General features: G+C 45.7%; 3 protein-coding genes across 6 annotated transcripts; 2 read left to right on the forward strand and 1 right to left on the reverse strand.

The window, feature by feature from the left end:
• Positions 1 to 21,434: 21,434 nt before the first annotated feature.
• Positions 21,435 to 73,750, reverse strand: Slco2b1 (solute carrier organic anion transporter family member 2B1). 4 transcript variants are annotated; one of them, XM_070035001.1, is made up of 14 exons: positions 73,524 to 73,750; positions 57,032 to 57,162; positions 55,506 to 55,643; positions 52,926 to 53,088; positions 49,483 to 49,716; positions 49,140 to 49,238; positions 46,273 to 46,463; positions 34,162 to 34,264; positions 30,907 to 31,267; positions 28,433 to 28,598; positions 25,594 to 25,757; positions 24,656 to 24,720; positions 24,224 to 24,344; positions 21,435 to 23,420 (listed from the first exon to the last, which is right to left on the reverse strand). In XM_070035001.1, the coding sequence occupies exons 1-14, from the start codon at positions 73,621 to 73,623 to the stop codon at positions 23,240 to 23,242; spliced, it is 2,217 nt and encodes a 738-aa protein (XP_069891102.1). In that variant the 5' UTR covers positions 73,624 to 73,750; the 3' UTR covers positions 21,435 to 23,239. The 4 variants fall into 4 exon arrangements, with proteins under 4 accessions (XP_069891102.1, XP_069891103.1, XP_069891105.1 ...); XM_070035002.1 differs by lacking the exon at positions 73,524 to 73,750 and adding an exon at positions 68,815 to 69,154; XM_070035004.1 differs by lacking the exon at positions 73,524 to 73,750 and adding an exon at positions 66,497 to 66,584.
• Positions 73,751 to 96,878: 23,128 nt separating this feature from the next.
• Positions 96,879 to 97,835, forward strand: LOC138836568 (olfactory receptor 2AT4). The gene has a single exon (XM_070035347.1). The coding sequence runs from the start codon at positions 96,879 to 96,881 to the stop codon at positions 97,833 to 97,835; it is 957 nt and encodes a 318-aa protein (XP_069891448.1).
• Positions 97,836 to 112,057: 14,222 nt separating this feature from the next.
• Positions 112,058 to 113,023, forward strand: LOC138836170 (olfactory receptor 2AT4-like). The gene has a single exon (XM_070034666.1). The coding sequence runs from the start codon at positions 112,058 to 112,060 to the stop codon at positions 113,021 to 113,023; it is 966 nt and encodes a 321-aa protein (XP_069890767.1).
• Positions 113,024 to 143,437: the final 30,414 nt, after the last annotated feature.

The raw sequence follows: 143,437 nt of genomic DNA on the forward strand, positions 1-143,437 counted from the left end.
TGGCAAGCTGAGACCTGGAGGGTCGTATTTGGAAGCCAGCCCATGTCAATAAAAATGTTTTATGAGATTCCATCTCTAATTAACCAGCAAAATATTTGACTGGAGGCATGACTCAAGTGATAGAGCACCATCCATGAGCAAGAAAGCTTCAAGAGTGCAAGGCCTTGTGTTCAAGCCCCAGTACTGCCACCAAACCAAAGCAAATAAAAACAAAAAGAAGAAGAAAAGGTAATGATCACGAGGGCCCAGTATGGATTTACTTGGATTCTTCGAAGTCTTAGCAGAACAAGGAAAGTTTCTCCTCCCTTCTGCTTTGGGAAACTTGCGTACTAATACATGGGGGTCTGGTGTGATCCTGCCAATCCTGATTTCCAAAAGGAACTTGGGACATTTCCCAAGACTCCATATTTTGATGGGCAATGTGGAAAGGGAAAATCACATAGTGATACACTGGGGATACCTGGCTTCCAGACACTGGGTGGAGGAGAGTGGATTTCTCAATCTGATATTTTTGGTTTGTTTTGTTTTTGTGCCAGTACTAGGGCTTGAACTCAAGGTCTAGACACTCTCCCTTAGTTTTTTTTTTTTTCTCAAGGCTGGTGCTCTACCACTTGAGCCATACCTCTACTTCCAGCTTTTGGCTAGTAGATTGGAGATAAAAATCTCTCAGATTTGTCTGCTCAGGCTGGCTTCAAACCTTCATCCTCAGATCTCAGTCTCTTGAGCAGCTAGGATTATAGGAATGAGCCTCTAAGGTCAAATAAAACAAATTTATGAGGTCAAATAAGACACACTTATCAGATCTGTGAATGGTTATATCAGATAGCAGCATTAGGTTTCAAAATGATGTGGATTGGTGAGAGCTAGAAGTTCAAGTTCATGGAGTCAAATGTTAAGTTCCCATTGGAGCTCCAAGTCTGGCTTGGAAGAGAGGAGAAGGAATTACAGAGCATGAATTGCACCACACCCTAGCATGAGTTATTAATTGTGGAAACCTTAAGGGGAGGAGGATGTTCTCATTTTATATGGGAAGAAACTGAACACCAGCGAGGCTAAGCATTTGCTCTAGGTCACATAAGTAAGTAAGAGACAGAGCTGAGATGAAATACTAGGTTCATCAGACTCCTAATACTTTCCTCTCAGAAACTTTAAGTGCAAAGATAACATACACAGACACAGACACAGACACACACACAGACACAGACACACACACACACACACACACACACACACACACACACCCCAAAAAAACAAAAATAAAAAACAACTTGCAGGTACCCTAGACAAGGGGAGCTCCTGGTATGGTTGAGAACCCCACCCAACAAGTGAATGAGAACTGTGCTAGGTACACCGTGCTATGGGAGCTCAGGGGAAACCAGGGTCTTCTGGCTTAGGACAGGAGCAGGGCAGAAGGGAGGTGTCTTGGTAAATGGCAGAGGACACTGTGTCTGGCCAGAACCCTGAGGCTGGCTAGCTTATCTGGGAGCTGTAGGATTAAGGATCCAAATGAACCAACAGTCAGGTGTCTCTCTGTCTCTCAGTGGTAGTGGGTGCTGAGGCCTGCTTCCAGGGCCCAGGAAGAGGCAGGGCAGAGGGAGGGAGCTTTGCTAATCCTTCCCCACCTTTGCCTCCAGCTCCAGAGTAAGAGGTAGTAGGAAGCTCAGAAGCCAAGTGGGAGCCAGTCAGGAATGTACCTCCAGCAAGCTGGGCGGTTCCCAGATCTTGGCTTTCAAATACATCTCACTTTGTGCCCTCCTGCTGTGTCCTGCAGCTGTTCCTTCAAGAGGAAAGGGCTAGAGACAGGGGTTTGGGGGCAGGGAACATGTGAGGAACAGATGTCTTAGGAGTCATTTGGAAGAGGGAAAGAGGACAGCCTGAGTCCTTGTGCCCATAGGGGAGACAGACAAGGCCAAGAACATGCACAAAGTGGGAAGCAAGGCTGGGTGGGTTGGGGGCCAAAGTCAATAGATGGGGAGGGGGGTTGTTGAGCTACCCTTTGCTCTGACAGCAAAGGCCCCAGCCATGCTGAGCCTTGTTAAAGATGTTGACCTTTATCCCAAAGGCAAGGAGAAGCTGCAGAAGGCAGCTTCAGAAGCTGGGGAGACTGCTGCCACAGCATGATTGACAGGGCCCAGTGTGAGAAGATAAATGAGGAGTTTGGAGGAGAATAGGTGGAAGATGTTGGCGTCTGGGCAGGGTGGAGGTGGGGAGGTGGGGAGAAGGGGACGGATTTAGAGGTACTCAAGTCTTGGTAATAGATTTGATGCTAGGTGTTGGGGACTAGGTCCTGGATTTCTGGTCGGTGGGTGGTAAGGCATTCACTAAGAGGAAAGATCATGTATAAGGTAGTCAGAAAAGGTGAACCCAGCGTGGTTCTAGTGGAACAATGGCTGTTAGAGTATTTTAGATTTTGCCGGAAAACCACACAGATATTCAGGTACAGAGAACAAAGAAAGTTTTATTGCCGGGAAAAGGAGCTGGAAAGACTCCTCACAAGGGAGAAGTGAGAAGTGCGGCTATTGTCTGAGGTGACCTATATAACCTAGGAGGTTTAGGAGGGGCTAGAAGGGACTAGGAGGCAGAGACCCTGGTGTGGATGTGAGGGCCAGGGGCTTCATCATGGTGGACTAGGATTTATGGCTGTTGCCCAAATAGTAGGTAAAGGTCCCTGCAGCTGCCCAGACCCGAAGGTCACTTTAAGGAGCTCTTGTTGCCTTATATGGTGGTAGCTGCCCCAGAGAAGTGCCATCCCAAGGTAGAGGGGGTTGGAAGCTGACTTTTTACTGACTGGTCATTTACCAACTTTACTACACGGGGCTCATTGGGTTAACAATGACTGAGCCATCCTTGCCCCAGTGAACACTTAGATAGTCAAATCTAGAGTTCCAGAGCCATGTTAGGGATGAGGATACAAATCTGGCAGTTATAGGAATTTAGGTGGTAATTGAAGCTAGAGAATCAGTGAGAGGCTCTGTTTATTCAGAGTCCTTCCTGGTCCATCATCTGCTCTCAGAAGCCTCCTGATCCCCACCTCAGCCTAAGGCAGTTTCCCCTCTGGCTCCCAGGCCTTCTGTGTTGAGATCTCTGCTTAATGTCTTTGGTCCCCCCTTGGAAATGCCTGCTCCTTGAGAACATGGTCCATATTTGCCCCTGTATTCCCAGATCTTAGCATAGGAACAGCTTGATAATTGATACATCACTGCTACAGGAAAGAGTGAGCTGCCTGCCCTCAAAGGCATGTGAATGCAGGCTCTATTGCCCTTTAGGGAGATTGCTATGTCCAGCATGTGTCCTCTGGAGATACACTCAGCTCTGGAGTCTAGATGTCCAGAACCTAAGTCACCTTCCCCGGGGAAGAGAAAGCATGCTTTCCACCTATCCCTGTGTCCAGGGTTTGGGTTCAAGCTCTCGACAGCCTCCTCCTCCTCTGCCTTCTCCATAGAGGTTTCTAAAGGCTGTGCTACCTCAGCTGGATGTCTTTCCTCCACTCAGGAGCCTTTCCAGATCTGGGGTTACCACCCAAGTGTAGATGCAGAAGCTGCTGAGGTAGCTCTGGCTTGACTTGCCAAGCTGGCTGCCTGCCCTGCCTGGCCTCTTTGACCTCGGCCTTGGCCTGGGCCCTGTTCCTCCCCACTCCACTGTACCTCGCGCTGGAGCACTTGGCTGCAAAAGTCAAAGTGGCTGAGCCTGGAGATTCTATGGACTTGGAAGGAGACAGGAAGGGTCCTGGAAGAAGGCAGGGAGGGGGTGAGCCTTGAGAAAGAGTTAACACAGAATGTACTGACTGGGCTGAAAGGCCATTGAGATTATCTAGCTTGTTAGCTTCATCTGGAAAAAATCCTGACTAGCAGAGAAGGGTAGCAACTTGCCAGAGGATGAACGGGGCACCAAGAAATTTTCTTATGCTTGGGAGGGTGAAAAAGAGGGTGGAGCCAGCAGGAGACCTGGGGAGGCCATGACAAGGTCTGTGTCTCTCTTGGACAAAGGAGTAGAGAGGCCTGGGAACTGGGGAAGAGGCTTTAGGAGTCAAGGTTGCCTGAGATGGACTTCTTCCTATGCTGATAAGCCCTGTAGTCTTCTATCCTGTCTCCTTGTCACATTAAGCTCCTGGAAAACAAACACAGTGTCTTTCATCTGATTGGTGGCATCCTTAACATGGGGAATCACTCACCCATTAGCCTAGATTTCCCTGAGGCTGAAGACTGGGGACAAGATAGACTCCAGTCTCCATCCTCTGTCCATTCATGACACTCATGGTGAGGTAGTAAAAAGAAGGAAGGAGCACAGGCCTTGTAGCTTAGGCAAGAGAAATGCAGGGGTTTTGGATGGTCTAACAATTAACAATGAGCAACACCGGCCCATTCACTGGGGAAAGTGAACCTCAAAGCCTGGGAAACCAGAGATAAAATGGGCCACTGAAGTTGAAATCTCAGAGTTCAGAAGGGACTGATAACACCCCAATTGTTACAAGAGATATGGCTATATCTGCCCTGTCTTGGTGCTAGGCCTGAGATCATGGGAGCTGCTCTAACTGCAAGCAATGGGGGAAGCAGCTCATGCTTCCGGAGCATAGGTCTGACTCTGGGAACATAGAAGGACCAGAACGTGTCAATCAATACCATCATTCCATGGCATTTTTTTTTTTTTTGTCGGTTGTGAGGCTTGAACTCTGGGCCTGGGCGCTGTCCCTGAGCTCTTCAACTCAAGGCAAGTGCTCTCCACTTGAGCCACAGCACCACTTCCGGTTTTCTGATGGTTAATTGGAGATAAGTGTCTCACAGACTTTCCTGCCTGGGCTGGCTTTGAATGGTGATCCTCAGATCTCACCCTCCTGAGTAGCTAGAATTTCAGGCATGACCCACTGGCACCCAGCCATCGCTTGGTTTTAAAAAAAACAAATTTGAGCCAGGCACTGGTGGCTCATACCTGTAATTCTAGCTATTCAGGAAGCTGAGATCTGAGGACTGAGGTTGGAAGCTAGTGGAAAATGTCTGAGGCTTATCTCCAATTAACCAGCAAAAAGCCAAAAGTAGAGCTATGGCTCAAGTGGTAGAACATTAGCCAGGAGTGAAAAAGCAAGAGCCAGAGGCTCCAGGCTCTCAGTTCAAACCCTACCATGGGCACATGTACAAAGATTATTTTATCTTCCCCGCCCCCCCCATAGGATATACATTACAGAAAATTTGAAGACAAGAATTTGAAAGCAATATAAACAAAATCTGTTTGGCAAATTTCCTTCCAGTCTTTTTTCTAGGCATATCCCCCCCACAATTATGCTAATACTGCTAAAATCTTTAGGACTATTTTGAATTTATTACTTCTTTTAATTATTAAGCTGCAGTATGCTTTGTGCTAGGAAATAAAGGCAAATGCAGAAAAACATAAAACCAGGGGAAATATTACTCATTACCCTCTCATCCCAACAACCTTGGTGCAAATACATTGCAATATTTGCTTTCAGTCATTTTTCTCTACCCACATCTTCTCTTTCATGTATGAGTGCATCCTAGTTAAAATCTGTGGAGGGGGAGGCACAATGCATTTATTAGCAATAACAATGACAAAAACAACAGAAAATTTACCTGTGTTCAAATCCTGGTTCCATCCTGCCTAGCTGAGAGACTTTGTAACTGTTGTCTCTCCTCTCTTGACCTCAATTTCCTCAGCTGTAAAATAAAATTAATCTTTATCTATCTTGCAGAATTGCTTTAAAAATATTGGGCATATAGAACCTCTGGTGTTGCATCTAGCACTTGGGTCCTAAATAAAGGTATAGTGGAGGTTTGCCACATTTTTTTTTCCTTGTTTAGGACTATTCCATTGTATTGAAGTTTGGGTGACTCTTTACTAGGTGAGTTCTTAGGAGAAGTAGGATGCGACCTCCCACTTCAAGATACCCTCCCCTTCTATCCTTTAGTAATTTGGCCACCTGGGTGCCTCATTCAGGAGTTGGAAATTCAGGAAATGTCACTGGAATTCATGTGTGCTTGGGTCACACAGCAGTCTGAGTGCTCAGTTAACTGATGTTCTGAGGCCTAGATATTGGTACTAGCCGCTCTTGTGGCACAAACTTGTCTATGAAGCCAGCTGCCCATTCATTTGGTCCTCCAGTTCTCTCATCCATCCTCAGCAGCCTATAAGCAATTTATTTTTCCTTGTTTGGGGTAGCCTGAGTCATTTTCTGTGGTTTACAACCACCACGAAAGTTAATTCTGAAATCTTTTCAGGGATAGAACAAATTTAAGCACTAACTTCAATCTTCATGGTTTTATGCAGAAAAGTTCTGGGGGAAAAAAAGTCCTGGATGTACTGTGCTCAGTGCTGGCCTTTTAGACAAAAGAACAGAGTGGATCTCAGACCTGTGTCTCCCGCATCATCCCACATTTGGTCTGAAGAGGGTGGGGGGTGGGAAGGAAGGGCTGAAGGAAAGAATAAAGGAGATAAGGGAGCCAAAGGAGGGGTTTCCATCTGATGAAGAACCATTGAGCAGGCAATGTGTATGTGGTCCACTGGAACTCCCCAGGCTTTTGAACCTCCAGGTTATAAACCCTGGGATTGGAGCTCATCTCCTTCCCCTTTGACCTCAGTATTCTCATGTTTCCTAGAGGACAACACAGCTCAAGATAAAAACCTCGTGTGTCATTCAAGACTCTGCCCTGGCCTTCTCTGCCTTGGCACCTCTCAATCTTCACCTTGTCCATTTTCGCAGTATTGGTCCATCCTGTCATTATCATTCATCTGTTTGCCTTTGCTTATGAAGCCCTTGCTCACCACAAACCAAGTCTTCAGTTGACCAGGTGTCAGGAACCAACACCCAGGGTCAGCTTCCCTTTGTCCAGAAAGCCTGCTAGTCCTGGTATCCCTGCCTACACCCTGAGTTCCATCCACAGAGCTGTTTGTAGATCTCTGACTGGCTGCCAGGCTGTCTCACCACCAAGCCTTTGTACATACTGTTCCCTCCACTCAAAGCGCTCCCTCAACCAGGTCAGCCTGATGAACTCCCTCTAATCCATCCTTCCTTTATGGCTCGGTGAACACAAGCACTGCCTCCTCTGGGAAGCTTCCTGGAACTGGCCCAGGAGGCCTCCCTGGCTTGTGCCCCTCCTCCCTCTGCCCACACAGAACTCCGCTATACTACTTGACAATAGAGCATTGTGGGTCTGCAACCCATCTTACTCTCCCCCCCCCCCCCGCAACCATAGGGCACCCCTCCTGGAGAACTGGCCTTCTCTTTCTCTACCTCCAGTGCCCAGCTAGGACCTAGCACAGAGGGTACCAGGACCTGGTGCTTTCCTCTCTCTTCACCCCACCCCTTGGAGTCAGAAGACACAGTTAGAGAGGTTAAGGGCTTTGCGTGGCAGGCCAAGGGGAGAGGCTTGGCTAGATTGTTACAGTGGAAGAACCCTCATCTGGAGGGAGAGGGTAGCTATATTTTTCAATTTGGCCCTCTTCCAGACAAGAGAATAAAGGTATCTCTACAAAGAGATGACATATACGCATGAGCTCACCACCCCTCCAGCCCCAGGACTCCCTTTTCCCTTTCACATCTATTTTCAAGTTCAGGAGTCCCCTGCAAAGGTGAGGGGTCTGAGATCCACCCCACGACTCAATCCCCTGTTACATAAGTGAATTATCCGTTGTCCCCAACCAGCGCCAGCCAGATCTCCTCCTCCTCCTAATTGATTTAATCTTCTCATACAGAGAGCTAGGCTAGGGTTGAGGAGATGGTGTTGATCAGGAGCCAACACGTCAGTGACGTAGGTGCATTAATTACAGGGAATCTGGGTCACGGATTGGCTCTGAGTGGCTCTGATCCTCCTCCCTAGTCATTTGGGTGTATGAAAAGGCATTTTCATCAGTTCTTCCTTCCTCAAGTCCCAGTCCCACATGTAGAGAAAGCGGGGGTTTTATAAGAGTCCCTGTCTTTCAGATCTACCTAAGCCCTCAGAATGCAGAAACCCCTGCATTCCAATTTGAGCACAGGGCTCAGACAAACCTAATTTGTTGATGAATTCAGAGATGAACAGATGGTTTAATTTTAGGGTAGAAGAGACCCTAATTTACTTTCCACATGAAACTAGTCTCTGCTCCTTTCTTGATGATTGGGCTTTACTGTATACCCTCAGGACAAGAAACTCATGCTCACAGGACTGCCCCGTGTGTGAGAACTCTGTCTGGAAAAGTCTTTTCTCACAGAGGGTAAAGATGCCTTGGGGGTACCCTGGGAGATAGCTCTGCCTCTCATATCACAGGATATGCCACAGGACAGCTAGCCAGATCCTGGGACATGGGGATTATCACCCCCTGACTTTCTTCTCCAGGATGAATGACCCTGGCTTTTTCACCTGTTCTCCATTTGGTGGACTTGCTAAATAATTTCCTACTGTAGCTTCTTCGTGCATAAGCCATGAATGTCTTCATCTCTCCAAATGCACCGAGCACATCAGACTACAAGATGGTGTGAACGGCTCAGGTCAGGGCAAGACCATCTGTCATTTTGATTTTGTTATTAGATTTCCATTGTGTAGTCTGAAATTATTGGGACCTTAGCACTTAACACTTTTGACTCTGCTTAGTCAGCAAACTTGCACAGTCATTTTCCTGGTCCTTGAAATGAAGTCTCCATGAACAAACCTTCTGTGATATTAGTAATGACTCCATGCTTTCCTTCCATTGTTCTTCACTTTACCTTCCCTGAGAATTATTATACTAATACAACTATCTGTTTACTCATTCACTCACCCAGCTCTCCAACTATGTATTAATCCATCACATACCAACCTTATGGTCTACCTATTCATCTGTCCATACCTTCCCTTACATAGTAACCTGTGCATAGACCTACCCATCTGCCAATCCATTTACTTTTTATCCTCTTTCTTTCCTTCTATTCAGTTGTATACTTCTTTATCTATCCATCCATTAACATGTTAATTCATGCACATATCCACTCACTCATCTGTATGTTTATCCCTTCATCTTCTTTCTCTCCCAGTCACCTATACATCAGGTTTTATCATACATCTGTCCATCCAATACTTACTGAGATTCTATTGCATGTCAAATCTTGTGTTGAATATTCTGGGAAATTCAAAGTTGAATAAAGCACCTTTTCCCCCTACCAGTCCTGGGGCTTGAACTCTGTGCCTGGGTTCTGTCCTTGAGCTTCTTTTGTTCAAGGCTAGCACTCTACTTCTGAATTTTTCTGAGTAGTTTATTGGAGATAAGAGTTTCACAAATTTTTCTGATGGGCTGGCTGAGAATTATGATCCTCAGATATCAGCTTCCTAAGTAACTAGGATTATAGGCGTAAGCCACCAGCACCTGGCTCTTTTTTTTTTTTTTTTGGTTCGAGACCAAGACTTTAACATTGCATCTAATGCTTTCACTCACTGATTGGTACTCTACCACTGATCCATGCTCCCAAGCCCAATAAAATGCTTCTTAAGCCTGGTACCACCAGTGGCTCATGTTTGTAATCTGGGCGGGGGGGGGGGGGGAGGATTACAAACATGTAAGGCTGAGGAGCAGTGCCTAGGCCCCAAGTTCAAACCCCAGTACAGGCACAAGATAAAAAAATAAAATATATTCTTAGTTTCTCTCTCTTTCTCCCTCATCTCTATTTTTTAGGGGAGGGGATAGGAGCAGATAAAGAAAGTTGTGCTAAATACCAAATAAATTAGGAACAAAGAAAAACGTGTTGGAAATTCAGAGAAGGAAGAAGCGGCATCTGAATAAGGGTATGAGATACTTTCCTGGCAGGGAGACAGGATGGCGCCTAGATGGAAGAGCAGTATTTGGATACATAGGTTTGCTGGAAGCTGTTCCAAGCAGAAGAAGCAGCACAACAAAGCTGTGGTGCCTAGAGAGCACAATTCATGTCTTATTCTTTCTTTCCCCTGCCAAGTATCCTGTCAGAGATCTGGGAAAGCTATAAAAACCTAATATGTATTTACTGATTTATACTATCCCTTTCCTCCTTTTCTGACAGGGCATTCCAATACTTGATTAGGTTAAGAATTCATTTTTTAAAAGAGAACTCTACAGTTACCTTGCTGGATAGTCTTGGGGAAAATTCAAAATATTTCTGGGCTTATATGAGTGTGAGGCTGAATTTATGGTTTTACCATGGGTCCTTTTCCCCCAATCTTAATGATTTATGCCATGCTGTCTGTTCTCAGAGAGATGAGCATTTCCACATATCATGAATGTTACTTTCTTTTGTCAACATCAATTAATACATTCCCATCTGTCTTCAACTTCCCAATCCTCCATCCCTAGACAAGGTAGTCAGTGTAAGTGCTATACAGGAGAAATAGCATAAGGATAGGAACTCAAAGCCATGGGTTCAAGTCCAGCTTTGCTCTGAGCCAGCTGTGTGACCTTGGATTAGACTCTTTCCTTCTGTTTTGAACATGGAAAACAGCGATTTGGATAGTCTAATCTAACATCCTCATCTTGAAAATGGAGAAAAACAGGCTCTGAAATGACACATGACTAGATCCTGCCTTTATTAGTGGCAAAGTCAGGACTAAACTCCAAATTCCTGAACCTCCAATTTCTTTACTCCACTACCATATTTTGCTCTCCACTCACAGGCTCTATATATCTTGAACAGTGCTTCCTCTCCCACCCCTATTGTGCTAGAAGAAATCTGTGAGTCTTCCAAGCATTGGCTGTGTCTTACTGATTCATGCCTGGATGGGGGCTGGGCAGGCAGTGTTTAAGAGCAAGTATCCCCAGCCTAACAGAGTTAATTATGTTCATCAGGAAGAGAGAAGAGAAAGGAACAAGGCGCTCTGGTTATCTACTGGGCTTTAATCAAATTGAGAAATGAGGAAATCCATCACCCAGGGGCTGAGGGAGTTGGAGAGCTTTGCTTCCGCTGGCTCTGAGTATTAGAATAGGTTGGGCGCTATCCAAGGTGCTGACATCTTTACTCGCTCTGAGTTTCTGGGAGGGGGTGGGAGAGGACCACTCCCTGCACAGAGATGGTTACTTCTAGGACAAGAGAGGGCTTAGGGTAAATTAAGAGAGGGTAGATTAAGAGGACATGCTTGAAGAGGGTTAAGCTACTACTCTGCTTCCTGAATCTTTAAAAGAAAATGTATCTGTTTGTTTTAGGGAAAGCTTCTTTTCTTATGGTGAATGCTGGGCTAAGACTGGAGGAGTATACAGAGGGAAAGCCTTAGATTTTTTGCTGTCAGGGAGACTCTAGCCCAGTCTGTGGGTAGAAGCACTGTCTTTGACCTTGAGGACCTCCTTATATTAAGAGGATTTGTGCCTTCTGATTTTATGCAATCCTCACTCTATTGACAGAGATAGAAGGAATGTCTAGGAGTTTATAGATCTGGTGGTGGGATATCATTCACCCCCCAACTTCAGCTTGAAGCATGATGTAAGCAGGTATGGCCTATATCAACATGAAGCCTCCTCTGGAAAAATCCCCATCTGGCAGAGGAGAAAACCTTCTGATTTAGGCAAAAATCTCATCTATAGACAGAAGGACAAGATATTCAGATAAATTCTAGGTATGCACAGTAACCAACCCCCAAACTCAGAGCTTTACACTTGTAATTACGATTATTGGTATCAGATATGCAGTGTCAATTATGGAAGATTTCCCAATAGAAGTTAGTGTTTAGCAAGGTTTAAAGAAGCCAAACATGGTGGTGTATTCTTATAATGTGGGGTGTGGAGAGAAGGGGATTGTGAGTTTGAGGCCAGCTGGGACCTAGAAATCCTGCCTCAATAAAAGAAAAAAAAACACCCCAGGGGGGAAAACAAACAGAAAAAATAGCAAGAGACCTGGTTCTCTTGGAAGTGGGGGCTGGGGCTCAAGTGGTAGAGTGCTAGCCTTGAGCACAAAAGCTCATGGACAGTGCCCAGGCCCTGAGTTCATGCCCCACAACTGACAAAAAAAGAGTGAAACTTGGTTCCTTAGATCTTAGTCCTCTTAAGAACTATGACCAAGCCAGAGCCAGAACTATGATCAAGCTGTGTGCTGGTGGTTTATCCTGTAACCCTAGCTACTAATGAGGCTGGGATCTGAGGATTACGGTTTGAAGCCAGCTCAGGCAAGAAGTTCTGTGATACTCGTATCTCCATTTATCTACATAAACAAGACAAAAAAGAAAGAAAGAAAGAAAGAAAACCCGCAAGTGGAGCTATAGCTCAAATGCTAGAGCAATATCCTTGACCAAAAAAAGCTCAGAGACAGCAATCAGGCCCTGAGTTCAAGCCCCAGGACCAGCACACACACACACACACACACACACACACACACACACACACACACACACAGAGAGAGAGAGAAAGAGAGAGAGAGAGAGAGAGAGAGAGAGAGAGAGAGAGAGAGAGAGAGAGAAGAGAGAGAGAGAGAGAGAGAACTACGACCAAGACTCTTTGTTCTCTTATATATCCCCTTTGAGGTAAGTATGAGCAGGGTTAGTGTGGAGCCTTTTGTTTAAGGAGCCATCCAACATGTACAAAGTGAATGTGTCCATATGGTGGGTTGGGACAGCAGAGTGAGAATGTGGGAGGGATCTGGGAGGATGATTGATGGGAATGGAGAGCTTGAGGCTGGAGTGGGGGATGGGTTGGGGAATCAGTGGTCGGAGGGAGGAGCTCAATGTGAATGCCCATCCCCCTAGGCAAGCAGAGCACAGTATTTGAAAAAAGTTCTTCATATTCAATAAAGATATTTTATTGAATCCTCAGTTGTTAAAACTGAAGACTATTCATTATCTTCAATGTACATTATGTAAAAAATGAACTATGGAGGGGTTGGGAAGGTGGTTCAGTGGTAGAGCGCTTGCCTTGCATGCCAGAGGCCCTGGGTTCGATTCCTCAGCACCATATAAGCAAAAAGAAAAAAAAAGCCGGAAGTGGCTCTATGGCTCCAGTGGTAGAGTGCTAGCCTTGAGCTGAAGAGCTGAGGGACAGTGCCCAGGCCCAGAGTTCAGGCTCTATGACCGGACCCCCCCCCCAAAAAAAAAATGAACTATGTAACTTAAGGGTAGGGATTTGTAACTCCTTTGTATACTACTTTATAACAACAATAATAATAACAATTTAAAAACTGAAGGTTATTAAACTACAAAACCATACATTGCTCAGCTTTTTGAGTCATGCAATCAGAGAAGATTAAAGTATTAAAGTCATATAATGTAAGCAGGGAAGAATCACAATTGCCTGGTTCAACTATCTGGTTAAAATGACAAATGTGCAAAATGTCAGCACCAAAGGACAAAAAAATCCATATATTTTAGTGTCAAATGTAAAAAATTCCCAACAAATTCATTGACCTCCTCTTATTTATACCTATTATACTCCCGAGAACATTGTCTTGTTGTCCCACTTAATCCTACCACAACTCTTAAGCCATTCAGTTTTATCCCTAGTCAATGGCAAACTTCTGACAAAGATTTATCATACACAGAATTGTATAACCTTCATGACAGGGATGTCATTACCTCAGGGCATTGCTATAGCTTCTGCCAAATGGAAGCTAGAAAGTTCTTCCTTATGTAAGTTGTACTCCATCTCTCTGTATTGTTTCTGCACTGGTCCAGTTCATGTCCTCTGAGTTACACTGAGCAAGTCTAATCGCTTGCTCACATGACAGCTTTTCAGATGGTTAAAGACAACCCTTATATCTTTCTTCTCTGGGCTAAGCTTGCTTGTTGATCATCCAGCTTGAAATGGGACAGCAAATCAAAGAATATTTGAGCTGGAGAGGCCATTAGAAGTCACCTTGCCCAAGACATCCTCTTACTGCGAGGCACTCCAGCATTAAGGCCAGGAGCCCAAACTTTGGAGAGAGACAAGGATGAATTTGGAATCCAGTGACCCAGCCCTGATTTTCTATATAACCTCATGCCTCTGGGCCTTGGTCTCTTTATCCATAAAATAAAAAGAATAATAATAACTGACATAATAGAGTTGATGTGAGGATAAACGAGATAATGCAAGAGAAGCTCTTTGTAGAGTGCTTGGCACACAGCAAGCGGTCAATAAATATTAGCTATAATTATTGGAGGCTTAGTGGGGACAGGGACTTGTTCAGGATTAGAGAGCAACTCAGAGGCAGAGGTGGGGTTAGACCAAGGACTCCTGCCTCCCAGCCTGGGGCCCTTTCTTCATCTACTCTTCCCTCTGTCTTTCTGAGGAAGTAACCCCAGAGGGATTTGGGGTTCTTGCTTGCTGAATCAGGATGCAAGAAAGAGACAACCTGTCTTAAAGTGGCAGGTTGTTTTCTTAAGAAGGAAGACAGACAAAGCATCTGATAATGTAGGCTTTTCACCTTCTAAGTTTTGGGAGGATTCGTCCTTGGGATTACAAGGTGGCTGACATGAAGTGTGATGTCCTCACAAGTAGGAAGAAGCAATATAGTGGTGAAAAGATTCCTCTCAGTCCCTCTCTCATTCAGGAGGGAATCTTTTCCAGAAGACTAACACTGTCATTGGCCAAAATGAGTCTCTTGTCTATTCTTAGAACTCCTCATTGGCAAAAGGGAAGGTATGGCCTTTGCAACTTGGATCATCCCCGTGGTAGAGCACTTTCCTTAACATGTGGACAGGCAATCAGTGATGCCTAATGTACTTACATGTCTTCTCATGCCTGGGATTGCCCCTATCTGCTTTCTACCTTTTCCAGGAAGTATTCCCTGGTTGCCATCCCATTGTCTAGCAATCCTCTTCTATCATGAGTGTTGCCTCATTTGCCAAGTTTTCTCATCTTTTCATGTTGAAATCTCATCTCAGTCAAGCTGTGATCATGATGAGAATAATAGCAGCTACTAGTGAATAAATAACCACTGTATGGAGACACGGTTCTCATGGCTGTCAATTCTTAGAATCCTATCTCTCCCACATTGTACCAAAAGATGGCCAAAGCTGTAGGGTGCCACTTCTGTAAAATTAGGTCATTAAACACTTCATGGGACTTGTGGAATTGTATAACCATTTAACAATAACAACAACAATACTGCTACTAATAACACTAATTGGCTTCCATTTTGGTAGCATATATTCTCTTTGCCAACTTGGACGTGGATTGTCCAGTCCCATTTCACCCAACTTTTTAAAACAAACAAAAACCCCAAGGTATCAGCCCAGTCTGGCTTTGAGCTCATGATTTTCCTGCTTCCACCTCCCAAGTGCTGTGATACCAGGCCTGCACTACCATACCTGGCTCTGTTGAGTCTTTTGATGACTATAGCTTTGACTGGCACTTGACTGCAACCTCTAGAAATACTGAGCAAGTACATCCCAGGTAACCCATGTGGGGAGTTCTTGGCCCTCAGAAATTGTGTGTTATACAAAAAAGCTTGTTGTTTTAAGCTCCTAAAATGTGAGGTCATTTGTTAACTTGGCAATAGATTACTACAGCATTACATCTTCAACATTTGATCTTCATGGCAGTTTTGATGGTGGATATTTGCTCCTCTCTTTTACAGATCAAAAAACAACAATATCAACAGTACTCAGCTGAGAATGATAGCTTCCCATACCTGCTAAGTGGCAGACATGAAGCCACTTGAGATTTGCCCTTCTGTCTGTTGAGTTCCAAGGTAAAGAACACCTGGCTGTGCTTCTTCAGCTAGACTGTCCCAGTTCCAGTATGAAGGGAGAGAAAGTAGAGGCATAACAAAGAAGTCTCTGCTAGGTATGCTGGTAGCTCATATCTGTGATCCTAGCTACTCAGGAGGCTGAGATTGTGGTTCGAAGCCAGCTCAGGCAGGAAAATCTAAGTGACTCTTATCTTCAATTAACCACCAGAAAATGAGAAGTAGAACTGTGGCTCAAAGTGGTAGAGTGCTATCCTTGAGCAAAAGAGCTCAGGGACAGCACCTAGGCCCTGAGTTCAAGCCCCACAACTGACAAAAAAATCTGGGTGCTGATGGCTCAAGCCTATGCTCCTAGCTCCTCAGATCTGAGGATAGTGGTTGGAAAATAGCCCAGGCAGGGAGACTCTCATATCCAATAAGCCACCCCCAAAGAAGCCAGAAGTGTGCTGTGACTCAAGTGGTAGAGTTCTCGCCTTGAGAATAAGAATTTCAAGATTGGTAGCCAGGCTCTGATTTCAAGTCCTAGGATTGGTACCAACAAACCAACCGACCAACAAACAAAAAGAAGTTTCTCTAACATTTCCTGTGTGCCCTCTACCTTTTTAGTTTCCATTCCAACTTAATTAGTTAGCATCCCTACATCCATTGTGTGTATTATTCAGAGACAAGTAGACTTGGAAAACCATTTTAAAAAGCCAGTACTATAGCTTGAACTCAGGGCCTGGGCACTGTCCTTTAGCTTTTTCACTCAAAGCTGGTGCTCTACCACTTGAGTCACGGCTCCACTTCAGGCTTTTTGATAGTTAATTGGAGATGAAAGTCTCACGGACTTTTCTACCTAGATTGCTTTAAACCTCTATCCTCAGATCTCAGCCTCCTGAGTAGCTAGGATTCATCATGAGCCACTAGCGTCCAATATGGGGTCTTGAGGAGGGGTTATTTAAGCTCTTGAGTGTCCTTGATTAAGTTCCTTCACTTTCTGGACCTCAGTTTCTCTACCTACTTAGTACCTGGGAAGAATACCTTCCTGCGTTCTCTAAGAAACCATATAAAGTGTTTTGAACATGTAGAGTTCTTTTAATTGTTGTTGTTATTTTGTTGTTTGCAAGGGGAGGACTCTCAGCCTTACAATGCTTCCTCTGGGTCCTCTTTCTACTTGCATCCAGGTTCAGGAGTCAGAGGACCCTGACCAGCATTGAAACACCTTCCCACTTCTTCAACTTGGTTTTCCCCACGCTGTCAAAGACCAGCTGCAATCCTACAGAACTAGTGGACATTCTCCTCAGCTTGCCAGGAGCTTTCTATGTGCCTACTCTTTATCTCTGCAGAATCTTCAGCCTGAACACCCTTTCCACCTCCATTGGCTGTGTTTCTACTCATCTTTTTGGACTCAGTCTAGATGTCCCATTTCTGGGATGCTTCTCCTGACCTGGTACAAGGCGCACTTCCCTCAATTATTGCTTCAGCCTCTTGTATGAGCTCCAGGACTCCAGCTTTGCTTTTCTACTCTGAGCCCCCCCACTACCCCCCACCCCTTGGTGCAGCCAGAAGCCTCTCTAAAACACAAGTCTTGTCCTGTCATTCCCTGCTTAAAATAACCAGTCAATGGAATAATCCATCAATCAATGCTTCAAGGGCTCATCCTTGCCCTCAGGAAGGCATCCAAAGCCTTCAGCTGGAACTCCAGGTTTGGTCCCTGCTGTCTCTCCTCCCTTTCCTGATTGTTCTGCTCACAAAGGGGACTTCGGTCACATTGCTGTAGTCACCATATCTCAGACACATCTTGCTCTCCATCTGTCTGCTTGTCCTATTGTTCTTTCTGCCATTCTCCACCTGGAGAAGTCCTGCTTAATCTACAAGCCAGCTCAGCTAGTGCCATCTCCCAGAACCCTTTTCCACTGGCTTGAGGAAGATCCCAGAGCGCTTTCTTCTTTCCTTTCCTGGAAAGGAAGCTTGTCTGCTTCCTCCAGAAGTTTTCTGGGAGTGGACTGAACTTGCACCTGGCTGTGTCCCCAGCAGCGCCAGCATGGGGCACAAAGCAGACTGGTGGGATGTGTGGGTTGGTTGGGTAGGTGAATGAATACATGAATGGGAAATAAATCCATCCTTGACCCATCACTCCCTGGCCTGCCTCAGAACTGCTGTTTCCTGGGGCAAACCCATTTTATAGCCAAAGGGAAAGCAGAAGGCAAGGAATGCTCCGGAAGGGAGAAAGAAAATCAATAAAAATGTAAATCTGGTGGAGAAAAGCTGTCCCAAGCTGGCTGTGGAGAGAGATAAGGCTGGGCCAGCTGCGCCCTGGCTGACAGAGGAGGAGAGATTAGGGAATGAGCTTGCTGCCACTAGGGTAGGGCAAAGCAGTGTGCCTCCTCCCTCTGTCCACTCTGCTCTTCTCCCTCTTCTCCTCCTCCCTGAGGTTATTAAATCTTTTTGGCGACAGAAGGGAAGGAAACTTGTAAATTCTGATCATCAGGTGCTTGGACTCTAGTACAGTATCTTATTGTCTGCACAACTTGTAGGGATGGGAGATAAGCTAGACCAACTTTACCTTCCAGGTGAGCAAACTGAGTGCCAAATCAAGTTATATATTCAGGGTCTCCATGAATCCGTGGTAGACTAAAGGTGTGAACTCAGATCTTACTGTCTCTATAGCTCTCATCACTCCATGAAGGGTTTAGCCTAAGACACTGAGTTCTTGGGAGGTCTACACCTGAGCTATAAAACATCTTCAACTTTTGAAATCATTTGTACAATTGTATGCCTGTCATGTGGGCTTATAATTTTCTCCCCCCCCCCCCGTGTGTGTGTGTGTGTGTGTGTGTGTGTGTGTGTGTGTGTATGTGTGTGTGTGCTGGGGCTTAAACTGAGGGCCTCATGCTCTCCCTTGGCTTTTTTGTTCAAGGCTGATGCTCTACCACTTGAGCCATAACTCCCCTTCCAGCTTTTTTGCTGGTTAATTGGAGATAAGAATCTCATTGATTCATCTGCCCAGATTGGCTTCAAACCAAGATCCTTGGATCTTAGCCTCCTGAGTATCTAGGTTTACAGGCATGAAATGCTGGTTCCCAGTTATAATTTTATTTTAAAAAAAATAAAAATTGGGTGCTGGTGGCTCATACCTGTAATCCTAGCTACTCAGGAAGCTCAGATCTGAGGATTAAAATTCGAAGACAGTTCAGTCAGGAAAGTCTGTAAGGCTCTTATCTCCAATAAATTACCAAGAAAAAAAAAAGCCCAAAGTGCAGCCATGGCTCAAGTGGTAGAATGCTAGCCTTGAGCACAAAAGCTCAGGGACAGTGTCTAAGCTCTGAGTTCAAGCCCCAGGACCAGCAAAATATATAAAGTAAGTAAAATAAAGTCCATGTCTTTAATCAGATCCCAAAGGACATTGCTACCTGCCCCTCACTGCACATCCCAGGCTACCTGCCTGTAGATGGTAGCCTTTGAGCTGGGCCTTCATAAAGTGGTGATGGAAAGCTACACAGCAAATGGGGTTGAGAGTTGGGTAGAGAGAGAGACCAGCACAAAGCCATGTTAAGGAACAAGAATTTAGCCCTCCCAGATAATGGTGAGGGTGTCCCTGGGTTTTCTGCCCTCAGATCAGTATGTTTCTTATGGTTCCAGGCTCCCTACTCCTCAAGGGCATCTGCCTGCTTTATAGCTTTTCAGTTTCTACAAGCAAAAGGAACTCAGGGCCTGGGATTAGGATGTCAGTAATGGTCCCTGTCCTGTCCTCTGATGACTTTACCACCAGCAGAATCTAGAACCTGGCAGGGAGGGTTAACACCGAATCCTCCCTGGTGCAGTATAGAGAGACAATGAGCTGGGGCTGGGAAGGTGGCTCAGTGGTAGAGCGCTTGCCTTGCATGCATGAGGCCCTGGGTTCGATTCCTCAGCACCACATAAGCAAAAAGAAAAAAGCCAAAGTGGTGCTGTGGCTCAGTGGTAGAGTGCTCACCTTGAGCTGAAGAGCTGAGGGACAGCGCCCAGGCCCAGAGTTCAGGCCCCACGACCAGACCCCCAAAAAAAAGAAAAAGAAAAAAAAAAGAGAGACAATGAGCTCACAAGACACAAGTTCTGGTGGTTCTTCATTGAGCAGAGACTATGTGTGTGTATGTGGGGGGGGGCAAGCATGGCTCTTTAGAGGCCCATAATCTCTGGGAACCCCTGTCTCCCTTCTTCACTCCACTTGTCCCTCTCAGCCCCACATCTCCCATAGCCAGTACAGAAAACTTCAAGAACAAGGGAAAAACTTCGTCTCCTCTCCAGGTCTGGACTCACCTCAGAGGCTGACTCTGCACCAGGCAAATGTTCTGAGCTAATCTTCACCAATCGTTTGCATGATCATATTTAATAACATCTACAAAAGCAAGACATTTCAACCTTTTCCCCCCCATTCCAACTTCCTCTGTGGCTCAATGCATGTCCATTGGCATTTCAGGGTCTGGCCGAGTGGCTGAATTGAATGTCATTGTCAGAGCCTTTGTGTATAGGTAAACCATGGTAGCCATCTCTATATAAAGGATGGGACATTATGGTGTCATCTTCAGAGGTCATGCCGTGTGTTTGTGGTATTTGACCCTGAAAATGCAAGGGCAGTAGAAGGAACGGGAAAAACAAGGTTTGAAATGCATAGGGTCAGAAACGAGGCTGTGGAAAATTCTTCCAATCATCAAAAGGAAATGTATTTTAGAGGTATTTATTAAAAACACTTAGAGGTGTACCAGGAAGTTAGTTACATTTTAAAAATATGTCATTTCTGGATGGTGTGATTTTTTTTCTTGTCTTAGATAAACACTCACCTTCCTTTCTAATTTTTTACAGGTTGAATGAACATCTCTAATCCCAAATTCTAAAATGTTTCAAAACCCAAAGCTTACTGAGTGTCAACAACTATGGAAGTCAACAACTATGAGTGTCAACTACAAATGGAAAAATGCCACACCTGATCTTATGTGGTGGGCCCCTGTCAAAGTAGGGGGGATACTGAAAAATACTGTATAAAAATTTTTAAGCCCTCTCTCTCTCTCTCTCTCTCTCTCTCTCTATATATATATATATGTATATATATATGTGTGTGGTGTATATATAAAATATATATATATATATATATATATATATATATATATATATATATATAAGATGCATAAAAACCTAGATGAATTTCATGTTTAGATTAGGGTCTCATCCCCAAGACATCTCATTATATCTACCTAAATATTCCAAAATCTGAAAAAAAGTTCCAAAATGAAAAACCATTCTGATTCCAAGAATTTTGATGAAGGGTTACTCGTCTTTCATCCATATCTTTACATTCTTTTTTTTTCCTTTTAATCTCCCAAGCTGAGCACTGGTTCCTAGCCACTAAGATGGTTTAAAACCAGTCTGAGGAGGGTCTGTGAGACTCTTATCTTCAATTAACCACCAAAAAGCTGGAAATGGAGCTGTGGCTCAAGTGGCAGAACATCACCCTTGAATGAAAAAGTGGAGGGACAGCACTTAGGCCCTGATTCCAAGCCATAGCACTGGCACACACGTGCAAAAATGTCTCAAATTGTATTAGCTTTCATCTCACAAGATCCGATTCCGACTCTGGCTCTCCCATTGCTTCTTCTATAGTCTCAAGCAAGTCATGTAGGTATTTTGAGTTGGTTCATCTTTTGTAATACATGAAAGACCATTGGACAGGTGGCTTTGTGGCTATATTCCACTTTTAAAAATCATTACTAGAAGAAATCTTGTTTAACGAAAGTTAAACAAGAATACAAAGAGAGAGAAAGACAAAACATACCAGAAATAATGGTGAGTAATGAAGGCAGTAAAACTTAAATCTAAATAACTATTGCAAACTTAAATCTAGACAACTGTTACAAACCTCTAGTGCAGTTTATTAAAAAAGAGAGTTTTGTAACAGGAGAGATATTATGCAACAACAAATTTAATATCCATGGAATCTATAATCCCAGATTGTTACTGCTAAACCTAAGAAACAGGAGGGAAGGGGAAGGAAAATAAACACACTAAAATGACTCATCTTGGACTGGAGGTGTACTCAAGTGGGAGAGCACTTGCATAGTAAATACAAAGCATTGGGTTCTATACCCAGTACTACCAAAAAAAGGTCTCATCTTGTTGGAGTAGACTTTGAGAAACGCTTGGCACTGGTTAAAAACCAAAAAGAAAACCAGAAAAAAGGCTCAGATATTTGTTAAATATTTGCAGTCAATATGTAGAATAGAGGCTGGGAAGATGGCTCAGTGGTAGAGTGCTTGCCTTGCATGCATGAGGCCCTGGGTTCCATTCCTCAGCAGCACATAAGCAGAAAAAGCTGGAAGTGGCACTGTGGCTCCAGTGGTAGAGTGCCAGCTTTGAGCTGAAGAGCTCAGGGACAGTGCCTAGGCCCAGAGTTCAGGCCCTACGACCGGCAAACTCTCCCCTCCCCCCACCAATATGTAGAATAAAGCAAGAATTAATTTGGATTTCTATACTTCCTTCTTCTTTCACATGGGAAAGCCTTGAACTTGGGAGCTGCTCAGAGGACCAGAGCCATGTAGGCCCCACTCCCATCCTGTCCAGGGCAGGGCTGGGCATCAGGGTAGAAGAGCCCCTCCCAGCTAGCTAGAGCATGTGATGACACAGACTTGGCTGAGGGAAGATCAGAAGTCATTCTTCCCCATGGAAATAACCAGGCCAGATAAGAAAATGAGGTAAGGCCTAACTTAGAGGGGGTGATAGGCCTCTCATAGGCGTTTTAGAAAACCAGAGGCCACTGTGACTTAAATGTCACAGAATCAGACATCATCTCCCCACCCCTGGGGGACATGTACTCAGACCCTGAGAAGAAAGGGGTGGAGAATAAGAGTCTATTCACAAGAGGCTCAGTGGCTTTGGCGGAAGTGTGTTATGTGTCAACAAGGCACAGGTAGAAGTGAGCACATGAGTGTCTGTTTGTCCTCTGAAGTTCCAAGGCAGGGTCTGAGCTTCTTCCCCAAATACTGGCTTCCTGAGGATAAGGGTTGGGATTTCCTAAATCAAACAGAGAATCTGTCCGTATAGGCTTCTGTCCAGCACCCTTATTAAAGGCCTTGAAAGCTGGGTGTCCTGAGTATGAGGCCAGCTCTGGGCTTTGCCTCCAGGGGGCGCCAAATAGACACTTCTTGATGGCTGTTTGAGCTTGGGGAGGAGACCTGAGTCTATGCTGACCACACAGATGATCATGGCTGATGGAGCCTGAAAGCTGGAGAATGCATTCCTGCCTAACAGAGGAGGTGCCTGAGACTCAGAAAGGGTGCTCCCAGTGAGTGGCAGAGCTGGGTTGAGGCTCATGTGGAGGACAGCCTGGTCTACTTTGTTCTACTTTCCTATGCCAGGTAAAGTATTCAGTTCTTTCACTCAAGAAAATTTGGTTTCAGGTCATCTGTTTGATTCCAGGAGTAATGAAAAAGACACCCTGGCTTCAGAAGTGTCCACCACAGCAACTCCCCAATGACTCTAGTTCTAATGACAAACAAAAGCCCAGAGAGGGCCAATAGCTTGTCTAAAGTAATTCAGCAATTTGGCAGAGAAGCCAGAATTGGAACACGGTATTTTGGACACTCAGTCTTTGGTCAAAAGCTGAGAGAGTGTACTGCAAGGCTGCCATGCTTGACCAGGTGGGGCCAGGACCACTCACACCCTGGAATCCTCCGGCTTCTTCTCCATCCCTGATGCCAACAACTGCTGCTCTGGGCCAGGACTAGATACGATGGTCTTGGTCCTTGAGTCTTTGTTCTGCTGCCTAAGGATGGCCAAAACTAAGGCAAAGCACACCAGGCTGCCCATTTTGAAGAAAAACTGGAGGCCGATGAATCTGGGGGGGGTGGAGGGAGAAAAGGACCCCTGAATTCAGGAGCTTGAACTGCAGTGCACGAATGTTCTTGGACAGGGTGGGGAAGCAGAGTGGAGTCAGCAAACAGGACCCCTAGGGCAATTGGAAGTATTGAAGCCTCAGGGGTTGGAGATTCTGACTCCCAGAGGGCCTCCCTTGGAGATTGAGGAGGCTCTGCAGAGGATGCTGGGCAGGAGCAGAACCGCAGATACCTCTTGTTCTGTCCTTGACTACTGTGTGACCCAAATTGGCTCTGCCTCTCTCTGTGCCTTGCTAAGGGCTATGGGGGGGAGGAAAATGGGATGCTCTCCTATGTAGCTCATCTAGGTCCTTGCTGACTTTACCTCCTCTAGAAAGCCACCCTGGACAATCTTGGCCAGCAGGAACCAGGTCCTGTGGCACCGAATGGGGGGAACCAGCCTGTGGATCCTGCTGTAAAGTTGTCTCCACATCCATGTAGGCCATGGGCTTTGTGCCTTTGGACTCCTTGGAGGGCCCCATGGTACAGATGGGAAGGCTGAGCTCCTCTGTCACCAACAGGGAGGCCCCACTGTGCCAGCTGTGTGACCTTGAGCCGTCTCCACCAGCTGCGACCCTCACTTTCCTTATCTCTAAAGGAGCGATCTGGCTTGCAGGACGGTGGGCTCAGCACTGGATACAGCACCTACGACCTAGCAGGTGCAACTTACACAGGACTTCTCCTCTCCTCCCTGTTGATATCCTACCTGGGGTCACTAGGGTATTTCTGGTCTCCTTCCCATAGCCTCCCCCAAATGTGTGCTCACCTGCTTCGGAACGAGTCGTGATCATAGTAACGGCAGACGGCTTGACGCCCGCAGCTCTGGGCCCAGTACATGCAAGTGGTGTCAATGGCACTGCCGTGGATCACGGGACTGGGCATCCAGGCTAGGGGGAGAAGGGGCTCAGGAAAAGTGGAAGCCCCAGTTCCCCCCCCACCATGCACACACACATTCCCTCAGGGGCTTTGGACCACAGAGGGGCTTCTTGGCCTCCAGTCTTTGGCTTCTGGCTAGCCCTGAGCATGGATCAAAAGGAGCCTCCATTAGGTTCCTATGTTCTACTTGTACCCCTGCCCCCCTACCCCCGCCACATATGTTACTATTAAGTTAAGGGACTGGGTCCCATAGATCTGACATACAGAGGGCATATGCATCCCCATCACCACCACCACCAAGGGGCCCATGCAGGCTCTTTACCCAAAACTCTCAGGAGCATGAACTGCATCCCCACAGCCAAAGGCTTGTCTTCCTTCTTCACTCCCCTAACAACAGAAGGTAGTGGCATGAGGCTTAAGAGGGTTCTGGGCCCCAGAGGCCTGGTAGCGGTGAATGGTTCTCACTATACCCTTCTCTCCCACCAGGATGTCAGCCTCTGTACAGCATGTGGGTGGGAGGGGGGGATGGACAGGCTCAGATTGCCCATCTGTTACCCCTCAACCTATAGTGCCTGGTTCCCATGAACCAGGGCCATTCACTCACAGTCACAGTCTTGTGTTGATCTCCCTGGGTTCATTGCTCTTCTCCCTCCAGCCCCTAGAGCAGGGGGAGGGGAGCACATGCCCCTCCCTGTAAAACGCTCTCCTTGAGGGGAGGCCTAGGGTATGGGAAAGTAAGGGCCTGGGCTCCAGTTGTGACATTAGTCCTATCCCATGACATTTGCTACAGGACCAGTATCAGCTCCTGACTTTTTCTGAGCCTCAGTTTCTTTCTCTTCAGGCCTTGTTGCCAGGGGGATCAGCCAGGGCCTGGACTGTTATGGGAACCCAGGACACTAGAATGGCCTCCTTCCTCCAAGTCCTCCATTGCTCCATTGAGTGCCTCATCCTGGCCATAGTTAAGGACATTTTTGTTGTTCTTGTTGTTGGTTGTGGGGCTTGAACTCTGGGCCTGGGCAATTCCCTCAGCAATTCAGCTCAAGGCAAGTGCTCTACCACTTGAGCTACAACACCACTTATGGTTTTCTGGTGGTTTATGGGAGATAAGAATCTTACAGACTTTCCTGCCCAGGCTGGCTTTGAACCACAATCCTCAGATCTCAGCCTCCTGAGTAGCTAGGATTATAGGCATGAGCCACCACTGCCCAGCTGGTTAAGGATACCTTGGTACCCACCAACCCTCTCCACCCTTGCTTTTACCTCAGAATGAGCATAAAGGAGGGTGTGTGGGTGACACTGGCCACTGCTGCCCCCAGGCTGATCAGGAGAATGAAGGGTAGCACCAGGTGGCTGCAGTCTGAGTCACAGGAGCCTGCAGGCACTGGGCCGCCCCCCACCACGCAGCTGCAGTTGGTGTAGAAAACCTAGCATGGGGAAAGAGAAAGAAGCGCTCTCAGTTATCTCCAAGGGCAGATGTTAGTGAAGGGCTCCACTGAAGCCTGGGAAGTTCCCAGCCAGCAGAGTCTGGACCTAGGCTGTGCCCATGGGGCTCAACCTGGGCTGTGGCTATGGGGAAAGGAAGAAAGAGCAAGAGTGTGTCCCCATGTCAGCCCTGATGTGTCTGATGGCGACTTGGTCAACCTCCAGCTAGGGATGCTTTAAGAGTTAGTCTGGCCGCAGTGCCCTCAGGCACCTGTCAGGAGCCAAGCCAAGCCAGAATGCCTGGCTTCTCCTGTCTTCCTCCACACAGCTTCTTGGGTGATATGGCTTCCTTTCCTAGAGCCCAGGTAGGCACGTGGGGATTGGTCCTGTCAGCTCCGCTCTCTAGTTGGCTGGGCTGGCCTGGGGCACTGGAGCCCTCTGGGCCTCTCATCTCCAACAGGGGCAGCCTCAGACTCTCCCCACTGTGAAAAGATTCACGAAACCCCCTGAGGTGGAGGCTGGGGGTCTTGGAAGGACTTAAGCATGGCAGAGATGTGAGGTGATAGTATTAAACAAAAGATGCTTCTACTTCTACTGGACCAGACTGGATGGGTGAATGGGAAGGGCCAGGGGACAGGCAGAAGGAATACCAGGGTTGGAATTGGGATGAACACGAAGCCTAGAGACTTTCCCTTGGGATTCCTCCTTCTCACCCATCCAATCTCATCACACAAAACACCTTCGGTCTCTACCTCGGGCCTGAGTCACTCAGCCCCCGTCTCTGTGAGTCTGAGACCCAGCCCTTCCCCATCTCACCGACTTACTCTCTTGTGCTTAGACTCTTACTGAGCACAGCTAATGGGTCAGCCAATCCTTGAGCCAAGACACCATCCCAGGTCTTCCAGATTTCTGATGCTCACCTGTGTGGGCCACACCCTTCTCCAAACACTGCACCCAAACCCAACCACTGTGGATGGCCCAAAGGGGGCTGGATTGGGGTCAAAGCCTTTGGTTTTAGTCCCAGCTCTGGTATGAAAGTGGACAGCGCCTCCCATTTCCAAGTCTTCATTTCTCGCCTAGGAGCAAATCCTCTGTGCTTACCATCTTCTAGGCATGGTGGGAAGGGCAGCTTTCCCCTTACTACTTAATGAATTCACCCAAGGAAAGTAGTTATTCAGCACAGGGTACTAGATAAAATCACCCCCATTTTACATACCAGGAAACAAAGTCACAGAGTAAAGGATCTGCCTATGTTAACCAAATCAGTCAGGCAGGAGGGGCCAGGTTGCTTGGCCCTTGGTGTTCAGCTACCACCCATAGTTTACCATCAAGTCAGAATTCCCCCATCCTTACCCCTGCCATGTCCTATTGATCCTGAAAGGGATTTCAGGGAGACTAGAAGGGAATTGAGGAGCTCAAACTAGGTCAGGACAATGAGTGCTTAGGAGGCCTGAAAGGCTGGGGTGGTTTTGATTCTAAATGCAAACGCTTTCAGCCCAGCTGCACCTGGCTGACTTCCAAAAGGCTGTCATGGCCACCAGCCACAGCTAGGTGCTTACACTGTACCATGTGGAGGCTTAGGCCCTTCCCCACTAAATAACGCTGACAGTGGCTCAAGGGTAAAGGTTCTGTGTGCAGGTGGGGCTCTGGAGAGAGGAAGGCAGATCCCAACAAACACCTGACAATGCTCACTCTGCCCTCTAACATGCTCGACTAAAGCCTAGAAGTCTAAGGAAGGCAGGTATTGACCCTAATTATCATTCTGGGAAATAGAGGAGGAAGGGAAAAAGCAGTGTTGGTGTTAGGGGCCCTTGTCAGGCTAATACAGAACATACTGCAGCTGATTACAATGACTTTGTTTTCCTACTGGGAACTGCCTGAGGACTGGGACCCTTGGCTTTGAAGCCTCAGTGTCCTGCAGAGAGCCTGGCACAGAATAGGAGGATCTGTGAAGGTTTGTTGACTGACTGATTGATGACTGTCTGACCAGGCTTGTAACAGCTTCCTCAGTGATCTGTCCTGCATGCTGTCTGCCTTTCTTCACACTATGGTCTCAAGGATGATGGAGCACAGAATGTCACTCTGTCTGTCATGACCCTGTGTTAAGCTCACACATATGCTCCCTCTCCATTGCTCTGCAGTTGCATTTCTCACTCTTACCCTAATACTCACAGTGCTTCCTTTTCTGGGTCTGCTTTTCCAAGTCCTTTGGAGTTACTCAGAGCACAGGTGTGCATGCGAGTCATACCTGTACACTCTTCCAAATCTTTGTCTTTGCTGTTCCCCCCTGCTTGGAAAGCCCTTCCCTCTCAAGTCTTAGTTTGCCAACTCATCCTGGAAGACCTAGCACAAGTGCCACCTCTCTTGGAACCTTCTAGGATGCTCTGGGTTACACCCCCTCTACTCTTGTACGGACTTGTGTAAGGACCACTTCTGCCCATTGGCCCCTGGACTTCCTGTGGGCTATTTCTTTCTCCATCTCCCCTGCACAGCTGCAGCGTGGCTCTGGCTCATCTCCCTGGGCCGAGCAAGAAAGGAAACTTAGTTTGAGAGAACAGTGCCCTGAACCTGCCAAGAGACAGAGACAGAGGGAAGAGAGCCAGGGAACAAGAGGGGACACACGCCAGGCCTGCAGAGACGGGTAGAGGCAGAGGATTGTGCCAGAAGCACAGCTTACCTGGCTTTTGTCCAGAGTCCCCTGGACCACATGGCCTGTGCAGCCAGCATGGCAGGGTGTAGTGTATTCCACATGGGCGATGGTGTCGCAGACAGGGTTAAAATCATCTGGCGGGCAGGAGCAGGATGCTGAGCAGTCAGGGAACAGCCTTTGCCCAGGCTGGGTGCTGGCAGGAGAGATTGCAGGCAGGGTTGGCCCAGCTTTCCTTCCTCGGGTCACACACAGAGGCCTCTTGGCCCACAGCCTGGCTCTTATTCTGCCAGCAATGGTCAGAGATTTCAGCTGCACCTGAGCTGCCCCATGAAGAAGCGGTCAGAGATTTCAGCTGCACCTGAGCTGCCCCATGAAGAAGCAGAGAAGAGCCCCCGGAAATGTGATGAGGGTGCAGGGGGAGAGGGCAGTGAGCAGGAAGAAGGGCTGAAGTTCAGGAGGACTCCTAATGGAGAAGTGGGGTAGGGGTGCGGGGGTCTGAGCCAGAGTCTTCAGAGCTCTTTTACAGCCCTTGGTCCTATGCATCTTCCAGTTTCTTCTGCAAGCATCTCTGTTCTGTAGTGGCCTTTCTTTAGGGAACACCAGAGTGTCTCCCAAACATAAGGGCCAGGTGAAGAGGCCTTCCTTTCCAGGAGCTGATTTGCTCTAACTACTTGAAAAGTACAATTACAGAGCCTAACACCAGTGGCTCATGCCTGTAATCCTAGCTATTCAGGAGGCTGAGCTCTGAGGATTGAGATTTGAAGCCAGCCTAGGCAGGAAAGCCTGTGAGACTCTTATCTCCAATGAACTACCAAAAAAGGGGGGGGGGACTGGAAGTGGAGCGGACACTCAAATGGTAGAATGCTAGCGTTGAGCATAAAACTTCAGGGACAGGCGCAGGCCCTGAATTTAAGCCTCAGGATTGACACATAAGGAAGGAAGGAAGGAAGGAAGGAAGGAAGGAAGGAAGGAAGGAAGGAAGGAAGGAAGGAAGGAAGGAAGGAAGGAAGGAAGGGAGGGAGGGAGGGAGGGAGGCAGGGAGGGAGGGAGGAGGGTGGGAGAAAGAAAAAAGAAAGAAAGAGAAAGAAAAACAAAGAAAGAGAGAGAGAGAGAGAAAGAAAGGAAGGAAGAGAGAGAGGGAAGGAGAAAGGGAGGGAGGGAGAGAGAAGGGGGAAAGGAAGGAAGGAGAGAAAAAAGGAAAGAAAGTAAAAGAAAGAGAGGGAGGAAAAACAAAAGCTGGGTCCCAGCAGTTGTGGGACATTGGAGCTGCTGTCTCACTGCGGGCCTGAGTTTCTTTGTTCACTGGGATGGGGCTCCCTCCTCCGGTCACTCCCCTGCAGTCTCATGACCTCTCTGCTCACTCCACTGTCCTATTTGTTATGTCCAGTGCTACCTGCTTCCCTCTGGAGGGCCTGCTCCCAAACCCCAACTAGGGTACCAGAGTTGGTCCCTCCGCAAACTGAGGGTTTCTTAAGGGCATGTCTGCAGGGTCCAGAGCAGGCTTTGTCTATGGAAGGCCCCACTCCAGACAGCCAGTTGCCTCAATGTTTGAGAAAAGGAGAAGAAAGGGGGTAAGACCATGAGGGCTGGACCTTGGTGTTCCTCGTTCCTGAACTGAAGCCCCCACTTGGCATCTGGGTGGAGGAAAGAAAGCCAAGGAGGAGGTAAGACAAGAAGGTAGGGAATTCTAGTTGGGTGTTGGGCCAAGAAAAAATGAGATCATTCTAGAGAAGAGGCAGGAACAATGGAGCTTCCAACAACCTCTCCATGGCTCCCAAGGGTAAAGGAGCTTTTGTTTTGGCAGGGGGAGTAGGAAGGGTGAGGGGGGAGCAGAGAAAGGAATCTGGGTCCTTCCAGGAACTCAGCCCTTATGACAACAGAATTTTTAGCTATGTTTCTAAGAACCAAGAATTGCAGGACTTTCCATTCTCCTCTGCAGCCTCTCTAAGAGGGGCCATCCAACCCTTGTTGCTTTTCCTTCCTTTGCCCCCAGGGTTGGATCATTCTCCCTCCCTGATAGACTTCAACCTCGGGAAGAAAAGCAGCCCTTGGGCTGAACTGGGGCTTGTCACTCACGCTGTGGCTTCTGTCTTGCTTCTGCAGGGCACACAGGGCTGTGCCACCATGAAGATGCCATCCACACCCGAGTGCATCCTGACTCAGGCTCCAGATATCCCCAGGCCTGAGCTTTCCTATCCCTGAAGTTCTGTGGAACTCCTGCTATTGCTGCCCAGACAGACATTTTTTGTGGACCTTTCTAGAAGCTCTTTGGCTTCTGGTTGAGTCCAGGGAGGGACTTGAACAGAAGTGTGTAGACAGACAGAAACTAAGTACTGCTCCAGGGAAGATGAGAGCAAGGTAGGACCCCCCTCCCCCCTCCCCCTACCCCCCCCCCCCCCGTACTCCCAAGCCCCACACCATTGCTGACCTGGCCTCTGCCCAGGTTCACTTGCCTCCTCTGAGTCCCCTGCTTCCTCTCCTCCCACACCCATGCAACTCACCCAGGCTGCCGGGTGGTGATGCCTGCGATCTGGTGGGTAGAGCATCCAATGAAGAAGAGGGGGAGGCTGAGCAGCAGGCAGAAGAACGCCCCCAGCAGGCAGAGGACACTGCAGCGCAAGGGGCCCAGGTGGAGGCGCTTGACCAGCACGCCCCCCACCACGATGCCCACAATAGCCGAGGGGATGGTGAGGCAGCCAATGAGCAGGTTGGCAAAGGAGGCTGTGACAGAAAACTGGCGCTCCAGAAACTTAGGCAGGAAGGTGGCCGTGCCTGCCACCATGGACGATGTGCACACCTGTGACAGGACCACCAGCAGGAAGATGGGGTGGCGCAGTGTCTGCAGCAGCACCCTGGGGAAGACTGTGGGGAGGAGGGGGGGGGTCAGAGCAGGCATACCATCCCTGCTCATCCATCCTGCCCTGCGCTGTCCCTTCCCACTCTTCCCATCCCATCCATCAAATTCTCTTCTCTCTCTTCCTTCCCTCCTTCCTTCCTTCCCTCCTTCCTTCCTTCCTCTCTCTTTCTCTTTCTTTCTCTCTCTCTCTTTCTTTCTCTTTCTTTCTTTCTTTCTTTCTTTCTTTCTTTCTTTCTTTCTTTCTTTCTTTCTTTCTTTCTTTCTTTCTTTCTTTCTTTCTTTCTCTTTCTTTCTTTCGCCAGTCTTGGGGCTTGAACTCAGGGCTCGGGCACTGTCCCTGAGCTTCTTTTGCTCAAGGTTAGCATTCTAGCACCACTTCCAGCTTTTTCTGTTTATGTGGTACTAAGGAACCAAAGCCAGGGCTTCGTGCATGCTAGGCAAGCATTCTTCCACTAAGCCACTTTTCCAACCCAATCTAATTCTACAATGGACTCCTTTCTATTCAGTTCTATTCTAGCTCTGAAATTCTGTTAATTTCTTCCATTCCATCGAGTTAGCCTTTTACTCAACATGTTTTTTTCTACTTTATTTGGTTGGATTTCATGTTATTTTGTTCTACGCTATACAGTTTGATTCTATTTCATTCATTCCACTTTATTTTATTTTAAAATGTCTACTCATCATCCTTTTTGTGTGTGTGCTGGTTCTAGGGCTTGAAATTCAGGACTGGGTACTGTCCTTTAGCACCTCCCCCCATACTCAAGGCTGGCACTCTACCACTTGTGCCACAGGTCTACTTCCAGATTTTTCTGGTGGCTAATTTGAAATAAGAGTCTCATAGATTTTCCTTCCCTGCTGACAAGAGGTCATGAGGGTCCTCTGAGCCAGGTCTGTTCCTATAGACTGAACCAGGCCCTCTGTCATGGCTGGTATATTATGTTTGTCTTCAGAGCATGGCCAAGCCAGCTAGTTCCTTAAATGGCTGGGCCAACAGCCATTTATTTCCTTAGGAGCCAAGAAATAAAGACAAACAGTCTTAAGTGGGGTGGGTGGGAACCAAGACTGTGGAATTCCCCCTGCTTCACACACAAAGCTTTGCCACCAAGCAGTGCATTCAGCCAGCATTTGCAGTGGGATGGGGGGCTCTGGTCTTCAGCTCAAATTGTTGATACAACTTCCCTCCCTGCCCTGGTCAGATTACGGATTCAAGGCCCCTTAGTAGGGTTTGGCCTCAGTTGCACAGGTGTCTACACTGCAAGGTAAAGAGGACCAGAGAGGGTCAGGGACACATCCAGGAGTTCCTGAGGCTCTCCTAATTCCGATTTCAGGTTTATTCCCTTTCTATGTTCTCTTGTTGGCACCCCCCATCCCTATTCTTGTCCTCTCTGACAGCTTATCTTAAGGGCATCATCCCACATCTTCCAACCACCATGTTCCCAGTCCCTCTACCCATAAATTATGTGCCCACTGCGGTAGCTCAGCCTTCTCCAGACCAGGGGAACATGCTTCTCTTAGCACTAACTAACCTCCAGCTCAGAGCCCTCTCTCCCCTCTGCTTAGCCTAATGTCTCCCCCATCAGACACATGAGGGCCTCAGCTCAGGAACTGTCTTCCCCATCAGCCAGGGGCCTTCTCCAGCATAATGGCCAGGTGTGTTCTATGACCTTAGGCTTTCCCTCTATCCATGGACTATGTATCCTCCATTACACTGTTTGTCTCATTGATAGGAGCCTACCCTGATCTCAGGGACTATATTCCTCTAAGATTGTAAGGTTTATGCAGCAGAAGGACCATGCTTCCTTTGTCCCTGTGTCTCCTTCATGGTTCTAGGTGGTCAAAGGCAGGCCCTGGGGTCAGACCTGCCCTTCTGGAACTCAGCAGAAGCCCCCAAAGCCACAGGGCCTGAGACCAGCCTTGCCTCAGTTTCCTACAGTGTCCCATAGAAGCTGAATCCGCTAGAGACAAGCTGTCCCAGAACAGCTCTAGGATTCAATTTCAGCAGCTGGCCCCAACTTTTCTCTGGGCAGAAGCCAACACAGTGATTAATAAGCTCTTCTGTGGTGCAGTGTATGAGGCCTCCAGCAGAAGGGGGTGAGCTGAGGTCTGAGAGCCCAGACCTCTACTACAGGCCCAGCCTTGTAGAGTCCAGGAACTGGAGATGCTGGCGAAACAGGGGTGGATTACTAACACCCCAGTAGGCCTCACCTGTCAGTCTTCAGTTTCCCAAGATATCCTGGCATATAGTAGGTGCTCAATCAATGTTCATGAGATCAAAGCATTAGGGAAAACTCTCTGGTTAATGTGGACTCTGATTACTAATTGATGGATTTTGCAGTGTTGAGATTAGAGTTGCATGAACCTCACATTATTGAAACTAAGAAATTGTACTGGAGAAACTGAGGCCTGGAAGAAGAGCAAAATCAGAATAAAAGCTCAGGCCTCTGAATTCAGCCCAGAACTCCCTTCACCCATGCCACAGCCTGAAGATTGAACAAATATTTGCTGAGGGCCTCCTGCTTGCAGACTTAGAAGTCGATGGAAAAGGGGCATAGGCTCTGATCTCCATCAACGCCCCACTGCAGGGAAGGGCTGGACAAGTACTTAGCCCAGATCTGGAGTGATAAAGAAGAAATGAGGTGCCCAGCCCAGAGCACAGAAGAACACTGTCTTGCTTGCTGGGAGAGCCAGACATGTGGGAGAAAAGGACCAAGTCTTGTGTTTGATAGATAGCAATTAGAAAAGAAGTTCTTGGCCTGCACAAAGACTCAGGGTGCTTGGTGCATATGGTGGGGGGCTGTAGGTGTAGAAGATGAATTGAGAAGGCAGAAGGGGCTGGAATCTGTACAGCCTCCAACATCTCTCTAGCTCATCTACCCCAAACTAATCTTTGCTCACTCACCTTTGATGAACTGGATCACAGTCAGGTCTGGGGCTAGCTGGGCTAGGCCATCTTGCTTCTTTGTGGGCTCCTCAGGGCTCTGTTCAGAAGGGCAGTCCTCACCCTGAGAGGGACAAAACTAAGGCCAATCAGTTGGATGCCAGAGTCGGTACTCAGCATGCTCATAGGGTGGGCAAGGAGGCTCTGGGAGGGGAGAGGCCAGCAGGGTTTCATTGATTCTTGACCCTATCAGTACTTGACAAGGGGTGAATGGAATTCCTGGGTCATCACCATCATTCAACCCATTAGTCACCGACTTACCACTATAACTACTTCTATCACCTTAACAATCTCCACATTCATGTCACCAATATTCTCATGATCAATTATTAATGGTGATAACATTGTCTCTGTTAAAGTCACCTTTGTCACTGTTTGTTATCATTGTCACACGCACTTTAAGAATCATCACCAACATTATGATCATCAGAATCACTACTGTCATCATCACTGCGTCTACCATCATCCCTACCAGTGTCTTCACCATTACCTGTGTTACCAACCTCACCTCGATTCTGACCAGTACCACAATATCTCCATTCTGATATCATTATCAATGTCACTACCTTGACTATCAACAAGGCCACCCATCCTGGCACCACCACCACCATCCATGTCACTGTCACCGTTAACGTCTTTACCAATGTTACCACCAATGCTACTCACACAATGACAACCCTATCATCCCTTTCTCCACTTGAGACTTTCATCAGATGAGAGTCACCAGAGCTGGGAGCCTCCAGTAGGCTGTGCATAGAGGTGGGGGTGGGGTAGGGGTGTGTTCTGTGGTGTCTGCTGACACAGGAAGTAAGGTGGTGTGGGGTGTGAGACAATATCCAGCTCCTCTAGGAAGTCAGGCCACAACCACAGGATGGGTTCAACCCTGCAACTGCTATGTGCAGATGCTCACGGATATCCTGCAGCATGTCCCCCAACCCGGGGAAGCGTGGCCTCCATGAAACTCTTAAACCAGAGGCCTGGGGAAGAGAAGGTTTTTGTGTGGGCAGTCACATCTTCTGAGTGTCAAGATGGGTTCTGTTGGCTCATGCCTGTAATCCTAGCTACTCAGGAGGCTGAGGTCTGAGGATTGCAGTTCAAAGCCAGCCTGGACAGGAAAGTCCATGAGACTCTTATCTCCAATTAACCACCAGAAAACTGGAAGTGGCGCTGTGGTTCAAGTGGTAGAGCACTCGCTTTGAGCTGAAGAGCTCAGGGACGGTGCTCAGGCCCAGAGTTCAAGCCCATGACCAACATCAACAAAAGAAGGAGGAGGAGGGGGGGGGGAGGAGGAAGAAATGGAGGATAGTGCTTCCTAGACATGCAACCACACTCAGTAAGCTGGGTCCTAACACACAACTCACCTGGACCTCTCAGCAAGCCTTCTGAAGAGGACACCATTATAATTGCCTTTATCCAGATGACAAAATGGAGACACAGAGAGATGAAGCAACTAGCTTCATCACACACTGGTAAGTGGTCCAAACAGCCAGCCTCCAGAGTCTGAGCACTTAGCTGACAAAGCAAGTGCCCCAGTTCTTCTGCCAGTACTCCTCTAGCAAAGTTTTATGAGGCAAGTGCTATGACTGCGCAGTTTTTAGATGAAGAAAGTAAGAAGTTGCCACTGTAGATCCAGGGCCATGGAAATACATGACTAAGTGAGGTCTGATTTTTCTTTTTTCTTTTTTTTTTGGGGGGGGGTCCAGTCGTGGAACCTGAACTCTGGGCCTGGGCGCTGTCCCTCAGCTCTTCAGCTCAAGGCTAGCGCTCTACCACTTGAGCCACAGCACCACTTCCTGCTTTTTTCTTTTTGCTTATGTGGTGCTGAGGAATCGAACCCAGGGCCTCAGGCATACAAGGCAAGCATTGTACCACTGAGCCACCTTCCCAGCCCCAGTGAGGTCTGATTTTTTCTATGCAGCTTGAGGTCAGAATTTGAAGCAAGACTTCTCCATGGCAGACTGAAGGACAGATAGCATGCAGCATTGCTCAGAAGAAGCTTCCCTAGGAGGAAGCAAAGCCCCATAACTAGAAGTGTGGTCCATGGGAGGACAAGCTGGGCTTCTCCCCTCTCCTGCCTCGTCTTTATGAGGTCCCCACAGCCCTCTGGGCTGAGTCTGACACATCTTTCTCCTCTCCTCTCATTGATGATGATGATGATGATGATGATGATGATGATGATATAGTACTGAGGTTGAACTTAAGGTCTTGGGTTTGCTTGAGCCACATACCTATCCCTTCTTGCTTTAGGTTATTTTTCAGATCGGTTCTCTTTCCTGGACAAGTCTCAGACTATGATCCTCCTACCTATGGTTCCCATTACAGTTGCCAACCACCATGTTTGGCCTGTTGGTGGAGATGAGGGTCTCCTTAACTTTTTTCTTGTCCCATGCTGGTTTGGAATCATAATCCTCCTGATTTCTGCCTCCCAGAAGCTCTAAGAGTTATAGGTCATCCCTATAACCCTGGGTTACAGGGATGAGCCTATAATTCTTACACATCTTATTTTGCTAGAGAGCCTCCTCATAAGGCCAATGATGGATTTCCCCAGATTTCAGAACCTCTGGAGGCACAGTTACTGTCCAGCGTCCTCCTTGTGCTGGCTGCTAACAGGCTGTCTTGTCCTGTCCCAGCAGGAGAATTCATTTGGATGAATATTAATTCATGTGTGCTGTCTCCCCTGGGCTTTCCCTCCTCCTCTCTTTGTTCATCTCAGCGGGGGGGGGGGGGTGTGTGTGTGTGTGTGTAAAGGGCTCATCGGGTTTCTTCCCTAGCTTTGTTTCCATAGTCTGCTGAGAGGATTCTGGGTGTGAGGACTTTGGAGGCCTTGAGGGTTGGAGTAAGAGGATGCCATCAGAAAAACAACAACAACAACAAAAAACAACTAAGGGCAGCTGGCATAGGAGGCTCACGCCTGTAGTCTTAGCTACTCAGGAGGCTGAGATCTGAGGACCAAGGTTTGAAGCCAGCAGAAAAGTCTATGAGTCTTATCTCCAATTACCACCCAAAAGCCAGAAGTAGAGCTGTGGCTCAAGTGGTAGAGAATTAGCCTTAAACAAAAAAGCTAGGGGACAGTCCTGAGGCCTTAGTTCATGCCCCAGTACACACACACACACACACACACACACACACACACACACACACACACACACACACACACACACACACACACGGTTAAAGCTACAATGGAGCATCCTGTGGGTTCTGCAATCAGCAGGCACCCACATATCCTGTAAGACAGGGCCCAAGGAAGTAGGCCCTGAGAGGTGGGCCAATGGTCTACATAAAGAGCTGAGTTTTCCAGGTTCCCAGCCTCACCAAGACTCCTCCGTAGAGTGTGACCAGGGTGCACTGATGCCAATGCTTTCCAAATGTGGATGGGGCCTCCCAGTATTTGGGGACTGGGTCAGACCTCAGGACCTTTGCTTCTTGGTTGGAGATCCCCGAGCAAGGCTGAGGTTGAGTTTCCAGGTGATGTGGCAGGATGGGCATTCAGAGTAGAAATTAAGTTAATTGTTTACAAAATAAATATTTTTATTATTATTATTTTTTGGTCTGGTCATGGGGCCTGAACTCTGGGCCTGGGCGCTGTCCCTCAGCTCTTCAGCTCAAGGCTAGCGCTCTACCACTTGAGCTACAGCGACACTTCCGGCTTTTTTCTTTTTGCTTATGTGGTGCTGAAGAATCGAACCCAGGGCCTCAGGCATGCAAGGCAAGCGCTCTACCACTGAGCCACCTTCCCAGCTCCCTAAAATAAATATTTTATACATACTTAGACGCCAACATTTGTTCTCTGTGTGACTATCTTCCTTACTGATCCTGAGCTCTGAAAGAGCAGGAACAAGTTTATATTGTCTGTTGAAACCCTGGTGCTCAGCACAGGGTGAGGCAAAATAGTGTCCAATCCTTCTCCAGTCAAAGGAGAGTAAGGGATGGCTTCAGCCTGCAGCAGCTGCAGCCAGTGCTAGGCTCTGGGAAGAAAAATGAGACCATTGAGAGGAGACACTAGCATGCTGCGAGGTACAGACAGAGGCCATGAGTTCGAACAGAGTGCCCAGGGAGCTAGCAGAAAGGAGACTGCAGGGAGTTTGGGCTTCCAACTGTGCATGCTTGAGTCTGAGCCACTAGCCCCCAAGTAACTGATTATAAGCATGCCCCACCACACACAGCAATTTATTTCACTTTTGAACATGGTACTAGAGGACTTAGAATTGCATATACAACTTATATTTCTTTTGGCCATTCTGTCAGGGAGTTAATGAACCTTCTTGCTCTCAGTCATGGCCACATTATGGAAGGGCTGGGGCGGGAGGGACAGCATAGTGGAGTCTAGACAGCTGAGGGAGAGGTGGCAGGAGCAGGGGGATGCCCCACAGAATCCTGTGGGCTCCGGGTTCCCATGTAAATAGAAAAAGCAGCCAGAGGCACCGGTAGCTCATTCCTGTAATCCTAGCTACTCAGGAAGCTTAGATCTGAAATCTAAGTTCAGAGCTAGCCTGGGCAAGAAAGTCCACGAGAGTCTTATTTCCAATTGACCACCAAAAAGCCAGAAGTGGAACTGTGGCTCAAGTGGTGGAGTGCCCATCTTTGAGCAAAAAAAAGCTCAGGTGAAGTATCCAGACCCTGAGTTTAAGCCCCAGTACTAGAACAACAACAACAACAACAAAGTAAAAACAACCTCCGTGCCACTTGCCACCATGTACATCCCTCTCAGGTCTACATTTCTTTCATTCCCACCGTGTCCTTTCATTCTAAGAAGTTTGCCTGGTGTGACATTGTTACTGTGCCTATCTTATAGGAGTGAACACTAAGGCCCAAAGGGGAAATGCCGGGAGGGAGGGAATGGGAAAGCATGTAATCAAACCCAGCTTATCTGCTACCCCTGTCCTATGCTGAGAGAAATGGCATGGGGTTTGGGGAAAAGGTAAGATGGACTGGTCTGTAGGAGGCTGGAGGGGTCAGGGAAGGCCTGCAGAGAGAAGAGGCTGGAATTGAGAAATGATTTGAAGCAGGGGCACTGTGTGAGTTAAGGTATAGTGGTGGGAAAGAGACAGCAAGTGGCAAGTGCCCCATGGGACAGCAAATGACCAAATGATAGACTTAAGCCAGGCCTGGGAGGTTTGGGGCCAGAAGAAGGGACTGGATTCCTGTGGGTATCAGAAACCCTAAATGTCGGGGCTGGGAAGGTGGCTCAGTGGTAGAGTGCTTGCCTTGCATGCCTGAGGCCCTGGGTTCGATTCCTCAGCACCACATAAGCAAAAAGAAAAAAGCCGGAAGTGGCACTGTGGCTCAAGTGGTAGAGCACTAGCCTTGAGCTGAAGAGCTGAGGGACAGCGCCCAGGCCCAGAGTTCAGGCCCCACGACCGGACCCCCCCCCCAAAAAAAAAAAAAAAAAAAAGAAAAAAGAAACCTAAATGTCTCTGGCTCCTATCCCCATCTTCTCAGTAGTTTCCAACCCTTGTCCCTCATCAGTTTGCTGGACTGCTGACTAATAGTGAGTTCTAGAAACAGGAAGCACCGTGCTTCTGCTTAGGGCAGAGTTGGAGGGACCCATCTGGTCTGTGGTTTGCCCAGGTCAGCAGGCCCGTGTCGAGGGGCTGATAAAACTTCCCTCTCAAGGTTCTGTGCTGACGGCTGCAAGCCTGTGGCACACTGCAGCACACACATGCTGTGTGCTGCTAGGCCAAGGAAGGCCCTACTGGCCTTGTATATAGCCCTCTATGGGAGAAAGACAGGCTTTTCACTGGAAGCCTAGAGATCTGGGCTGCTGTGGAGGATGAACCAGGCTTCCTTTCAGTGACGTTCCTGCAGCTGCCATGTCTCTTTCCTCTTGGCCATTAGAAAGCTCAGCGCCCAATAAGTGGCTCACCTGTGCCAACCCAATAGGTTTTTAATGCTTCATGCATCAAGATCAATGTTTTCCTCTCTCATTCTAGTAACCTTTTATATTTTTTCCTCCTGCTTTGTTTCCTTTGAATGATTGATCAGTTAACACAGGCCTGTGGAAGGGTTTTTCTGGCTTCAAATCTCAGACCTGCAGTTTTCACTGTCCATGTGACCTGTTTATTTAATCCCTCTGCAACTCAGGTCCTGCAAGGATAAATGGGGCATAGTGAGTATACCTGCCATATAGGCAGGCTATGAGGACTAAATAAGATTATTCAGAGTGCAGAGAAAGTCATATATGTTAGCCTAATCTCTGGTTTTACTAGTACTGTAGCTGGGTTCAATGTGAGCAACCCCAGCCTCTTTATGACATGTAGTGGAAGTAAGATAAGATAGAATAACAAGTAAGAAGCACACCATATCACTCTTGTTAGAAAAGCCATTATAGGAAAAAAAAAGGAAGGTAACAAGTGCAGGCAAAGACGTGGAGCACAAGGAACTCTTGTACACCATTGGTGGGGATGTAAATTAGTCCAGCTGTTATGAAAGTCAGTATGGAGGCTACTCAGAAGACTAGTAATAGCACTAACACATGTTCCAGCTATGCCACTCCTGGCAATCTACATAAAGGAAATGAGATCAGTATGTAAAGACACACCTCTTTCTAATAGGGGAGGACCCAGATAGAAAGCACCCTGTGTCAGCCAGGGAGCTCCCCCAGTAGACCACTACCATCTTGGTACCCCTGCCTCAGACTTCCAGTCTCCAGAACTGTGAGCAATAAATGTCTGTTGTTCAAGCTGAAAGATAGAGAGAGAGAGACAGAGATTCTGCACTATTACATCCACCGTTGGAAGATTCAGTATAACCAAGATATGCAATCAATCTGAGCATCCATCAACAGATAAGTGGATAAAAAATATGGCATATATATGAAGCATTTCTCTTGAAAAAATAAAGGAGGAATTCTGATTATCTGCAACAACGTGGATGGACCTGGAGATGATTGTGCTAAGTGAAATAAGCCAGACACAGAAGAACACATCCTGTGTGATCTCATTTGAACTCAGAAGCAGATCATGAAATGGTGGCTTCCACAGAAACTGGGGTGGGGCAAAGATTAGGCAGATGTTTGGTGACACAAAACTTCTGGTAAATGGGAGGGGTAAGTTCAAGTGACCTATGCATACCATGGCAATGCCATCTACTCATGTGGTATGTGTTTAGTGAAGATCACTAAGAGAGTAGATTTATTAGTATTTTTTTGTTACCAACAATCCAAGGATAAGCATGTGATGTAATGCTTATGTTAAATAGCTTGAGTGGCCTTCCACACTTATGTATACATCAAAACACTGGGGATACCACAAATATAGGTGTTTTTACTTTTTAATTAAAATTAATTGTGTGATTCACACCTATTGTCCTAGCTATGCAGGAGGCTGAAATCTAAGGATGGTGGTTTGAAGCCATCCCAGGAGTCCTTGAGACTCTTATCTCCAAGAAACTACTAAAAAGCCAGAAGTAGAGCTCAAGTGGTAACAGTGCTAGCCTTGAGCAAAAGGAGCTTGGGGACAGTGCCCAGGCCTTGAGTTAAGCCCTAGGATCAGCATCCCCCTCCCACAAAAAAAGAGCATTTAAGGAGAATATTAGGAAAAATATGTGTGTGTGTTTTAATTTCCATTTTTAAGACCTGGTTTGGAGAGTAGTTCCTTTTGATTTAGCCTGAATGTCCTGTATTGAACCACTTCTTTCCATACGTTTCTTCATATCTTTCTATCTCTGTTTCTATCTCTGTCTCTGTCTGTCTGTCTCTCTCTCTATATATACCTATATATATGTATATATATAGGTGTATATATATATATATATATATATATATATATATATATATATATATATATATATATCTGTAACTGTCTGTCTGTCTATCCATCCAGTACTGGAATTCAAACTCAGGGCCTCAAGCTTGCTAAGCAAATGCTTTACTGCTTGAGCCATACTCCCAGTCTTTGCCTCATTTCATTCTGACAAAAAACCTCCAGGTAGTATAGAATGATGGCACATACCTATAAGCCAGTTCTTGAGAGACCGACACAAAGCTTGGGCTATATAGCAAGACCTTGTCTTAAACAAACTAACAACAATCCCAAGATGTAGATGTTTTATTTATACCCATTTTCCAGATTTCAGAGTAGGCAATAACAGAGCAGGGCTAGGATGATGCTGACACTACTATGTGCCCCTGGCTTCCCTGTCTGCCACCAAGGGTGCCCCATACACCAGGAACACTCTCTGGCCCTCTCTCTTGGGCCAGATCAGCTACTCTTATCTCCCTTAGCCTCAGTCAGATGGAAGTATTAGACTAGGTCAACAAGTTTTAGCAACAGAATCTTTTCCCCAGTTGAAATCTTATTCTAAAGGTTAGGTGGCTGGGGATGTAGCCTAGTGGTAGAGCACACAAAGATAGAAGAACACAAAAAAGTAGTACTTAGCTCTGTCTGAAGTATAAGAGTATATGTGTGTGTGGTGGGGGGTGTGTATATGAGCCTCACATGGGGACATCTCTCCTCATTCTCTGTATAGCAGTACCCTTAGAGTAATAAAGGGTACTTGTTGAAAACCACTCCAGTAGATCAGCCCCAAGGGGTTGATACATGATGAAGGTCTGTGACCAGGCCAGCTCAGCCCTTTGGGGCCAGGACCCGGCCTCCTATGAACAAGTACAGTGGCCAGCAAGCCCTGGTACTGCCTTGTTCCTCTGTGGCTCTCAATCTTTCCACCCATGAAGGTGGGCTGGAGTTGAACTGGACCATTCTCAAGCCCTTGGATCTTAGAGACAGGTAGGGTGAGGAGGGAGTCACAGTCCTGAACTAACAGGAATGGGGAAGGACACAAGGTAGCTTCTAGGCTGCCAGAAAGGGGGCAAGAGGCAAGGAGGACAGGAGACAAGGAAGCCCCTGAAGAATTGGGCAGACACAACAGACTAGTCCTAAGCATTGGGGTTAAAGACATGCCCACTCTCATCCCTGCCTCTGGCCATTCTCCATCACGGTGAATGCTGGGGAGACAATGGACTTCGGAGACTCTTAACTGAAGTGTAGCCATTTAAGAAAGTGGATTTGGGGAGTCGCAGATGATTTCAGGCATTGAACTCCAGAATTATAAAACAGAAGTACTTGAGTATCTCCAAGTATAGAAGCACAGAATTTTTAAATGATGTAAAATTAGAATTCCAGACTTCCAGGGCTATTCTGGAAAGACTAGCCACATAGATTCCTCTAGGAAGGTCAGAGAGCCCAGTGGTCTCAGAGATTGGGCAGGGTAGAGAGTCCTTAACATAAGAGGCCTGTCTGTAGGGAAACCACTGGCCAGGTTCCTACCAGGGTAGGCTTTAAATAACAGAACCATTTCCCCCATTGAAATCTCGTTCTAAAGGCTGTGTGAGGGCTGAGGACAGCGTGCTTCAGAGAATTGCGAGCTGAAGGTGTTACTTGAGAACTCTCCAGGCGCAGGAACCAGTTGGCTCACTTCTGTCATCCTAGCTACTCAAGAGGCTGAGATCTGAGGATCTCAGTTCAAAGCTAGCCAGGGCAGGAAATTCTGTGAGACTCCAATCTCCAATTAACCACCCAAATCCAGAAGCAAAGCTGTATCTCAAGTGGTAGAGTGCTAGCTTTGAGCAACAAAAAGCTAAGGGACAGTGCCCAGGCAGAGAGAGAGGGGGGGGGGGGTGTTCCCTCTTGGGAGTCCCTAAGAAACTATCTTTACTCAAGAGACTCTGAAGAACCCTCTTGCCAGGCACCACTGGGAGAAACCTGAACTATCTTCTGGGCTTCCTATAGCTGTCCACACCTGGCCTTTCTTTACTTTCTCAGAGCTCCTTCAATCAGGGAATGTGGAAGTACCCCTCAGCCCCACCTGGGAAAATACTGCAGAGACAGGAATCCTTTAGAGGAGGTAGCAGCTGATCCATCACAGCTGGCAGACTCTATCTGACCTGCTGCCTGTTATACAGACTGGTAGACTGAGGCCAGAGACTCTCTGTGGGTCTCAGTCTTTATATGATATGCCATCATCCCCTTGATACCTTTAAAAACTGCATTTAGCCATGTAGTTGGTGGCTCACATTTCCTGCTACTCAGGAGACTGAGATCAGAGGATCATAGTTCCAAGTCTGTAGACTCTTAACTCCAAGTAACCACCAAAAAGCCAGAAGTGAAGCTATATAGCTCAAGTGCTAGAGCACCAGCCTTGAGCATAAAAACCAAGGGATAGCTCCCAGGCCCCGGGTCCTTGCCCCAATATCAACACCAACCCCCCTCTCTCCCCAACCCAATTTACTTTTAGATGACATTTGGAGGCCCCCTGAATCCTAAGCCTAAGGAAAGGATACTTGAAGTGATTTCCAAAACAGCGCTACCCTTTGCTTTCTCCCTTTTCCCATTCCTGCAGAAGACACAGTTCCAGCTTTTGGGATCTGAACTCTCCGGCAGTCAATTTTTGTCTACTTGGGCCTGTCCTCCTGACCTGTGCACCTCCCCATCGGTAGTCATAGTGGATCAGGCCAGGCATCCATAGCGCTAGCCGCGCCACCAAGGCAGCTCCAAGGAGGCGGAGAAACCAGTCCTCTCACAGCAATGTTTATTGCTTCAGAGCTGCTGGAAGCAAATCATCATGTGCTCAGCCTTCAGTGCTTTTTAAAGAACCTCTCACCCCCTCCCCTCCCTACACCCCCTCTCCAATGTGCTGACACAATAATAATGGAGACAGTCAGACAGGTTCACAGGCAGGGACCAGCTTTATAACACAGAGCTCTCAAAAACTGACTCCAGGAAGGAATCACAGCAGTTCCCACACAGGATGGCACTTTCTCTGAATCCCAGGTACGTGGCATATTGCTCTACTAGGAATTTAACCTTTTCTGCCCCTTATCTGAACCTTGCACAGCAGGACAATGAGGAAGTGACTGACCACTCCTGGTCACACGGTTGGCATGTGGTCCTAGCTTCACCCACCTGTCCCTCCCCATTGCCCACTGGCGTTCTCTATCCAAGGGCCGAGTCTGGAGAGTTTCTGTAACCAACACAGCCTCTAGCCTTCCTCTACAATCACCCCATCTCCCAGGAAGTTTTGTTCAAGCTACCAGAATGCCATCTCCACCATATTTTGGCCTGGGCTAGGCAGGACTGGGATGGAGACACAGAGGTTTTCAGCTGAGTTCCTTTCCCCTCAGAACTCCCCTTCCCTCATCTGGTTTAACCCCTACTCCCTAGCTTAGCCCCAGCATTAGCCCAGCCCTTCATCGCTTCTGGAGCCTTCCAAGAAGAATGAAAATGCATGTCTGAGCAGTCCCTTTTACCTGCCGGTGCTCTGCTTCCTGCCTGAGCTGTTGCCATAGCTGCCTCATTGGTCTTCTCCACAAACTCTCCTTGTCTTGCACAGTTTTCTTTCTTTTAAATTGTGCTTACTGGTGGTACTAGGGAATGAATGCAAGGCCATGTACTTGCTAGACAGGCACGCTACCACTTGAGTGACATTTCAAATGGGGTCTCACTCCTCCCATTCCACCCCCATCATCCTGGAGTGTGATCCTCCTATTGACTATTCCAAGTAGATGGGATATGACAGGCGGGTGTCACCAGGCCCAGCTTTTATTGGTTGTGATGGGGTCTCATGGACTTTTTGCTGGGTTGACATCAACCTGAGATCCTCAAAATTTCAGCCTTCCAAGTAGTTAGGATTACAGGCCAAATCCTTCGCTCAGGCTGCTTCCGTCACTGCAATGCCTTCACCTCTCCTTTCTATACTTCCTCAAATCTTAGCAGGTCCAGCTCAAATCTTCCTTCCGGAAAGTCTTCCCAGACCAATTCCCATGGCTTTCAGTTCTTTCCATTCCTATAATGTATTCAGAATTTACAAGACTCTAAATGACCAGCGCTGAGGAACATGGACTCAGGCAGGTTTGGGTTTATGTTCCAGGGCTCTCTGGCTGGATCTGTGACTTTCTCTAGCCCTAGCTCTCCTCAGCCATGGAAGGGTTCTGTGGTAGTCACTGTGAGAAGCTGTTGGAGGATGCTTAGGACTCAGTCAAGCTTGATAGCAGTGAAGTGCAAAGCCCAGAAGGGAGGAAGTTCAGTGAGTTGGGGCCAGAGCCTGGCCTAGGGCGGGACGTGGAAGGGAACTTACCTTGCTGACAGGTGAGGCTGGACCAGTCAAGGTCTTCTGCCTGAAGCGGAGCTCATGCTTCTCCTTGGACATCTCTTTGGGGAAGAAGAAGTAGGGGATGGCAGCCAGTGCCACCAGGCCAGCAGAGATGAGAAAGCCCAGCCACCAGGCACCCACCCATCGGGGGTCCTTTGAGGTCAGGCTGACACCACCTGGAAGAGAAAACAAAGGTGATATAAGGCCAGGATGGGCTGTCACTTCTATGACACTACCCTAGGACTGACTTTTGGTACATAAGGCAGCCAGGACCAGGAATCAGGAGACTTGCATTCTAGTCTTGCCCTGGCCACTTATGGTCTGTGTGAAGAGGAAGAACCTGACTTTCTTTCTGGGCCTTAGCTTCTTTAGCTACTAAGGTAATATGGTATAGCAGTCAAGGTCATAGAGTTAGAAATAAACTACTAGATAACCCTTTAATAACTTATAACTTGGAGCAAGCTCTTGAATCTCTTTGTGCCTCCGTTTCCTCCTTTGTGATACACAGATATTAATAGTGCTTTGGGAGACATACTGGGGATAAAGATGGTTGTGTGTGTGTGTGTGTGTGTGTATGTGTAGTTTTGAGACAATCTTGTTATGTAGCCCAGTATGGCCTCAAACTTCCAGTCTTCCTGCCTCAGCCACCTGAGCTCTGGGATTACAGGCTTGCACTACTGTGCTTAGCTAAACATTATTTTATATCATAGGCTTGTGACAATTATAGAAAAGAATACATGTAAAGCTAAAATGAATTTTAAACTTTTAATTAATTTTAAACTAAAAGTTTAAAATTCAAAGCTCCAGGCTGGGAAGGTGGCTCAGCGGTAGAGTGCTTGCCTCACATGCATGAGGTTTGGGATTCCTCAGTATCACATAAACAGAAAAGGCCAGAAGTGGCACTGTGGCTCAAGTAATAGAGCACTAGGCTTGAGATGAAGAGCTTGGGTACAGTGGCCAGGCCTTGGGGACAGTGCTAGTTCCATGACTGACCAAAAAAAAAAAAAAACCAAAATCCAAGCCCCAATACATGCAAACAATATTATAATAAAGTATTTGTCCCTTTTTTCTTCTTTGATTACTACTACTACTACTACTACTACTATTAAATTACTATTACTAAATTAAATAACAGAGCTGTTTGTAGTTCTCAGACCTGGCTAGGCACAAAATCACTGGGGTTGTTTGTCAAAACTCCTTGGCACCATTGAAGTCCCACTCAGCCTAACCAGAAGATAGAGTGTAAAGGTATGCGGCTTTACTAGATTATTTCCAGTGCACCTCTGGGCTGCAGTGCACAACTTAAAACCTTCATAGTCTGAGGTTGAGCTGGGTGCCTGAAGCAACACCAGGGTGAAATGTACCAACTATCACTGTGTAGGAGCTTCTCCATGTGCTGGACCCTGAGCTGTTCCAGGCACACTGCAGTCTCTGGAGCTGGGATTGGGGAGTGGGGGGGGGTGCGGAATTTTGTATAGACTTGATTTATTCCTCACTTGCTTCTGTGCTAGGTTAGAGAAAGTTCACATACATTTTCCAATCCCTCCTCAAGCACAAGCCAGTCTGTACCTGCAGAAGGCAAGATCTTCCTGTCCTACCTACTCTGCTACGAAGGCCTTGGGAAACACCATATTTACACAGACAGAGCAGAGGGGTGTTTGGCCAACCTAAGAAACTTATCTCCCAGCGGGGCTGGGAAGGTGGCTCAGTGGTAGAGCGCTTGCCTTGCAAGCTTGAGGCCCTGGGTTCGATTCCTCAGCACCACATAAGCAAAAAGAAAAAAGCCGGAAGTGGCACTGTGGCTCAAGTGGTAGAGCGCTAGCCTTGAGCTGAAGAGTTGAGGGACAGCTCCCAGGCCCAGAGTTCAGGCCCCACGACCGGACCAAAATAAAAAAGAAACATAGCTCCCAGGACTTTTCCTTCAGGGAGAACAAGGAAGTCAATCACAGCCCTGTCTGACTCTGGGTCCTAGCGTTCTAGAAGGTCAGGTCTCCAGTGACTGCCGTACAGAACTGTCCTGGGTGGAGACATCTGGGGAACAAACATTGAAGAACAAATATCCATTCAGCCATATACATGTTCCCCCCACTCCAAGGCTTCTAGAACCTGCTGGAAAACCTTCAGATGAGAGACAGGACTTCTGGGTAAGAGGCAGAAGGTGCCCAGAGCTTACAAGCAGGCATGTTCACATAGGAACCCATCCCAGCCCTGAGGGCCCAGGAGTTCTGGCATCATAGATATTCCTCCTCTGCCCTGGCCACTTTTACACTGAACCCCAGCCATTGGCCCACTCTGGCCTCTAGGTGGATCAGAGACCAGATCTAGCGTTTCTTCAGACTCTCTGGTTGTCAGGACTAGAAGGACCCTTCGTTCACATTCCTTCAGGAAGAAGCCCAAGGTGACACATGCCATGAGTCCTGTTCTAAATTGTCCCAGGGTGCTATGGTCCCCACGATCTCCTAAGGCTGGTTTCTCTAAAGACACACGAAGTTCTCTGTGGGCCAGGCAGAGGCTTTTTAAAATTTGTTTGTTTGTTTGTTTGTTTTTGCCTGCCCACAACATGCTGGGCTGAGGGTCTGGGGAAGGGTTTCGGCAATAGAAGGGAAAGCAAGCACAGCTCCTCTATGATGCCACTTGAGTTCACCTCTGTTGCCCCACTAGATTGTTGCAGCTTTGGGAGATAGGGCAGATATTTTCTCAAGCATGAGGAAACTGTAGACCCAGAAAGGTGAAAGGCATGTCCAAGGTCAGTGGCACTGCTGGTTGCTGGTTCAATGTCTCCTAGGAGGCCACTGGTCAGTTAGCTACCATCGATGTGGCCCTAGAGACAAATGCACACTCCTGGGGCTCACCTTCTGGCATCCGGTCAATGTCCACATAAAGGCGTAGCATGAGGCTGCCCAGCCCGTAGGCCATGCCAGGCCCCATCATGGTCACTGCAAACAGGAGCCCTGTAACACAAGGCCTAGGTTAGGACCCTCTGTCCCAGGCTGCCCTCAGCAGCTTGGTACCAGCCCATTCTTAACGTTCAAGTGCAAGCCAACCTTTGCCATCAAGACTAAGGATCTCTTTAGGGCTTCTCTATACCTTTCCTAGCCACATGGGACTAGAGGCCAAGAATTCAATGCCCAGCCTCTACCCTGGGCCTCTCTTCCTCCCAGTTGAACCTGACCCAAGAGATAAAATGATACTCACCAAGATAGAGGGGTGAGTTGCTGTGGTGAGCAAAGTCATCTATGTAGGAGATGCCAAAGGGCTGAATGGGTACTCCACCCACACCTAGCAAGGTCTGTGCTGCAAACATGATCCCCACCACCGTCAGATGTCTGGCCTCTGTGTAGCTTGAGCAGCTGCCGTTGGAAGAAGCAGAAGCTGGGGCCGGGGTTGTGGGCAGACACAAGGAAGTCTTGGAGTCCTGTAACATGTCCTCTGAGAGATGATAATAAAGAAACAATCATAGCGAATGCACACAGCACTTAGCAGACACAAGGGACTATGGATGCCCAGGTGGTCTGGCTTCTGACTCTCTGCTATTTAACTTTCCTGTGCTACCTTTCAAAGCAGAGCCATTTGAAAGTGCTGGGGTCATGGTGGCTCTTAGGTGAAGTGAGATGGTCAAAATAGGAAGGAGTGTTAGAATTTGAACTGAGTCCAGAAGAAAAAACAAGATTTTCTAGAAAGAGAGGCAAGAAAGGTGGGTCCAGGGAGCCGTCATAGTATGAATAAACCCAGAGTCTCAAAAGTGCACCATGTGGGTATAGTAAGTTCAGGATGGGGGAAATCATGCCATTCAAGAGACTGAGATCTGAAGATGGAGGTTCAAGGCAGTCCAAGCAGAAAAATCCCCAAGACTCTTATCTCTAATTAGCCAACAAAAAAGCTGGAAGTGGAGGTGTGGCTCAAGTAGTAGAGTATCAGTCTCGTGTAAAAAAAAGCTAAGAGACAGCACCCAGACCCTTAAGGGTACAAACCTCAGCATTGGATTACATGTGCATACACAGAATGAGAGAGAGACAGAGAGACAGAGACAGAGAGACAGAGAGACAGAGACAGATACAGAGAGACAGAGACAGAGAGCTAGAGAGGAGAGGCAAGAGAGAAAGGGGGAGAGAGAAAAGGGGAAGAGAGAGAGAGAGAGAAAAGGGGAAGAGAGAGAGAGAGAGAGAGAGAGAGAGAGAGAGAGAGAGAGAGAGAGAGAGAGAGAGAATGGAATCAAAGTACATGAGAACAGGCCAGGCATACAGGAAGAACTAGCCAGGGGAAGGAAGTCCAGCAGGGCCATAGAGGGCTCCTTGGAGTTTATTTTAAGGACACAGTGTCAGCTCAGGGTACAGACACAGAATGCAGGAATGACTAATTACTTAATTTAGTACAGACATTTGTTCCCTGTGGGTCACCAATATTTGTTGAGCAAACTTGAGGAGACCCTTACACTGTTATTATGCCAAACGTGGGCACAAAGTGGCCTTTTCTATGAAGCTCTCCCTTTGTGAAAGTCAGCAAAGCTCAGAGAGCCACTCCTTGCAACCTAAGGTCAAAATCCTGGTTGTTGGCCTCGCTGTATGACTTGAACAGAGACCCTTGCCCCTCTGACCCTCTTAAATAAAATTTCTAGAACCACAGTTTGCTAAAGATGAGAACTCCAAAGGTAGAGAGCTCATCAGTTCAGAGCAGGGCTGTAGGCATAGTTCTAATGGCTGCAGGCCGGGGATGGGGGTGGGGGTGGGGGTGGGTTACCTCCTCTCTGAGCCTCAGTATCCCCACCTGGGAGGAAATAGGACTCTGATCACAGAGGAAGTGGGTTGTGAATGGTGCTCCTATCTACTGGACCTTAGATGAGATGATTATTCTAGAGAGCGTGTCTGCTGTTTTTCTGGCATTTCATACATCTGTAGAAATATTGGAGGAAGGATGGATGAAGAACAGGACAAGGGTGTGACACAGGATGACACTCCCTTAGTAAATACAAGGGACTATAGCCAAGGGGAGAAGGGCTTTAATCAGGGTTGGCAGTGAATTTTTAAAAAGGGGACATGTGTGCCTTGCACAAAAAAAGTTCTGCTGACATGGAAATTCTGGACAAAGAAATACAAGGAAATATTACTAGCCAGCATTCTGTTGACAGTTATCCACTCAGGCCAGGATGCCACCCCCCCCCCGCCCCCCCGCTTGCATCTTTCAGATACTCTCCTTCTCTGCTGGTTCATCCTGCCTCCACTGGCAATACAATGCTGGCCTTCTCTCCACTGCTACCCCCAGCCCCTTGCAGCCCCCTCCAGAAACATGATTCTTTCCTTACTCAGGGAATCACTCACACTTACTCCAACCCACATGTCAAAGGACATATCTGCTTCATCATCCCTCCCCTGGTCTTGGTGGCTCCAGAGGTGGGAGCTGCTAGGAGGATGGGGGGAAAAGGCTGTTCTCTCCCCTGGGAAACTCTCTTGATGCCTGGCTGGAACATGGGCTCATCTTCTGGGATGCTTCCTCTCATGCAACTGACATGTTAGGTGTTTTGCTTGTCTTTCTTCTGTCTCCTGGGAGCTCTCTAGAGGTAAGGACTAGAATGCTCTGGGAGGGGTCAGGAATAGAGTAGGTAGTATTAAGAGTAAGTTACATGGACCATTGGCTGGATGAGTGAATGGATGGATGATGGATGCATGTATGTATGAATGAATGTATGGATGGATGGATATATGGGTGGATGGATGCATGGATGGATACATGAGTGGGTAGGTGGATGGACAGATGGATATGTAGATGCAGGAATGAATGGATGAAGAAAGGATAAGGAGGTGGGGAGGCTGATAGGTAAGTAGGAGAGGGATAGAATGAACTTGGGTCTTTCTTAAGGGACTGGCATCTTTTGGTCAAGTTGACCCTCAACAACATTTCACTGGGCTGAACAAGGTTTTGCTATTCTTAAGATTCCTTCATTTTTGCTGGGCACTAGTGGTTCATGCCTTTAATCCTAGACATTCAGGAGACTGAGATCTGAGGATCACAGTTCAAAGCCAGCCATGGCTAGAAAGTCCTTGAGACTCTTATCTCTAATAAGCAATCAGAAAACAGGAAGTAGAGCTATGGTTCAAAGTGGTAGAGCACTAGCCTTGAGCAAAAGAGCTCAGGGATAGTGCCCAGGCCCCAAGTTCCAGCCTCATTCCTGGGAAAAACAACTTTTCTTCATTTTTTATTTGTTTATTCACTTATTCTTTCTTTTATTAGTGTGTTGGTTGTTTATGAGAATCAAATGCATGACTACACATAAAGCGCTTGGAGAAGTGTCTTGTTATTATTGTTTCTCAAGAGTTTCCTTAGGATCCACTCCACATTAGATCCTAAAGCAGGCTGTTTTAAGTTCATCCCTACCCCCAAAGAAACCACACATGAGCTAGCTCACACCAAGAAAGGACTAGAAGGCTTCTCCCCTGCCCTGGAATTACTCCCTACCCCTCCTGGGACCTACCAGAGAGATCCACCTGAGCTTGGCTCAGGGGGCAGTGCGGGGATGGGGATGGGGAGGACTAGCAGGTGTCCTGGGCATCACCTTCCCACTCAGTGCAGGCCTGCAGTGGCCCTAGCATTGGTGCAGGACTGCAACACCCATCAGTCTTCTGCCCAGCTCTTCCTGCTCTTACCAGGGCTGCTGTGGTCATAGCGATATGGATCCGAGATGAAATGCGGGAGACTCATGAGCAGGCCTGCCAGGGCCACCAACACAGCCCCACAGCCGATCATACGGGGCCGATGTACTCGGCTGCCAAAATAGCTCACAAACACAATCAAGGCTGTGTTCCCCACCTGCAAAGGGACAGAGAGATACTGATTAAAGTGGAGCAGAGTCCAGGGGCCTGCACCATTCTTTCTCTAGTGCTGCCTTCAATGTTCTCATCTGGATGACTGACTGGCTGGTTGAATAAAAATCGCTGGAGTCAGCTGTCAGTGGCTCACGCCTGTAATCCTAACTACTCAGGAGGCTGAGATCTGAGGATTGTGCTTTGAAGCCAGCCTGGGCAGGAAAGTCAATGAGACTTTTATCTCCACCATCAAAAAGCTGGAAGTGGAGTTGGGGCTCAAGTGGTAGATTGCTAGCAAAAGAAGCTCAGGGGCAGTGCCCAGGCCCTGAGTTCAAGCCCTAGGACTGGAACACACACACATACACACACACACACACACACACACACACACACACACACACTATTGGATTTCTCCTGTAACCCTTGCTACTCAGGAAGCTGAGATCTGAAGATCCTGGTTCAAAGCTAACCCTGGGAGACAAACCTGAGAGACTCTCATCTCCAACTTTATCAGCAAAAAAAAAAAAAAAAAAAAGCCAGAAATGAAGATGTGGCTCAAGTGGTACAGTGCCAGCCTTAGATGAAAAAAAAGTCAAGCAAGCTGGGTTGGGAAGGTGGCTCAGTGGTAGAGCACTTGTCTTGCATGCCTGAGGCCCTGGGTTTGATTCCTCAGCACCACATAAGCAAAAAGAAAAAAGCCAGAAATGGTGCTGTGGCTCAAGTGGAGAGCGCTAACCTTGAGCTGAAGAGCTGAGGGACAGCGCCAAGGCCCAGAGTTCAAGCCCCACAACTGGATCCCCCAACAACAAAAAAGTCAAGCAAGAGCATGAAGCCCTGGTACGAAACAAACAACAGACTCTTTAGATCTATGTTATAAATATGCCCCTTCTTAGAATTCTCTCACTTCCCTTTCAGGAAAGAGAAATGAGGATGAAGCTAAAAAGTCAATTTTGTGTTAGAATGCGGGAGAGAGAGGGTAATCAAGGAAAGGGATTTTGTCTCAGGAACACCATGAATGAGACACACAAATGCAGTATAGCTGAAGCCAGAGGAGCGAAGCTTGGCATTTCTAGCCTTACAATCACAGACTTGGGATTCAACACTGGAAGGACTTAGACGCTTACAGGGCAGGTGCCTCTGCCCCTGTGCTTCCCGGCTTGCGGCTGGCTGAGCCCCAGGCTCTTTGAAGGATAGTGAGGCCATGCCAGCAGTGTACTGGTAGGGGGACTGACTCTGGAGAGGGAGGACACCACGGTCCATTCTCCAGTTGTGCACTCATTCCCTTCCAATGTCTGAGGTGAGTCTGAGTCACATCTGTGACTAAGGCACTGTGCCGCTAGTGGGCCTTGGGTCAGGAGAAATATGATTACCCCCAGGGAGAGAATTTTATAGAGCTCTTTGGGGGAGATGGGTAGGAGCGGGGGAGACAGCTTCCTTCTGTGAGTGACATTTGGTGGGGGAAGGGAGGGGCATGGCTGACCTCTGATGTTCAAATCCACTCAGAGTGGCTCATTCACTCTCCCCTGTCAGGAGCTGTGAGCCCTAGGCTGAGGGCTATGGATGGGGGTTAGCGAGGCACAGCACTGAATAAGATCACACCTCCCTCCCACAATCCTGAAGACAGATACTCCATCACCATATCACCCTCCCTCCTGCCACCCCAAGGTCAGAGAGAGCTCTAGCTGTAATTGAAGCCTCTCTTCAGACAGTACCAGTGACTTTCTTTGATTCTTTCCTAAGACAATCAATAGCACGCTGAAATACACAAAGGAAGCCAGACTCTGGTAGCTCTTATCTATAATCTGAGCGACTTGGAAGGCTGAGATTAGGAGGACTGTCATTCAAGACTAACCTGGGCCTAAAAGAAAAAGAAAAACAAGTTCACAAGATCCTTTTCAACCAATAGCTGGACCTAGTGGGACATGCCTGTCCTCCTAGCTAGCCCCCTAGGAAATGTAAATAGTCAGACTGTGGTCCAAGCATCACCCAGACAGATAGTCTCAAAAAGACTGCTGGGAGTTTGGCTCAGTGATAGAATATTTGTCTAGCAAGCATGAGGCTCTGAGTTCCAACCCCAGCACCCTAAAAAATAAAGGAGTCAGAGGGCAAGCAAGTAGATACTAGGACCCTGGGTATACCACTCCTTCATGTCTCCCAGTGAAGTGCTTTCCCAGGGCAGGCCCAGGGGTATTAGAAGATAGCTACACACACAAGGAAGATCCAAGAGGTAGGAGTCTCCTCTGGGCCTCCACCCTGAGTATGTGGCTGGCCAGCTTCTGGGCCAGGACGCAGCAGGAGGAACATGTTAAGGGGGTTCACAATGTGGGGGCTGCCGAGGGCCCTGGGAGGACCCTGGGAGGGTGGACAGTGAGAGGAGGCTGGAAGGAATCTCCCTTGGCACCCACCCTTGGGGCTCAGTACCTCATTGAAGGCAGCCAGCAGCCCTGAGGTCTGGCTGGAGAGGCCAAAGCGCTTCTCCACCGTGGAGATGGAGCTCTTGAGATAACCGGAGATCATGAGCTGCGCCAGCTGCAGCAGGCTGTGACACAGGACGAAGAACTGTGGACGGGCACAGTGATGGGGACAGGCAGCAGGGCACAGTTGGAGGTGAGTGGTCACCAGGGATACAGAGAGGGGGTGGGGACACAGAGAGAGTGGGATCCCACAGAACAGAGATGGGGGCCACACAGGAGGAGGTGGACACATGGGAGGAGGGAAAGGGGGGGAGAGAAAGAGAAAGAGAGAATTGGTTATTAGAGCAACCTATGACTTCTTCCATAAATCTGAATACTACAAAAGCTGTCCTGGGTACACTTTTCAGGAGTCCAGGGGTGACTAGAGACCCCATGACTAAATATAGTGGCTTTGCAGGGTCAGGAATGGTAGGTGCTCCTTCCAATCCTCAGAGCTCTCCAAGGACTGGATTGGACCTTCTTCCCTATTCCACCATCCTGCTCCCTTCTCCAGGAAGCTCCCTGTGATTTGCCCAGGTCCTCCTCCACCTCACTCCTACCTAGTCCTCCCCTACAACTGGCCTGGAGACCAGCCCCTACTCTGAGCTCTACCTAACCCCTCAACCCTCAAACAACTTAGCCTGCCTATGGCCTTGCACCGGAAAAATCCATTGAATTGCTAAGGAAAAAAAAAAACCATTTCAAAGAATTTCAATTTAAAAAAGGGTATTTGTTTGGGGCTGGGAAGGTGGCTCAGTTGTAGAGTGCTTGCCTTGCAAGCATGAGGCCCTGGGTTCAATTCCTCAGCACCACATAAGCAGAAAAAGCTGGAAGTGGCATTGTGGCTCAAGTAGTAGAACACTAGCCTTGAGCTGAAGAGCTGAGGGACAGCGCTCAGGTCCAGAGTTCAGGCACCGTGACTGGCAAAAAAAAAAAAAAAAAAAAAAGAAAAAAAAAGGGTATTTGTTCTAGAGCTTAATGTATTGCACTCTGTTCTTCTGAGTCTCTCTTTGCTCATCTGCACAACAACAAAGACCCAGCTTGCTAGAGTAATGGTCGAAATTGAGGACATGATGAGGGCTTGGAAGGTGGCTCAGTGGTAAAGCTTCTGCTTAGTATGAATGAGGCCCGGGGTTCTAATCCACAGCATCAAGGGGGAAACAAAAGGAATACATCATGCATGAACAATGAATCGTACTTGGCATAGGGCCTGGCACAAGAGGTATCTGTGGGTTATGTGGGCTATTTAGGGCCACCCTTGTGGGGTCAGGACAGTCTGGTATTTACACAGCACAGGATTATTTCATTAGAGAAATGGGAGAAAAGAGGCCTCTTCCCCAGACTTCCCACAGAACAGAACCTGTTTATTCACTGGAAGGAGAGAACCTTCTCAGTGACCCAAACCAAGCTAAGAGTGACATTTGTACACCATCTCTTGGATCCCTAGCCTCCCCTTCTCCAGAAGATCCCACCACTGCCCAGCCCCAGAGGTACCTTGATGCTGTGGAATGCACGTGATTGCACATCTTGGGGTTCTGGGCAGGCTTTGCCCACAGATGTGTCTTCTGTGACCATTGTAGCCTTGGTGTCCTTGTCTGGCATCTGGGGTCCTTCGCTTGCTGGTCCTGTGAGACAACCAGCCAGGAGGTGAACTAAAAATCCCGGAGAAGGGATTCGTGGGGTGAGGAGGGGGAGGTAGGCAGGAACTTAGGAGTTGGTGTGTATCTGAGCCTTCCTGATTCCTACCTAGGTCAGGATACGTGGAGCGGCCCTTCCTGACAGGGTGTGACACATATGGCTTTGCCAGGGACCTACTATTTCTCAAGTCACCCTGCTCCCTGCGTGGATCTACTAAAGAGAAAATGTTGGTCTTGCTTCTCAGAAGCTTCTGGAGCAATGGCTCCAACAGCAGGGCTGAGCCTTCAGCCTCCGCCAGCCTTGGCTTCCAGCCATAAGACAGCATGTGTTCCTGGAGTCTGGGCCAGGGTCTGTCTGGCTCTGGCAAGGATCAGAGCTGGGTGTTGGGGGCTGGAGACAGGGGTCAATGCAGGGTCCAGAATCATGGTCGAGACTTTTCCTGGGTGTACATAGAACAGATACTCCAACATAGCATACCACCCAGCGCATAGCCAGTCCAGTCCCCAAATCCTATATCAAGACAGACAGGCAGACAGACAGCTGGTCAGTGAGAAAGTGCCCTCAGAGCTCATCCCATTTAATGCCTTTGGGACAAATGGCATGATGGCTGGTCAGAGGCAGGGCTGTCTTGGATCCTTGGCCTCCCTGTGTGTTGGCTTTTTATCTCTGGTAAACACTACAAGAAGACAGCTTGCCTTCAAAGGCTTCTCCCAGGGCCTCTGGAGCCACGTCTCCACGGGGAACCTGGAAGTCCAGCCTTGGGAGACTCCAGCCAAGCTTTGAGATAGACACCAGGGCCTTCCTCTTGCTGAGGCCCCACTTCCTGTGGGAAGCTAACCCCATTGTTTCAAGTCCCTCTCCCCACAAACTGGAGTTTCCCCTCATTCAGCATGGCCTTGTAGAACCTGGAAACTAACCTGAGGACACCCCTGACACCCCCAGAGTACTTCCTTCTCCATCTTCAGTACTGAAAGGCAAACTCAGAAAGGGCTACGAAGACCCTGAGCCCCCTCAAGCCAGCATTTTGCAATTCATATAAAAGGTACCTAGTAACCTGATGACTGTTTTTTTTTTTATTTCATTGACATAATTCACATACCATAAAATCCATCCTGTTAAAACTCACAGCCCACAAAATCATACAACCATCACCACTACCTAATGGTACAAGACTTTTATCACCCTAGTAAGAAGCCCTATACCATCAATAGTGCCCCCCACCCCCCTCCTTTTCTCTACAGCTCAAGGCAGCCACTGATCTATTTCAGCCTGTCTGGATTTGCTTTTTTTTTTTGGTCCAGTCATGGGGCCTGAACTCTGGGCTGGACTCTGTCCCTCAGCTCTTCAGCTCAAGGCTAGCACTCTACCACTTGAGCCACAACACCACTTCTGACTTTTTTTTCCCTGCTTATGTGGTACTGAGGAATCAAACCCAGGGCCTCAAGTATGCAAGGCAAGCGCTCTACCACTGAGCCACCTTCCCAGCCCCTGGATTTGCTTTTATCTAGATATTTCAGGCAAATGAAATCATACAGTCTGTGATAGGTCTTTTGTAATTAGCTTCTTTCAATAATCTTCACCCGTGTTGTAGCATATGTTGACATTTCATTCTTTTTTGTGGCTGAATAATACTCCACTGTATGGATAGATTACATTTGTTTTGCTGTTATTTGGTTCATAAACAGTTGGGTTGTCTCCGGTATCACAAACACTCATGAACAACGTTTTTATTTTTGACTTAGTGTCTCACCATGTAGCCAGGTTGGCTTCAATCTCACGATCTTCCTGCCTCAGCCTCACAAATTACAGACATGTACTACCACACTTGGACACGCTCAAATTTTTATGTGTCATGCATTTTCAAAGAGGAGAGGCATGAAGGCACCTAGCCCAGTACCTGTCACATCTCCAGTGAAGACCATTTTCTTCTCCTCTCTTCTTTTCCTGGTAAATCTACACACACACACACACACACACACACACACACACACACACACACACACACACACACACACACACACAGAGTCAGGTAACACAGTCCAGCTGGAGCCACTACCTCTAGCTTCTCTACATCTGACAGATCTGTCATCACTTCTGGATCATCTCCCCCAACCACAGGCCTGGAGAGATGGGAACCTTCTCCTCTAGCACCTTACTAACTGTGGAGGTCCACCTAGTGGATGGCATGAATTTGGGTCCCTGGCTGCAGCCCTGCTTGTGTTCTTTGATCAGCTATTCCTTTGGTTCCTTAGTTGAAGGGCAGGGAGCTCTGTCCTCCTCCCTAGTGCAGAAAGCACTCAAGAGACCCGAAGCTTCCTGCCTTCTAATTCAACCTGGGCACTAAGTCCACTGAAAGCAACTCTTACCACCACATTAACACAATGCTGTTGTGCAGTGCTCCTTATTAATGTTCCTTCTCTCCCCAGCTGGTCCAGCCCAAGCAAATGTTCTTCACGGGGACTTCATGATGGTCTGATTCTCTCTCTCTCTCTCTCTCTCTCTCTCTCTCTCTCTCTCTCTCTCTCTCTCTCCCTTCATCCTTCCCTTTTTCTTCTTTCTCTTCTTTTACCTTTCTCTTCCTGCCCTTTCTTTTTTCCCTTCCTTTCTTTTTTTCTTTTTCTTTCTCTCTCTTTCTTGACAAGGTTCTTACTATGTAGCCCAAGCCAGATGGGACTCGAGAACCTGAGATCTATCTTATTCCTGCCTCTACCTCCTGAGTGCTGGGATTATAGGCATGTACCACTATGCCTAGTGTCCTCAGAATCTTTTTTTCATTTTTGGTGCTGTTCCTGGGACTTGAACTCAGAGCCTGGGCACTGTCTCTGAGTTTCTATACTCAAAGCTAGTGCTCTTGCACTTGAGCCACAGCTCCACTTCTGGAATTTGGGTGGTTAATTGGAGGTAAGAGCCTCACAGATTTTCCTGCCTGGGCTGGCTTCAACCTGCAATCCTCAAATCTTAGCCTCTTGAGTAACTAAGATTACAGGCATGAGCCACCAGTGCCAGGTTCCTTGGAATCTTTGAGTCCCTTCCCCACAAAATCCTCTCCTCATGGTTTCCACAACCACAAACAGTTGTACCGAGATTCTTACTCTATACCATGGAGTCTCCAGCTACTCTCTTCCTCCTGGCCTTAAAAAGCTTGAAAACAAAGCTGGGCACCGGTGGCTCACACCTGTAATCCTAGCTACTCAGGAGGCTGAGATCTGAGGATCATAGTTCAAAGCCAGCCCAGGCAGGAAAGTCCGTGAGACTCTTCTCTCCAATAAAACACTCAGAAAACCGGAAGTGGTGCTGTGGCTCAAGTGGTAGAGCACTTGCCTTGAGCTGAAGAATTGAGGGGACAGTGCCCAGGCCCAGAGTTCAGGCCCGATGGCCAACCAAAAATAAGGAGAAAAAGAAAAAGAAAAGCCTGAAAACAAATTTCCAATTCTTCCTCCATACCAGTTTTGCCTCCTGCTGAGACCACCGGGGTGGGGATGGGGGTTAAAGCAGTGGTGTGGCCCTTTTCTTGCACACAGTGTGAACTAGAGCTCACTGGCAGGTTGCATCAGTCACGCCTGGGGAGCTACACTGGAATACAGTGCATGTAGAAAGTGTTCACTAAATGCTTCTTCCTTCTTGGTGAGGCAGTCAGTCCTTCTGTCAGCCGTCTGTCTGCCCATACCCCTCTACCTACTTCCATTCTTGCTTTAGCGGTAGCAATAAGCATTGCTACATCTAGAATGAGACAATGAGGCAAAAGTTCAAGGCAGAGGGCTGGGAGGAGTGGGTGGGGAGGGAAGGTGAGGAAGCTCCTGTTCTCTGCTCCCTTTATACCTATGGTCGTAGCCAGCCTGGTACACCGGCCCCCAGGGAGGAGCTGGCTCTACCTTGTGACCTCAGTGTGGGCTGCTATAGATGGAATGTCGCTGTGCGCAGGATTAGGTTGCCCACCCCCCACCACAAGCTCCTAACCATCTTCTGAGGGTTCTCCTGGGACTCTATAATACCCATGTGCAAACAGCTCAGAGGGAGGGAGAGATATCCAGGGTCCTGGAGCTGGGAATGGCAGTTTGGACTGGAACCCAGACCTGTCCAATTTCTGTGCCCCTAAAGACAACTGTAAGCTGAGTGCCAGTACCTTACACCTGTAATCCTAACTACTCAGGAGACTGAGATTTGAGGGATCAAGGTTTGAAGCCAGCCTGGGAACACAAATATGAGAGATTCTTATCTGTTTTACTAGCAAAAACCCAGAAATAGAGGTATGGCTCAAGTAGTAGAGTATCAGACTTGAGCAAAAAAAGTTAAGGAAGAGCCTGAGGCTTTGCATTCAAGCTCCACTACTGACACACACACACACACACACACACACACACACACACACACACACACACACACACACACACACACACACACACACACACAGAAAAAAGGTAAATATAGGGGGGAGGATGGAATGGGAAGGGGAAACAAAGGAGGAGACTACAATGCTTGATAAGAAATGTACTCATTATCTTGCTCATGTAATTGTAACCCCTCTGTACAGTATTTTCACAATAAAAAAATAAAAAAGGTAAATATAAATAAGTAAATAAAATAAAGGCAAGTATAAGAGGATGTTTTCACCCATGGTCTTAGAACCGATGCAAAGATAATCTCTGTGTGGCCAATTCTTGTTTCCATCCAGCTTCTGTCCCATGACTTGTCACAGATGCTCTATGGGACAGTCTTGTCACTGAGGCAGATCTCAGGACAGTGCTCTCAGTTTCCCGGAATACAGCATTTTGGGGGCCAGAACTTGCCACCAAGGCCTGAATTTGCCCCTTCAGGAGAAATGCCCATAGGTGCTAGCACATGCCAAGACAAAGGCTCAGGAGGGCTCTAGCTTCTCAGGACCAGGAAGGGCCAAGGTAGGAAAGAATGTTCGAATCTGTCTGTCACAGGTAGCAAGACCCAGGACCACTCCAACCCTGTGTGCCCAGAAGCAGGCAACCAAGATTCTCAGTCACAGACCTTATGTGCCTTGGGGCTGATGACTAGAAGATTCTGAGCCACAATAAGAGAAGAATAATGAGCCTCACCGCTAATGACTGAGTAAAGGCAGCACAGGTGCACTACTGGAGGGCAAATGACCTCTGTCAGCTCAAAGCTGCCTCACCAGTGACAGATTTGCCAGTCAGCCTTTGCTCCAAACTCTCCAGTAAGTTTGTTTGCAGGTCTGGCCACCAGGCTCAGAATAACTTATTTTCCTTCCTTTGGGAGCCTCAAACCAGCATTACCCTCTGACCTCCTCCTGGAAGCAGCTCAGAGCTCTGTGGTATACCCCACTCTGTTGACTCCTTGTTCCTTCACTCACCACCCCTGACCCTTCCTGGAATCCCTGCCAGGTCCTTCCCACTGTCCCATGGCATTCCAGCCCTTCTTTGTTTTTTTCATAACTTTCCTATGCAAGGAGAAGGAAGAGCCTCCCTCCAGGGCCCTCTTACTGCTTTGTTAGGCCAAGCAGAGGTCAGAGAGGTAGCGTAGGTCAGAGATTATAGCTAGGAGATCCCAGGCTCCAGGCCCTCAGGCGAGGTGCACTTGGGGTGAATATCATCTTGGCACTTGTACAATGCTGGCTTGCTGAGTGTTTTTCTGTTAATTGCCACCACCTGAAAATCTGGACATTTCACATAAACTCCAGATTTGGGGCTTTTTTTTTTTCTGGAAAGATCAGCAGATTGATCTGGCAACATTGATTTCCAATTCCCAGATGACAATACTCAGCTTGTCCAAAGTGTTGCCCAAGCTCACAGCAGTTCCCTGGGGCTGGCTGGGGTGACCACCTGCCTGGTCTAGGCCCTTTGTCTGTAGGCTTCCCTGTCTGGCATCCCCAGCAAAGCTGGCCTTGAGGAAGTCCTCTGAACAGAAATCTAGGGCCAGGTTAGCCATTTTAAAGATGTGGAAATGGAGTCAAAGAGGTCTACAATTTACCCAGGGGCAGCATGGCAGGGACAGAGCTAGTGATTGGTTGGCTCTAGAAATGAGAATAAATACTCACTTTATCCACACTGTGATCTCCCTGAGCCACACCACTGAGAATCAGACACAAGCAGCCCAGTACATGTCCTTGGAGAGCTCTACCCCTAAGACACAACAGAGCTTCCTTAGCCCACACCTCCCTCCAGTAAAGACACAGGAATGGCTTGTTTATCCTGGCTCAGGATGATAGCAATAATAACTTAGATAACTTCTAAAGATTTTTCCCCAAAGTAAGGACTCAGATAAAAATCAAACAGGTCCAATTTATTGGGGGGGGTGTCTTTTAACTTCTCTCCTCCAGCCCTCAGATCCCTGTGTATTTAAGCTTGTAGCTTATGCCTGTACCCCAAACATGGCTGAGGATGGGGGGGGAATGCTGTCGGAATCCATCTCCTTTCTTTCCCCTTCACTGTTACCCTCACTTTATGAGAGGTGAGCGGCCTAACTTGACATATGGAACTTCAGGGCTTGGGTCTAGTGTCTAAAACCTCAGGTTTCTAGAACAGGCTGGAAGGAGGGAAGTACTTGCACTAGCAGACCCTGGGCCCATCCCTCCTTGACCATGGAGACAGACACCTCTGAGGGGAGGCCAGCTTCCAGGAGTCTGAGCCTCGCAGGCAGCCCCCTTCACAGTTCATGCCCTCAGGTCAGACCCCTCCACCTTCCATGCATGGTCCTACTTCAGGATAGCACGCACAGTTCTCTTGCTTTTTGTGCCCTTTATGTTCTGGTTGCCCATTTTCATGGATCACGTTAGATCCCTCCCAAAAGCTTCACTGCCAAAGACTTGGGATTCAAATATTTGTTTTTTTGCCACATGGTAGCTGTGCGGCCCAGGGAAACTTGTTCAGCCTCTCCAAGTCTCAGTTTCCTTCTCTGTAAGGAAGCAGTGGCCCATAGCTACTTTAATAGGGCCAAGGGAAATGCTCTGTACCTGGTGCTCCGAAGTCTTTAGCTACAGCCAGCTCCCTTCCTTCTCCCCAGCCTGGTGCAGAATGAGGAGTCAACTCCCTATCTCAGGTTCAACGTCATGGAGAACCAGTCACATCACATTTCATCTATTTACCTCAGAGCACATTATCCTCTTGCCCCACCAGATTCTGGCCATTCTCCAAGTTCATCATGTTCTGTCCTACCCCTGAGCCTTTGCACAAGCCGTACCCTCAGCCAGGGGCCGGTCCTTCCTCCCCAGCAAGGCACTTGCCATCTTTCAGCCCATTCTCATCCCAAGAGCATGATTGTTGAGCTGAATTAGCCAAAGGAGGGAGGCATGGAGGCTGGAGCTGGAGATACAGGCAGGGGCTGCTAAGGTAGATGGAGCAGTGCAAGGTCTGAGGCTCCAGTTAACAATGTAATTAGCCCAGCATCCTGGAAGGGAAAGAGTTCAAGTAGGAAGGGAGGAGGGCTGTTTCTCTGGGTGGGTGTTAGGCTTGGCTGTCATTTGGGGAAAATTCCTCTGGCAGGACCCTTGAGTGGTCTGTCCAGAGGACATCTAGTTGTTCCTTCTTGAGGGAGACAGCCAGGGGGCAGGAAGGGGACAGGCACTCTGGTGATTTCCAAGCTGGGTCAGGGACCCTGTGCTGGGACTTTCTGTTCCCAGCCTGACCCTGGCTGCCCCATCTACACCCAAGATGAACTTAAACATAGGGACTCCAGTCTGTTTGGAGGAAAGGGGGAACCCTGAGCCCACAGGGCAGCCAGTGGATCTCCTTTGGCCTAAAATAAGAAGCAGGGCCTCAGCTCAAGACTACACTACCCCCTTTCCCCTCCATGTGGCATCCAGGCTCTGGGAGGGGCTCATCACCCCTGAGCTAGGGCCTCATTGACCCAAACAAGTCTGTGCATCTTGGGAACTGCCAGTCCTTGACATGGTTCAGCTTCCATGCACCTGTTCAAACGATGTCTCAGAGCTGCTCAGGCACCAGAGGGGGAGAGTCTGGAAAAGGCCTGTGTCTGTCCACCAGTCATGGGCTGGACATAGGGGAGATGGCAGTACCACTGAGGAAAGAAGGCAAGGCAGGTAGGGGGAATGAGGGCTCTGACTCCAGCAGGGCTTGGCTCTGCCATCCAGGGAAGATGGCCTAGGCCCTCTAGCTTTGAGTTCCATTGATAAAATGGACATGGGATTCCTTTCAAATGCTGCTGTACATGTGAGCGGGCCTGCGATGAGATTCTCTCTGGACCACTGAAGCACACGTATCATCGTCCATAGCTCAAAGACAAAGTCCACATGCCTAACTTGGTACATGATGAGTCCCGTCAAGTTCTTTTACTTCATTTTCTGAGATGTTGATCAGTGACTTCCCTAAATGTGACTGCACCCAAAAGCTCACTGTCCCTACTAACATGCCAGGTTCTGACAAGGGTCTGGAGCCCTTGCAGTGTCATCTGCTCTCCTGGAATACATGTCCTGTTCAGGGCCCATCAATACCCACTGTTCTGGACTCCTACCTGCCCCCAACTGAGAGAGGTCACCACTTCTGCTGCCTAAAGTTTGGACACTCTCTCCCTTCCTTTGGTTTTTTGAGACAGAGTCTCTTTATGTAACCCAGGCTGGCCTCAACCTCATGGTCCTCCAACCTCAGCCTTCTGAGGGTTGGAGCTACAAGTAATTTTACCCTGGGTCTCTTGTGTTAGCACTGAGCTGGCTCAGTTCAGGCTTCAGGACTCTAAGAAAGGCTAGAGGGAAAGAGGAAAGAGAGTTTCATGGTCAGGGCAGGGAAGGGTGGGAAGGTAGTTTATGCATTGTGATTGCCCACATCCCATCTTTGCCCAGCGCTGGGCAGAGTTTGAGATCTCAGGAGCAGATGAAATCAGGCCTCCTCCAGTGTGCTGTGGTGGCATTGAGCCCCATTGTTTCAAACAGTAGTGCCCGGAAGCTGGACACTGTCTATGAGAACACTAGCACCATCCTCAGGAAGGCCCAGCCCTGCCCCTCCAACCAAGGCTCTGCTCTCCACAGCAGCACAGATAAAGGTTGTGAGTTCCAAGAAGGGAAAGGAACAGACTGGACATCGAATTCACGACAGACAAGTCCAGCTCACCATCTGGATCTTGGTGGTCTGAAATCTGGTCCAGCAGGCAAGGCCCAGCCCAACTTGGAATGAAGTGAACCCCTTCCCCCCAACCCCGCCCAGATAGATGTCCACTCTGTCATTGACACTGAAGGAACAGCTTGCTTTATCTGGAGCCAGTGTTGAAATGCTTAAGACAGCCAAAGGCAGCAATGTGCAGTCTGGGGAAGGACAATGACATAGAGAAGAAAGAGCTTTGGCAGCAGGCCATCCTGTGTCCTGGCCCCACTTTGATGCTTACTTCTTATGTGTCCTTGTACAAGTCACTTTCCCTCTCTGAGCATCAGTCTCCTCTTCTATTAAAAAGACAAGAACAGTTGGACTCTGGTGGTTCATGTCTGTCATCCTAGCTACTCAGAAGGCTGAAATCTGAAAATGTAGGTTCAAAGCCAGCTCAGGGCGGATAAGTCCATGACACTCTTATCTCTAATGAAGCACAAAAAGACTGGAAGTGGAGCTGTGGCACAAGTTATATAGTGCTAGCCTTGAGCACAAAAGCTTAGAAACAGTACCCAGGCCCTGACTTCAAGTTCCAGAACAAGCATGCAAGCACACACACACACACACACACACACACACACACACACACACACACACACACACACAGAGAGAGAGAGAGAGAGAGAGAGAGAGAGAGAGAGAGAGAGAGAGAGAGAGAGATGAGAACATTCTACTGAAATCCAGAGCTGAGATTTGAACATAAGGCATTGCTACATTGGAACAGCTGTAGAAATAAACAGCTGCAACCCTGCAAGTGAGGAAGAATGGACTTCAATCATGGGTCAGGTTGCGTGTGCACACTGGCTGGCAGAGGTTATTCCAGGGGGAATCCACCAGAAAGCCTTCCTGAAGGAGCTGGCATTTGGAGGAATGGGAAAAGATTAAGTTTCACCAAAATGGGAAGTGGGTGGAGGTGGGAGAGTGGGTTTTGTGGATCATACTGTGTGAGGAACATAGAGAGGGAGATTGTTTTCTTTAACCCCTCCATGCCCACAAGGCCTCAGGGCATGTGGCTGGGTGATTGGTGGGGCTCTGCAGAGCTGTGGCTGACCCTTGGTGCTCCAGAGACATCTGATGATTTGGCCCACCATTCTTCCCAGGCTCTGTCTCTTGCTCCACCTGCATCCTCTCACCCTTCAGCCAACTAGTGGTGGCTTCTGGTTACTCAATGCATGGACACTGGGGTCAGCTTCCTGCTATATATGTGTCAGGAGGCAGCTAGAGAAAGTTCCAGAGCTGGCCTGCAGGGACCACATGTATTTTCTTTTTCTAAACCAGTCAGGTGGAGGGACAGAGGAGTGGCTGGGGAGCAAGCACAGAACAATGGAAGTCTCTGGTCCTTCCCACATTATGGAGTCTCTAACCTTGCAGTCATACGGAGGCCAGGCTGACTGGGAGTTCAGTTTGCCTTCACCCCTCAAACCAAGTCTTCCTATGCTGGGCATGATGGTACACAGGAGGCAGACAAAGGTGGATTGAGAGTTTGAGACTATGTCTCCAAAAAAAAAATTAACCAAACAATAAAAATAAACCAAGAAAAAAACCCAAACCCAATCCCCAATAATGATCTCACTCTCTCCTATCCTGTAAGGTCTCCTTGGAGGAAGCATACACCCAGCCCTTCCTGCCCTGATTTGGGGCTATACCTCAGCTGGGTCTGTGTCCTCATTTAAGATCCTCACTGCCAGCTCCCAGGACACAGCTCTGGGACAAGGGAGGGCTTGTCTGAGGGGCTTGTCTGGATGACCCAGAGCAGGAAGTATCGAGGGAGGCCAGAGGGGACCTCTACATATGTCCTGCCCCAGGTGCTCAGTCTGAACACATCTTGTTTATTCCAGCCTTCTCCAGCCTAGTCGGCAACATCGCCTTGCCCTGAGGTACTTTCCTTGTTGAGTTCCAAGCTTGGCTTCTAGAGAATTGTAGACATTTCCCCTCCATCCTTTTTTCCACTCCACTGCCAGCCCAATTAGGACTCTGTAGATCTCTCTCTCTCTCTCTCTCTCTCTCTCTCTCTCTCTCTCTCTCTCTCTCTCTCTCTCTCTCTCTCTCCCCCCCCCCCGCTTTTTTCCACCTGATCTTGCCAGAACACTGTGTGATTTCCCCATCTGTCTGTCCCTTGCTCTCTGTCTGTCTTGCTCTCCTGGCCTCCTGTTTCTCAGCGTCTCTATAGTGATCCTTTCTCCTCCTGATCCTCCTACCAGCCTGATGCTCAGGTAATACCTGTTGATCACTGTCTGTCTGTCTGTTTGGACCTGTTCTCTCTGACTTCCTTCTCTGTGGTTTTCTGCCTTTTTTGTCTTTCTCTACCTCGCCTCCTTCTCTGGCTAGTAGATGAAAAGAAGGGGTATGCCTTTTGGTTGTCCCCCATTTCTAGGTAGCATGAGGGGGTTTGGCTGGGCTCCCTTCCTGCCTCCACCTGAGTAAACATGGACCTTCCTGCTCCCCAGAGTCAGCACCCAGCACCTTCCCTTCCCTGCTCAGTCCCTTCTCCCTGAGAAGGAAGCCCTGCTCCCCCAGCCCCTCCCAAGGCCCATGCTCCCTCCTTTTGCCTGAACTTACCTATTCTGGGCCCCATGACTATGGAATGCAGTGAGTTCCAGCTCCTAGTTCAGTCTCAGGACCTGGTGCTCGGCAGAGAGGAAGTACTGACGGAGGGACCCCAGAGACAGCTTCGAGCCACAGCAGGACGCGTTGGTACAGGAAATCCACGCACTGGCCACTGCTTCTTTGGCTACAGTGGACAGTTTGAGCAGGTCTTGCTCACACCACCTCCTCAGCAAGTGTCTGTCTCCTTGTTTCACTTGCTCCTTCCTCTTTCTCTCTGCTCTGGGCCCCCATCTCTGTCCTAGCACTTGCTTCTCTGTCTGCCTGTCTTTCCTCTCTTCTGTGAATCCCAGACCTCTGGCTGGGACAGCCAGGGTCAGAGTCTATAGGAGGTGGGGCTTACTTAGGTTCAGCCCCCCTTTCTCCCCTTCCTCCCCCCCACCATGCCCCCACAGAGAGGAAGCAGCAGCCTCCACTCAGTGGCTCAGATAGCCTGGTTTCTTTGCAGGCTCCCGTCTGTCTGACTGTCTGTCTGACTGTCTGACTGTCTGTCTGTCTGTCTGTCTGTCTGTCTGTCTGTCTGTCTGTCTGTCCTTGTCTGATAGCAGTAGAGGTGGGTATTACACCGGGGATGTTACACCTTAAGCCCTAGGGCTATTCAGGGGACAAACACTCCAGAATTCCCAGTCTCCTGGATGTACTCACAGTCTTCATCTGAGCCCCTTCTTCTATTGAACCTTTTGCCTTCTTGGTCTTCCATGAGCCATGGGCAGCGCTTGCTCCTGCACTGAGCCCTTGTCTTCCATCACTGCCTAAGCCCTCATCCCCTCTCAGAGTACCACCAACAAGCTCCAAGGAATGACCCTGTCTACTCAGGCACCATGCCCACCTTCTTGGGGGACTCATGGTAGACACTCTATCCATCACAGCCACCGAAGACAGGGCTGGGGTGGGATAGGGAAGAAGGGGAGCAGAAGAACAGATGTGACATCCCCAGAGATTTCTGGACTGAGGACAGAGATTCTGCAGCCAGCTGGAGGGCTCCCATCTTCTGCTAGCATCCCTGAGGGACTTTAGGCAAATCTCAACACCTCCTCAAGCGTTATTTCCCTCATCTGCAAAGAATACAAGAATCCTCCCTTGCAGTACTGCTCTTTCAAAAGTTCACTGGGCCTTGAAGAAGCCAAGCCTGGAACAGGACATGGTCAGGCCACATGACCAGTAACCTCAGTACCTATGACTTGGAGGCCAGGGGGAAGGAAGATTTCAGTCTAAGGCCAGCTCCAGCGTTAGACCCTATCTGAAAAACAAACTAAAGAGCAAAAGGCCCACGTGTTTGCCTAGCAAGTGGGAGGTCCTGAACCCAGTCTGGAGAAGGGAGTGGCAGAGGAGGTGCTCAGAGTAGAGCAGGAAAAAATAAAATAAATCCTACGTTTCCAGCATGTACCACACATTCCTGCCAACACAAGGCTCCCTGGGGCCCAGCCAATCTGGAAATTACATACTAGACACTCAGTCAATCTCAGTCACTTTTCTGGTAATCAACTTGTACCTTGGACCTCTGATACCAGACTCAGGCTGAATCCCAGGCTGAATCCTCAGAGAAAGATTCTGATTTTCCCCAAATCTATTTAGTCAAAAGTAAAGCTGGGGGATATAGGTTTTGAGTCTAGCTTTGGTGCAATGGTCGAGAAACTTCCAGAAGCCCCACTGTTAGCAAAATGAGCTCCCTTCCCTTAGTTTAGTCCACTCCTTCCCTTCTCTACAGCTTAGCATGCTCCCTGCCTAGGCAACATAGGCCCATATAGCAAAAACAGTAAATAATCAACTTCCAATGCCCTTTACATTGGAATGGCACTCCTCTGGAGCAGCTATCACCATATAAGGCAACAAGAGCCCCTTAGAGTGGCCTTCAGGTCTGGGCAATTGCAGGACCCCTTATCTACTATTTGGATAGCAGCCATAAATCCTAGTCCACCATGATGAAGCCCCTGGCCCTCACATCCAACCAGGGTCTCCGCCTCCTAGCCCCTTCTAGCCCCTCCTAAACCTCCTAGGTTGTATAGGTCACCCCAGACAATAGGTTGTGCATTTTTTTACTTCTCCCTTGTGAGGAGTCTTGCTGGCCCCGCCCCACCTTCCTGACAATAAACCTTTCTTTGTTCTCTGTACCTGGATGTCCTCTTGGTTCTCAGGCAAAGACTAATCTGATTTAAACTTACACCCACTTGGCTCCCATGGCTGTATAGGGTACAATTTAAAGCTGGAGGGTTTGAAATTCACTGGCACTAAGTAGGCACTCAGGAGAAAGCCTAACATTATATAGATTGAAGAAGTCTTTGAAAGACCAGAGAGGTGAGCATGTGGCCACTGAGAGAGGTCAGTAGTTGTTTTGGGTTGAGAGGAAAGCACAACCCCTGCTTGGCACCAGTAGCTGGGCCAGCAATCTTATCTACTCAGGAAGTTGGTATCTGAGGATCAAAGTTCAAAACCACTCAGGGGTGGAAGGGAGGGCGGTAGGAAAGTCCAGGAGACTCTTATCTCCAATTAACTACCAAAAGGTGAAGGTAGAGGTATGGCTTAAGTGGTAGAGTGCTAGCCTTAAGTGAAAGAGCTAAGGGACAGGGCCAAGTCTGAGCTCAAGCTCCAGTACTGTTTCATGTTCACAAGAAAGAAAGAAAGCTGGGCACAGGCGGCTCACGCCTGTAATCCTATCTACTCCGGAGGCTGAGATCTGAGGATCACCATTCAAAGCCAGACAAGGCAGGAAAGTCTTTGAGCCTCTTATCTCCAATTAAAACCAGAAGTGGTGCTGTGGCTCAAAGTGGTAGAGCGCTTGCCTGAGCTGAAGAGCTCAGGGACAGGACCAAGGCCCAGAGTTCAAGCCCCATGACTGACCAAAAAAAAAAAAAAAGTAAGAAAGAGGTATGGGGGAGAAGGGAAGGGAGGGAGGAAGAAAGTACAGTTCCTGATCCTCTTGGAAAAGTCAACTTCATTCTATGGCTCCAAGTCCCTCAGTTTAAAGTCAGCATTGTATGACCTCCTGGAGACAGACAGAGGTGGATCTTCCTAGACTTGAAAGCGCAGGTGCACCATTGAGAAAGAAAAGATTTCTTTTGACTTCTAGATTCTCTATTGCCCCCATCTAAGCCTCAGAGGCTGAAGAAGTTTTACACATGGAATTGGCAGGGTACTTATCGGGACCAGAATATTCCTGAACTCAGAGCTATAGCGCTGGTGCAAGGCTCAGGTAACCCAGAGCCTCTGAGACTTAGGCTAACAATTGCACAGAGAGTGATATCTCAGGCTTTGTAAGAGACAACTTAAAAGATGTTTTTGCTGGGTCTGTGAATGAGCTAAAAGCCCCCCAACTTTGTATCCGTGCCCTTGGATCTGAGCCATTCTTTGCAGCAGTCCCTTCGTGATCACCTTGTTTGCAGGGGGAAAGAGACGATTCAGATGAGCATCTTGTGTGGAAGGCAAACTGCCCCTCAAGCAAGCAATGTCTTCCTATGTTAAAGCAAACAGCTCCACATTCAGGAGACCCGCCTTGTTCCTGTTCTGTTGTAGTAACTATGAGAAAACTCCAAAATTCCTCCTGCGACAAAGACTGAGCTCATGATCAACTAGGCTATATCTAGGTCTGTTTTAACTCTGCAAGCCCTTCTCATTCCCTGCCCCCCAGTTTTCCCTATTTAGCTTGGGGTACCTCTGAAGACAGTGAAAGATATCTTCCTATGTCTGACTGTAATAAATCTCCTTTTTTTTTTTTTTTTTGCCTCTTTTTTTGACATAGGGGAGTGAGTAGCCAGACCTAACTTAGGACTCCTGGACTTTGGGTCTGAGGTCTAAAAACTGGTTTGGGCTTGAAGTATGGCCACAGTGCTTTTCATTCCAGCTCAACCACCAATCAACACTCGCTCTCAAAGGTACCGCACCTGGTGTGTACGGCTCTGAAACACTTATGGGTCCCAATACCATCTTGTGGGTTTCCATTGTTTACAAAACTTGATGCTCTTTTTTTTTTTTTAAAGAGTCTCATGCTGCTGGCAAAGCCTGTGTGGCTTGCAAAACCCTGCAGCTTTCAGAGCTCACAACGTTTGCCAGCATTGTGTCTCATGCCAAGCCTGATGCTGTTGTAAAACTGTTGGCAGAATGGGAGCCTCTTCAACCCACTAAGGCCTGTAAACCAGACAAAACAGGACACTCCGTCTTCTAGGACCAGCTGCTTTGGGGTACAATGGGGTGATGCTGTGCACCACATAACAGCTCAAATTTGGACCCAACTCTGTCACCATCCTGCTGTGGGGCTTCAGGCAAATCCCCTGTCCTCTCTGGATCTCTGTCCTTCCCCTCAGTTGAGTAGAGATGGCAGAGTAAGCCAGAAACTCCAGGAGAGTTCTGAGGGTCACAGTGAGAAGGTTCAGAAGATGAGGAGGCTGAGGTGAGAAGAGGAAGAGAGGCCAAAGGATCCTTCCTGAAAAAGGCACTAAGCTGCCTCCTCAGCACCTCAGTGCCCACTTCCCTTGTGGCTTGCAGCCAGGGAACAAATATCTATAAATGAGCTCTGGCCAGTCCAGCAACAAGCTGGGCCTCTATCAGAGCCTGGGTTTCCCCAGCCCCCACAGACACAGGGCTCACACCCCTGCTTTGCAGACCCACTTGTGCCCCCGTTAGATCCTTCAAGGAAAGCAGCAGTGTGCCATTCAGAGAGGTTCACGTACCTGGCTTATGAACCCCATCCAGTGTCAGCAACAATGGAAGCCTGGTACCCAGGTCCAGGTAGACAGGAAGAGAGAACTCATTGAATTCAACAATCCCCATCTGCAGATGGGAAGGCTGAGGCTAGGAAAACGGTGACCATGAGGAGTCAGCTACCTCTCTCTCCTTGTGTTTCCCCAGCTAGTGGCTGAGAAACAGGCCTCATCCTGCTGAACATCAGTTTGGCTCCTCCATTCCCATGCTGGCTGCAGCTCATCTCCCAAGCATGCAAGAAGTTATGAGCCAGCAAGACAACTGGGGGGTCCAAGAGGGAGTGTTCTCTCTCTCTCCCTCCCTCCCCGGGCTCAGCTGTTTCAGCTCATCCAGCCTGGACAGCCCACCCCAGAGCTGCTTAACAGCCTGCAGGCTTCTCTCAGATCCATTCGACCCGCCTACCCTAAGTTCTTTGGTCCCAGCAGCGGCCTTCCCCTGGACACCACTGCCTCAATGCTGTGCTACAAAATCTACACCTTGCCCTAGAAGTGGCAGCCCCAGATGGAGCATGAATTGAGGCACCAGGCAGTTCAATCCTGACCCAGGACTCACTCTAAGACTCAGTGTAGTAAGATATCAAGAAACCTTCTAGCAGGGCTGCCGAGACTCTGCCATTTCATCCTATCTTCTCTTCAGTGTCCAGCTTCCTTCTCTTTTTTTTGGGGGGGGGGTGTGGAGGGTCTGGTCGTGGGGCCTGAACTCTGGGCCTGGGCGCTGTCCCTCAGCTCTTCAGCTCAAGGCTAGCGCTCTACCACTTGAGCCACAGCGCCACTTCTGGCTTTTGTTCTTTTTGCTTATGTGGTGCTGAGGAATCGAACCCAGGGCCTCATGCATGCAAGGCAAGCGCTCTACCACTGAGCCACCTTCTCAGCCCCTACAGCTTCCTTCTCTAGGGGGACTAAACTCCTCTGAGGTCTTACTAGGTGATTGGGGGTGGGTCACTTGCTCTCTCTGATCCTCTATGTCTTCAAAATGCCTCCTAGAGCTGTCAAAGCTTGGGTGAGCTGACGGATGGATGAGTGCCTGCTAAGTTCTGAGAGCTCAGCAGACACAGCCATTATGAATGTGGTGACAATGGTGATGGCGATGATGCCTGTAATTCTGGAAGCAGAGAATGAGAAAGTAAATCAGAGCAGGCATATGTCAGGCTAGTCTGTCCTGACTGACAACTCCATGAAAATAAATCCCTGGGAAGGCCCCCCTTGAGGTCCTTCTAGAGGCATATAGGGGCTCAGCAGGCAACTGGGTGGCTCTGCAGGTACTGCCAAACTGTGTCTGAAGCCCTCCCTCCCCTGGCCACCAGCTCTGGCTCTGCCACCCATACACTAGCATTGGTCAGGTCCTGCCCTCGCTTTGTCCTCAGTTCCCTAGTCCTGAAGTGGGGAGAGGACTGGGAACAGATCTTGCCTGGCTCTGCCCGTGTCATTTGGAAGAACCATACGAGCTGGGCTTCCTTATTAATAATCTGTGTCCTTGGGGGAGAGGATATTGATGGGAGTGGTATGCAACAAAACCAGGAGGGGCAGCGGGATGAGGCGAGGGTAAGGAGGAGCTAGGGGTGGGAGCAAGCCTCTGTCTGGGCAGGGAGAGTGTGGAGCCAGGGTCCAACTCCCTGAAGACTTTGTAACACTGCCCCCGCTGGAGGCAGCAAGGAGCAGTGCACCCTGGCTTTTCCTCCTAAAGGACCTCAGGGTGGTGGAGACCTTTGGAATTATCACCCATCCATCACCAGGCAGGAGAGGGAAGAGTCATGGGAGGGGTGAACATGCGTGAGCTAGCAAGAGCAACCACCACATGCTCCCTGCTTTTCCTGCACACTTGCCCATGTTACTCTGAGACTTTCAAACCTGCCCTCTCCGTCCACATACCATCATACACCCATGCCCCTTGGTCTAGGCCGTCAGCATCCTGCCTGGAACATGCCCCAACTGTTACCCCATTTCTTTTCACCCTCTGCTCCATCTTCTTGCATCCAGAGGGAGCCTTCTAGGTCTGAAAAATCCCACCCCGACCCTCCTGCTGAAAGCCTGCCCAACTCTCCATTAGTCCCTTCTCATCTCTCAGCCTGACATTGAGAGGCCACATCTGTCCAGCTGTATCTTCTGCAGGGTCATTGACCTCCCCTGCAGGGGGGGATGAGGACGGGGCTGGCTGCAAATGTGGCTCTGGGACAGAAGTGCCTGGGTGTGACTCTACTTGGAATCTATATCATTACTTAATTCTTAGTTTCTAGGAAGCTGCTGGGACCACGATGGCTGCTTCATCCAGGAGGATGAGTCACTTCCTCCTTAATGCCTTTGAACCTGGGGATGGAAGGCAGGAAGCAGCTCGAGCCCAGCAGCGAGCCCTGCCGGTAGCAGCTGCTTCACTCCCAAGGTCCAGAGCCCTCAGGGATGCTAGGAAAATCTCATCTGGACGCAGGCCAAGGCCAGGTCTGGGTAGGGCCTCTCAGCTTGCCCTGAAAGATCCACCTTGTATCCTTCAGGGTGGTTTATTCGAAGCAATACCAGTTTGTATCTGGCTTGATTCTCTTTCTCCTCACTTCCTACCCCTATCCATGTGCCCCTTTGTTCCATGCAGACTTCCTCTGGATTCGCTCCTTCTGCTGTCCAAGTGCTCAGGTCTAAAACACTCACTGACTCCTGCCCCCACCTCACTTTTTGTCTATAGGTAAAATGCAGGTGTGCCCCAGTGTGAGGGCAGACGGAGTCTCTTGTTTTCCCCAAATGGCAGTCTTGTCTTGGGCTAGGGCAGGAGAGGATCTCTCTGATAAACAGGCTTAATGGTGACTGCATCAGAGCTAGGCCAAGATCTAGATCTGGGAGAGATGCAGAGTTTTTGCCTCAGAGTTCTTCAGATGGGGATTTAAGGCTCTTGAGTGAAAAACTTGTCTTCTATAAACAGCTAGCAAGAGCCAGGTGCTGATGGCTCACGCCTGTAATTCTAGCAACTCAGGGGGCTGAGACCTGAGTATTGCAGTTCAAAACTAGCCTTAACAGAAAAGTCTGTGAGACTCTTATCTCCAAGTAATCAGCAAAAGGTCAGGAGTGGAGGTGTAGTTCAAGTGGTAGATTACCAGCCTTGAGTGAAACAGCCAAACAGAAGCTTGAGGCCCTGAGTTCAGTCCCCAGTATTGGCACCTGCTTGAGTTTCCTCCACTCTGGTCCGATGTCCTTCTTCCTTTGTCTACCTAATAAGCCACATCCTTCAGGGACCATCTCCAGTCCCACCTCCTGCCAGCCCAGATGTTTCCTGACCCCTTCAGGAAGAACACAGGTGTGGTCAGGCTCACTTCCTCATTTTTTATGCATCCGTAGTGGAGGAGTGCCCAGCAGGCTGGCTGTACCACAGAGCCTCCCAAATCCAGTCTCCTGCCCCCAGGCTTCTCCTTGCTATGACTCTGAGCTCCCCTAGGAAGGACAGCAGGGAACAATCTCAGTCTCTCAGAGGGAGAGACATCCAGGGGAGCTCCTGGCTGTGGTGATGATGGCTGTCCAGGACAGCACACAGCATCTCACTAATGTTGCTCTGAAGCAAACACTGCGGGCACTAGGAACCCCTCACCCACAAAGGGGAAGCAGAGACCCGGAGAAGTGGAGGCATTTGCCAGCGTATGCACAGCCGGTTATCTCCTGCCTCCAGTGAATGATCTTCCCCTGGGCCACACTGCCTCCTAGTGGCTGGGAGGCCACAATATTGGGGTTTAATTTGAGCTCCTTGGGTCTCTTGCCCCTGGCTAGGAGGGGGCAGCCACAGGTTCTCCCCTGATACATTTACAACTTCCCCGTGGGGGGTGATGAGCAGTGTGTATGGGGGGAGGGCGGAGAGGGACAGAGTGTCACCATTTCCAGCTCTTCTAGGACTTAGGCAGGGCACCAGCAGCTGGCCTTCTCTTGGACTGAAGAGTGGGCTGCTTTCTGAGACCAGGCCCAGGTCTGGAGGGCTAGCTTCTTCCAGGGACATTCTGGGCTTTCCTTACTTTCTAAGGAAAGAGAGGGTGGACAGTGAGCTTATGGACCTCCCCATAGTCCTGAGACAGTGACATAGGCTTACACAGTTCTAACACCTGCTTCCAGCCTTTCTCTCTCTCTGTGTGTGTGTGTGTGTGTGTGTGTGTGTGTGTGTGTGTGTGTGTGTGTGTGTGTGTGTGTGTGTGTGTGTGTGGTGTATGCTGCTAACGGGCTTTAACTTAGCCCTGTTCCTTAGCCTCTTTTTTGGCTAAAGGCTGACACTCTATCACTTGAGCAAGAGCTCTATTATTTTTTATTTTTATTTTTTTGGTGATTACAGGTAAGACTCTCCTACTTGGGCTGGCTTCGAACTAGTATCCTCAGAACTCAGACTCAGAGTAGGTAGGATTACAAATATGAGCCACTGGCCACCAGTTCTTTACCTCTATTTAGCCTGCACCATATTAGCACAGAGCTGGCACTTGAGAAGTACTTAATGAACATACCCCCATTTTAGAGAAAAGGAAACAGATTTTCAGATGTGACAGGCTGGAATCAAATTAGTCTAGAGCCAAGATTGTAGTCTTATCTGCTGCACAGATAAGGCTCCACTAAGAGGTGAACAAATGTGCCTGTCTCACAGCATCTTCCTGAAATTCTCCCATCAGGCAGGGCTTAAGTAGAGCTTGCCTCCACCGCCAACATCAACCTGCAGGCTACCCTTTAGTCCACTCTGATTTTGCCCACTTCTTTCCCACCCAGTGCCCAGAAGCCCAGACCTTGGTTCAGAAGCTCTTCTCGGTTCCATCCTCTTCCTCCAATGTTCCTTCATCTTCCCACTCTCTACTCACAATTCCTTCCCCACCAACAAATGGTGAGAATTGTGCATAAATAGCTCCAATTGAAAACAAAATATTACAAACCAGGTTCTAGTGGCTCATGTCTGTAATCCTAGCAACTCAGGAGGCTGAGATTGGAGGACTGCAGGAGCTAGCCTAGGCAGAAAAGTCCTTGAGACTCATATCCAATTAATCAGCAAAGGGCTAGGAAGGTGGCTCAGTGGTAGAGCACTTGCCTTGCATGCATGAGGCCCTGGGTTCGATTCCTCAGCACCACATAAGCAAAAAGAAAAAAGCCGGAGGTGACGCTGTGGCTCAAGTGGTAGAGCGCTAGCCTTGAGCTGAAGAGCTGAGGGACAGTGCCCAGGCCCAGAGTTCAGGCCCCACGACCGGACCCCCCCCCAAAAAAAAGAGTTCAAGCTCTAGGACGAACCAATAAAATGAAAACAAAATTGAAAACCAATTAATCAGCAAAAAGCTGGAGCTATGGCTAAGTGGTAGAGTATCCACATACCACTCAAGCCTGGGCCCTGAGTTCAAATCCTAATACCAAAGTTTATAAGACTTCTTTTCATCCCATAGCTGATTGGAGTAGCACAATTGTCATCCTAAATGACATAAGAGGCTGAAATTGGGAAATCATGGCTCAAGGTAAGGTCAGGCAGAAAAGTCCATAAGATTTCATCTCAGTGGAAGAAGCTACATGTGCTATGACAAGAAACCTAAAATAGGCAGAACAAAGTCCAGGAACATGCTCAGGTAGGAAGTAAGACCTTATCTCAAAAACAACCAGTGCAAAAAGAACTGGGAGCATGGTTCAGTAGTCAAGCACCTCCAAGTAGTGTGAGCTTATGAGTTCAAGGGGAGCTCAAGAAAAAGAAAGAAAGAAAGAAAAAAATATCCAAGAAAGCTTGTTGGCCCTCCTACCATTTGATGACATAGCTAGAAGATGCCATTTATGAAATAGAGAGGGAGTCCTCATGAGACACAAAGCCTGTCAGCACTTTGACCTTGGCTTTCTCAGATCTGTGAGCAACACACACATGTGTTTATAAATTACCCAAGCTGGCTGATCTCTAGACACGGACCATTGAATATCAGTTGGACATCTTCCCATGAATGCTTCAAGTGCAAAGTCCTAAACTCAACTCATTGCTTCCTCCAAATTCTTCTCATTTCTACTGCTTAGCACCCACTACCATGTTCTCTGTCTCAGCCAATATCTCTGTCTTGTCACCCAAGGCAGAATACCAGCTATTATCTTAGATTCTATCCAGAAATGGATAATCACTTTAACAAATTCTGATTTTCTACTTGACTTCTCTAATCCTCTAATGGTTAAGGGGCATGGGCTATGGAGATGAATCAAATTCTCATTCTTGGTCCACAGGAAAGAGCAAAACATGCTTGGTTTCTTTCATTTCTGTGAGCTTCCCCATCTATAAAACAAGGTATTATCAGTCAGCTTATTATTTCTGTGACAAAATGCCTGAGGAGAAACAACTTAAAAGAGGAAAGATTTATTTTGGCTCAGGTTTTCAGTGGGTTAAGTCCATAGTTAGTTGGCTCCAGTGCTATGGAGAGGGAAAGGAAAAGGAAGGGTGTGGGGACAATACATACCCTTCGACGCTGCCCCTCCCCGGCCTCCTCGTGACCTACTTTCTCCAATCAGGTTCTACCTTCTAATAGCTCATTTATGTGTGAACTCATTGACAGACGAATCCATTGATGAGCTTAGTGCCCTGGCAATCCAATTACTTCTTCTTTTTTTTTTAAAGATCATAAACACAATAGACTTTTACTCAGCCATTAAGAGGAATAAAATTATGTCATTTTGCTGGGAAAAGGATGGAACAGGAGATCATCATGTTAAGTGAAATAAGCCAGTCCTGTAAAGACAATTATTGCTTGTGTCCTCTCATTTGCTGAAGTTAAGGAGAAACAGAAACAAAAATCAGATCATGAAATAGATGGGGAACTACTAGAGACCAATTACTTCTTAATAGCATCACCATCTGGGGACCATGAGTCTTTCATACACGTTTTGTGGGGGGGATATTTCATAACCATATTATAACATTCATAACAAAAATTACTACTTGGATTCAATGGAATGAAATATGTGAGTGAGCATCAGGGCGCTGTCATTAGCACAAGAAAGCAGTCCATGAGGGCAGCCATCTTCCATTATTGCTATGATCATCATTACTCTTCCTTGTCCCTCTCCTGGACACCAGGCTCCTTGGCTGTTCTGTGTCTAGCCTCTCCCCCTCTAATTCACTCTCCTTGCGGCCACAGTGGCCCCCATCTTTCTGAAGCATGTAGCTAACTGTGCTGGTATGCTGTCTAAAGGCTGGGTGTGATTCTCCAACAACTTTATGTGGAGTTCTTATTCTTATAAAGTTGGAGACTTCTTCCACTGGGTTCTGTTGACCTATTTAGCCTCATCATTTGAAACCTCCCAAACCAACCTTTACCTATCCCTCTAATGTACTTCCTTGCATTTTCCTCCCTTCATGGCTTTGTTTACTCTTTTTTTTTTCCTTTTGGCTTGGGAGAGTCTCCTTATCTGCTTATAATTCATCATTTTGAATGGTACATCCCATGAGGAGAGCCTGATTTTTCTCTCTACTCTGGCTCTCCCAACTCAGTTTAACAGATCAGCACAGGAATTGGCCAGTTCTCCTGCTGGTCCCATCACCCAACTATCTAAGTTCACTGTGTGTAGTACCCAGCACAAAAACAGATTCATTCAGATCTCCATATCTTTAAAGTGACAGCTCTGAGAGCCTAGCCTGATTAATCCAGAGGAGAGAATACTGGGGTCCCTGAGAAGGCTCCCTGGAAGAAGTTACACTTAGAATCATAAAGCATTTGAGAGAGAGAGAGAGAGAGAGAGAGAGAGAGAGAGAGAGAGAGAGAGAGAGAGAGAGAGAGAGAGAGAGAGAGAGAGAGAGAGCAAGAAAATAAGGCCATTGATCTAGAGAGAGTAAAGACCTAGAAGCTGAATGGCTTTGTGCTTTGTCACATTTGATTAGTTTCAGCTACAAGGACTTTAGTCACAGAGACTTTTTACACCCTCTTCTCATTGTGTGACTAAGTAGCATAGAAGCAACATTGTAAGTGAACAACTTGGAGGCCCCACATCCGCAGTGCCTTTGGATAGCCATACCAAATGCTGGTTCACAGTTGGCAGAGCCCCTCAGAACATAGAGTCCTGTGTCCCAGTGAGGATGATTAGTCTTGTTGTTCTGATCAGCAAAACCCAATGGTAGCTGCTAACAAGTCACCTGGGAGTGCCCTCCAAAGCATTACTCAGAACCCCAGAAGAAGAGGATCTCTGGGGGTCCAGACATCAGCAGACTAGGGAGGGGTGGAGCTTGAAGATTTTGTGAAGCAAGGCTTGGACCTTGGTTGGTCAGCTGGAGTGGTTAGGTTGGACCACTGGGCTGAGCCAAACTGCAGAGACCTCAGGCAGGAAGACACAAAGTGAAGTGCCCAGTGTAGCCATAGACCAACTGTAGGAGGAAAGGTTTTAGAGGCAGGAGGTGAGGGATCCTCACCTCTACCGAGAGGGGCTCCTGAGGAGGGAGGTGGCTCTCTCTGCTCTGAGATGCCCGGTTCTGCCGCTGAGTTGCCCACTGTGTGATGGTGGCCAGGTCACAGGCCTCTCCAATCCTTCCTATCACTGTGGAGAGCAAGCACAGAGGCAAATGGTGGCTGATCCTGCAGTGATGCTGGACAGAAAGTCCCAACACTGTCAGGAAAGCCTTGTCCAATGTATTCCTGTGGAAAATTAGGAAGCAAGGAGCCTGGCTTCATAGGAGAGGGCTCTGAACAAATCCCCACTCCCAAGGAACCCTCACACTCCTGAGAGATACTGATGCATACTCAGGTATCAGGCCCCAGAATGATCTAGGCTGCCAGAAACAAGTTTCCATTTCTCTTCCATGGTGGGCCCATAGGAGAATAAAGCAGGGAGACAGTGGCTAGTTTCTGGTATAATTGCTACCAATTTTCTTTTAGGTCCAAGTCTGGGATTCCAACTTGGTACCTGATACATTCCCTCATTAGCTGGTGCTCTACGAATCTCATAATTGTTACTGATTTTTCTATGTTACCTTGATCAAGTCACTCTCTGCTCTGAGCCATCTTTGTTTGAAAAGTGAAGTTGGGGGGCAAATAGGGGTTAGAAAACATCATTTGCTTTTAAGGACCCTTTTGGTTCAGATGCTTTGGGATTTCCCAGCAAACCTTGCCCCTCTGACTTTATATGAGCTCCAACTTCTTGGAATTGCAGCAACTGTCAGAGAAGTGTGATTTGCATTCATGTAGCCATGAAAAGAAAAGGAAAGAGAAATCTCTGCTGATTGGGCTGTTATGGAAAAATATTCCATTTAATTCATGTTACCCCTTCCATTGATTAAGTCACTTATCTAAAAATCCAGGCAGAGTGCAAAGTATCTATGGTCAGGATGTAAACCTGGCTGGCTGCTAGGACTCTGTGTGTGTGTGTGTGTGTGTGTGTGTGTGTGTGTGTGTGTGTGTGTGTGTGTGTGTGTGTGTGTGTGAAATCCTAGGGCTTGAACTCTGGGTCTGGGCACTGTCCCCCCAGCTCTTCAGCTCAAGGTTAGTGTTGTACAACTTGAGCCACAGCGCCACTTCTGTTTTTCTGGTGGTTAATTGGAGATAAGAGTCTTACGGACTTTCCTGCTGGATCTAGCTTTGAACCACAATCCTCAGATCTCAGCTTCCTGAGTAGGTAAGATTACAGGCCTAAGCCACCAGGGCCTGCCTGCCTGCCTTCCTGCCTGCCTGCCTTTTTTTTTTTTTTTTGTCCCTAAGCTTTTGAGCTCAAGGCATTGCTCTACCACTTGAGCCACAGTTCCACTTATAGCTTTTTTTTTTTTGTAGTTTATTGGAGATCAGAGTTTCAAGAGCTTTCCTGCTGGGGCTGGCTTCAAACCTCAATCCTCAGATCTCAGTCTCCTGAGTACCTAGAGTTACAGGCAGGAGCCACCTGTGCCCAGCAGGATTTTGACTTTATGAAGATATACCGAGTCTATCTCTTCCTTAAGTTATTTCACATTCACCACCTGCAAGATGCTGACCTTGTTTCTGTTTGGGGATCACTTCTGAGCTTTCTGCCTGCTTCCTATGGACATACATCTCCCACAGCTTTTCTTGCTCTGAAGCTTTTCTCCCAGTGTTTGTGCTCTCTGCCATCTATCCCACGACCTTGTCCACAAGGTCACACAGGCTAGTGACCCATTGGCAGCCACTTCCTGGCTCACTGCCTTTTTTCTGCCCATTCCAGCAGTAGTATGGATATCACAGGTGGCATCTGACAGCATCATCCATCTCTACCACTGCTTGTGTGACCACTGGCTGTGTGTGGTCCAGGCCTCCCGCTCTGATGTCACCTCCCAGGCCCTCATGGACCATCTATATCACCATGGTGCTGTCCTTTATCATTCTTCCCCTGGGCCTTTTCTCCTCCTCTGTCCACATCCTGGCTTCTGTGCTTCATATCAGCTCCAGAAAATGACATTCAAAAATCTTCACTGCCCACAGCTCCCACCTTTTGTAGTAGGTGCCCTTCAATGTTTGGGTGTGGAATATTCCCCCAAAGGCTATACAGTAAAGGCTCACTCCTCTGGGTTGCACTTTTGGGGATGCTGTGAATCCATGGGAGGTGAGGCCTGGTAGGAGATCTTTAGGTTATTGGGGATTGTGTTTCCAAAGGAATTGCTGAGCCCTAATTTTTTCCTTGTCCTGTTTGCTTCCTGGCTCAAGATGTAAGCAGTTTGCTCTGCCATACTTTTCTGCCATCATGTGCCATCCTAGATCCAAAGTCCCAAAGTGATGGGGCTGCCTGATCTTGGACTAGAATTCCATAATGATGTGCCACAATAATCCTTTTCCTTTTATGAATCAATTGTCTCAGTTAGTTTATGATCATAACACTGTACCTACCTACTACTCATCCATTTTCACAACCCTCTCACCCACATGCTGGGGAGCAAGGATGTCACTCAACTATACCAACATGGCATGTCCTCAGAGCCAGGGCATTCTAGGTTTTTGATCTTTCTTTCTTTCTTTCTTTCTTTCTTTCTTTCTTTCTTTCTTTCTTTCTTTCTTTCTTTCTTTCTTTCTTTCTTTCTTTCTTTCTTTCTTTTCAGATAAGAGGTAGGTTTATTCATCGTTCTGGCTGGCACCAGGCCATGTTGGCCCTCCACGTGGCTGGGAAAGGCCTCGGAAAGAGAGAGAGCTGGGAAAGAAAGAGAGAAAGAGAGAGCTGGGGAAAAGAGCTAAGAGAGAGCTAGAAAAGAGAGAAAATAGCTAAAAAAGAGAAGAGCTAGAAAAGAGCTAGAAAAGAGAGCGTCTGGGCCTGGGCTAGGCCTTATGTAGGGTATGGGCAGAGAAAGGTGTGGCCACATCAAATTCAGATGTGACCTCAGCGGATGCAGATGTGACCTCTTCCAGGTGTGCCAGTTGCCTAGGTAACGCAGGTACTGGATGGAGACTTTGTTGAGAGGAGGGTGGAGTCTGCTCGCCATCCAGGAGCGGACCTTACATTCCAGCCTTTTAATAATCATGAAATAGGGCTCAGATTCTCTCTGGCTACTTCCTGCTGACAAGGGGCATCGACAATAGGGGTAAAAGGCTGGAATTTGGTCTCCTCCCAGAGAAGGCAGTGAGCAGCAGCTGTCCCTTGGTGGTGTGAGTCCTTAGATGAAGTCTGGAGAAGTCTCATGAGGCATTGAGGGGCTGGAAAAAATATATAGAGAGCAAATAAATGGCAAGAGGAAGGACTTGGGGCTGAAAATGTTGGTAGAAATGTCCCTAGCTACTTCTGAAATCTGGCGACTAAGTAGAGAAGTCAGGGGACAAAGGCAAGAATATAAATTCCTGTTGTTAATAGGTAGACAGGTATAGACATTGGATGGGCAGGCTTCTTACTTCTACTGACCTCCCGGCTCTGGTTAGTAGTTAATCTTTCAAGTTTGCTAATTCTGCTTCTAGGATGTCCATGTTCACTAAACACAGAAAATAGCATCAAATGTACTTTAAAATACTTTTTTAGTTTTAATTGACAAATCAAATAATATTTATGTGTATTTTGGAGAGAGATTGACATCTCAGCATCACAGTGTGTAACAATCAAGATTTGCAACATTTCATTACTTCAATCATTCAGCATTTCTTTGTGTTGAGAGTATTCAAAATCCTTTCTATTAACTATTTTGAGACACATGTCTAATTGTTGTTAACCACAAATACATTACCTGTACATTCACCTGCGGTGAAGGTTTATGTATGCCATTTTCAGGAGCTGACGTGAAGCACAGAAGCCAGGATGTGGACAGAGGAGGAGACAAGGCCCAGGGGAAGAATGATAAAGGACACCACCATGGTGATATAGAAGTCCATGAGGGTCTGGGAGGTGACATCAGAGCAGGAGGCCTGGACCACACACAGCCAGCGGTCACAAAAGCAGTGGTAGAGATGGATGATGCTGTGAGATGCCACCTGTGATATCCATACTAGTGCTGTAGGACATTACCTCCTGGCCATTCTGATTCTATCTCTTCCTTTCCAAATATTTTTTGAATGATTTGTAGCAGGGACAAAATTATACCCACTAGCTTTCATGCTCATTAACTGTAGATGAGGTTATGAAATCAACTTTTGTGTGGAAATAACATCAGATAAAGAATAAAGAAGATCTTTATAAAGATATTAGAAAAAATCAGTATAATAAGGCTAAAATGATAATAAAAGTGAGAACAGAGCCAGGTAAGTTTTTAAGACGTGGATAGATACAGAGACCAGTGAAGCAGAATACCCATTCCAGAAACACAAATATATGAATAAGTGATTATGGAGGAAATGACTCTGCAGATTGGTATAGAAGATGATATATAATAAATCACATTGGAACTATTTTTATCCATCAGCTAGAAAATGGATTATGTTCCTTACCCTAAGGAAACAATAAAATCAATCTAATTAAAGGTCTAAATATAGCCCATAAAATACTGACACTAGGATGGGGAAATACCTCTTAAACAAGATTTGAAAATGCTGGAGAAAGATTTGAAATACCTAGGGAAAAACATAAATGTTGACTATTTTAAAATGTAGAACGTCTCTTGATCAAACTCACCAAAAGGAAAAAGTGGAGAGACATACCACAGGTTGAGAGAAGTTATTTAGGACACATGAATGAACTAAAAGCTTCAGGATGCATAGACAAAATATAAACTACTACAAATTTTAAAAGATGGTCAAAACATAAAAAAATGAACAAAGTATATTAGAAGGTGGAATATACAAATATCCAAGAAGTGTAAGAAAAAGTGGTCAACGTTTTAATAGCAACCAATTTTTTTGCCTAAGCTGAGATCCTCAGATCCCTGCCTCCTGAGTAGCTAGCATTACAGGCATGAGCCACTGGCATCTGGCCTTTTCTAATTTCTTCAAGTGAAAAGTTAGCTTATCAGTTTGAGATTTTTCTTCATATAATATAGGCATTTATGACTATACATATCCCTCTAGGTGCTACTTCACTGCATCTCTATCCACTTTGCTAGGTTGCTTTCATTTTCATTCTTCTCAATATATTTTCTAATTTCCTTTGTGATTTCTTCTCTGACCTTTTGGTTATTTAGTAGTGTGCTGTCTAATTCACAGTGTTGTACAACCAGCATTTCTATCTAGTTCCAAAATGGCTCCATTTCTGCAAAGTAAAACCTCTTCTTGATGTGGCTTAGATGTATAATGTCCCCCATAGATCCATGGGCTAAGTGTTGGGTACCCAGGTAGGGGTACTGGGAGGTGATGAGACCTCCCATAGGATAGGAGAGTCTCCCAGAGTCATTCAGGAAATGACCTAATTGGACTGTGGGACCCTTTCATCTTCCTTTTTGGCTTCCTATGACGTTTGGCTTGGCCACAAGCTCCCACCATGATTTGTTCTACCACTTGAACCACAGCTCCACTTCCTTTTTTTTTATTTTTTTAGTGTGGAGACTCACTTACAATTAACCACCAAAAAAATCAGAAGTACATTTGTGACCCACGTGGTAAAGTGCTAGCCTCGAGTAAAGCTAAGGGACAGTGCCCAGGCCCCAAGTTCAAGGTCCAGTACTGGAAGACATGCCAGTTCCATCCAGCAGATTCCAGGACAGTGGTTAAAGAGATGCCCTGGCAGTGATACCTTAGAATATTGCCCATTAAATAATTAATATTCCAATTACCAGTGTGGAAGGAGGAATGAGATTAACTAATAGATATGGTTAAGCTGCAGTTCTCTCTGCAAACCTCCACTATTGTAGATTCAAATTAGGAAAGGACACACTCAAGGGAGTTATAGGAAAACAGACAAAAGGGCACACACATTCTTAGGGTAAATGACAAAAAGTCATGACGTGCTTAAGCAGTTTCGGTAAGGGATCCAGGAATTTCCTCATGAAGATAAATACATACAGAGACTCTGACTTTTGACAGGAATGAATACCAAAGTTCAAACACTCATAATCCTTTGTCCTTTTTTTTCTGCCAGGTGTGGGGCTTAAACTCAGTACCCAGGGGTGCTGTCCTTGAGTTTCTTTTGCTTATGATAGCACTATAACTTGAGTCATGGCTCCACTAATGGCTTTTTGGTGCTTAATTGGAGATAAGAGTCTCACAAACTTTCCTGTCCAGGCTGGCTTCCAACTGTAATCCTCAGCTCTCAGCCTCCTGAGTCACTAGGATTACAGATGTGAGCTATGGGCACCTGGCTATAATCCTGTGTCTCTAGACACAGTACAAACAACTATATAACCAGGGTTTTCTACTGGCATCATTCAGACTTCAAATACTGTCAAATCTCCTGCAGCCAGTCACAAGGCCACACAGGGCCCCAGGGTTCTCACATCTTCCCTGTTTAAAATGGCCATCTCTTGTTTAGATAGGACAACAATCCTCTTCATTATGGTCCATTCCATTTGAGAGGTAGCACCATGTATATCACTTGAAAGAGAACTGATGAGTGAGTTTGGTGCTGAACCTCATTCAGTTGTAAGAGTGTAATTTTCCACTTCCTGGGGAGGGGGAGAGGAGAGGGTCAGAGAAGTGATGTTCTTACCAGTTACTAATCACGTTGGGAGGAATTAAAACAGAGGAGTTACAGATCACACTGGAGTTGCTTTCAAACAGAGTCTTTCAAATAGAGCTTGCTGATGCTCTTGGAGCCATTCACGGCTTGTTCGAATGTATCTAGACTCCATAGATTTGTTTGATGCAGTCATTGTATTCAATGTACACTATGTAACAAAATGAACTAGGTAGCTGGGCTCTGGTGGTTCATGCCAGTAGTTTTAGAATTCTGAGGGATTGAGGTTCAAAGGTAGACAGGGAAGGCTCTTATCTCCCCCCCTCCCCCCGCCAAAAAAAAGCCAGAAGTAGAGCTATAGCACAGTGGTAGAGCACTAGCCTTGAGCACAAAAGCTCAGAGACAGTGCTGGGCTCTGAGTTCAAGCTCCAGAACCAGCACACACACACACACACACACACACACACCAAAAACAGAAAAAAATAAAAAAGGAAAGAAAGTAATAAAATAGATACTATTTTATTACTAGCCAGACTCTGGTGGCTCATACCTGTAATCCTAGCTACTCAGGAGGCTGAGATCTGAGGATCACAGTTCAAAGCCAGCCCAGGCAGAAAGTCCGTGAGACTCTGATCTCCAATACAACCGCCAGAAAACCGGAAGTGGCATTGGAACTCAAGTGGTAGAGTGCTAACCTTGAGCTGAAGAGCTGAGGGACAGCACCAAGACCCAAAGTTCAAGCCCTATGACTGACCAAAAAAAAAGGAAGATTCCAAGATATATTTTTAAGTTAAAACGTATTATTCAATAAGTATAAGATGGTACCATTTAAAAGAAATAGAACCCCCCCACACAGAAAATCTGGAAGAAATGTACAAATTCAGAGATGGTGACTACCTCTAGATGGAGAGATGTATAGGGAAGAGATGGTGTAAAAAGTTCCTCCTGCCAGGCACTGGTAGCTCATGCCTGTAATCCTAGCTACTCAGGAGACTGAGATCTGAAGATTATGGTTCAAAGCCAGCCAGGGCAGGAAAGTCCGTGAGACTCTTATCTCCAATAAACCATTAGAAAACTGGAAGTGGCGCTGTGGCTTAAGTAGTAGAGCACTTGCCTTGAGACAGTGCCCAAGCCCAGAGTTCAAGCCCCATGACTGACCAAAAAAAAAAAAAAAGTTCCACCTAATAAAGTATTTCATAATAAGGATATATTATTTGTGTATTCTACAGTTCATTGGAATTTCTCTCACACAGTGAAAGAGTGAGGATCAGAAGCCAAGGAGGGAGTGAGAAAGCCTGAGGCCTGAGGGCCTGTGGCTCTAGCCATTGTTTCTCGTGGGGCTCAACTGAGCAATGGTGTGTCACACTCACATAGCAGCAGAGTTGGCTGCTCTGCTTCATTAAAATGATAGTTCGTGCTTGTTGGACCAGATTTGGAGCCTTGGTCCAAATGCAAGCTCTGCCACTGCCCATTCATGGGACTTTGATCTAAGCAAGTCATTTCACTTGTCTGGTTCTCAATTCCTTCAAAACGCAAAGCAGTGGGAACCATGTTGACTCTTGTCTTCCCTGGAGGGGGAGTGAAGACAAGTTGAGAACACTGAAACACTGGAGACACACTGCCCCACTGGTGACAGAGCTCTAGGACCCACGGGTCTTGTTAACAAGCTTGTTTTCTTTATGGGCAAAGCCTAGGACCATGTCTCCCATTGCACCCTGTAGAGTTGCTCCCAGCTGGCTGAGAAAGTAGGGGTGCGGTGGGGGGGGGCTGTGGACCCAGAAGAAAGCTAGCCTGAGGCAAAGCTGCAGGGAGGAGCCCAAGGGTTTAATGGGCCGTGGCTCTGCTCCTACCTGGGTCTTCCCATCAAGGCCAATTGTAACAATGCCACAGAAGACTAGGTGGACCAGGCTTGGCAGGTGAGTTGGTTGGGGGGTGGAACACAGGTTCAGAGAAGCCCAGGAACACACCTGATGTGTGACCTTCTTAGCCCCAGAATCCACATCCACTGTGCACAGGCAGGATGTGCGGTCATCTGCAGGAGCCTGCAAATCTGGGAGGAGAGTTTCTCAGCAGGGGCAAGGCCCATGACAACCGGAGATGGAGACACTGCCATCTCTCTGAGAGTGTCAGCTGGGGAGCTGCAGTTCAGAAAGAGAACGAAGGTGGTAAAGTTCAAAGGGAAACCTGGTCTTTCTGACACCAAAGAGAATCTTTGCTTTTCTATGGGAACAGGGTAGGGGAGCATTGTTTGAGAACTGTGTGGGGTTGGGGATGAAGGGAGGAGCAAGGGAGGGAGCAAGGGCATGTTACCTGATATGGGTGCTGGTGGCTCCCACCTGGAATCCTAGCTACTCAGCAGGTTGAGATCTGAGGGTTGAACTTTGAAGCTAGGCCAGTCTTAGTCTGTGAAAAAGAAAAGGCTTATCTCAAATTACCAAAGAAAAATACAGAAGTAGAGCTATGACTCATTGGAGAGAGAACCAGCCTAGAATGAAAAGGCTAAGGGACCGTGCTCAAGCCTTGAGTTCAAGCCCCAATACTGGCACACACAAAAATGGGAATCAAACCTGTGATGGGGCTGAAGAAGAGGGAGGAGATTTGGCCGTGAATCATTCATTTCTGAATACCCTCCTTGGTCAGATGCACAGAAGATAGTCACAAATGTCATGGGAATTCAGACCTGTAATCCCAGCATTTGGGTGGCTGAGGCCGGAGGATTGTGAGTTTGGAGCCAGACTGGACTATGTAGTGAGATTCCATCTCAAAACAAACCAACAAAATCTATTGGCTTAGAGAAGACCATCATTTTCTAAGGCCTTCATTTCACAGATGTAAAATCTATAGCAAGTAAGCAGCAGGGCCCAGCTTGGTTGCCAGATAGGGCTCAGACCTTTGTGGTGGGCAGTGGGCCGGCTCCAGGAGCCAGCTTCTGTATTCACCTTACCCAGATGGGGGCTGGGACTTGAGCTTGTCCTTCCCTGACTCAGTTTCCCCACATGTTGAAAGGTATAGCCATTCCCTAGCAGGATGGCTAGCGTGGGTGCTGAGAGGAGAGGACGTACACAAAGTGCTGGCAGATCGTACATTTGGGTGATTGGTTTTTCTTTCCATCACTCTTTACAAGGTAACTGGCTCTTACATACATCTAGTAGGAAAATGTCCTGCTCAGGAAATGATCTCTCTCTTTCTCTCTCTCTCTCTCACTCACTCGCTTGCTCACTCGCTCACTCTGTGTGTGTGTGTGTGTGTGTGTGTGTGTGTGTGTGTGTGTGTGCGTGTGTATGTGGCATGGGGCTTGAACTAGGGCCTGGGCACTGTCCCTGAGCTCTTTTGCTCAAGGCTAGTGCTCTGCCACTTTTAGCCACAGTACCACTTCTGGTTTTTTGGTGGTTAATTGTAGATAAGAGTCTCACAGACTTTCTTGCCTGGGCTGGCTTTAAACTGTGATCCTCAGATCTCAGCCTCCTGAGTAGCCAGGATTACAGGCATGAGCCACCAGTTTCTGGCTGGCTATAATCTTCTAACAATATCATTAGTAACCGGAAAACCCAAAATACCCTTATTATATCTAATTCTAATAAAATTATTTCTCTGAACTACAAAACATAAACAAGGATAAAATGTTATAATTTCTACACATACAATGCTATGTCAATGCTTTTATCCCTCTCTTTTTTTGTGCAGGTCCTGGGGCTTGAACTCAGGGTGTGGACACTGTCCCGAACTCTTTTTTTTTTGGTAGTTTATTGACAATAAGAATCTCATGCACTTTTCTGCCCTGCTAGCTTTGAACCGTGATCCCAACCTCCTGAGTAGCTAGGATCAAAAGTGTAAGCTAAATGTGCCTATGCTGCCAGTGCTTTGGGGGGGAAAAAACAACCCAAGAACTAAATGCTTTCAAAACCATTTTTTGGAGACTGGACATGGTGGTTTATGCCATTTCAAGAGGCAGAGATGAGGTTCAAGGCTAGCACAAGCAAAATGTTACCCTAGGCCTGGTAGCATGTATGTCTATGATCCCAGAGGCACAGGTAGGAGGCTCTTAGTCTGAGGCTGCTGTATGCAAAAACATGAGATCCTGCCTGAAAAATAACTATAAAGCAAAATAGGCATGGCTCAAGTGATAGAGTGCAAGGCCCTGAGTTCAAACCCCAATATCATGTAGAAAAAGTGGAAAAAACAGAACAGTAGCTTAGGGGGCGAAGGTGTTTTCATACCTCTGGAGGCAGGGGGCATAAAAGTCTCAATTGTCCAGCTCTGGTGTGGACCTATGTATGTTGAGCAGCTAGGCCCATTACTGAGTTTATTGGACTAAAGGTGAGTTGACAATCCAATTTTGCTGACTAGTTCTGTGTTCCTGCTGCTTACTAAGAGAATCTGGGTCAATTGCAACCCATTTCAGGGTCTCCCCTATCTCCATCTGTGCAATAAAAAGGCTCAGACTAAACCTATTTAATCACTAATGGCTCCTTTATACCTATTTTATAATTCATCAGTAAAATGAGGCAAGTTGAGGGATTGCATTCTGCTACTAGGAAAGGTGATGGTGCATTATTAAATAGAAACAATTAGATCCATTACTGCCCTGCAAATGCTCCCGGTCTGGTAGAGTCACAGACATATAAATAGACCAGGACAATCTAGAATGACTGTAATGATGACAGAGGGGAAACCTCCAGAACTCAGAAAAGAGGTCCCTGAAACAGCTAAGAGGAGCAAAGGCATCTCAGAGCATCTTTGAGTTGAGCATTACAGAAGCACAGGCAAGAATGAGTATCTAGCATTGGCTGGAACAGGGGGAAACAAGGGTGTAAGAGAACAGGCTTTGAGGGGCAGGTGTTAGAATCTTTTATTTATTTACTTTTTTGGTACTGTTCCTAGGATGTGAACTCAGGCCTGGGAGCTATCCCTGAGCTCTTTATTCTCAAGGCTAGTGCTCTACCACAGCTCCACTTCTAGATTTTTGGTACTTAGTCGAAGATGAGTCTCATGGATTTTTATCCCTAGACTGGCTTAAAACTGCAATCATTAGATCTCAGCCTCCTAAATAGCTAGGATTGAGCTTGGTTAAAGAATACAGTAAAGCCACCAGCACAGCCATATACATTGCAGCACTATTCACCACAGCCAAGGTATAGAATCAGCCCAGATGTAGTGTATTTTTAAATTGAAGTGAAACTTACACAGAAGATAATGAACCAATCTTAAGTGTATAATTCAAAGTTTTCATAGATACAAACATCCATATAAACACCATTTAACTGAACAAACATATAAAACATTTCCATTGTCCTCAAAAGTATACCCTTGTCCACTTCCTGCCTATCTTTCTACCACAGACAACCACTATACTGACATAACATAGATTAAATAGCCATCAACTTAATTAATACCAGTTAAATCATACAGCATGTACTCTTTTATTTCTGGGCTTAACTTCAGGTATTTTCTATTGATCTACTTTCTAAAGCCATCTGCTCTTGTATCTAGTTGGCTTTTATGTCTATCTAGTGAGTTCCTAATTTTAACTATTTGGTATTTTAGTTGGATTGTTGTTGTTGTTGTTTGCTAGTATCAGGATTTTAATTTAAGGCCTTACATTTACTCAACTTGCTTGCTTGGCTGGTGCATTACCACTTGAGCCATGCTTTTAGTGCAGCTTTGTTCCCCCTTGTTTTGGTGCTCATTCTGGGGATTGAACTCAGGGGCCTGGGTGCTGTCCCTGAGCTCTTTTTCCCAAGGCTAGCACTCTACCATTTGAGCCACAGCTCTACTTCCAGCCTTTTTGGTGGTTAACTAGAGATTATACTGTCACAAACTTTCCTGTCCAGGTTGGATTTGAACTACAAACCTAAGATCTCAGCCTCCTGAATAGCTGGGATTATAAGCATGAGGCACTAGTACCCAACACCCAGCTTTTTGATGGTTATTTTGGAGAAAGAATCCTGTTGACTTTTCTGGCTTCTACCTATATGTCTCCAAATCTCAGTCTTCTAAGTAGCTAGGATTATAGAAATGAGCTACTGACACTTGGCTACTCCTAACAGATTCCAATTTTCTGTTGAATTCTCTCTGTCTCTGTCTCTGTCTGTCTCTGTCTCTGTCTCTGTCTGTCTCTCTCTCACACTCTCTCTCAATCCCTTTCTCTTCTTTCTCTCATGCTGTACCTGGGGCTTGGACTCAGGCTTTAGGTATTGACCCTGAGCTTCTTTTCCTCAAGGTTAGAGCTCTACCACTTGAGCCACCACCTTCTGGCTTTTTAGTGGTTAAGTGAAGATAAGATTCTCAGACTTTCTTCCTGGACTGGCTTTGAACTATGATACTCAGGTCTCAGTCTCCTGAATTAGTTAAGATTACAAGCATGAGCCCTTGACACTCGGTTCGAATTCCCTATTTTTTAAGTCTATTTTTCCAACATTTTCCTCTATAACATAGAAAAGTGATACACTGAAGTCATCCTTTGATAATTCAGGTATCCTAGATCATTGTATTTCTACTATTAATGTATATTTTCTGTTGATTATTGGTCACTTTTCTGCCCTTTCATATATCCAATAATTTTTATTGTAAATTGAACACAATTTATAATGGATTCATAGAGGCCCTCAATGACTGTCTTACCAGATAAACTTCTCCTTCTTCCCTCCGAGGCAGAGTAGAGTAAGGGTCTGATAATATGAAGCCAGTTAATACTCAAGTTGTGTGAAGGCTTCATTTCCATTCTGGTAGAATTTAGTCTAACATGGTTTGTGTTCCTGCTCCTAACATATAGCTCTCCAGCTTCTGAAGTGACAACCCAGCTGATCTCTGACTCCTCGGCTAAGGAAGACTATGGGAGATTCACTTCTTCCTCTTGGAGGGTTTCACTAGGTCTCTAAGCCACTATTTTTATCCTTGTCTGTACCTACATACACACATAGCTTTAAATGTTTGGGAACTATTAAGAGGGAAAGCTCAGTAGATATTTGAGGCAAGCCCTTCCCTCTTGTCTTATAAGCATTTATAGACCGGGCTGGGAATGTGGCTCAGTGGTAGAGTGCTTGCCTCACATGCTTAAAGGCCCTGGGTTCGATTCCTCAGCACCACATAAACATAAAATGCTGGAAGTGGCACTGTGGCTCAAGTGGTAGAGGGCTAGCCTTGAGCTGAAAAGCTGAGGGACAGAGCCCAGCCGAGAGTTCAAAAAAAAAAAAAAAAAAAAGAAAGAAAGAAAGAAAGAAAGAAAGAAAAGAAAAAAAGAAAAGGAAAAAGAGACTTTAGCTTGTCTTTTAGGAGCCATCAATTGGGGTTAGAGGCGTGGCTCCGTTGGTACAATGCTAGCCAATGAGCAAAAAGCATCAGGTACCAAATTCAAGTCCTGGCCTTGGCCCAATAAAAAGAATAGAATAGAAGCCTTCAAGTTAGCTTTCTAGCCCCTTTGCTGAGCCCCAGAGTTCAGTTATCCATGGGGAAGATTTGTCATATATTTTAGAATGCTTAAAAATTCAAACTATTGTGAGTCGTTTTTGACAGACAAAAGGCCTGCTGGTTTCTTTCTCCTCCATGTCTCTCTGTCTTCAATAAGTCCAAGCCACAGGGTGGCCCCCAAATCAAATAAACTAAGGGAAGAAAAGAGCTGGTGATGGTTAGCTTACTTTGAAGGGTTTGCTCAATCTTTGGAGCTCTATTTCTTCTCATTTTTATTGCATTTACATTTCTCCAGTTTGTTATAAACTGTGATTTGTGTAACTGATCCAGGCTTTCCTAGCTATTACAATTGACATGTTGGTCTACAAAGACTATACCATGGTAATAGACTATTCAAGAGCAGAAGTCCAGGCACCCAGATCAAATGGAGTTAGGAAGAGCTTCAAGTCAAGGAATACAAGAGAGGAAGAAGCTTAATTTTGTGTGAACAACAACATATTGAAGAGAACCTTGGAGAAAGAAGACACTTCAAAGCCATACAGGGGGATTTTTTAGTACAAAAGTATAGGCACAAGCTAAAAAAGTTGATTTAAGAGATCTGACAACCCAAATCCCATAGTGTGAAAATAACGATAGGGAGTAGAAGCATTCTTTCCATAATTCAATAATCAAAACTGTTTAAATGTGATATTCCCCAAAGAATCTAAGAAGTTGGAAACCTTGCCGGTCTTCCCCACTTTCACCATGATCACTAACCACAGCATAAAGACATCAATTAATTGGGTTACTAATTAATTGGTATTTGACAAATTATGAACTCATAATTCACTTGATAGTGGAAGTCATTGCCAGAGGCCACCATCAGTTTTCTAGAATTGGTTGCAAATAATTATGCTCCTGTTGACTATCCAATAAACATGATGGGATTATCATTACGGAATCCTTTCCTGCTCTGGCTTCCAGATGTTCTTAGTGTGTCGATGTTTCAGCCATCCACCTCCCAGAATTCCACTCTGCCTCACTATGGAGGCCCCCATCTGTAACGGATCAGGAGACAGCTCACCTGTTTTTTACCTGGTGGGCATCCCTTCTCTGCCAGAGTCCTTCTTCCTGCCCGTGTTTTTTGTTTTTCTCCTCTTCTACCTTCTCATCCTCATGGGCAATGCCCTGATCCTGGTGGCAGTGGTGGCAGAGCCCAGTCTCCACAAACCCATGTACTTTTTCCTCATTAACCTCTCAGCTTTGGACATTCTTTTCACCACAACCACAGTCCCCAAGATGTTGTCCCTATTTCTACTGAGAGACCACTTCTTCAGTTTCCCTGCCTGTTTATTGCAGATGTACCTGTTCCAAAGCTTTACATGTGCAGAAGCCTTCATCCTGGTGGTCATGGCCTATGACCGCTATGTGGCTATCTGCCGCCCACTGCACTACCCGGTCCATATGACCCCACAGACCAATGCTGCACTGGCTGCCAGTGCCTGGATCACTGCCCTTCTCCTGCCCATCCCAGCAGTGGTGCAGACCTCCCAGATGGCCTACAACAACATTGCTTACATCTACCACTGCTTCTGTGACCACTTTGCTCTGGTCCAGTCCTCCTGCTCTGACACCAGCTCACAGACCCTCATGGGCTTTTGCATCGCTATGGTGGTGTCCTTCCTTCCCCTTCTCCTGGTGTTGCTCTCGTATGCCCGCATCCTGGCATCTGTGCTTCGCATCAGCTCCCAAGAAGGACGCTCAAAAGCCTTCTCCACCTGTAGCTCCCACCTCCTGGTGGTGGGCACCTACTACTCATCCATTGCTGTGGCCTACGTGGCCTACAAGGCTGACCTGCCCCTTGACTTCCATGTCATGGGCAATGTGGCTTATGCTATTCTCACACCAATTCTCAACCCTCTCATCTACACGCTGAGGAACAAGGATGTCAAGGCAGCCATCACCAAAACTGTATATCTCAAAACTGAGGCTACGACATGAGCATTGGACCTTCTTTTCTTTCGTTGTTGTTGTTGTTGTTGTGATATCTGGACTTGAACTGATGCTTTGCTCATTAGCTGGTGTTCTACCCATTGAGTCATGCCTTTAGCCCCAGCATTGGACCTTCAGTGCAGCCACTTCTGCTCCTAGGATGGAAAGTAATAATGCTTCGCTTAGAGGAAGATGCTCTAAGTGGCCCATTCTCAGAGTGGAAATTCAATCCATAGTGCCGAATGACTAAATTAATGAACATAAAATAGTAGAATAAAAAAATTCAGTTGAGTAGAAAGCTCTAACTGTGATTGCCATACTTTGATCCAAGGCTTTCCTCCTGTCCCAATGGAATAATTAGAATAATTAATAACAATGGAATAATCTTTTGTTAATTTATTTTCAAATTATATTTAAATAGTCATACAAAGGGGCTCAATTAAACACATTAATTTATGTATACAATGTACCTTGATCAATATCATTTCTTTAGCATTGTTTCATCCCCTATCTATCCCAACCCCACTCCTACCCTCAAATCTTAATGAGCTCAAATATTTCACTACTGAATAATTAAACCTTTACTGTAGTAAAATGACCTGCATGAAGAAAAAAATCTCTATAAACAGTCATATTACAGAAACCAGACTATTTATAATATATGAGATGTTAAAACTTTAGAAGAAAAATATCTAATGTTTAAATAAAAAATGGGAAAAACTTGTGAGCAGACAGATTGTCCCCCAAGTCCCCTAAGCAATGAAAAAGTATTCCATCCACGACCTAAAAAGAATAAAAGTTAAAACTGTGCGAAGCTGAGCTTGGTGGTGCTTGTAATCCAAACTCTCATGAAGCTGAGGCCAGGAGGGTTAAAGTTTAAGGCCAGCCTTGGCTGGCAAGATCTTGTCAAAAGCAAAGCAAAACAAACAAAAGATTATATCCAAAGTGCTATTTTTCATTTTCTATTGTGAGGATACAAGTTGGTACAACACTACCACCATACCTATCCAAAGTACATGTATTTTAACCTTTTGACTCAGCAGAATCATTTTCAGGATCTAGTCTAAAGATCCATTAGCAATCAAGCCTGGAGTCACTCATTCATCAATAACAGACTGGTTGATACCAGGTCTTCTAATTCATGAACATGGCATGTCACTCCATTTATTATGTTTTTTTATTTTGTTCAACAGTGGTCTGTTGATTTTAGTCTACAGATTTAGCATATGTATTGTTAGATTTCTATCTAAATATATTTTTCTATTAACCTATTAAAATGTGTTTTTAATTGTTTTGAGCATTGCTGTTTAATGTATGTAACAAATCCCATTTGGTTATAATGCATTATACTCTTTATAAGTTGCTGGATTTGGTTTGTTAATATTTTGTTTAGAAATTTTGCAATGCTGGTTATGAAAGATACTTTAGCATTCTTGCAAATTTCTTTGGTTTGGTGTTATATTAATGCCATCTTTATGAGGTGAGTTGGGAAGTTTTTCTCTTCTTTTATATTCTGGGATACATCCTGTAGAAATAGTTTTTCTTCCTTCAATATTTAATAGAAGTTGTCTGTGAATCAATTAGAACTTGAAATGTTCTTTTAGAGAAATTTTAAACCACAAAACAAGTTTCTTCAATAGATACAGGAGTTTTCAGCTATTTACTTCTTCTTGAATCAGTTTTGGGAGTTTTTTTGTTTGTTTGTTTTTTGTTTTGTGGGTTGTTTTTTTTTTTAACTTTCTAGATATGTTTCCATTTTACTCAGATGGGAATGGAGTGGTTTGCTTATACTTCTTTTTTTTGGGGGGGGGGAGGGGGTCTGGTCATGGGGCCTGAACTCTGGGCCTGGGCTATGTCCCTCAGCTCTTCAGCTCAAGGCTAGCCCTCTACCACTTGAGCCACAGCGCCACTTCCGGCTTTTTTCTTTTTGCTTATGTGGTGCTGAGGAATCGAACCCAGGGCCTCAGGCATGCAAGGCAAGTGCTCTACCACTGAGCCACCTTCCCAGCCCCGGATTGCTTATACTTCTATTGCCAAAAAAGGTCTGAAATGTCCCTGGTTTTCTTCTCTGAATTATTAGCGTGGATTTTCTTTGTCTTTTTTTTTCTTGGCCAATCTGGCTATAAGTTTATCAGTTTAATTGATTTTTGCATCTTATTGTATTTATTCCCCTCAATTATTGTTTTTAACTTTATTAATATGTGCTGTAATAGTTATAATTTTTGCTTTCTATAAGCTTTGGGTTTGACTTGATCCTTTTCTAATTTTTGTCTATTAAGGCATATAAATTGTACTAAAGGGTTTCATTGTGATTTTCCATGCACACATATAATATGCTTTGATCAAATTCACCCCCTATATTAGTTTTTCTGATCCCCCATTTTATTTTTACAATTTAATGGATATATACATGCATATAAAATATTTCAATCATATTTACCCCTTAGCATCTTCTTATTTTGCCCTCTCTCTTCTTGCTTGTACCCTCCCCTACCAAGACTCTCCTTATTATAATCATTTTGTTTTGTTTTTCACTCCAGATTCTGATTTTTGTTTGTTTATTTTTTTCTTGAGATAGGGTCACACTATGTAGTGCAGGCTAGCCTTGAACTTGCAATCCTCCTGCTTCAGTGCCCTCATCTCTGGGACTATAGGCATGTGTCACCATGTCTGATTTGTTTTTGTTGTTGTTGTTTTTTAGTTTCCTAATGTGGAAGATTAAACTGTAAGATATGTAAATTTTCCATATTACTTTAGTAAGTTTGTTCAGATTTTGACATGTTGCATTTTCATTGTCATTTCATTCAAAATGTACTTTTAATTTCTTTAGATTCCCTAAATGACCTATTTAGAAGTGTATTGTGTGGCTTCAAATTAGAGATTTCCCCTAATCTCCTTCTTTTACTGTTTTCTAGCTTAATTATGTGTCAAGAAGATAATTTGGGGCTGGGAAGGTGGCTCAGTGGTAGAGGCATGAGGCCCTGGGTTCAATTCCTCAGCACCACATAAGCAAAAAGAAAAAAAAGCCGGAAGTAGTGCTGTGGCTCAAGTGGTAGAGCGCTAGCCTTGAGCTGAAGAGCTGAGGGACAGCGCCCAGTTCCAGAGTTCAGGCCCCATGACCGGACCCCCACCCCCCCAAAATAGAAGAGAATTTATATAGTTTCCATTCTTTACTCTTTTCTATTCTTTAAAAACAAAATGTTGAGACAGGGTCTTGCTATATAGTCCAGACTGGCCATAAGCCAGCAATCCAAAATTCTCAGCCTCCAGGATATTGGAATTATACCATTTCTGATACTCTTAAAGATTTCATTTAATGTCTCCAAATACAATTCATTTTGATGAATGTTCTGTGTGTACTTGAAAGTGTTGTCTGATATTGTTCTGTAAGTTAGTCTCTAAATTAAGTCTAATCTCAATTAAGTCTAGTCATTTGATGATGCTTCTTAGTTTTTCTATATTGTAATTAATTATTGCATCAATTACTGGGAGAGGGTATTTAAGTCCCTAATTATAATTATAAACTTGTTTATCTCTCCCTCAATTCCACTAGTTTTTGTCTCATGTTCTTCCAGAGGCTATTCTAGGAGCAGAAACATTTGGGATTGGTAAATCTTGAATAATTCCTTCATGATTATGTTCTGTTCTGTGCAGGGTAATTTCTTGTATTCTGACATTGGTGTCTTTAAATTAATATTATTATTCCAGCTTTCTCTTGGCTAGTGTTAGCCTGATATATTTTTTCATTGTTTTGTTTTTCACTTATGTTTTTAAAGATATTTCTTGCACAGAGCATGGAATTGGACCTAGAGTAATCAAGAGTATAGAGTTGGCATAAAAATAGAAATATAAATCAATGGAATAAAACAAGTTTAGAAAATTGAGCCACACAGAAACATTCAAACAAAAGATCAAGAATTCTCACGGAGGAAAAACTTTTTGACAAACAGTTCTGGGACAAGCGGACAGCCACTCACTGTCATTCCCTTTATGGCCAATGCTACAGATGCTGATAAAAACAATTAACTGTCTTGGGATGAGGAAAAAATACTTTTCCCCCTAAGATTCCCTTTTGTTTTGTCACCTCTCCCCTTTGCATTGCAACCCAACTGAAGATATAGCCTCCTAAGGAAAAAGATTATAAATGTGTCCAGTGAGAAAACTGAGGAGTAGAGCAAAATGTATTTCAGGTGCACTTAAAGTGTCCTGTTCTTACCTCTTCTAACCTTTCTTGGATATCCACATTCCAGCTGTTAGATTCTCAGTCAAGGAATTAGTATTGCTCGTGGAAGAGCACTTGGAAAATGAACTCAGACTGCATTTTGACAATGTATGTGATCAGGTTCTAGACTGGACATTCTTCCTCCACCAGTACAGCATAGCCAGTCTAGCTGTGAACTTACTTCCAGTCCAACCTAGTACTATAGATTTTTCATCCATGTTCTATAAGAAGTAATCAACCTTCAGCTGATAAGTACATCTGAATCTCCCATTTATCTGCTGATATTCTTCTCATTGGCTCATTGGTTTGATTATTTGTGATCTTGCCTCATCTTTTTTTTCTTAGGTATTGAGAGTTGAAATTTTTTAAAGTTCTGGATAATTTTTGTCTTCTTCCAGAAAGTGTTACATTTTGCCAGGAGATAGTACAAATTGATCATATTCATTGTACATTGGTTTTAAACTGGATTCCAACTCATGTATTTCAATTTTGCTTTTACTTATGAGATTTAGACCTTATTACTCCACTCCAGTATTTGCAGGGTCTCAAGTGAAATTCCTTCTATTCAGATGAGGCTATGTGCCAACCCCTGCAATATCATGTGGCTGTTCAAATATTTTGGAACCTCTTAAACCTCCAACCCGCTGCATTCTTTGGGGGGTATTTCCTTGTATTTGTATGCCTGAAAGTTAGTCAATGACTGGAAAGGAATGTATACCCCTCATTTGGTGCTTTTCCTCTACTGTATTCTCCTCTCTACAAATTTGCTCTGAACTTTCAGTCACTTTACCACTCAAATTCCAATTTAGGTCTCTTCAGCCCAGTAGGATTTTTATTCTTGTATTTGATTCTATTTTCTATCCTACAAGCTAGGAAATTGATAAGAAAGTTGAGATCCTGGAACTCAAACTCAGTACCTCTCTTCTCTCAAGGTTTATTTTACAGTGGTTCAAGGCCCATGACTGAGTATTCTTTGAAGTCTTTAACTAGTTCTTGTACATTTTTTTGCAGTTGTTTTTGGTAGGAAGTTTAATCCTAGGTAAGCTACACTGTCATAGCCTGGACTTAAAAATCTTCTTGAATTTCTGAGGTAACACACATTATGGGCTTGGATTTTATTGTTTTTTATTTTTCCCGCCCTGGGGCTTGAACTCAGAGCCTGGACACTGATCCTGAGCTTCTTTTCCTCAAGGCTAGCACTTTACTACTTGAGCCGCAGTGCCATTTCTTGGCTTTTTCTGTTTATGTGGTACTAAGAACTCAAACCCAGGATTTTGTGCATGCTAGGCAAGCACTTTACCACTCACTAATCCACATCTCCAGCCCCAGGCTTGAATTTTAGAACAAACCTATGTTCTCTTCTGTAGAAATATATGCTCATGAGAAATGGATCTTGGCCCTGGTGCAGAATGAATGAACAATGGGTCCTCAAGTTCTCTCTTGTGAATTGGTTATGAATTTGAACACAAAAAATATAAAATTGATTTGTACAAAAACATCTCATCATCAAGTAGAAGTGATAAACGTCATATTAAGCTCAAGGAAACCTTTGAAGTTACAAGTAAGTAGTGTGAGCTGGTACTTCAGACTCCAGTGACTCGGTTTTGCTGCCTTAATGTTTTTCATTAAATCTAACATACAGCCACAGGGAAAATTCCATCTAATCAGTTCTGTCAGGAAAATAATATTCAGGCCTTGAATTACAATTTTTGTTGTTGTTGTGGGGCTTGAATTGTCACCTAGGCATTGTCCCTCAGCTCTTCAACTCAAGGTAAGTGCTCTATCCCTTAAGCCACAGCACTACTTCCAGATTTCAGGTCTTTCCTGCCCGGGTCTGGCTTCGAACTGTGATTCTCAAATTTCAGCCTCCTGCGTAGCTAGGATTACAGGCACAAGCCACTGGTGCCCAGCTACAAGTTTTTCTTTAAAATGTGCTGAAAACACCCACGAGTAGACAGCTGCAAGATCACAGCCACATCGGAAGGGCCCTGGATGATCATCTACATGGTAAAGAAATCCTATTAATGGGCAGAACCCATAGCAGTGTCTCTGGTTTTTCACCCAAGTTCTCACCTGGAAAGTGAAATGAAAAAAAGTTTGGATCTATGCCAGTTTACGAGCAATGGCTATTGGATTTGCAACAATATCCAGGAACAAGGCCAGAGGGATTGACAATGAAAACAATGGAGACAAGAACCAAGGCACAGAAAATGAGGGAGGGGCCAGGCGAGGGTGGCTCATACCTGTAATCCTAGCTACTTAGGAGGCTGAGATCTGAGGATCGAGGTTCAAAGCCAGCCTGGGCAGAAAAGTCTGTGAGATTCTTATCTCCAATAAACCACCAGAAAACTGGAAGTGGCACTGTGGCTCAAGTGGTAGAGCGCTCACCTTGAGCTGAAGAGCTGAGGGACAATGCCCGGGCCAGGAGTTCAAGCCCCACAACAGAAAGAAAGGAAGAAAGGAAGAAAGGAAGGAAGGAAGAAAGAAAGAAAGAAAGAAAGAAAGAAAGAAAGAAAGAAAGAAAGAAAGAAAGAAAGAAAGAAAGAAAGAAAGAAAGAAAGAAAGGAAAGAAGGAAGGAAGGAAGGAAGGAAGGAAGGAAGGAAGGAAGGAAGGAAGGAAGGAAGGAAGGAAGGAAGGAAGAAAGAAAGAAAGAAAAGGAAGGAAGGAAGGAAGAAAGGAAGCAAAGAAAAAAAGAAAGGAGGGAGGGAGGGAGAGAGGGAGGGAAGGAAGAAAGAAAAAAGGAAGAAAAAGGAAGGAAGGAAGGAAGAAAATGAGGGAAGGGGTAATACTGTTCAAAAACAAATGTACTCATTACCTTACTTATGTAACTGTAACCCTTCTGTATATCACCTTTACAACAAAATAAATAAATAAAAGCCAAAAAAAAAAAAAAGAACCAAGGCATAGATTGTGAAGATGTCTGTCTTCCCAGTGACTATTTCCCAAAGGGTATCATGACAATAAGAGGTCAACAACAATGGGAAGAAGAAGGATGAGTGAATATAGTCATTATCCTCAACGTACATATGTGAAAATGGAACCAGGTAAGTTGAGGAGCTGGTGAGGCTTGGACAGCTGGGGGAAGAACGGTGACAGAAGGGGTGACACTGATTAAAATGTATTACTCATAAATTGACATGCTGTGTTGAAGCCCCTTGGTACAACTAACTACTTAAAGATAACGTCAAACATTAAATGAGTGAATGTTTTTAAAGATAGAAGTCTATAAAATCAACAGGGGCAAGCAAAATCAAGAAGAAAAGAGGATTCATTCTATACATATCAGTCAGACTCTTTCTGAAATACACTAGTGTTTGCTCAAAACATTAACAATAAAAAAGACAGCCATGTGCATGTGGCTCAATACCTGTAATCCTAGCTACTCAAGAGGCTAAGATCTGAGGATCATGGTTCAAAGCCAGCCCGGGCAGGAAAGTTGATGAGACTCTTATCTCCAATAAACTACCAAAAATGTTGAAAGTGGAGCTGTGATCAAGTGGTAGAGTGCTAACCTTGAGCAAAAGTAGCTCAGTGGCAGGCCCTGAGTTCAAGCCCTTGGATTTCACACACACACACACACACACACACACACACACACACACACACACACACACCAGCATGAACAGGGGTTGTAAACAGTTCATCAAGGTTTGTGCAATATACCTAATAATTCCAGCAACCAAGATCAACCTTGAGCTCATGTTAAGAACTGTTGCTCAAGGAAACAGATTAGCTAGCTATGTTAGGCAGGTTGATGGTCCTGGATCGTTGTCATCAGCAAGGGGACTCTGGTTTGTCTTTATTGGAATAGAAATGTACTCTGGTTATATATTTGTCCTTATTGCTTATAATGTTTCTGTTGGCATCACCTTCTATGTAATTAATAAATGCCTTATGTGAGAGTCACCTGTTACTGCTGTGGCAAAATATCTGACATGGTTTCAACCCAATTTGGCTGGGCTCCATTTCTATGGGCTTGTGTTGAGGGCAAACATAATGGCGACAAGCATGTGGTAGAGCTAAGCTCTTTATCTCAGGGCAGCTAGGAAGCAGAGGTGGGGATCTTCCAGGATATCTCTAGTGACTTACTTCCTGCAGTGTAGCCCTACCTCCTAGTTTCTACCACATTCCAACCATGTCATTGAACTATGAGTATCCACTGCTGAGGTTAGAGCCCTTATGATCCAATGACTTTCCCAAAGCACAATAGCTGGCAACCAGTCCTTTATTACATGAGCCTTGAGGGACAGATCAGATTCAGAACCTAACAGCTATTCAGCATGATGGCCCATATGATCTTACTTTTGACAAAGGAACTGAATTCACAGCAAAAGAAATGTAGCTATCAGTCTCATGCATTTTGTCACTGATCCAACATCATTCAGAAGCAGCCAGCCCAAGTGAATGGAAGAATAACTGAAGACTCAGTTCAGGGTGCTGGATAAATGACAATGCCTATCAAGGCGTAGGTGCTGCCTGACAAGTTGGAATACATAGTCTTAGCCAGCAGCCAATATATAAAGCAAAATGCATGACCAAAGGACACAGGTCTAGAGAACAAGGGAAGGCAAAGCACTACCTCTTCTCATTTGCCCTAAGAACCCCTCTTCAAAATATTTACTTCCTTCCCTTTGCTTTTTTTATGTCAGTGCTGGGGCTTGAACTTGGGACCTGAACACTGTCCCTGAGATCTTTTGCTTAAGACTAGTGCTCTACCACTTGTGCGCAGTTCCACTATTGGTATTTTATGGTTAATTGGAGATAATTCTCACGGACTTTTCCTGGCTGGGCTGGCTTTGAACTTGGATTTTCCAATCTCAGCCTCCTGAGAAGCTAGGATTACAGGTGTGAGCCACCACTGCCTGGTTCAACTTTGCTTTCTACCTCTTAATTTTGTTCATGAACGTTTTATTCATAAGAACGGAATACATTTCCCAGGGTGGGAATGATTGCTTCATTAACCTGGTGGCTTAGATTCTACCTGAACTTTTGAAGTACCTCGTGCCATCGAATCAGCTGGTGAAGACTGACTAGAAGGAAAAAGCAGAGTTGTAGCTATGTAAGGAGAGAAGGAGATCTATTCCTGAAAACACAGACTTCTCTGGACGGCATATTTTTGTTTCTATATGCAGTTATAAACACTAATGGAAAAGAAAAACAGGAGGATCTTTAATATCTGATAGCTCCAGGCTTCCATCCTCTTAACCATTATGCCATCTTCTTGTAGTGGTCAAAGCCCAAGACAGGAATAAGCCCCTAGGTCTGAATATTACTTCTGCCTAGAGCCACAAGTGTTAAAATAGGCAAGTTATTTCACATCCTGGGCTTTGTTTTCTTCCTCGTGGACTTCCCGTTGCAGCCTGTTGGTCCTGTCTTCTCTGTTGTTCTGAGGATCAGATGGGATAATGAGAAGGAAGGCTATACCATTAGTGTAAAGTTCTGTACCCTTGAGGGTTGTTAATGATGATGCTTTCATCACCAATCAAGTTCAGGGACAAATTCTCCCTCCCTCCCATATCTGTTCTAAGAGATCCCAGGGAGCCCAGGGAGTGATCCCTGAGGATGGTGGGTATGGGACCAGGGGATCATCATCTTGAGGGAGCACCTCAAGAGACCTGCATGAAAGGAGGGGCTTAAGGGTTAGGAGGCCATGGTTTAGCCCTAGCACGCTCCTTCCACCAAGGCTGTTAGTAGAGAACCACAGAAGACCAGTGTAAACTGGGCTCAACAGGTGAGCATTGCTGGGGATAGATGAAATCTAAACTGGAGAGACAGAAATAGGGGGCCCATATTAAGGAAATCTATCTACAACAGTAAGAGAAGATAACAATGTATATATTTGACATAATGAAACGAAAAGAATTCTGGTATTCATAGAACATGAAACAAAAGGATTTTATTCTTTCTGTGTCTGCGATTTAAACTCTGTGATCATGCTCTGACTTTTGTATTTCATCCAAGTCAAAAAGATAAACATATTTTTAAAGAAAAAAAATAGGAGGCCCAGTAGCTGGACAGATTAGTATAAAACTGAGACCTGCTCCTCAAATCCAGGACCATGGGGAGAACGTGAGCTATGAATCTTGGGCCCTGATAGGTCAGGCGAAGGGGGTGTACTCTCTCAGGTGACATTCAATCCATCTTGACAAGGTCTTCCCACAGAAAGGCAAGACAGTGACTAGAAACACTTGCCACTTTGTGTTCTGAGATGTTCTGGCCTCTTTGTTGTCCCTGTCTACAGCGTTCTGCAGATGGGTGGAACAGGGTTCAGAGAGGGGCAAGACTTGCTGTGGGTCACCCAGCTGGAGGTAGGATGAGAACTGGCATCCAGCGCTTTCTGGCTTTCACATCTACATCCTTAACCACTGACATGGCCAAAAAGAACCCTATTTTGCAGCAGATCTTACTGAGTGGAAAAGCCATCTGTCTCCCTGCAGGGCATGAGCCATGTGACCTCTGTCTCTGAAAGCTCACCCTGCCAAACACAGAAGGGACCTTCTAAAGTGGAAACCCTTCAGAAAGCGTCTCTTCAAACTTCTTATCATGCAGATGAAATCAAAACAAAACAAGCTTTCAAGTTCAAGATCTCAGCAGGCAAGAAGCAGGGCTAGACTAGAAGCCAGAACTCTTGGTTGCCAGGTAAGACTGAGACTAATTTTTTCATTGTTATTATAATGGTGATGTACAGAGGGGTTACAGTTAGCTAAGTCAGGTAAAAAGTACATTTCTTTTTGGACAACATTCTCCCTTCCTCACTCTGAGTTTTCCTTCCCGTCCCCACCCACAAATTGTATAGTTCATTTTCAACAGAGTGTCCAGTGAGTACCATTGCTGCATTTGTTCACCCTTTGTCCCTCCATCTCTGGGCATCTCCTTAAACTCCCAAAGACATAGAAATGAACAAACAGAACAAAAAGAAAAGACAACGAAAACAGCAAAAAAGAAAACCTCTTGTTTCCATTTCTTGGAGTTCATTTTGATAAATATTATTTTGTATAATCAGAAGCACGTAGTCTCCTTGACAGAGACTATTGCAATTGATGGCTGCAGAACCAATTACTGGGCACAATGCTCACCAACTGTGGCCTTGGACAAGAGCTGTCCTTTTCTGATCCTCTGTTTCTTTGCTTGTCTAAGGGACAGGGTTGAGTGATGAAAGGATTATATACATTAAGCACAGTTTGTACATTCTGGTGACTGGTTTACTGTCTTTCTCTCTCCCCCATCGGCATTAGAAGTGGCTCATAAACATTCTCTACAGGAAGAGCTACCAAGGCAATCTGTGCCCTGGGAAGCAGAGTCCTTTTGGCTCTAACCACACAAATGCACTACTTAGAGGTATCATATCATCAGAACCCTTAAAATAACAAGGAAGTCCAAGCAAAATCTGGAACTTGCCAGGCGCCAGTGGCTCACGCCTGTAATCCTAGCTACTCAGGAGGCTAAGATCTGAGGACCATGGTTCAAAGCCAGCTCGGGCACGAAAGTCTGTGAGACTCTTATCTCCAATAAACTATTCAGGAAACTGGAAGTGGCGCTGTGGTAAAGTGCTAGCCTTGAGCTGTAGAGCTGAAGGACAGTGCCCAGGCCCAGAGTTCAGGCCCCAGGACCGACAAAAAAAAAAATCTGGAACTACCACGTGATGATTAGTTGACTGTTCTTTGAACTGTCAAATTCCTTCAAAAAGTCCTTTTGGTGGCTCAGCTTTATTAGTGGCTCACCTGAGCTACCTGTAATATAGTACAGTACCATCTGGCAATGAAAATCCACCTCACCACCACGGTCTCAGTATATATAATTTTATCAGCAAAGAGTGGACATAGGAGAGAAGAGAATGGACAGCTAGACTTGATGGCTTCCTAAGGTACCTCAACTTTGACCATCTTAGTTCCCAGCCTGCCAGTTCCCCAACTCAGCCTAGCCTGGCAATGACAGGTCAGCCATTCTCTCTGAGTACAACAAGATCCAGGGAAGTTTTTCCTGTGTGTCTTTGGATGTGAAGGATCCCTGGCTACCAAGATTGTTGGGATGGGATCAAACCCTCTCCAATTGGGCCATAATAGGTTCACTCTTCTGCCAAGTGCTGGGATGTTATGTCAAAGAAGCATTTGCCTTGCTAGACACCAAGTTAGTTCTACTATATTGTACCCCAGAGTGGGGGAAATAAGATTTAGCTTTGTCTGATAGGGTCAATTGGAAAAGCAAAAGGGGAGATAGAAACAAAGTTTTGTCTTCATGTTTCTCCCCTGGAAAACTTGAATTTGGATTCTCTGGAAAAGATAAGCAGGTAAATCATCTCTGTCCTGGAAATCTAAGACTCGACACATCACTTACCTGCTTATGCATCTGGTCATCTGTGAAACCTGGGAAAACACTTGCCCTTCCTCTGTGTAGTCTCTAGCCTAAGAGGAATTAAAAAGTAAATAATTGGGGCTGGGAATGTGGCCTAGTGATAGAACGCTTGCCTAGCGTAGGTGAAGCCCTGGGTTTGATTCTTCATTGCCACATAAACAGAAAAAGCCAGGAGTGGTGCTGTGGCTCAAGTGGTAGAGTGCAGCCTTGAGCAAAAGAAGCTCAGAGACAGTGCCCAGGCCCTGAGTTCAAGCTCCAAGACTGACAAAAACGAATATCTGAATATATATATATATATACATTATAATGTAATATATATATGTATATTTATATTCTGGTTTTCATATTAGTGGATTTTGTTAGAATAATGGTAAATTAGAAGTGGCAGAGACAAACAAGGTGACATTGCTCATGGAATCATTCCATTAAGGATTTAATAATACCAATGTCAGCATAAACTTGCACCAGGGGTCATTTAGTTTAAAGGTCAAGTCTGAAGTGAAGAACAAATCTCATGGACTTTCCTGCCTGGGCTGGCTTTGAAATGCAATCCTTAACTCTCAGCCTCTTAAGTAGCTAGATTTACAAGTGTGAGCTACTGGTACTCACCTCTCTCTCTCTCTCTCTCTCTCTCTCTCTCTCTCTCTCTCTCTCTCTCTCTCTCTCTCTCTCTCTCTTTCTCTTTCTCTCTCTCTCTCTCTCTCTCTCTCTCTCTCTCTTTCTCTTTCTCTCTCTCTCTCTGTATCTACTTTGTCTGTCTTTCTCGCTCACTCTTTCTGTTGTAAAGTCTTGCATTGCACAAGGTGTTTTCAAACTCCAGTGAGTTTGTGCCTTCTGAGTAGGTTGGGGTTATGGGCACACCACTGTTGCACCATGTTTGTTTGCTCATTTATTTCTTTTGCCTCAGTGTCTAGCCATGTAACTAAGGCTGTCCTTAAACTCTTGATCCTACTGCAGAGGCCTCAATTTGTATGGCAGCAGAAAAAAAAATCAGGGTATCAAGCAAACAAGTGAGAAAAGACCCAGTCTCCAGTTAGTAATTATGGCAGGAAGCTCACATGTTCTTAGCAAACCTTTGGGAGTTCAATCTTCCCTAGGTATATAATGACAAAGTTGCAATTAAACAAACAAACCAACAAACGTGGGGCTGGGAATGTGGCTTAGTGGCAGATTGCTTGCCTAGCATGCATGAGGCCTGGGTTCAATTCCTCATTACCACATAAACATAAACATAATAATAATATACTTTAAAACACAAAGCAATGCTAAAAGCAAAAGGAAATTACAATCTTTGCATAAGAGATTTGATATCCCCAAAAGGACTATTTGGGACATGAAAATGAGACCCCAAGAAGTTTTTCCATAGCACTGAATGTAATTACAATTAAGTAATTACATGATTCATTGATTAGTGTCTTCCTTGACCACTTCTCTGTCTTGCTCATCTTATCTACTACATATCCAATCAATGACACATGGTTTGTATATTGTACATACCTTTTTCTATACTTGATTTAAAAGGCAAACGGAATAGGATGAAGGATTAGTTAATTAAAGTGGTCATTCTACAATTCTCATTCCAGAACCAGTGGGTATTCTGTTTCCAGGCAGGCCTCTTTCCCTGCACAACTCATGAGCATCCAGCATTAACTCACCATGGAGACCATAACCTGCAATGGATCAGGTGACTCCTGGACCATCTTCTACCTCACCGGCATCCCCTCTCTGCCAAAATCCTTTTTCCTTCCTGTCTTCTTCATCTTTCTCTTTCTCTACCTGCTCATCTTGGTGGGCAATGCCCTGATCCTGGTGGCAGTGGTGGCAGAGCCCAGTCTCCACAAACCCATGTACTTCTTCCTCATTAACCTCTCAGCTTTGGACATTCTTTTCACCACAACTACAGTCCCCAAGATGCTATTCCTGTTCCTGCTTGGAGATCGATTCCTCAGTTTCCCTGCCTGCTTCTTGCAGATGTACCTCTTCCATAGCTTCTCCTGCTCAGAAGCCTTCATCCTGGTGGTCATGGCCTATGACCGCTATGTGGCTATCTGCCGCCCACTGCACTACCCAATCCATATGACCCCACAGACCAATGCTGCACTGGCTGCCAGTGCCTGGCTCACTGCCCTTCTCTTGCCCATCCCAGCAGTGGTGCAGACCTCCCAGATGGCCTACAACAACATTGCTTACATCTACCACTGCTTCTGTGACCACCTGGCTGTGGTCCAGGCCTCCTGCTCTGACACCACCCCACAGACCCTCATGGGCTTTTGCATCGCTATGGTGGTGTCCTTCCTTCCCCTTCTCCTGGTGTTGCTCTCGTATGCCCGCATCCTGGCATCTGTGCTTCGCATCAGCTCCCAAGAAGGACGCTCAAAAGCCTTCTCCACCTGTAGCTCCCACCTTCTGGTGGTGGGCACCTACTACTCATCCATTGCCATCGCCTATGTCTCCTACAGGGCTGACCTGCCTCTCGACTTCCACATCATGGGCAATGTGGTATATGCTATTCTCACACCTGTTCTCAACCCTCTCATCTACACACTGAGGAACAAGGATGTCAAGGCAGCCATCACCAAAATGGCATGTCCCCAGGAGCCAAAGAATGCTGGGAAACCCTGATTCAAAGGGATAACTTGATCTTTTCTCGTACACATCAAAAATGGTAGAGGCAAAGTGGAAAATTCAGCCACCCAAGTTACAAGGACAATAATTCTCAAAATATGGTCTTAAGTGTTTCTCCATGATCATCAAATAAAAGTATTTTCTGAATTCCTAGAGAAAATATGGATAGGACCTTTCTATTCCATTTTAATGCCGTGAATCTCAAATTTAACAAGACTATAAATACAATGGCAATCACATTACTATTTATTCCAGCAATATTAATTATCAGCAACTCTCAGTATTTGGTAAGAAATTCAGTTTATGAAGTTGAATATCTTTTTCCAAAGTTTCTGAAAATCTCTATCATTTTAAGTGCATAGATATGATTCATTCTTTCCCTATATGCACTGCTTTCTTTGTCCTTCCTCCCTCCCTCCCTTCCTTCCTTCCTTCCTTCTTTCCTTGTTTTCCTCTCTTTTTCTTTCTTTCTTTTTTTTTTTTTTTTGCTGTTGTAGGACTTGAACTCAAGTTATCATGCTTTCTTGTAGCTTTCTTTGCTCAAGGCTGGAGCTTTACCACTTGACCAAACTTACACTTCTGGCATTTTGCTAGTTAACTGGAGATAAAAGAGTTGTAGATCAATCTGCCAGGGCTTGCTTTGAACCTCAATACTCAGATCTTAGCCTTCTGAGTAGCTAGGCTAACAGGCACCAGCCACCAGTGCTCAGTCAGAAGTAACTTCTCAGTTTTACCAAAAGAAAAAAAAGAAAAAGAAGCAAACAAAAACTGATTTATGCAGTTTAGTAAAGTAGTGCATTATTCCTGGATTCTACTTTTTTTTGCGGGGGGTGGGGGGTCTGGTCGTGGGGCCTGAACTCTGGGCCTGGGCGCTGTCCCTCAGCTCTTCAGCTCAAGGCTAGCGCTCTACCATTTGAGCCACAGTGCCACTTCCGGCTTTTTTCTTTTTTGCTTATGTGGTGCTGAGGAATCGAACCCAGGGCCTCAGGCATGCAAGGCAAGTGCACTACCACTGAGCCACCTTCTCAACCCCCTGGATTCCACTTTCAGTAGTCCTATCCCCCAACAGTCAGAAAGAGCTTCTAGAAACTAAGTGGGAAAAAATCATTTGAGTGTTCTTGTTTCTGACACTAGAAGACTAGAGTGTGAGCTCGTGGTCTTCTATCTGATTCTTATGCATATTCTAGCATCCTGTTTTTCACTGCTTTAAAGGGATGTCTAGACTTCAGCAGGACCACAACCCTCAAATTCTAAAAGAGACAGATTGCTAAATTGTCCAGGCTTGGGTTTCAGGCCTGGAAAGGAATATTTTATTTCTCATAATTCTACTACCAACCAATAAACAACTCCTAAATAGCCTCCATGCTACTACTCAAGTTTTGTTTGGAGATTCTGTGTGCAAACCTTCTCTTCTGGGATTAACTACCCAAAGCTTTGGGTTTGCTGGGATCCTGGGTCATGACAATACAAGCCTCCTTTGACATGGAGCAAAAGAATTATTCACACACCAGGCACCAGTGGTCTATACCTGTAATCCTAGCTACTCAGGGAGCTGAGATCTGAGGATCATGGTTCAAAGCCAGCCCAGGCAGGAATGTCTGTGAGACTCTTAATTTTGGGTCTGTCATGGGACTTGAATTTAGGGCCTTGGTGCTATCCCTGAGCTATTCTGCTCAAAGCTAGCACTCTACCATTTTAAGCCACAGCTCCACTTTTAGTTTTCTAGTGGTTAATTAGAGATGAGTCATGTGGACTTTCTTGCCCAGGCTTGCTTTAAACCATAATCCTCCTGAGTAGCTAAGATTACAAATGTGAGCCACTAAGGCCCGGCTGAGGTGCTTATCCCCAATTAAGCAGCAAAAAAGCCAACAGTGGAGCTGTAGTTCAAGTGGTAGAGTGCTAGCCTTGAGCATAAAAGCTCAAGGACAGCATCCAGGCCCTGAGTTCAAGCTGCCCACAAAAAAGATTATTCATATCCAGGCTCTTTCCAATCACTGTTTGTCCCTCAAATTACTATTTTCTTATGATTCATCCCAAACATGTATCATGAGAAGACACAAAATAACCACAAATGTAGCAGTGTCTCCTAATTTGTACAATTTTTCTATATTTTCTACCTAAATATAGTTTTAACCTTGTATATTAAATAATACTATTGAGAAGGTGAACCAGGAGTAAGTAGTCCACGACTGTAATCCTAGCTACTCAGGAAGGCTGAAATCAGGAGGACTAAGGTTTCAGAACTGCATAGGCAAAATGCTTATAAGATATCACCTTCAAGCTGAGGGACAGTGCCCAGGCCCAGAGTTCAAGCCCCATGACCGACCAAAAAAAAAAAAAAGATATCACCTTCACCAACAGCTGGGAAAAGCGGTACATTCCTGGCATCCCAGCTACACAGGGAGCTGAGATCAAGAGGATTATGAGTCTAGACCATCCCAGGGCAAAAAGAATGTTTATGAGACTCTATCTCTACAGAAAAAGCTAAGCATGGTAGCATGTGCCTGTCACCCCAGCTACAGAGGGAAACATTAAATAAGAGGATCATAATCCATGTCAACCTACTCAAAAAGCAAAACCTGGGGCTGGGAAGGTGGCTCAGTGGTAGAGTGCTTGCTTTACATGCATGAGGCCCTGGGTTTGATTCCTCAGCACCGCATAAGCAGAAAAGCCAGAAGTGGTGATGTGGCTCTAGTGGTAGAGTGTTAGCCTTGAGCTGAAGAGCTCAGGGACAGAGCCCAGGCCCAGAATTTAGGCCCCATGACCTACCAAAAAAATAAATAAATAAAAAGCAAAACCCCATCTCAAAAAAAACAATCTGTAGCCAAAAAGTGTGAATGCATGGCTGTAGTTGTGGATCATCTGCCTGACATCCAAAGTCCTGAGTTCAAATCTCAGTACTGCCTCAAAAGGGTGAAATGACAATCACAGAACGGGAAGAAAATATTTGCCCTCTATCTGATTAAGGATTTAGTATCAAGAATATTTAAAGAGGAGAGGGCAAGATGGTAGATTTGAAGCATCCTCAATTTGAGTCTATGAATGAGAAGAGTCAAGGTAACAAAGGACAGACTATGCTGAAGACAAAGAGAGGAAAAGTGTCAGGAATCACAAGGGGTGGGTGGGGGAGTGGCCATTTGGCTGAAAATCATAGAGAAACTGAAAGGTGTCATAGAAAAGCAGAAGCAAGTCCTAGGCTCCATTCTTGTCTCCTTGAGGGTAGGGTGTTGTAACACAATATACATGTCCAAGGTAAGCCAGACATCCCTGGCAACAGACTGGAAATTCTTGCTTCAAGGTAAGTTCACACCTCCCACAATCCTTAAATCCAGTGGGAGGATTTGGTGAGACATGTGACTGATGTAGAAGGCTAGCTTCAATGAAGAGAGACATTTTATTTCTCTCTCTCTTTTTTTTTTATCTTGGAGAGCTATAACAATGTGTCATCTTGAGGTGTCTATTAATTAAATACACTGAAGAGATGAAAAGAGGAAATAATCATAATTTAGGGAGTCTTGGAACACCCTGTCAGCAGTGTCTGAGTAAAAAGTGTCCATGAGAGATGGTTGTGGAGAGGGTCTAATAGAGAACTACTGAGAAGTTTAAACAGATTGGCCAGACAGTGTCGTTGTCAGATCCTACCCTCCCTGATGAGGAGCGAGTCTCATCATCTGACAGTCTCAGATTTTCTTTTTTTTTTTTTGGGGGGGGGGTCCGGTTGTGGGGCCTGAACTCTGGGCCTGGGCGCTGTTCCTCAGCTCTTCAGCTCAAGGCTAGCACTCTACTTGAGCCACAGCGCCACTTCCGGCTTTTTTCTTTTTGCTTATGTGGTGCTGAGGAATCGAACCCAGGGCCTCAGGCATGCAAGGCAAGCGCTCTACCACTGAGCCAACTTCCCAGCCCTCATCTGACAGTCTCAAGCAACACAGATTACTGAGTCCATAGCTGACAGAGTGATGAGTCTACAGGAGCTGCCTTGAGGTTAGATATATCTGTTGCCCATCAAGATGGAGAGCTTGTAGCCCAGATACTCTGAAAGCACTGAGATCAACAACTAGGAAATGCATTGTGGCTGGGCTACAGTGTTTGTGATGGCAAGATTGAGACCTCCAAGCCCAAGACCTCAGAAGCACACAATTTCCACAGCCTTCTCCCCTGCCACACAGGAAAGAGGGCTGCTGGGTGGAATCTGAAAGCACTGAGATCAGAAGGCAGAGAGACTTAGTCCCTCAGTTTCTTCCCTTGCCAGAGCAGAGCTCAGCGCTTTGTTTGCTCCCCTCTACCCTAATTCTCTGAAGCATTTGAGGAATGCTCCTGGGTTTGAACACTTGCTGACCCTTGAAGCACAAATTGAAGAGCTTGCAAAGTTTCCTGTGGACAGTAGCAACTCCTAGTACATAAAGAAGAAGCATAGTGATAGCAGCCCAGAAGTGAACAATCAACACTTGGTTGGCCCCATTATGGTCTACTTTTAGCAATAACTAGTACCCTAAGAGCTACAAGAACTTCAGTTAGTTTTTCTTCATCTGAATAGCGCTGGCAATCAGGCTTAGTGTCCTGACCATCTGGGTGAATATTTGGCTACTGAGCAATACTTTCCAGTCCAATGATGAGAAATGATACCTCAACCCTTCAGTACATTGTTCTTCCTGAACACTGAGACTATGTCAACTGAGAGATGGCAGGTGATTAAAACATCCAAGTTAAGACTTTAACTCAGATGCACAAATTCCAATAAAGAAACACAAGAAATACGAAAAAACAAGGAGACAGGACTCCTCTAAAAAGTCAGTAATGCCACAGTAATGGACATTAAGGAAAGTGAAGTAGATAAAAAAATCTCAAAAAAGAACTCAAAACATTGCTCCTAAGAATGGCCAACAAAAGTAAAGAGAATATGTAGAAATAGCCAAGTGAATTAAAAGAAAATACAAATTAAAATAAATAAATTAAAGTATGATTTTAAAAAAGAATTTATCCAGATGCCAGTGGCTCACACCAGTAATCCTAGCTACTCAAGAGGCTGAGATCAGGATGATGGTTCAAAGCCAGCCCAGGCAAGAAAGTTACTAAGACTCTTATTTCCAATTAACCACCAAAAAAGCCAGAAGTGGAGCTATGGCTCAAGCGGTAGCATACCAGCCTTAACCAAAAAAGCTCAGGGAGAGCACTCAGGCCCTAGTTCAAGCTAAAGGACTGGCACAATAAACAGGAAGAAGAAAAGAAGGAGGAGAAGGAGGAGGAGGAGGAGGAAGAAGAAGAGAACTTAGAGAAAAAAGTCAATTGAATTTCTGAAACTGAAATTTTTAATAAGTAAAATTTTTAAATGTAATAAAAAACCTTCCAGTAGACTGGATCAAGTTGAAGACAGAATATTAGGGTTTGAGGACAAGGTAAATGATGTATTAGAACATCTGGATAAAGAAAAAAAATTAAAGAAAAAATAGAACATTAAAAAAAATCTGGGACATTTAAAAACACAAACATGAATCATAAATTAAGAGAAGAAAAGGAAGTGCAAGCTAAAATCAGAGAACATTTAATAAAGAATAGAGGAAAAGTTTCCAAATTTTGAGAATCAGTAGTGTCCCAGGTGCAGGAGGCTTTTAGGACATCAAACAGGCAGTATCACAAAAGAACTTCACCAAGGCAACATTATACATGCAGATGAATTATTTTTACCCAGCAAATTTCTCCTTCATAACTGAAAGATAAATTTAAAATTTTCCACAATAAACAAAATCTAAAGGAATCCATGATCATCATGGCAGACTTGAAGAAGACATTTAAGGAGTCCTATACACAGAAGAGGAAGATAAATACAATCATGAAAATATGGGAAAGAATAAAGCCTATGACACACATAGAGAAGAAAATGAGAATGAGGGAAGAATCAAACACAACAAAACAACTAGAATTACTACATTTCTTTCAATAGTAACTGAATGTTAACGATCTCAATTACTCAATCAAAAGACAAAAGCTAAACCAGGAGATGGTGGCTTATGTCTATAATCCAAGCTACTCAAGAGGTTGAAATCGAGGTTTGAAGATTGCAGTTTGAAGCCATTCCAGGCAGGAACCTCTGTGAGACACTTCTCTCCAATTAATCACCAATAAAACCCAAGTGGAACTGTGGCTTAAGTGGTAGAGCTCTAGCCTTGAACACCCAGGCCCTGAGTTCAAGCTCCAGGACTAGTATTCACCCAAAAAAAGACTTAGTATCAGATTGGATTAAAAACAAGACCTGACCATTTGTTACCTGCAAGAAACACACCTCACTGGCAAAAAACAAATATAGACATACAGAGAAAGGATAGTAAATATATTCTAAGCAAACAGAGCTTGGGAGCAAGCAGTAGTAGCTATACACACATCCAACAAAGCAGACTTCTAACCAAAATTAACTAAAAGAGACAAAATTCACTTTTTATGGACAAATGGGAGAATCCATCAATTCTAGACATGTGCTCACCAAATGACAGTGTATTTTTTTATATAACAAACACTAGTGGACATAAAAACCTATGTAGACCCCAACACAATAATAATGGATGACTTAAATACCAATTCTTATCTAAAGGTAGGTAGGTCAAGGAAACATCAGGACTTAGTAATACTCTAGGTCAAAGCCAGCCTGGACAGTCAAACCCTAGACTCATCTCCTGTGGAGCAGGTCCCCAGATGAGGCCAAAGAAGTTAACACTGTGCCTTTATGTTCAACTCGCATGCTGTAAATAAGTGTCCTTTCAGTAGTCTATTTACACCCACACTTTTTGCTCGCTCTCTCTTTTTCTGTTTTGCTATTTTCTGGTGATTTCACTGTTTTAACTATCCCCTAAACACAATACTGAAGTGATGTGTAGTGTTTCTAAGTGCAAGAACTGTGATGTGCCTCACAGGGAAAATATGTGAGTTAGATAAGTGTTGTGGCTTGGATCTAAAATGTCTCCCACAGGCTCATGTGTACCTGGTCTCTGGTTGGAGGAGCTATTTTGGGAGGTGGTAGAAACCTTGGGAGGTAGAGCTTTACTGAAGGAAGTAGGTCACTGGAGGAGATGTTTTGAAGGGTATACCAGGTCTTTGGGTGCCTTTTCATTTGCTTCCTGTCCACCATGCCGCGAACAGCTCTCCTCAGTTAAAAGCTCCTGTCCTAATGATGTTGTACCCAAGTACATGAAGTCTAGCAACCATGGCCTGAATTCTCTACACCTAGGAGTCAAAATAAATCTCTCCTCTCTCTCTTAGCTGGGCACCAGTGGCTCATGCCTGTAATCTTAGTTATTCAAGAGGTGGAGATCTGAGGATTGTGGTTCGAAGCCAGCCTGGGCAGGAAAGTCCATGAGACTCTTATCTCCAATCAATCACCAGAAAACCAGAAGTGGTGCTGTGACTCAAGTGGTAGAGCGCTCACCTTGAGCTGAAGACCTCAGGGACAGTGCCCAGGCCCAGAGTTCAAGCCCCATGACTGACCAAAAAAAATTTTTTTTTGTCTTCTCCTTTACATCATTTCTGTCAGGTATCTTGGTCACAGTAATGAAAAAAGGAACTTTGTAAGTGTTGTACAGACATGAGTTATAGTATTGTTGGCGATGATTTTAATATCGAGGAATCAATAATGCATGCTAAATAAGAAGAAACTCATGTAAAACAAAGTTATATACTTTTTGGCTGACAAAAAAAGTGTTAACTCTAAGCTTGTAGGAACTTGTCCTTGAATTGCTTCTACAGCAGTAATTCAAATAATGTTGCACAGAACCACAAGTTCAATACAGTGTCTATTCCCCAACATCACCCTATAACTTTCTCCTCAAATGCAGAGGAAGAAAAGAGTTTTATCCAGAAGCAAACTGTTGTCCTTTCTTCTGCTAGGTAAAGACATTCTTTGTAACAGCCAGTCTTTTTTGCCTTGGCTGACAGGAACTCAAAGCCTGCTTCTCATCTCTTACACCTCTCTTTTGAGTGCCTAAAAATACCTATTGCTCTTCTCCCACCCTCTAAATTATTTTTGTTATGTTTTGCTCTATGTCACATTGTCTTCAGTTTCTAAAGCTGTCTCAACTCCTTCTTGTATGTAGAATATAAATAAACATATACATATTATATATAAATGCATAGACATAGTTACGAAGACACCTGCCTAAACAAAATAATGATTACCAGAAAAACTTAAGAATGAGGTAATATTTTCAGCAAATTGTCTTGGATAAGCTTTAGTGTAGGGAAGTTTTTCTATTTCTGAATTGCTTAATCGATGCTCACTGTGACAAGGTGGCTATCAGATCTGAGTAACATGAAGAAGATGTTAGGGTAGTGCTGAATATCAGAGTCTAGCCAAGCCAGCAGTTGCTTTTATTTCTCTGTTGTACTGGAGACAGCTTGGACGCCCTCCATTTTAGTGCCATTGAGCGAGTAGTAAAAGAAGGATCTGTTACATGCAAAAGGCTCAGAAGTGGCTGGAAAAGGTCCAGAAAGGGACCATTGATCTTTTTCACTGTTTCATCTGCCCAGTTTTCATCACCAGAAAAGGCCTGGGTAGCCTAGCCCCTAGAAGAGGGGAAACAGCCCCAAGGAGATGGGCTGGGATATGGCAGATGCATATTCTAGGTTGTGTCAGGAAGAAAACAGTATAGAGACAATACCTTCAAAAGACAAAGCAAGGAGCAAAGAGTGACCACAGGAATCCCTCAATCAACGATTTCAGAAGCGAAACCATCAGCTTGGACTTCCCAGTTCTGTGAACACCTGGATGGTATATTGGATATTGCTATGTTGGCTGCTCAGAACCTTCCTGCATTTGAGGTGTTCCCCACCTTGTCCTTCCCTTAAAGCCTTCAGTTGTTTGCTAGTAGTTTCCCTTGCAAAAAGATTCCAAGTATTTGACCTAGATTCTCAGGTCCTACAGAGATGTTGTGAGCTTCTGATTTCCTCTGGTACAATTCTTTGCTGATTAAATCAGCTAGAGTTGTTTTCTGCCAGTAAGTCCCTGACAGGTGCAGCTGGCTGAAGCTAAGCTTCTGTCACTTGCAACCAAATGTGTGCAGAGCCAATCTATAGACAAAGATAGTCCTAATAGCTCGGATCTCTCCTCCCTAGAGACATGATGGTCTGACTGAGTCCCATCTAGGGCAGGATCAGTGGGAGCAGGGTACAGAAGACACTGGAAGGTTAGCATACATTCAAGATGCTTCATTGTCCTTGTCTTTCCCCTCCTGGCTCCAGCCAATTCTTCACCCAAGACTTTCCCTTTCATACCATCTTAAGAAGGTGGGATACAAAGAGAATGAGTTTGTTTCTTCCTTTTCTCACTCACTAACACTACAGACATTCACCCAAGTATGAGATAGGCTCCTCTGGGATTGTACTAAGTGATGGACATAGGGACAAAATCAAGACCAGATGCAAGGCAAGTCTGCCAGGATAAGCAGCCGGTGGAGCAAAGAAAATCCTTGGAATAGAAAATGTAGCCTAAGAGGGACATGGAAAGCGGACAAGGGAAGGGATTCAGGAGACCCAGACTTTCAGTTTAGTCTAAATAATGAAAAGTGGCCTGTCTGCCCTGGCTGGTTCTGCCACACTGCACCATTGCTTTATGCACAGCCATCATCTCAATCCCTTCTTCTATCTTACACATTCCCAGCCTGATCTTACTATTCTAAATATGCTAATATCTCCTCTTATTTCCCATGGATGCCCTTATATTTCCCTATAAACCTGATACTACATATCTTCACAACTTCTATATTTGATCGTGGCCAATTTTCCTAGTAGACTACTGGTTTCTCTCAATTGTGCTTCCTTCTCTGATTGCACAGGGCTGTGTCCTGTTGCAAGGCTTGGGGATGGAGACCAAATATGAGTCATCTCAATCCTTGGAACTCCTTTTATAGATATATAGCCCAGACTGGACTCAAAACTCACAATCTTCCTGTCTCAGTTAAAAGTTCAGGTATGCACTAGAATACCTAACCAAGGCCTAAAGCTTGTGAATGAATAAATGGCATGGTAGATACTAGGTTGTCAGTGGATATTGATTGATTGGCTTTAATTCTGTTCATTTAAGAAATAAGTTTCTTGGATTAATTTATTGATGATTTCTAGGAGACAGAGAGAGAAAAGAGAAAGAGAGAGAGAGAGAGAGAGAGAGAGAGAGAGAGAGAGAGAGAGAGAGAGAGTTGTCCTTCTTAATACCAAAACTGAAGGAAAATAATACATATGAGAGAAAAATGTTTATCATAAAGCAATTTTATGTCCTGGAAACAAAGAACCCAATGATGTCTATTTTATTTGAATAAACAAATGCTATTTATTCCAAGATAAATAGCAGGGAAATTCCATGAAATAAAGAACTAATTGCACAGAATTAAAAACTATAGCCTATTTCAAGACAAATTGGTAAAAGAAGATCAATACCTATACACACTTCAATTAAGTTATCAAGCTTCAAGAATACGTCTTTCTTGTACGCATTATCCTGCCCATGTAATTGTAACTCCTCTGTACAGTATGTTCACAAATAAAATTAAATTAAATTAAAAAAAAAAGAATACGTCTTTCTATAAAGAAGTAGTTCAAACATTTAAGAAGAAAAAGAAAGTCAGGTGTAGGTAGCTCATGCCTGTAATCCTAGCTACTCAGAAGGCTGAGATCTGAGGATCACAGTTCAAAGCCAGCCCGGGCAGGAAAGTCCATGAGACCATCATCTCCAATAAACCACTAGAAAACTGGAAGTGGTGCTGTGGCTCAAGTAGAGCACTAACTAGCTGAAGAACTCAGGGACAGCGCCCAGCCCAGAGTTCAAGCCCCACAACCAACAAAATAAAAATTTTAAAAAATTAAGAAGAAAAAGACTTCTTAGCATCATTCATTGTCACAACATGCTGGGATGATGCCTAAAGACAAATAGCCTCAGAAAATATAACACCCAAGAGCTCCTATTTAAAAACCTACTACATAAGGAAATCTAGACAATCAATAGATCAGGGCTGGGAATATCTGGCCTGCAAAACATATGAAGCCTTCAAATCCTTTGGTCTGGCTCTGCCAATGTAACTATAGACAGGACTCGAAATTCAAAAACTCTAGGAGCTTTTTCCATAGCAATGTACATTTCAATTAAACAAATCATAGTAATAATGTAATTTGGGGAAATAACCAGGGAATATCCATTGCAGTATAAACAGGGCACATAGGAGTGCATGAAGGAACAGACATGTATGTTTCTCATCAGCAGCCTGATGGTCCATCAGCAGTATAGTGGTCACTCTGAGGACAGGCAGGTTGAGAAAGTGTTAACACACTGGTGATGTAATGAGATGGTTCCTCATGACATTCGTGACCTTGTCCCTGATGATTGATTATGATGCTGTTGACTTCTTTATTAACACAGACAATGGCTCCAATCCAACCTTTACTACAAATCTACCATCAAAAATCCTCACAAAAAACTGAATCACAGATAAGATTAGGAAATGACAGTATACTGAAAAAGATCTCAAGAGTCAAGAATATGAACTTTGGATATGTTCCAAATTTAAGACAAAGGATCAGAACAGCGATCAATGCAAGATAGTTATATTTCTGCCACACACACACACACACACACACACACACACACACACACACACACACACACACACACACACACACACACACACACACACACACACTGGATAATTATCAAAACCTAAGTTGAGTGACATCCTAAAAATGGTCACTCAAAGAAAAAAAGTTGATGCTGAGTGCCAATATTCCCAGGAGAAATGGACAAATGATTATTTTTTTTTGTTGAAGTCAAAGTCATGATTAGTTTGTGGCACTGTAGTAGCAATAATGAGAAAAGCCAATCTGGAGCATCAGTATAGCTCAAAAAACTGCTAACTCAATGAACTGGAAGCTAGATGCATCTGGATAAAATCAATGCTCTTCAGCAGAGTTTGGAATGACAACAAGCCATTTTCACTAGGCCTCATTATTTCAGAGACAAGATTATTCATGAGTGATGTAGTGGACAAGCTAACTGAAAAGAAGCCACAGTCTCATATAGAGAGTCTGGAAAAGAATTGTTACAGACAAAGTAAAATTGTTTCTGAGTGGTCTTTTGTCTCAAAAAACCATCTCAGATCAGATTACTGGCTTAGCACACGATAGTAAAAGCCAAATTCACAAGCATCATTTTATATGATTATATGCACATAGCTATTGAGTCCTTGTGAGCCTCTCCTAAGAATACCCCCCTCTGATCTCACTCCAAGAAGTGGAAACGAGAGGTTTTTATTTTACTTTTTGCAGTTCTTTTTTTCTGTCGTCCTCCCCTTTTTTGTCGCTGTTTTTGAATTCTGTACCTTTTTTTCTTGTATGCAAGTTTATCTGATTTGGGGAGGGAAAGGGGAAGCACAGAAACAGGGAGACAAAGGGTGAACCAATTCAGCAGCGATACTCACTAGACACTACGTTGGAAATGACCTGTACAACTTTGGGAGAGGAGGGCTGGGAGGGAAAAAATTGGGAGAAAATGAGGAGGGGTGACACTGTTCAAAAAGAAATGTACTCATTACCTGACTTATATAACTGTAACCCCTCTGTACATCACCTTTACAATAAAAATTTAATGAGACAAAGATCATAATAAACACTCTCCAACTAACCATTTTCATTCATGGATACTGCAGAGTTTGACACATGAGTAGAAAATGCTGACACTGGAAGCCATGCATGGCAGTAGAAGCAATGAGAACTTACTGAAAGACTTGTTCTTATCAATGAAAACCTTGAGTTAACATTTGAAATATTAAAATAGCCTTACTATAGATAGAGCTCCAGTCATGGTTAATTTGCAAAATGGATTAATTGCATTTATCAAGAAAGAACTGAATAGCCTCAGTCTTGATGCAAGTTACTTAATTATATGCTACTGAATCATACATGAAAATGTCTGTGCAAAATCCTGTCTCAGTAGTGTGATGTTAATAGTGGTGTCATGCACAGATTTTGTCCAAAGCAGAGAGGTTAACAGACAGCAGCTTAAGGAGCTACTGAATGATCTTGACTCTGCCTACAGTGAGCTTGTTTACCTCAGTGAAGTCTGGTGACTGAGTCATTCATGGAACATACTCATGAGGCTTTCCAAACTACAAAATGAAGTCAAGCAGTTTGTGAAATTTGCATATCTTTACTACACTGTTTGAGGTGGAACTCGCTGTTATGCCCAATGACAGATAACATGAAATTATTCCATTGCCAAGGGATGATGAGCTGAAAGCTAAGTTCCACTTCCTCCCACTGCCAGAGTTCTTTAAATGTTGCATAACCAATGATGGATTTCCTGCTTTTGAGGGGACATATACTGAAATACACATCTGTGTTCAGAACAACTTATTGCTGCAAGCAGTTTTTTAAAATGCATCATTACCAAGTCAACTGTCTCCTGAGTAGGAAGGGAGGGAGGAAGGGAGGGAAGAAGGGAGGAAGGGAGGGAAGGAGGAAGGGAGGGAGGGGAAGAAAGAAGAAGGAGAATAAAAAGGAGAAGGGAAGGAAGGGAAAGGAAGAGAAGGGAAGGGAAGGGAAAATTAGGCAAAAATGCAACATTAGGCAAAAATAGGCATCTGCATGAGAAATACAGAATATAATACATAAGCAATATGGAATAGATAAGGAAAATCTAACATGGAGCTCAACTGCAGTAGAGAGAAAAATGCAGAAGGTATCCAGAATAGTATGCCACAGTTGTTTAAAACCAAAAAATAATACAATTCTTAAAAGAGCCAGAAGAAGAAAAGACACATTCCCCTTAATGAACAACCTTTAAATATCAATACCAGGTTTTTCAACAGAAACAATGGAAATAAAGGACAATTTACTAAGACCAGGCACAGCGGCATGTACCTGTATATCAGCTACTCAGGAGGCAGCTACTCAGGAGACAGGGAGAACTGAGGTTTGCATCCTGCTGGACAAACGTTAGCAAAACCCTCATCTCAATGAAGAAGTCAAGCACAGTAGTGCATATCTGTTAATCCAGCTATGTAGGAGTCATAGGTAGGAAGATCAAAGTTCAGGTCCAGTCCAGGTAGGAGGTGGGGGATGATGGAGATTCAATACTCAGTTAGAAATATAAGTAAAACACCACAGGGCTGGGAGCATGGTTCAAGTGGTAGAGCATCTGCCTATGAAGCACAAAGCCCTGAGCTCAAATTCTAGTAACGCCAAAAAGATGGGAGGGGGGAGGAGGAAGACAGAAAGGAGGAGACAATTTATCAATATTTTCTAAGTAATAATAGAAAACAATTGCCAAAAATTCTACATCCAATGAATATCAGTTTTAAAAAATGAATGAAGTAAATTTCTGATAAACAAAAGCTGGATTCCTCTTCATCAAACCTACACCAAAAGGTATTGCAGGCAAATGAAAATGAAATTCAGATAGAAGTGAATAGGTTCAAGAAGAAATGAATATCAATATAAGGAGCAAATATGTTCACAAATCACATTTGGGTTATTATATAAAATCCCACCTTGCAGCCTGTTTCGGTAATTTCATCAACTTTGTATCTAACCGTGCTGCCATCTGGCTTCTGTAATTCCACAATCCTATTGTCCTTAATGATATTAGAGAACCTAGTTCTACTACATCATCTCCTACTGCTGGGTACCAGGAGGCCAGGACTCCAGTTAAACTTTGTTACAGCTTTGTTGTGTCCTTCATCCATCTCTGAGCTTCCATTCTCTTCTGTAAGAAGACCCACTTGGACCATAATGTCTTTAAGGGCTCTTCCTAATCTGACTCATGAGGATATTAAGAGTTGCTTAGACCACAAGGATTTCAAAAAAGGTTTAACCTTCATGGAACATTTGACCTACTTTATCAGTTGCCTTTAAAAAAAAACAAATTGATGATCATTCATTTATCTAACAAACATCTGGGGGAAAAAAAACTACAAGCTAGACTTAAATAGATAAATAAGCCAAGAGTCGGTGGCTCATGTCTGTAATTGTAGCTTTTTAGGTAGCTGAGATTTGAAGATCTTGATTTACAGCCAGCCTGAGCAGAAAGTCCTCATGACTCTATCTTAAATTAACTAGGAAAATGCTGGACTAGAGAGGTGAATCAAGTGGCAGAGATCTAGCTGTGAACAAAAGTATCCAAATGAGAACATGAGACCCTGAGGGAAGGGAGAGAAAGCGAGAGAGAGAAAGAGAGGGGGGATAATACAATGTCATATTTAAAATGATTTTTTAAAGTCTGTCAACCAAGGGTTCTATATTTTACAAATTTTTTAAGAAAAGAAATTGAGGCCGGGCGCTGGTGGCTCACACCTGTAATCCTAGCTACTCAGGAGGCTGAGATCTGAGGATCGTGGTTCAAAGCCAGCCCGGGCAGGAGAGACCATGAGACTCCTATCTCCAATAAACCACCAGAAAACTGGAAGTGGCGCTGTAGCTCAAGTGGTAGAGCACTCGCCTTGAGCTGAAGAGCTGAGGGACAGCACCCAGGCTCAGAGTTCAAGCCCCACGACTGACAAAAAAAAAAAAAGAAAAGAAATTGAAATTATGCCATTCCCAGATGATCAGAAATTCAGAAGCTTGTCACTACAAAAAATACTAAAAATGAGTCCTTGAAGTTGAGGAGCAAAGACACTAAACAGTAAATCAAAGCCACATGAAGAATTGAAGAGAAGATGTCTGGAAAAGGTAACTACATATATAAATATAAAATTGAGCAATCATTTCTTATTTTATTACTTCACTTTAGGGAAATTTGCTTGTTTTGTCATTTTTTTATGAACTGAAGGTTCATAAACAGCTCAGATGTCCACTAGCATTTTTAGCAATAAGGTATTTTAAATTAAGCTATTTTTAAATGCACTGCTATTGTACACTTTATACACTACAGTGTGGTGCCACCTGAGCTTTATATGAACTAGAAAACCAAAATGTTGTGCGAATCATCCTATTACATTTGCTTTTGTGGTAATCTGGAATCAAATCTGCAGTATTTCTGAAGTAGCCCTGCATTTATGTTTTATTGCAATTATCTTCTTTTTCCTAAATTGTATAAATACAAATAAATATAATAATAATTATCTAGGTTAGCGGCAGAAAATTTGAAGGCATATAATTTTGTGACAACAACATACAAAGGAGAAATTGGCACCAGGCATTGGTGGCTCCGGCCTGTAATCCTAGCTACTCAGGAGGCAGAGATCTGAGAATCACTGTTCAAAGCCAGCCAAGGCAGGAAGGTCTGGGAGACTCTTAACTCCAGTAAACTACTCAAAAAAAGCTAGAAGTGGCACTGTGGCTCAAGTGGTAGAGCACTAGCCTTGAGCACCAAGAAGCTCAGAGACAGTACCCAGGCCCTGAGTTCAAGCTTCAAAAAAAAAAAAGCTAAATTGGTTTCAATTGTATGGTTATGTATTATAATCTTCATGGTAACCATTATTAAAATATCTCTAAAATATTCAGAAAAGTAAATAAGAAAGTAAGCAAAGTAGTACTGCTGAGAGTATAAAGAGAACCTGGCAAGGCAATCAGAGCAAAGGCCCCCTCTCATAGAGGTTCTGTATCCCTTACCATGGCCTTTCACATGTAGTCCTATGGGCAGGCCCCTAGACATGGCATCATCATGCCCTTGAGCAGTGGAGCAGGAGGGCCCCGGGCATCATGTCACGGCCCATTGCTCCAGGAAGACTTACTGGTGAATGGCAGACTGATTGGACCCCATGGTATGTGCCTGAACTGGCAATCAGTCAGAGGAGCTAAAAGATTCATGGAAACAGAGTCTAATTGGGTCTGGGGACTGCTATGGTCCACAGGCTGCCTACTGATTTTGAGAACGATGTAATTCTTTCCTAGAGACAACCTTGTTAACCTTTGCATGACATACTCCAGGTGATGCCCATTTTGAACTCTTCCTGTTTAGCAGGACTCTGCTCATCTTTTTCTTCAATAAATCTTTTTTTTTTTTTTTTTTTTGTCGGTCGTGGGGCTTGAACTCTGGGCCTGGGCGCTGTCCCTCAGCTCAGCTCAAGGCGAGCGCTCTACCACTTGAGCTACAGCGCCACTTCCTCTTCAATAAATCTTGGACATTGACTTCCACTGCATCCATGGATTCATTCTTTGAGACCATAGAGACAAGAACATGATTGAGGCACTGCAGTTTTTCAGTATCATAGGTAAAAGAAAAAATCAAATACAAAAAAAAAAAAATACACAAGACAGCAGGAATTAAGGAATTGAGTAATAACAAAAAAAACTATCCAGTCAAAATCCTAGCAATATTTTTTTTACAGACAAGTGATTTTAAAGTTATTTGGAAAGCATAGAAAACAGAATAAACAATCTGAAAATAAAGAATAAGGCTAGAGTCGGGCACCAGTGGCTCATGCCTGTAATCCTAGCTACTCAGGAGGCTAAGATCTGAGGATTGTGGTTCAAAGCCAGACCGGGCAGAAAGTCTGTGAGACTCATCTCCAATAAACCACTAGAAAATGGGACGTGGCGCTGTGGCTTAAGTGGTAGAGTACTTGCTTTGAACTGAAGAGCTCAGGGCAGCACCCAGGCCCAGAGTTCAAGCCCCACAACTACCACCACCACCACCACCACCACCCCCCCCCACACACACACATAGAATAAGGGTAGACAAGCCACCAAAAAGAGGTCTTCCACTAATATTTCTTAGAATCAAAGGGCAAATTGGTCCTTTGGCCTGGAGTCTGTCCCCAAGCTTCTTTGGCTCAAGGCTAGCTCTACCACAGTGCTACTTCCAGATTTTTCTGAGTAGTTTATTTGAGACAAGAGTCTCATGGACTTTACTGCCCAGAAGAAACAAATAGCAAAGTGACAGAAATAAGTCCTTCTTTATCAGTAATTAAATGTCAATGAATCATATTCTCCAATTAAAAAGCAGGGATTAGAGAATGGTTTTTACTGCATACCATCTACTAAGACTTATTATAGATCCAAAGACAAAAGCACACTGAATGTGAAAGAAGAGAAAAGTATATTCCATGTAAGCAATAAGTAAAGTAGACGATTTTGTTGTTGTTTCGGTGTATAGGTTCTGGGGTTTGAACTCAGGTCCTTGTACTGTTAGGTGATTTACTGCTGAGCTACACCTCCAGCCCAAGTTAACAAGACAGGGGGATGACCACATGACAAAATAGACCTTGAGTAAAAAAAAATGGATACAAGTGCTGGGGAAGGACACTGCATATTGATAAAAGGGTCAATCCAAAAAGAAATAGGACAATCATAAATATGTACACACCCAGCAAAAGAGCCTGAAGGGCTTGGAGGCATGGCTCAGGTGGTAGAGTACAGCTGATGAACAAAAGTTCAAGTTTGACCAAAAAATAAAAGCCTCAAAACATAAGAAGCAAAAATTATTTCTGATTCTGGGCATTGGTGGCTCACACCTTCTCGGGAGGTTAAAATCTGAGGATTGTGGTTTGAAGCCAGCCTGGGCAGTAAAGTCCATGAGACTCTTGTCTCAAATAAACTACTCAGAAAAATCTGGAAGTAGCACTGTGGTAGAGCTAGCCTTGAGCCAAAGAAGCTTGGGGACAGACCCCAGGCCTAAGGACCAATTTGCCCTTTGATTCTAAGAAATATTAGTGGAAGACCTCCTAAATAACAAAAAGGTCAAAGGAAAATCATAAGATAGATTAAAAGTAAATTCAACAAGTGAAAATTAAATGTAACATACTACAAGGAAACAGGTTCCAGTAAAACTAGAAAATATAAATAGATGTATAAGTGAAGCACTGAGAACCATGATCGCCCCAAGCAAGGCTGAGTACACACTAGGCTATGCTCTGGGGCACTATGCCAGGGATGCCCCTGTGACAAGGGGGACTTGGGTAAAGTGCAGAGGCATGCACAGGAGACCGGTGGCCCTGGCCCTTCTCCCTAGCTTAAGAGCTTATGCTCAGCTTGGAGTTACTCTTCTACCAAAATGGCGTCTGCTTTGGGTTAGAGAATAAACTCATTTACTCTTCACTGGTTACGTACAAAGTTTACTGCCTTTCCTACTACACCTCATGCTGGATAATAAAACCTGCCTGAGAGATGAACTTGGAGCCTTTGTCCTGAGAGATGGAGTACCCCCTTGGCTTCCCTGCATTGATTCCTGAGATTGTCTTTCCTTCTTTCTTTTGTTCTTTCTTCCTTTCTTTCCTTCCTTCCCTCTGCCCTTCCTTTCTTTCTCTCTTCCTTCCTTCCTTCCTTCTCTTCCCTTCCTTTCCCTTCCTTCCCCATAGGGCACCACCCCCCTTCTAGATACCTGTTCATCTAGTAGCACGAGACATGGCAGTGAAGATGCTGAATCATTTTTATTTTTTAAAAAATCTCTCAGCTTCAGATTTGGGGATTCTTGGTTGAGGACTTAGCTCCATAGAAGAGCACTTGCCAGGCAAATGCAAGGCCTTGAGTTCAGTCCACAGCTCTGAAAAAAGAAAAAAGCCTCACAACAAAGGAAAACCCAGATGATATTAGCGGTAAATTATATCAAATATTTAAGGAATAATTAACTCCATTTTGAACCTTTTCAAGGAACAAAAAAACAGAAGAGAAAGCACACTTCCTAACTTATCTAAAATGTCTGCATTACTCTAATGTCAAAATCAAACTAAAAACACCAGAAGAAAAGAAAACTGTAGACCAATATTCCCTGTGAATTAGTTGCAAATATTCTCAGTAAATCTGTGTGAATAAAATCCAAAAGCATTTAAAGAATTGTAGACTGTACAGCATGACCAAAGGGAATTTAGTATAGGAATGGAAGAATGCCTCATATACAAAAACCAATGTGAGAAAACATGTTTATAGAATAAAAGGGGCATTATCGCATGATTGTCTCGATTGATACAGAAAAAATCATGTGACAAAATTCAACACACTTTCAAAGTAGAATAATCAGAAGACTAGAACTAAAGGAGAGCTTCCTCAAAATGCACTTTAACAAACTATCCACAGTTAACATACTCAGTGGAGACTGAAAGCATTTTTCCCTGAGACTAAGAAAAAGACAAGAGGGCTGGGAAGGTGGCTCAGTGGTAGAGCGCTTGCCTTGCATGCTCGAGGCCCTGGGTTCGATTCCTCAGCACCACATAAGCAAAAAAAGAAAAAAGCTGGAAGTGGCGCTGTGGTTCAAGTGGTAGAGCACTAGCCTTGAGCTGAAGAGCTGAGGGACAGTGCCCAGGCCCAGAGTTCAGGCCCCACGACTGGACCCAAAAAAAAAAAAAAAAGAAAGAAAGAAAGAAAGAAAGAAAAAGACAAGAGGGCTGAAGGTGTGTCTCAAGTGGTTGAGTGCCTCCCTAGCAAGCACCAGGCCTTGAGTTGAACCCCCAGTCCCATTCAACTCTCTCTCTCTCTTTCTCTCTCTCTCCCTCCTCTCTCTCTCCTCTCTCTCTCTCTCTCTCTCTCTCTCTCTCTCTCTCTCTCTCTCTCTCTCTCTCTCTCTCTCTCTCTCTCTCTCTCTCTCTCTCTCTCTCTCTCTCTCTCTCTCAGTATGCCCATTTATCACTGTTATCCAACATCACACTGAGAATCCTTGTAAGAGCAATTAGGCAAGGATGAAAAACAAAAGCATCAAATGAAAACAAGAAGAAGCCAAACTATGTTTATTTGATGTGAAACTATGTATAGAAAGTCCTGAAACCCTTTTAGAACAGCAGAGTTTCAGGGTGTAAGATCAACAGACAAAATTTAATTGTGTTTGGATACAGTAGCAGCAATGTAAAACAGTTTGGAGAGGAAATTAAGAAAACAATTATATTTACAATAGAATAAAACAGGATCAATGGAATAAGACTCAAGTAAATCTAATAAAGAAAACCACAAGACTTGAAGACATTGGAAACTGCAGAATGTGGCTGAAAGAAATTTGCTAAATGCTGGTGACTTAGACCTGTAATCCTAGCTACTCAAGAGGCTGAGATCTGGAAGGATCATAGTTTAAAGCCAGCCCAGGAAGAAAAGTCCAAAAAGACTGCATCTCAATGGAAGAAGCTGGGTGTGGTGGTGCATGCCTGTCATCCCTTCTGTGACAGGAAATCTAAAGAAGGTCCATCACAGTCCATGTGCATGTCCAGTTGGAATTTGAGATCCTATCTCTAAGGCTCAGTGGTAACACGCCTGCCTAGCAATCATGAGGCCCTGAGTTCAAATCCCAGTACTACAAAAATAGCTAAAATAGGAAGGTTTTGTCTACTTCATTTTTAAACTTAAAAATTAACAATGTAACATTAAAAAAAAACTGAGTTGCACACTTTCAACTGAGTGCATTATGATATGTTAATTATATCTCAATGATCTCTGTTTTTAAAAAACAGGAAAGAAATATACAGAAAAATGAAACATTCTGAAACACCATTTAATACATTATGCTGATAAAATAAGCAAATCACAGCAAGCCACACATTGTTTACATGAGAGATCTAGGGTAAGCAAAGCTCACAGAGACACAAAGTATATTCGTGGTGTCTGCCGCTGGGAGAAGTCTAGGGGGAAAGAGAAGTGACTGACAATGGGTACAGAATGTCTTCTGAGGGGAAGTGAAAATGTTCTAAGAGCAATTTGGCTAAGGATTGCACAACTGTTTGAATATACAAAAAACTACTGACTTGCATACTTTTAGATAAGTGGATATACTACTTGTATCTGGATTGCATCTCAATAAAACTGTCCTTTTAAATGAGATCATAAGGGCTAGGAGCATGGCTCAGGTGGTATAGCACTTTTCTACAAGGGCAAAGCTCTTGAGTATAAAACCTAGTTCTTCTCCCCGCCCCCCACCTTCAACCCAGTGAGATCAAGTGCCCCTGATGAGCACTATGGAGATGGTTACTTTGGAGATGAGGGTGTTTCCCCCTCAGATGGCAATGTACTTCTGACAGTATAACATACAGGCAGGTTCTTAAATGATTCAAGAAAAAAATCATCTAAAAGCAGGATGACCTTGGAATCATCTTTACCCATGTACTTTTGTTGTAAATGAACCCAAGGCCCCTGGGATCTATCCAACCCCAGGAGAGGTAGGGGGGGCACCCACCTAGCTGAGTACCAAAGGGTCTGTTTCAAGCACAGGCGCAACTCTGCTCAAACTTCCAGCTGCTTTAATTGGCCTCCAAAGAGGAAACATCTCAACAAAGGACCTTAATGAATCCCTGGGAACCGTGGTCCCCACATTTCCAACTCCCAAGTTGTATCTTCCAGATAAGAAAAGAGCTTTGCAGACTCCCTGAGGAAAGAGAGGCCTTGGGAGAACTCGGCCTCATGTGCAGTCTGGGCTGACTGTGGTAAGGAGGCTCAGGAGGCCCTGACTCATCACAGCAGACCCAGCCCTTAGAAAATACACACAGAATGCCCCTGCCTAGCACCTGCAGGAAAGTTCTGGCCCAAACCCATCTTTATCACCTTGTAGGCACATGCATGTGTTCTCACCTGGCATCTCTATGGGCATTTCTGCTTATTTGACCCTTTCCGTTGTACAGTTCTTAGACGTGGCCTGGGCCACTGCCCTGGAAGAGTGTTCCTGCAGGTCCTCCCCACAAGTGCACCTCACATTCTTCTGCTCACCCTTTAAGGCCCAGGGTAGTTGCTCCATGGTGACCTCTTAGCCAAGTGACAGACAGGCCATCCTGCCCTGTCAGGGACTTCCATGGCTTATGGTTCTTGGAGAAGCTTTTTGCACTGCAGGCTGTGGGGCAGAAATGGCTGGCTGTGTGTGCAGCCTGCTTCCAGCTCCAGTCTAGATTTCTACTCCCCAGATGCTGGCTCTGAGGTGGTTCTGCCATGGGGTCATCCTTCCTCCGAAGTGGGGTGTTCACCAGTAGGGTGCATAGTTCAATACAATTACATGGAAAGTAGACCTAGGAAAGTCTATGAGACTCTTATTTCCAACTAACCAAGAAGAGGCCGGAAGTGGAGGTATGGTTCAAGTGCTAGAGCATTAGACTTGAGTGAAAAAGCTAAGGGAGCTGGGCACTGGTGGCTCATGCCTGTAGTCCTAGCTACTCAGGAGGCTGAGATCTGAAGATTGCAGTTCAAAGCCAGGCTGGGTAGGAAAGTCCAATAAACCACTCAGAAAACTGGAAGTGGTGCTGTGGCTCAAGTAGTAGAGTGCTCGCCTTGAGCTGAAGAGCCCAGGCCCAGAGTTCAAGCCCCTCGACAATGCCCCCCCCCCAAAAAAGCTAAGGGACAGAGCCCAGGCCCCAAGTTCAAGCCCCAGCAACCCTCCACCACACACACACACACACACACACACACACACACACACACACACACACACACACACACACACACACACACACACACAAATCCTTACTGGAAGATTCCTTGAAGCATTGCTATGTTTTTTCCTGCCATTTTTTTTAACAATGTTGCGGTGTACAATGGTTTCTAAATATTTTTAAGCTTTATTTTCTTTTTCTTTTCTGCTTTGGAGGTGAGGGTGAGGTAGGGTTAGGGTTTAAACTCATGTTCACCGGTGCTGGGCAGGCCCTCTACCACTTGAACCATGTCCTCCATCCCTCCCGAGGCTCTTCTAGAACCAATATTTTATAGAATCACCCTGGAAAATTCTGATCTAGGTGACCACTCACACATGTACTCATAACACTTAGGGGAGGAAATCACTGAGCCTCACCTCAGACCATATACCAAAATGAACCCAAGTGGAGTAAAATGGTTAAATGTGAGAATAAAACTACAAAACCCAAAAGAGAAAAAGAAAAATGTAAGGCAAAGCCTTCGGACTCCAGGGCTGGGCACTGACCCTAGCCCACGGCACTCGGTAACTATCTGAGGAGTAAACACTGGCAGGCATGCAATGTCGATAACATACTATTTTGCTTTCTAAGTTGTTAGACTAACTAGTTTCCATTTGGGCCATATTTCTCCCAGGAAGTTCCATCTAGGAAACAAATAACTTCATACTTGGAAAAGCTCCACACAGGAACCACTTCATATGACAATCGCATCCGGCTGCTGTGCACAGCTGGAACAGAAAGTAGACTTTCATTCAGAACAGAAATTTCCACTATGGTTCCAATGGCCATCTGGGACGTCCCTAGATTTAACCAAACCATCTCCTAACTCTTCTTTTCCCACACAGACTGCTGTTTGCCTCGGGTTACACACTGTCAGGGGAATTCTCAAGTCCACCCCAGGACCTCCACCCACATTGTGCCATGGTCCCAGGCTCCTCCTGTCTCCTCTAGTTTCTCTCTAATCCAAGATCTTTCTAGAACGCCAAGACATTCCCTCCCATCCGATACATCCGAGCTCCTGGGTGTGACACTCAGGGCCCTGACTGGTCTGTCTCCAAAATACTAGTCTGCAAACGATCACACAGCCCAAGCCACCACTGACCTCTGCTACAGCCCTCCTGCAAGCCCCCTCATGGCAAATACTTTGCACAAAAATGTCCTTTCTGAATGGAGGGACAGAGGAATGAGCAAATGCAGCAGTGGTACTCACTCGACACTAGGTTGAAAATGAACTATACAACTTGTAGGTGGAGGGGCTGGGAAGGTCCCTTAGTGGTAGAGTGAATGAGTTAGAAAGTTGTCTGTTGAGGCTAGAGGCATATATGCGCTCTCTCTCTCTCTCTCTCTCTCTCTCTCTCTCTCTCTCTCTCTCTCTCTCTCTCTCTCTCGCTCTCTCGCTCTCTCTCTCGCTCTCTCTCTCGCTCTCTCTTTCTCTCTCTCTCTCTCTCTCTCTCTCTCTCTCTCTCTCTCTCTCTCACACACACACACACACACACACACACACACACCTCTTCTTGGTGAAGGTCGGATGCTGCCTCCGTGCCCCATCTCGGTGGAGCATGCACTCTTGGGTATGGAGGGCCGAGGAAGTTTTCCTCTGTCTGCAACGCTCTCTACATTCAGCACCTACAGAGCCGATTCTCTTCACCTAGCACAAGCCCGTGTCATCAGTTGCATCAGTACCCACACAATCACAGACAAGAAGTGTAGCATATGGAGCATCCATAGTCAGGACCCAGGGTTCTTGGATTCTGGGCCAGCTGTGGGATCCAGGCACACACTACTGAAGCCCAGCCTCAGACTTTCTATCTGCAATCTTTTCCTTCCTTCCTTCCTTCCTTCCTTCTTTCCTTCCTTTCTTCCTCTTTTCTGTGCCAGTCCTGGAGCTTGAACTTAGGGCCTGGGGGCTGTCCCTGAGCTTTTTTGCTCAAGGCTAGCTGTTTACCACTTGACCCATAGCTCCAAGTCTGGCCTTTTTCATTTTTTCATAGTTCATTTGAGAAAAGGTCTCACAGGCTTTCCTTCCTGGGCTGGCTTTGAATTCTAATCCTCAGATCTCAGCCTCCTGAGTAGCTAGGATGATAGGCATGCACCACCAGTTCACAGCTTCTTGTCTCCCTTCCAATGTCTGCAAGGTGATGCAGGGCCTAGAAGGACTCCTTACAGAGAATCCCCTTCTCCTGAGCAGACCTCTGAAAATCCTCACCGGAAATAAGATCTCTGGCTTGCGTTTAGCTGTCTCCCAAAAGGGGCACTGCTCCAGGAGGCAGTGAATGCTTGTCAAGGGGTAGATTTGATCACAGTGTTGGTGTTGGCTTCCTTGAGCCTCCTCTTCCCTCCCTACTGCCCTCCCCCAATCCAGGAAGTCTGGATATGTGACTAAGAGCCCACAAGCCCCTAAGAGGACAGACTCAGCTTAGGAACTTGATCAGCAGACATCTCTTCTCCTTTTCGGAGTCTCTTCTAATCCTAACTCCAACCACTGAACAGTAATGTGATGCCTCCTGGCAGCCCAAGCCTACAAGTGTTCTCCCTTCTTCAGTCCTGCACGCTCACCCCAGACAGCACAAGAAGGAGCCCCCATCCTGGTTCTCCACTAACTTGCCTTGTGACCATTGTCTTCCAAATATAGATTCCCCATCTCTGGGACTCTGGCTATTAGCAGCTGGAGGGCAACAGGCAGCATCCTTTTTTTTTTTTTTTTTTTTTTGTCGGTTGTGGGGCTTGAACTCTGGGCCTGGGCATTGTCCCTCAGCTCTTCAGCTCTAGGCGAGCGCTCTACCACTTGAGCTACAGCACCACTTCCGGTTTTCTGGTGGTTTATTGGAGATAGGAGTCTCATGGTCTCTCCTGCCCGGGCTGGCTTTGAACCACGATCCTCAGATCTCAGCCTCCTGAGTAGCTAGGATTACAGGCGTGAGCCACCAGCGCCCGGCAGGCAGCATCCTTTAACCTAAGGCCCTGGGGCTCCATGGAGTAGGTCTCCTCCACAGCTGGGAATTTCAGAAGCTTCCAGAGAGGCACAACCCCTATCTCACCCACAGGCCACAGCTCCTTCTAGTGGCTGGTGTGGGGAAGACCCAGTCCGGGTATCAGAACTGGAGAGAAGGTAGTGGGGCCAGTTGGGGAACAAACAGGGTCCCAAATGATCTGGCCCAAATGATAAAGCCTAAGGAGGCTCACAGTGGACAGCAGAGGAGAGGGCTTGACCAGGGGAGAGGGCCTTTAAAAAGTCATTCTGGGGCTGGGAAGGTGGCTCAGTGGTAGAGCACTTGCCTTGCAATGCATGAGGCCCTGGGTTCGATTCCTCAGCACCACATAAGCAGAAAAAGCCGGAAGTGGCCCTGTGACTCAAGTGGTAGAGCGCTTGCCTTGAGCTAAAGAGCTGAGGGACAGTGCCAAGGCCCAGAGTTCAGGCCCCACAACCGGCAAAAAAAAAAAAAGTCATTCTGACTGGAGTATGGAGAGCTGTGGGCATTAGCAAAAGACCAGAGAAGAGGCCACTGATCTGCACCAGTGAGTTACTGCTGTGGGACAGCAGTCATAACTGAAGTGGGGGATGGGCAAGGTTTGATTTTAGGGGTACTTGGAGAGAGACAGAACTTGGTAATTGACTGGCTTGGCCTTAGAGACCCTAGTTTCTTCATAGGTGTAACTCTTATAGATGTAGAAACGGAGCTGGAGAAGATTAGGGCAGCCCAAGGTCGCACAGAACAATGTGAAATTGGTCCAGAACTCAGGCTTTCAGACTCTTAGAGCAGATCCTCTCCCACAGCAGCACAAATAGGAGAGATGGACGACACAGGTCTCACAAGGCATTGAATGCCAGGCCTGAGAATTTGGACAATTTCCATAGCAACTGGGAGTTATGGCAGGCTCTTAAGATTTGACAGCATTTCTTGTTTCTTTGCCTTCTCCCAATCTGAAGTTTCCAAGCATTGTTGCTAAAATTCATAATCTGGTTGCTTTTAGGTCAGTCCAACTTCCTTGATCCTCATATAGGAGAGAGGCGGCCTTTTTACTATTTTATTTATTTATTTTTGTGCCAGTACTGGGGCTTGAACTCAAGGGGTCACACTCTTGCTTGGCTTTTGTTATTCAAGGCTGGCACTCTACTACTTGAGCCACACCTCCACTTCCATTTTTTTGCTTTATTTATTTATGTATAGTAGTGGGGTTTGAACTCAGGGCCTTACATTTGGTGGGGTTTTTTAGTTGTTTAAATTTTATTGTAAAGGTGGTGTAAAGAGGGGTTACATTTACATGTCAGGTGATGAGTTCATTTCTTTTTGAATAGTGTCACCCTCTCCCCATTCTCTCCAGTTTTTCCCTCTTGACTCTCCCCCCCCCCCCACCCCAGTTGTATAGTTCATTTCCAACACAGTGTCCAGTGGGTTTCACTGCTGAATTGGTTCACCCTTTGTCCCAGTTTCTGTGCTTACATTTTCTAGGCAAATGCTCCACCAATAAAGCCACATTCCAGCCATGTTTGATAGTTTGGGGGTTTGTTTGTTTGTTTGTTTTGCTGGCTCATTCGAGATACCATCATCATCATCATCATCATCATCATCATCATCTCAAAGATTTATCTTCCTAGGCTGGCTTTGAACAATAGGCCTAGCTCTTAGCCTCTTGAGTCACTAGAATTACAGACATGAGCCCCCAGAGCTGAGCACATTTTCTCTTTATAAGGAGAAAAATGACAAAGCCCAGAGATGTAGGGATTCACCTAAAGTCACATCAAAAATGAGTAACTTGGATTTGCCCAAGTCCCAGAACAGTGAGTTCTCTTATACTTCGATCATGAAATACAGAAGCCTGACACCAGTCTTGGAGAGAAGAGGGTCTGGTCCAAAGTCCTCACAAAGCAAGACCTGGCACCCGAGTAGACACGTGGGGCCGGAGCTGCAGCCCCTGAGCTGCCCCTTCCACTCACAGCTGCGATTCGGTGAAGAAATCTGTACCCTGACTCTCTCCCTCAGCGGTCGCTGGGCCCCCATCCGTCTTGTCGGGACCGGTGCTGGGACATCTCCAGGCTGCCTTCAATTATGAGGCAATAAATACAAGATGTGCTGCTCGATGAGCGGCCGCTCCGGCTGCCAGCCCCAGCCCCGCCCCCGCCAGCCTCCACACCAAGGAAGATTGGATTTTGCGTCGTTCATTTTTTATCTCTTGCCCATGTCGGATGGGGAGATACAGGACGTGGGAAGTGGATAATTTTAGCCTTCCCCCACTTACCAGGTGCAGCAGGCAGATGGGCTGTGTGTGTGTCCTCAGCCTGCCTGCTACCCTCACCTGGAGAGCTCCCCCACCCCACCCGCCCAGGGCCCCTGTGGGTTCTCCCTACTGAGGCAACATGGGGAGGTGGGGGGGGGGTCCCAGAAGACAGAGACTGACTTGAGCCCTGGGCATGATCATGATTTCTGGTCCCACTGTGTGTCTAAAAATGTTCTGCAAGGCCCTTTTCTAGACCAAGTGCTGTGCAGACAGGCAGGGGCACACAGAGGAAGCAGACCTACTCCACATAAGCAGACATGGCCCTTTGGTAGGGTAACAGGCATGCTGATTCTCTCCAGGAAAGATAAGAGAGGAGGGAGCGAAGGTCCCCAGGATGAGGTGGGGGAATTTGCTTGAACAAACATGGCAGGAAGCTGCGAGCCACTAATGTGTGCTCAGAGACCAACCAGTATGGCTGAGGCACAGGGGAGATAGAAAGTCGTGTTGGGGACCACTGATGGCCCTAAGCAAGGCTGAAGGCACACTTGGCTATGCGCAAAGGCACTGTGCCAGGGATAAGTGGCAGGGGACACTTAGGCAGAATGCAGAGACATGCGCAGGAAAACAGTGGCCCTGACCCTTAGCCCCGATCTTATCTTGTCTTCGCTAATTATGTATAACGTTTACTGCCTTTCCAACTACACGTCATCCTGGATAATAAAAAACTGCCTGGGAGAACAACTAGAGACCTTTGTCCTGAGAGATGGAGTGCTCTGCTTTGATTCCTGAGACTTTCTTTGTGTCTTTCTTTCTCTCCTTCTCATAGGGCACCCTTCTAGGTACTTGTTGACCTTGTAGCACTGAATACAGCAGGTGGGAAAGGAAGAATTTTAGGCAGATAGTGTCATGATCAAATCTACATTGTGGAGTAGTCTCCCTCTGACTGCTGACTGACTGAAGCAGAATCAGTAATAGGACTGGGAGTGAAGACAGAGGAGGGAGTCCAACAAGGAAGCCAATATCATGTCCAAAAGAGAAGATGCTGTCTGAGATTAAAGCAATAGAAAGATTAGATTAAGATCTAGATTAGATCAGGAAATATTATTGTTAGCATCATGATAATGAGCACTGACATCAATTTGTGTGTGTGTGTGTGTGTGTGTGTGTGTGTTTGTGTGTGTGTGTGTGTGTGTGTGTGTGTGTGTGTGTGTGTGTACTGGGGCTTAAATTCAGAGCCTAGGTGGTATTTTTTAGATTTTTTTTTCTGGCGCTCTAACACTTGAGCCACAGCTCCACTTCTGAGGTTTGAGGGGTTAATTGGAGATAAGAATCTTAGGGACTTTCCTGCTTGAGCTAGATTTGACCTGGAAGCCTCAGATCTCAGCTTCCTGAATAGCTAGGATTACAGGTGTAAGCCACCAATGCCTAGTTTACTATCACTAAATGTTAACATGAGCTGAGCACAGTGTTATGTGTTTACATCCTTGTTTCTAATCCTCCTCACAATCCTTCAAAGTAGATTATTGTCATCTCTCTTGGTCAGATTGGAGATGCATAAGTGAAAAGAGTTGATTGGAAGCACACAGTAAGTGTTAAGAGCAAAATTTCAACTAAGATCTGGTCAACCCCTAAAGTCCACTCATCTCAAGTTTTTCTACTGTGTTTTGCTTCTTGGTAAGGAAGGTATTGTTTCTCCAGAGCCTAAGAGCTGTGTTTGGGTGTGGAAAACAAAAGACAGAGGGGAATGAAGAATACTGTACAGGCTCCTGACCAGGGAAGATAATGTATGAAGAGAGAGCCCAGGCAGAACAGGATGTTTGGGAGGAATTGATGATTGGGTCTTTGCCAGTGGAATTTTGAGGACAGACCCCCAGTACCTGGATATGGAGCCAAGACCAAGACCAGAGACACAGATTTGGAAGTT

Source organism: Dipodomys merriami, unplaced genomic scaffold, assembly GCF_024711535.1.
Source record: "Dipodomys merriami isolate MVZ:Mamm:240054 unplaced genomic scaffold, mDipMer1.0.p SCAF_25, whole genome shotgun sequence".
Taxonomy (NCBI): Eukaryota; Metazoa; Chordata; class Mammalia; order Rodentia; family Heteromyidae; genus Dipodomys; species Dipodomys merriami.

Excerpts from the sequence above, each read along its gene's own strand:
- Slco2b1 (XM_070035001.1), bottom strand. The coding sequence starts at position 73,623 with ATGGGGATTGTTGAATTCAATGAGTTCTCTCTTCCTGTCTACCTGGAC. Across the intron at positions 31,268-34,161 it reads TGTGATCCAGTTCATCAAAG|TCTTCCCCAGGGTGCTGCTG; the intron begins GTGAGTGAGCAA and ends TCCTCCCCACAG. Across the intron at positions 25,758-28,432 it reads GGACTCTGGACAAAAGCCAG|GTTTTCTACACCAACTGCAG; the intron begins GTAAGCTGTGCT and ends TCCCCATGCTAG.
- LOC138836568 (XM_070035347.1), top strand. The coding sequence starts at position 96,879 with ATGGAGGCCCCCATCTGTAACGGATCAGGAGACAGCTCACCTGTTTTT.
- LOC138836170 (XM_070034666.1), top strand. The coding sequence starts at position 112,058 with ATGGAGACCATAACCTGCAATGGATCAGGTGACTCCTGGACCATCTTC.